Source organism: Saccostrea echinata, unplaced genomic scaffold (genome assembly GCF_033153115.1).
Source record: "Saccostrea echinata isolate AGI-Se365-2 ecotype Australia unplaced genomic scaffold, CSIRO_AGI_Sech_v1 ptg000025l, whole genome shotgun sequence".
NCBI classification, from domain to species: domain Eukaryota; kingdom Metazoa; phylum Mollusca; class Bivalvia; order Ostreida; family Ostreidae; genus Saccostrea; species Saccostrea echinata.
Window position 1 is genome coordinate 8,980,190 of NW_026889774.1, and position 144,179 is coordinate 9,124,368.

Consider the following 144,179-nt stretch of genomic DNA (forward strand, 5'->3'; position numbering starts at 1 on the left):
GACAGGGATAAATATTCAAAATTTTACTGAATATTTACATTATATGGCCAACAATTTGTAAAAAAAAATGTTTAAAAAAGTTGTTTTCTTGCTACCTAAATGTTTGAGCAATTACAAGGTATTTTTTTTAAATACACACCAATGTTCGTAGACCTTAAATAAATTCTAAAACATTATTTCAGGAAAGTGTGACGGACGGACGGATATAATAACAATACCCTAGAACTTTGTTTAGAAAGTGCAATTAAAATAATACCTGAAGTGAAACTATTAAATTTAATAATATTTTCTCTTCAACAAGTGTCTACGCGATTGGAAAATACAGCCATACTTTCAAGGAATGTTTTATCGACGTCACGAAACGAAAGCGACACATACTTGTCGTTTCTGGTAAGCAAGGAACTGCCTTTATCCTACGAGTTAAGGTGTCTTCGGTACTTTTACCTGATAGGTGGAAGTGCAAATCTTACTGTTTCATGTTTACCATCAGACGCAAGCATCTTCGACCTTGGATCCTTACCAGCAGCTCACCATACACACAATCTTTATTTCCAGAAAATGACCGTTGACCTCCCAGTTTTACCACGAGCTAAGGTACTATGTACGGTTTACAATTAATTAAATACAATCCTAAATACATGCATATTGCTTTATTTGGCAACAAGCCCCTCTAGCGAAATAATATTTCTATTAACCAACAATCCACTTACGAGTTTTTGTTCTCGCGGTTGGACGTACATATGAGTCATTCTTCCAAATAATGTACTCGCGTAAAATAAGAAATCTAATGAAATACTCTTGTAAAATAAGGAATTTACAGTTTGATTAATAACGTTAACTTTTTTTCCCGCCCTTCCTTATGGCGGTGCAAAGATATTTACAAGTCTGTATTATTGTTTGTAATGATTGCAGTTATTAAGTATTAAATACATACAGCTTTAATAATTGTTTTTCCATACTTCAGATAATATTTCGAGCTTTCTTTAACAATGAATCAGGCTACGCATATCTTAATGATATATCAATCTCCAACGGTTCCTGCAAAGGTAAAGAATTTTATTGCTCACTCCTGTACCCGATATCTATATCAATGTCATAATCTATTAAAGATATGAAATCTAATAATAATTTATCATTTAACTTAGACACACGTTATAAAGGGATGAAATTTATTGTGCTATACATTCCATTGAGTCATGCTATCCCTACCGTACTTAATTTCCTGACAATGACAGTTTTGATTATCTTCATGCTTGTGGTTATTATTACTTGTTAAGGAGGTTCATTCCTGAGATTTTGTGCAGATTTTGGTCTGGACCTTTATTTGTAAAATTCTGCATCATTTTTAAGTTCAAACATTAAATCTGGATTCTACAATGCAAATTAAATTATATCCAAGGAAAAGACCGCGATTAAATTCCATTCAAATAGGATTAAGCTAGGAACTATATTTTGTGGCGGAAGGTTTTTTAGGAGAAATTGATAAATATTTCCCTTTTGAAATATATACACTACTGTTAAGTTTACATTCTTATTTTTCCATTTTGGTTGCACACTGAGCTGTTTTTTGCAGTGAAATGTTTTATGCTGGTTCTGAAATATCTATTAAATTATTTCTTATGAATTCTTTCATTATATTGTGACAAATATAGTAAATATATTCTGAAAGTCCAGAAAAAAATTTCGCCAATTTTAACATAAAATTAGCACTTGTTTTTAGTAATATCTAAAAATTTATATCATAGACCCCCACTTTTGTTTTTCTTTTCTGAATATATAAGATAACTTTGATCAACATGCCTAAATTCAGCAAAAGTTTAAGACTTTAAAATAATTTTCTTGCTTGTTAAATTTTTAATGCCAGAAAAATCACATTCTTGAGTGCAGAAAGGTCAAATAATTGATTATGCGAAGCAATTTGAAACTTTTTGTTAGTCACAATTTTAAAGTGTCTTCTTTAAAATTGTGACTAATAGTTTATTTTGTCCCATGATTTATTTGGATAAAAACATTGGAGGGAAAACGTCGACGATGTGATTTTTGATTAAGACACAAATTTCAGTGCAAAAAAGTCATATTAAATGTATTGTAGCGCCAAAAGAAGCATATTGACCCCCATTTTTTGTTTTGATTTTTAATTAAGCTATATTTCACAGTCACCGCGTTTTGCATGATCGGAGAAACTAGATGCCCCAAAAGTGATGAGTGTATTGACGTGAATTTCCTTTGTGATGGTGTCCCAGACTGCAGAGGTGGAAGCGATGAAGAGAACTGTAAGATTCATTTTTCTGAGTGTTTTATTTATTTATTTTTTTACATCAATCAACCAAAAATTATCCCTCAATGACGTCATTGTGTAGCATGCTGCAAATCGTTTTTAAAATTTTGATTGGTTTATTTCGCAGGTTTGATTTCATCTGACAACGTTATCATTAATCTTCAGAGATGACAAAGCGCGAAAAATAAATGAGGCATAATGAACTTATGTTTTCGCCCGCGTTTGTGCCTCTGTCCTTACAAAAAAAAAAAACCTGGATAGAATATAGATACATCACTTACATACTAGCATTTACATTTGCTGTTTGTATTTCTAAAAATGTCATGAAAGAGTTCGTAATTCCTCATTTTAAATATCTTAAGATTATTCATTTCATTTTTATACTGAACAAAAACCTTCTTCGGTTTTTATTGTTAACTCAGTCATACGAGATAATAAAGAAACAGCAGAAAGCTGTAAATAAGCCACCATTTAATGCAACAATCATCAATACTTTTTTGTTTGTTTGTTATCTTATGTATGTTTTAAAATAGTTTGACATATCTGTTTTTGTGGTTTTTTGTTTCGAAATTGAAGAAATGTATATGTACAAGTTAAGAAATTTCTTTTCATTATAATTTATTCAGGTTCTACCACCAGTCTGAATGATTATCTCCACTCACAAACAACCGATGATAAAAATAATTCAGTCATTGAATTTGAAGGGGATGCCGCTGGTTCTTTTAATGTTACAAATGTGCTACAAGGTTCCTTTCACCGTCTCTTTTCTATTTCCTGTAAAATGACCTCTTTTTTCCCAGAACTAAGCAACTGCTCTTCTGTTAAGAATATTTGTTCTGTTCTTTCTCGTGGTTTTTATAACTTTCTGGTGTGGCAGAGTCTGGTATGTGACAAAATTACTCTCCAAGAAGCTACTGTGTTTGACATTTATTCATTAAATCTAACAAATTCACGTGTAAAGTCCTTGGAGGTAGAGGAAAGGCATTCCAGTAGTTTACGACACATCTATTTACATGAAAGCGTGTTCGAAACTTTAAGGTTATCGTTAGAGCAAGGTAACATGGAAACTATTTCCCTGATTGATTGTAGCTTCAAGTCTTTTCAATTTGACATTTTTCATAAAGAAAAAAATCAAAAATTAAGATTTACAATATCGAGGGACGACGAAAGTATGCTTTTGAGGAATTTTACTGCATTCTTCTCGTTTGACTTTTTAAAGTACAGCTTGGACATGACTGCAATGGCACCAGATGACAGTTTTGCAAGTCGGGTGTATTTTTATGTACCATTCTTTCAAAATTATATTTATGTAGGTCAATTCATTCTACGACAGGGGCATGTTTCTATATATAATATTTTTGATCTCTCTATCAAAATGTTTCAGTCTGATAGTGTAAATTATTTCACACCTGCACATAAACACATTTTAGAAAATTGTATACATTTACATTTGCGCCATTTCAGTCTAGAGAGTGCAATTCTGATTTCAAGAATTTTAACTACAAACATTCAGTCTCTGGACCTCGGTTTCAATACACTTAAAAGAATAAGTGTTAAAGATTTTGATAGATTTCAAAATTTAAAATATCTAAATCTTGAAAGCAACCTGATTAATGAAACTGAAGAAAATGCTTTAGCGGGTCTCAGAAATTTATACGTTCTAGATCTTTCAAATAATTCATTAGTAAGAATAGATAAAAACCTTTTTTCGACACTTACAAATCTCTTTGCTTTATTTTTAAATTCTAATCAAATTGAATCAATTCAAACAGAAGCATTTATTAATTTGAGAAAATTATATTCACTTGACATTTCGAACAACAAACTAGCTTCAATAAACAGAGGTCTTTTTCTGAACATGGAAAAGTTACAAACACTTTACATCCATAACAATAACATATTGGCTAAAGAAGGCTTGTTTCTCGGTTTGTTTAATCTCAAAGTTTTGAAAGTGGATTTCTTTTCTGTGTGTTGCGCAAAACCACGCAGTGTCTTTGACGTTCAATGCATTGCTCCATCAAGTGAGTTATCTTCTTGTGATCAATTAATCAGCGTTCCTACATTAAACGTGTTTATCTGGTACATGGCATTAATTGCGACTTTTGGAAACATCATAGCCTTTCTCTACAATTTTCTCTCATTTAGGAGCAGGGCTATTTCTGCATATTCAATCTTTACGTGTAACCTTAACTTTTCAGACATGCTGATGGGTCTGTATCTGTATATCATAGCTTTTATCAATTTGGTGTACACTGGGACGTATGGATTAGAGGATTACTCGTGGAGACATAGTACGCTATGTACCGTAGCCGGCATCATAGCTACTACTTCGAGTGAATCATCCGCTCTTTTTGTCTCTTTGATAACTCTCGACAGGATTCTAGCTATCAGAAACCCGTTGTCATGGAGGCGTTTGACAAAAGTAGGGGCTTCATTGCTCTCAATCTTGTCATGGGTGATTTCTCTTTCCTTGGCAGTATTTCCTATATTGCCAATGGATTTATCCAGTTTTTATGATTTCTACGCTCAAACCTCTATTTGTATCTATCTGCCGTTATCCGTTCACAGAAAATCTGGTTGGCAATATTCTGTGGCCGTTTTTGTCGGCTTTAATTTCTTTCTGTTTCTTGGTATTTTGGTTGGACAATTTATGATACTTTTCGAGGTTATTAAGTCTGGAAGGAAAGTCCAATCTTCAGGCACCCTTCAACGAGACATAGCGCTTGCCAAGTCGGTTTGTGCTGTTGTTGTTACAGACCTTTTCTGCTGGATTCCCATAGGAATAATAGGTATTTTCATATTTTTGTTGAATTGTATTTCTTAAGAATAAAGTGAACATTTTTAAAGGTATATCTATAATGCATAAAGGGATCGGAAGCATTCGTCATTCATATTCAACATCATTACTGCAAAACGTGTACGGTAATTAGAATATGAATATTTGTCAAAATTATAGTTTTGATGAATTTGCTAACACAATAGTTGTTTAATTTAAAGGTGTAGAAATACGTTTTATTCATAAAGGTATGATAAAAATTCGTGGGGACCAATTTTCGTGGATTGCTTAAAATTTGCAGGTTCATGGTGACGTACTTTCGTGTATCACTCATACTGTCAAAAGGAAAAATGACTATGAAACCCTAGTTTATTAATTCGTGGATGTGGGGTACCCACGAATTCCTCTAAAATTGAGCCACCATAAAATCTTATGATTCCACAGTATTTGAAATGTGAGGTAGAATTTAAGAGTTTTTAGAAGTCAGTTCATAACAACTTTTTAATTGTACGGACATCGTCGTAAAATGTAAGCATAAAAATAAATTTCATATCTTCCTATACTTTATTGTGCTCTATTTACTTTATCACAAGCCATAGATATGATTAGTTAAACCTTACTCTACATTTGTACTTGCCATTGAAAGCATAATTGAAGATAAGTTGCAAAAATTATTAATTTTTTATAACTTTCTTCGCTACTGGCAGAATTTTACTCCGGAAGCGTGGGGAATCGTATATTATTATTCGGATGAATGCGACCATACAATCAGAGTGTATGCATACTATGGCAATAAAGTAATATTGTTTTTCTCGAAATAATTTTCTTCGGGAGATTCATTTTACTTTATGTAATTATTTTTGTTAACTTTTACGAAGTATTTCGCTTTTTGATTTTCATTATTAGTCTTTTCAAAATTAATACTGTCGTAGCTAATTAAAAAAGAATAAAAAGGTCCCATCTTTCCAATTGGTCACATGAAATAAATCCAGTCAAAATGTCTAAGCATTCAAATAAACTCGTGAAGATTGTATAATCTTTGACAAAAAATTGCAATTCTTTGTTTTTGTTCTTTGTCTTTTGTTTTTTTTTTAATCTTGAATAAACTCAGTATACAGAAAACAAACACTTGCTAAATAATAAAGTTTTTTTTTCCTAAGGAGGGTTTTTAAACAAAATGTTTTGACATTAAAAATGATTAAATAAGACAAATTTCAAATTTTCTTCAATAAAATTATAATATATACGAGCATAGATCTTCTTTAAGGCATGTTAACATTCTCTGGAATTGATGTATCTCCTGAGGTTTACGCCTGGATAATAGTGCTGGTTCTACCTGTTAACTCCGCCCTCAACCCAATATTGTACACCTTGTCTGCTTTTTTAAGAGAGAGAATAAGAAAAACAAAGGTAAATCCTATTTTTCCTATTACATATAAAAAAAAAACTAGAAAAAAAATCAACATTTTTTTATATGTAATACCACAAGGGTGTTTAAAAAAAATATCTTTATATCACCATCTACCGAAAAGTATAACCATTTGTGGATCAAACATCAGATTTACCAAAAACAATGCATATTGGATTTTTCCCCAGAAGAAATTGCAAAAATTTTATTTATTTGTTCGAGTATTTAATTATACTTTTCGACAATTTAATTATATATGCTCTTCTATTTTCAGATGCAGCAAAATCTTGAAAACGTAAAAGTGGCCGAAAGAGAGGAAAACTTACGGTTGAAAAGACAATTGAATTATTTAAAGGTGTTGTACATACATATATTTTATGGTGTTTATGTGCACTCTGTGTTAAAGAAATACCTTGTAATGACTTTTCTCAATGTTTCTCATTTTATATGCATACCTATATTAAGTTTATCTTCATCATAAAACAGGCAATTAAACAACTACATTGTAAAAATTGATATCGGAGCAATTTTGAGAACAATGAAAGTAATTAAATGAATTAACATAATTCTGATTAAAATTATAATATAAAGGATAAACTTTCATTCTTTTATGTTTATAAACTTTGATTGGCATTAACAATTTTCAGAAAAACTGTATCTTGCCATGTCAAACAAATGCTGACAGTGCAGATCCAGAGTTGACCACAACAGCAATTAAAGAGGATTAATATCATTAAATTGGACATTAACAAATTTACAATTGTAAATTTGTTATTTCTGTTGTTCGTACACTGAAAATAATCATCGTTGTTTTCATCTTAATTATCATTATTATCATCATTGAAATGTAATTCATCTTTAAAATAATAATCATATTGGATGTTGCACATTATCTTTTTATGCTGTACATTTTACCATTAATTTCATATGATAAATATAATATATAATCTTTATTATCCACCTGCCAGCGATTTTCGCACTCCTCCCGGATCCATGTCGTATATCTCCCATATATCATTGTCCAAAGACACGTGGCTACCGTCAAAATAATCAAATACGAAGCATTCAATTGAACAGTCAGGTAATCACTGCCCCGCAGGACCTGACATGCATTGTTACTTGATTCTTTTTACACATGGAGTCATCATGACCTTTCCTTGGTGCCAGCTTTACAATAGACAACAGCTGTATAATTTTCATTACATTTATTAAAGACTTGAACAAAAACATATACAATCTTGCATTACTCATAACTGTGATGGACATCAGGGAATTGGCATTAAATGGCCGCATTGCATAAATGTACAATCAAAATTAGGGTCCAGGAGGGATAGCTGGCATACCGACTAATAAGTACCGGGCAAAACCAGTGGCCCTGTGTTGGTCACAGATGCCCGAGATCCCAAATTTAGGTACTAGACATTAGGGACCGAGAGATTTGCGAGCACATCTGTATACCCTGCTTCCGGTGATTGCTTCTGGTCAGCAGTACTTTTACACCCAAGTACTCCAGTACTAAGCCTCCCCTCCTGTTACAAGAGGTGGAGGGGGCCCCAGGCCTGCAGACTTGGCTACGACCCCAATCGAAAACTTTTTGTCTTTTTACTTGACTTTTATTACACATTGCCATAGGTTGGATACTTTGTAGACAACCTGTCTACCCAACAATGTACCCACCAACTTGTCTGATGGCTGGGCAGGGAAACAAGGAGCCAGATGTGTTCACAACCCTCCCACTCATCCCTCCGGACCCGCCACAGACATCGATATGATGTTCCTCCATTACTTTACATTAGGGGATACTTTTCCCTTCCCTTGAATGAGGGACCACAATCCACTTTTTACGTTATTTAAGAAAGTTCTGTTGCCAAGCTCGGAGAGGTGGGTGCCATCAAATCTAAACAAGTCCGGATTGGCAACAGATATGTTTGCATGTAAAATTACACCCCCACCCATTTCTGTGACAAATTTTGAGATATTTTTGTTAATTCTTTCACGTTTTTTGTGTATCTTTTTTCCACTGTTCAATGGAGCTCCATGCCAATAACGGCGTGGTAGAATGTGTGACCACACCAATTTAGTATTTGGGAGAAGGGCATTATATCGCAGGAAGCTGCACTGAATCTCTTGTATGAATTTTTTGCTAGTTAAGTTTGGAGTTACCAAATCGTTGGATCCTAGAAGAATTACTAAGTAATTTGGGGGTACTTCATGTTTGATGAGCTGTAGGATTTGTGGGTCTAATTCCTGCCATTGCATCCCCCTGCGTGATCTCCATAGCAGTGTGGCAGGGAGGTTCAGGCTTTGTCCCCCTGGGTAGTGTTTGGCTGCTTCCCCTGCCCAAAAAGGAATGGATGATCCTATGATCCATATTTTTAGACCTGCAATGCTTTGGGTTGGTTAGTTTTGAATTTTAAATTGACTATACACATGTCCAAATATCCCCCCCCCCCCCGCATCGATGAGTAGATGTCTGTAGTCCTAGTAGGTATGGGAATGTTATTGTGAACCAAGCTACATGATCCTTATGTATTTAAGAAAAGCTACTGATTTCCATCTACCAAACTTCTGAATTTCAGAATCGGACGTGCCCTGTAATGCAAGGTCTGTTGCCCTCCCAATTCGAAAGCTGTGTGTGCCAAAATGGCCTGGTGTTGGTAATATGTTTTCAATAGCCTTTTGAAGGACTGCGTTGAATTGGTATCTCGTCAATGTTTTTGTATTAAGATGAATTAGAAAACTGTGGTTAACAGGGGTATGGGGCCTACACTCGATAAAATCCAAGGTAGCTTTAACTGGGCACAGGGTGGCAAGTGGCTGGCTATGGATAATAAAGGTGGTATTCTTACCAACCTGGTCAGTTTTGGAGTGTGGTATGGTTAACCTTAAATAGGGCTTGTGTGGATGTGCTTGAATGTGTTTGAGTTGTATGCAATGGGATGAATTCTCCGTGTTTGAGTTGATAAAAGTGAATTCCCCTACACGAAGTAATGCAAAGTATGCTAATGAAAAAGCACATGTGAACAGTTTGACCTCGTAAGTAGAGCAACACACTGACTGTAGCGATATAACAAGCTTTTCCAAAATTGGTAGGGTTATTGGGAGGCGGTTGTCTGGAACAACTCTGTTGTTGCGCTTTAAGCCTTGAAGTGCTTTGTTGATTTGGAAGGACTTGGTAGGGTCAGGAAGATGGTTTATTTTGTGGAAGTATGACAATGCACTAATGTAAAGGGACATTGAATTGGGTGACATTTTTTGGATGGATAGGTAGGCTATAAAATACAGTAATATGTTGCTGTGCAGGGGCCAGGTTTGCTGTAAGCCATAAATGTTTAAAAATGATTGGAATTTCTTCAGTGCAGCCCGGTAAGCTTTGTAGGTGTTTTGTGATAAGGAGCTATGAATAAGGCGTTTGGACTCAGCAATTAAATTTCCCATATCTGCTTGGGGAGCTGTGTGGGCCACATCTCTGCCTCTGGAGCCAGGTTGCGAAACTTTCCCCACTGTGAACGAGAAATACTGTCAGCTATTTTGTTCAGTTTTGTTGGGATGTGTTGGGCTTTAATTGTGATGTTATGTTGCAAAGTGAGGAGAACAAGTTTTCTGACAATGTTCATTACCCTTGTTGACTTAGATGTCAATGTGTTAATGACTTGTACAACTGCCATGTTGTCAATGTGGAAAAGTATGCGTTTATTTGATAACCATGGGTGCCATAACAGGAGTGAAACATATACTGGAAATAGTTCTAAGAATGTCATGTTACGAATCACATCAGAAAACACCCAGTGGGTAGGCCATTTTGAGTGAGCCCAGCGGCCAGCAAAAAAGATTCCAAACCCCCCATTAAACCCCCCTGCACTCTCTGTGAATAGTTGTAGACTGTTATCTGATGACCAAATACCAGAGCATATGACTGTGACCCCATTAAAGTGTTTCAAAAATTGCTGCCATACTGCAAGGTGTGCTTTCATACCTTGATTAACTCTTATCATGTGATATGGTTTTTGATACCAATAGTGGCATCAACTAGTCGCCTGCAAAAGGCTCTGCCAGGTGCTACTGTTTTGCAGGCAAAATTGAGGAGACGAATCAGTGATTGTAAGGCCTTTAAGGAGACCTTTTTACTTATCATGACTGTTTGAATGCTTTGTCGGAGAGAAACTAACTTGTCTTGCGGAAGTCGCATTACCATGTGGATAGTGTCAAATTCAATTCCTAGAAAAATTATTGTTGTGCTGGGCTTGGTGGTTTTGTCAAGAGCTATTGGTATTCCGATATGGCTACAGATGTTTTTGAAAAGGTCGAGGGTAGATTGGCACCGATTAGAATTTGGTGGTCCCGCGAAGAGAAAATCATCTAAATAGTGTAGAATATGGGGGTTACGTGAGCTAGATTGAATGATCCAATGTAATGCAGTTGCGAACTTCTCCCAGATTGCACAGCTGATGGATGCACCGAATGGCATCATTTTGTCAAAAAAGTATTTACCCTGGAATTTAAACCCCAATAGATCAAAATCATTTTTTGGCCACAGGAATGAGCCGGAATGCAGATTTTATATCGGATTTAGCTAATAAAGTACCTGCCCCCAGTGTCGCGATGATGGCTGCTGCGTCGTCCACTGATGCGTAGTGTACTGAACATGCAGCTGGATCTATAAAGGAATTGATTGATTGATGTTCTGGGAAGGACAGGTGATGGATGAGTCTAAAATCTCCATCTTTTTTGGGGACAAGTCCTAATGGTGAGATTTGAAGGGATGGGAATGGTGGGTATTCAAATGGTCCCCCTACCCTCTGGAGCAGGAGTTCTTTATGTATTTTGTGTTCCACTATACTGGGGTTTACTATAGCACTTTTTAAATTTTTTGATTCCTTGTAAATTCTTGAGCCATTGTACTGGAGTTGAAAACCATGTAGGAAACCGTTTATGAGAAAAGATTTAGCACTGTAACCTTGTAGATAAGCAGACAAATTGTAGACATCAATTGGAGTTTTTCCTAAACTGTTGATATCCTCGTTAGAATTGGGTATTTCTATTCCTGCATTTGATCGAGGGGTGTGATCCGCCACATGAATTGCACGAGTGGACAAACCTGCAATTTGGGTAGAATTTGCATGACTTGCCTGAATTAAAATCGTAACAGTAACGATTGGGTGCTGAATTTACCTTTTTCTTAGCTGCTGGTATATTGGGCTGTTTATGTTGGGGGAAAAAATTTTGTGTGGGAGATATGGGCTTTTCTTGGGCCTGCATGGTGTAATTGTTGGTGACATGGATCAACCACAGTTCAGAGTTTATGATTCCCCAAGATGAGTGTGGGTCTGACACTTTGCGAAGCCGAAATTGTTCATCATATGTGAACCAACCATTCCCAGATCTGTCGGTTGCCATTCTTACATCCCTCATATATTTCAGAAATTCTTGGGCTCTAGATCTATATTTTTCTAACATAATACTTGTGAAGATGATGAAGGCTGAAGTCCATTTGTCGATTGACAAAAAGGTGCGGGGTTTATGCTTCACAAGGCACATTGTGCCGTTGCGTATTTGTATTTGGCCTTGTGTATCTAAGTGATCTGAGATTTCCCGCGCCGATTTTAATAGTATGGATAGATCGACAAATTTTCCCTCCCAAATTTTTTGTTTAATTTTTAGTGGAACATGGGCGCTAATGGGATCTATAGAACTGGGGGTTTGAGCAGGTTGGTAGTTCGAAATGTTAAATGGGGGGCCACCGAATTCGCTATTGTTTGTATGGTGTGTTAAGGCATCTACTGTGGGGAGCAAAATGTCACACTCACCCGAGATGTTGCTCGACGTCTCCTCGTCTTGGTCCTCCAGACGTCCTGTGGGTTCGTATTCGTAAGCCTCATGGGTTGATTCCGCCACCGTTACTGTGGCTGGGGACGTTGATGTTGCAGTACTGGTCCGGTTTCCCCTAAGTCGTGGTCTTGTGTTGGTGGGATGTCCCGCCTCGTGTGTGGTCCGCTTGGATCTCCTTCCTCGCCCTCTGCCCGGCGAAACAAAATTACGATCGCGCTCCTTTCTGGAGCGTGAGGTGATCGTCTGTCTAACTGGCGGCATAGTTGAGACCAGGTAGCGTGTAAAATTGGTTTGACTTCCTTCGGATGATTGCGATAATAATTTTGATGTGGATCTCCTGATGATGATTGTAAGCACTGAAACCATATCTTGTACTTCCAAGTAGTTGCAAATTTAATTTATTTCTGTTCAGCTTATTACACAAGACACGTTAACTTTCCTGATACATTTTGCCCCGTAACCACAGTGATCTACAATAAAAGTAATATTCATATCGTCGACTCGTTCTCGCAGGCTCCGGTTAAATTTTTTCTGACCAAAATTCCAATGGTTAGGTGCATAAAAGTGAATAATGAGAAATGGTTTGTAAAAATGTTGACGAGAAAATTTTTAAGTCAATCCTTAATGACAGACAAATAGCCACCAAGTAAGGAAGGCTGCCTGTCTGCCGACGTTGGATGGAACAAGTTACCTTCCGTGGTGAAGGTGAACTGGATCACTTTAGAGCTTACAGATATTGAAATTCATTTCAGATTTATGGATTGCTTCTTGTCGTTACTATGAAAATTGTAATGAGTTTTTTAGGAAGTAGATAAATGCATTTATATCCACAAATTTTTAATGTAATGAGACAATTCTGGCTATTCGCAGCTTGTTTTGCAAAACTTCTTGTATATCATATTAAGAAAAAAACTCCGATTAAGTCAATATGTCATTTATTAAACTAACAAATGACTAAAACTATGTTTACATATTAACAAATATAATATTAATTAATTGGCTGGGCTTCAAACAAAATTAAAGTAATATGACAAATTGACTACTTACACATGCTGAATAATCACATGATACAATTCTTACTAATCACATGACAAAAGTATAGCCCAACCAATTGTGAAACTGTTTAAAACACTAATAAAAGCAAAAAAAGTAATCACAAAATGCCATAAAGCAAGGAAACATGTTGTCTTCAGTATGTGACATGCTGCGCCACCCATACTTCCATATAATTTTCCTTATGTTAGATAAAGTATTCTACTGATTGGATTTAAATAAAATAACAGAACATAATCAATAATAATCAACAACACAATGATTCAACTGATCTTCTATATCTATGTAATTATATCCTTTGTTATATCTCTCTGTTCTGAGCCTTAGTCTAAAACTATGTTTGAGCATTAGCTCGCAGACCTGTTTCTAAAGACTGGGTTTCAAACACCTTTGTTCCTTTACAGAGTAAAACATAAGAAATTTATGACACTCAAATGGCCCGTCTGCAGTAATTTTAGACACAGCACACGAGTAATCCCAAATATCTTACCTTGAGAATCGTCTTCCCTCTAAGATTTCTTTTTATCAACTGAACCCCGGACCTTGAATGGGGCTGCTTTATATAAGTTCCCTAAATTTGCTGAGTAAGAACATTTTCCGCACATAGTAGATAACATACATGTATGATTGACAAAACGAATTCAACCTTGATTATCTAATTTGTATATAACTAACTTGATCAAGGGAATTTCATTACAATAATTTAATTTGCTGACTGTACCTTTAATACAAGAACATGGCAAACCGCCCTTTGCCCTCTTTACTTGGAGGTTAATTGAAACAAGCATTCTGAGAGTATTGCATTAGCAATACTAGTCCCCTACCGGCAAGTGTAATCTGGTTCCGTTCCCGTTAAGAAATGAAAATGCCATAATTCCGTCAAAAATTAATGAAGCGAGACGAAATGCAAACTTGATCTGTAACTAATCAAGGTAAAGCCACATACCAAAAATCAGCTCAATATCTACAAGCGTTTAGAAGAAAATTGTGGAAAACCCGAAAAAATTGAAAAGGCCGTAATTCCGTCAAGAATCAATGAAGCGGAACGAAATGCAAACTTGATCTGTAACTCATCAAGATACACTCACATACCAAAAATCAGCTCAATATCTGCAAGCGTTTAGGAAAAAAGTGCGGAAAACCAAGTGGGACAGACTGACAGACAGACAGAGGGACAGACAGACAGACAGACAGACGGACAGACAGACAGACAGACAGACGGACGGACAGACGGACGGACAGACTCAGAGGAAACCTATAGTCCCCTCCGGTTTCACCGGTAGGGGACTAATAACTATTTTGTCCTAAAGGAGAGTGTCTAGGTGTATTTTTTGCCTTGGTACTACATATTACTCCTAGAAAAACTCGTACATTTCTAACGACTTCAAATGAAATGTTGATTAAAATAATGAGAAATTGAAGAAGAAGAAAAAAATCAACAGAACTATGAAGGAACTATGAATCTATGAAGGATATATGAGTTTAAAACTTACAAAGAGGTTTTATGTAAATAGATAAAGCTGCTCTAATTGACTGTAGATTAAAATGGATATAAATGCTGAGAATGCACATTTACTAGTATGTTAAAATAATGGTCACTTTTATGGATGCTCAACAGATATTTTAAACAAAATAGCCTTTAATTAAAAAAATAATTTACAAAACATAAATGGCATTTGGACATAAAGAATTTAAAACATTCAGACTTTTTGTGAGCACCAAGGCATGTATCAGATTTGTGAAATCTTCATATTTCATGTAAGCACTTGTGTTGCACATTTTCCTGTTTTCAGTGAGATTTTATCCAATTATATTTATCTTCAAATCTAGTTTACAAGTGGTTCAAAGTCATAGTACATCTTTTGTGATTGTACGAAGGATATTTTGAAAAATTAATTTCCGATATTATATTTGAGATATCTAGTCACGAATCCTACATTGGCACTTTCATTTTAAAGACAAGTCATATTTGATTACAAAACTTAGCAAAATGAAGACTGTTTTCTGATTTGTTCCGGTCTTAGAGCTGGAACAAAATTTAATGAAAAAGTAGCTTTCTAGTCCGACTTTTAAATGGCGACTGTTGTCAAGGGTTTGTGTAAAGGAACGATATCACAAAATCTTGACATTGTGAAGATGCAGAACATTTTGCGAAAGAAGTATTGTTTGTGTATTAGTGACAGATTCCTCTTTTAGGAACGTCATCGTTGTCGAGGTCTATGCTTCAGAATGGGTTTGTTAAATTTCCTTCTTATTCTTTTTATTTAATTCTTTGTTTTTAAAGTTGTAGACATTTAACACGAGTTTTGATTGTATTGAGCAAACGAATTTAAGAACAATGTACCTTTAGTTTCGGAGGAAGCAACTATGGAACGCCCTCTCCAACTAATTTTGTGCAAATTCTTTTAGGACACAATGTAAGTTTGCCATTCCGACAATACATTGTAGTAGCTATAGGTTAATGGTAAAATGTAGATTTGGTTGACTTTCAAACAAATACCTTTTGATAGTGGAAAGCAATTGTCAATTGTGATTAAAGAATCTAACTAAAAACATTTTCCTATTAACAAAAGTTAAAAAGATGATCTATAAATGCAAGAGTTTATATTATATATACTTCTACATAATCGAAATAGAGGAATGGCTAATTTAGACTAAAAACTACGATATCGATGAACATAATTTTTTTTAATTTAAAAAATAGATTATTGTTTCAAATCCTTTCAAAATACTTCTCCACTTTCGGTTTTGTATTATCATTGAGAGAATGTCAAAAAACATAATTCTAATAATATAAAGCGGTAGAGCGCTTGCTCCGTGTTCGGTAGGTCGTGAGATCGAATCACAGCCGCAACTGACCTTAGTCGATAAAAAATAGGTAGCTCCTTCGCCATGCGCTCGGCACTTTGAAGTGAAAGTTGCAGGTCCTTCGGATGAGACCTTAAAATCCGAGGTCCCGTGTCACGGCAGGCGTTGGCACGATAAAGATCCCTCAATGGCCCTGAGTGCCGAGTAAAGGTCAAAATTTGAAGCCCTTCATCGGTATATGGTGACGTCTCTATATGAATGAAAAATTCTTGAATGGGACGTAAAACAACATACAATCTATCAATCAGTCAATAATATAAAGCTCATAATACAGTGGTACAAGTTCGACAAGAATCACAACTTTTAAACAAATGCCATAAATTTGAACCTGTACATTCCATCAGAAACTTTGGTTTACAAGACGTAATTATGAACAGGTGACCATTAAAGTGTGAAAAAGGTTTTCAGATGTTTCATCATAGAATATTTTAGAGGTATTTCAGACTAACAAAATAGCTGACAGTATTAATCCTATATTACATACTCTACTTGATTTCTCATTCTCGTGATTTTGTGTAAGTTTTATTGTCATGCCAGAGTGTGATTAAAATATCAGATTTCAAGTAAAGATATTATATTTGTGAAGGTATATATATACATGTTTCGTCAATATGTGCAAATAAAGCTTAACATTTAGAGACTAAAAAGTATTTATTGGACAGATATATCTCCGTTTATGAAGAAAATTCTTAATGAAAAGAAGCGTCATTCGTGTTCTTAAAACTATTTGGAGCAAATGCTGTTCAAAATTGTATTTTCTGATATTTCTTTCTTAGGTGATGTCTTCTGTTATAAGGATCATTCTGTTAATCTATGCATGCAAAGCGGAGACGCAGACAAGCAACTGTAAAGAAATGTTACAAGGTTATTTGACGGGACAACTTTCGTCTGCTCTTGGGTCATACCAACTTGAGGCTTTAAAGCGGGAATTCAAAAGTTTTGCTGACACTATGGAAAATTCAATGAAAGAGTTCAAGGAACAGATGAAATCTGATTTGAAGAATGGATCCGGGGGTATATTATACGTTCTTGAATATTTTGCTACTGTTAGAACGATTTTATATTCACTGATTTTATAATATGTTTGTATTTAGCAATTCTTTACAGCACAATTTTTCAAGTATTCAGGACCTGATTTTTAGGTTATATTTAAAAAAATGATTTTCTCATTTCATTTGTCATGATTGGAAGTAAAAGTCTCAAATTTAAAATCAAAGAAAAAGTACTGTGGGTGAACACAAAAGAATAATCAAATTGCTCAATCTAAATAAAATAGATCCGATGACTGGCGCTGTGTACATCAGGTGGGGAAAGAAAAGTTGTCCTTCGACAGCCAAACTTGTCCATTCAGGTGTGTATAACAGCGTTCAAGTGATTTTCTATTTATTAATTTATTTACACTTATCATTATTTTCACCCCTTTTTGAGGCCTACTTACATGTATTATAAGGGACAATATATATATCCACAGGTTATGTAGGAGGTTCACACTACACTCACACCGGTGCGGCAGTTGATCCTCTTTGTTTGCCCAGGAATCCTGAGTGGGGTCAATATAAAGATCCAGTTGAGCAATGGAGAGGTTATGTGTATGGGTCAGAATATGAAACACATGACGGACATTTTGCTAAGCTTTACAATCACAATGTGCCATGTGCCGTATGTCTTCTGAGGGATAAATCAATCACAACAGTTTTTCCAGGTATTGTGGGTCTTATTTTTAACACATGGTATTAAGGGTCCTATTTTTTTTTTAAACATATGGTATTGAGGCTTATTTTTAAACACGTATGAAAAAAACCGTATTACGGATCCTATTTTTAACACAAATCTTATATCATTTGATATCTAAAGTTCACATTTTTCAATTTGATGCAAATGAGTGCAATGAGACATTAAAAAAAAACACAAAATGGTAAAATATAACATGATACATAATTATGCAGACATTAATTCAAAAACCTGTATACTTCATCATTACAATATTTTCCATAGCTAGAAAATCCTGTTATAAAGGTTGGCGATTAGAGTATGATGGTTACCTTATGGCTGGATATCATAAATTTAACGCTGGTACGATGTATACTTGTGTGGACAAAAATCCAGATACTTTAGTTGGAGGTCATGCAGATCATAATGGTTACCTCTTCTATCCAGTGGAGTCTCGCTGTGGATCGCTAAATTGTCCGCCCTATGTAGATGGACGAGAACTGACATGTGCTGTTTGCTCTGCTCCATAATTTTAAAAAAAAAACAACATAATTACCTGAAAACAGAAATAAAGGGGATTAATATATGGTACTTATTTTTTGTGACTGTTTTAGCGTCCAAGCGTCCTTATTATTATGACACAGAAGATTGAGGATTAAAAATTTGAGAGTTCCACCGTTGCCTCCCCACCTCAACACTTGGCACTGAAAGTGATGCCAATCAGCACATGTATTAAACAAGAGACCCATGGGACACATCGCTCACCTGAGTAACTATGCCCTTCAACTGTTCTTTATCGGATTTTCCTCAATATATTCCTATGTAAAATTAAAATAATATATGGTAGTCCCGCCCTACCCCAACCCCATCCTACCCCCAGGTGTCATGATTTACACAAACCTGAATCTTAGAATGCTTCCATATATGAATAATCATGGCTTTGATGTTCTGAAGAAGCAGACTTTAAAAATATTGTTCTTACATATCATTATGTAAAACTTAACTTTAAAAGATTTTCTCTATATATTATTATGTAAAACTTTGATAGGATGGTTTGGACAAAATTGAATCTACACTCCATGAGGAGGCTTCCATCAAAATATGACTAAACATGACTTTGCTGTTCTTGAGAAGAAGAATTTTAAAGATTTTTCCTATATATTCCTATGTAAAACTTTGATCACCCATAGTGGCCCCACCCCACCCCAAGAAGGTATAATTTGAACAAATCTGAATCTACACTATAATGAACCCGATGATGCTTCTAAATAAATATGACTAATCAAGACCTTGCTGTTCTTGAGAAGATGAATTTTAAAGATTTTTCCTAAGTATTCCTATGTATGTCGCCCATAGTAGCCCCACGCTACTCCCGGGCGTAATTATTTGGATAAAATTGAATCTTAACTCCGTAAGATTGCTTCCTTATAAATATGACTAACCATTGCTTTGCTGTTCTTGAGAAGAAGCGTTTTAAAGATTTTTCCTGAGTAAACCTTTGTAAAACTTTGATCACCCGAAGTGGCCCCACCCTACCCTCGGGGGTCATGATTTGAACAAACTTGAATTTATACTACCCAAGAAAGTTTTCACAGATAAGTTTCATCTTTTCTGGCCCAGTGGTTCTTGAGAAAAAGACTTTTAAATTACCACACCTAATTTTCACTATTTCTTGATTATATCCCTTGGAAAAGTGAGTGGCCCTTCATTCCTATGTAAAACTTTGACCACCCAGAGTGGTCCCACACCATCCCAAGAAGGTATGATTTGAACAAATCTGAATCTACACTACAGTGTACCCGAGGATGCGTTCATCGGCACATATTGTCGCCGGCTAAAAAAATAAAACAAACATATTGTCGCGGACGACAATAATGCATGTATGTACCTACCTTGCCCATAATTATTGTCACCACTCAGTTGGGATTGCTCTAGAGTTTCTTTCATATTTTTAAAAGAAGATGGGCTAGCAAAATGTCTATTGTGAGACAAAATAATAAAGTTAAACATCAACTTTTCATTGATATTTCAGTGAACATTATACTTCATGTAAAACCTCCACAATTTACAACAATCTCATAAAGATTGGCATTATTCGTCTATGAAATAGAATATACATGTACACACTGAAGAGGGTAAAAATGATCATTTCTTCATATTATGACACAATTTTTCATATGAGTGGATCTGAAAGATTAAACTCAAAGTATGTGTTAAAATATACATTTTTCAGTTAACAAAATTATGGAGCACCAACAGAGCAAAAACAAATACCCACTATACATTATAAATACTTTTATGACAGAACATTCGATTCTTTCCCAGAAATATTTGAAGTCCATTTAGTCAAGGGTCAATAACACAAACATGATTAAAGGGGGCAACTTGGATTTTCATTACTTGGCGCTGCATAGTAAAATCAAGCTTATTTAACACTTTAGAAAGCAACTATTTTCAAATAATTTATCAAATTAAACAAATTTAAGATTTTACAGGTAAAAAAGTCTAATTACAATTAAAAAAAAATTTAATAATTTTTCAACTGATAGGAAGATGGACGTCGTATTAGAGTGTTTGTGATGTTATGATAGAATGAAGTTCTTTAAGAGGGGGGTTATAAAAAGTGTTACGAAAGAAAATATCTCAAATGTATGCTCTTGAAATTTAAACACAGGAATTTGAATATATCAAAATTATTTTTTTAAAATTTTTTTTGTATGAATCATAAGTGTTTTTCATATTTTGTAGTACTCCATAAAAACAGGAAAATTTCGTTAATTTTTTCTACATTTTGAGATGCCCCCTCTGGAAACCAGACAAGAGAATTTTGTGTTTCTAACATATAATGTATGATATAGAATTATTCATCATATATCATAATTTGAGCATAAAGTCTATAATAGTTTTTGTAAAATTTATATTGAAGTGCGAAAAACTAATATTTTCTCATATAATCCTATAGTAAATGTACCTGTATTTTGAGACGGCCCCTACAAATATCCACACGATAGATTTTCTCTAAACTTGACATGTATACTGAAGACATAGTAAGTTAAAAAATATATAATATTAAAGAGTTTTTCTATTGTAGTTTTCACACAATCACACCCAAGATTGTTCCCTTAAGTCTATGGAAGGGAATTACCGCCAAAAGTCTATTTATCTTGCTTTTATTCTTATTCTGCCTTCTTCTTTATTCTTTGTTATTATTGTAACTATATGTCACTTTATATTCGTCTTTATTGCATTTCACTTTGAACTTTTTTTATTCTTCATTTTGTCCTTACTTCTATGTTGCTTTATTCTTGTAAATTCGTTCTTCTTTCTTTAAATTGATACAGTTTCTTTAATAAATAATTATGATCATCTCTATTACAAATGTAAATTCAGTCATGCAAACCATGAAGCGCATTCAACGAAGACGAATACAATAGTGTGAATTTAATGCGGCATTATAACGCTAGGTGGCAGGGTGTTCGCTGCGAGTGTTGGTAAAATTAGGTATACAAACCCGGGACGAGGTTATTCGAGATTTTTCAAATTTATGCCTTAATACTTTATCAATCGAACCCAAATTTTCAAGTTATGTTAGTTATAGGTTTATTTGCATACGCGGTAAAATTGCCCCGAAATGCTCAATATTTTAGATTTAGAAGAAAATTATTTGATTTCCAAGTTTCAAGCTGACATTTTTAGTGTTTTTTTTAATTTTTTTTTTATTTTTATTTTTTTTTTTTTTTTTACAAAAAGCTAATCAATTTATAAATTATTCTGATGCTAAACATTATAATTTAACTATTTATAAGCATTTCTTCTTTCAAATGTGCTTTTGTTTCTTTAAATAACACGTTTTAAGAAAATCTGGGTCATTAAAACCGTACGAATGATGAAAACTCCAAAATAATTGTGTATTTTCTGTCACCTGAAAAAAAAAATAAGTAACTTTATTTCAAGTTATTTGTTGGATGATTGAATTTCAGTTTTATTGATATAAAAAATATTAAATATTTTGATAATTACTAGTATACCCTTATAAATTGAGTTGTTTTTCAGGACCCCTATATATTCTTCCACTGAACTGACATTTCTTTATTTCAGGATAATAACTGTTCATGCGCAGTCGCTTGATTCTGGGGACCGCGGGGCTAGTCTGGTTTCGGTCAACCTATAATGCTCTGCAAAGTAGTACGGAACGTCATGGGTAGGCGTGGCCGGAACTAGGCTAGACCGGGGCATACTAGAAACTTCCCCCGGTTTTTATGAAAAAATATATTAATTTTTTGTATAGAAATAGCATTTTCAATAAAGAAATAAATATCTCTAGTAAGCACACAGTGTTTGACATCAGAATAACTCAAAAAAATATTTTGTCGATTTCTCGTTTGGCAAAAAATACGTAAAATGTCGGCTTGATAAAATTGCCTACCCATCTTAGCAAATTGGAAATCAAAAATCGCCAAAAATAATCTAGAATATTGAGATTTTCAAAATATAAATACAAGAATATAAATATTGGCAATTTTTACAGCGAATACAGATAAAACTTAGAGACGTAGCATTGTTTTTGAAAGGGGCAGCCAGAGAAAAAAAACTTACCTAAAAATCTTGACAAGCAAAACAAACAAACAAACAAACAAACAAACAAAAAAGAGAAAAATTCTTCAAACTCGAAAATTCCATTTGGGGGGAGGGGTGTCCAACTTCTTTCAGTACCAGATTTTACTCATACGTCACTACGTACTTGTACATGGCCCTTATTTGACTAAACTACAACAAAAAGTGGGAGGGTGTCAACCAGACTTTCAGTGAACAGTTTCAGTAGTAAAAAGTTATGGCTAGAAAAATGTTTGGTGGCCAGCCCCCCCCCCCCCCCCCCCCCTGCTACCGGTGTCATATAATGAGACTTACCACATAGTGAGTCTTCCCCCCGGAAGTCTGGCTATATACATGTACATGTAGTGAGACTTACCTTCCCGGGGGGGGGGGGGGGGCAATGACTATATAGTGAGCCTTCCGCCCTAACCGACCATAGTGAGACTTCCCCTTCCGTGTTTGGTCAGTTTCGATTTTATTTACATCGACGATGTATATATTGCATATTTAGGTAATGATCTTATATATATATATATATTTAAGGTGGTATGGGATACCAAACGAAACTTCTCCTACATATTTATGTACCCAAATTAGAAGGATTTGAAATACCCCCACCTTTCAGTATATTAAAGTGTAATTTTAATAATTTTTTTTATTATTTTAATGAGATATGCAAAAACGATTTTTTTTCTTGCATAATTCTTTTTTCATAAGCTTAATATTATATGCAGGCGTTTGCTAATATAAAGTGTTTATAAAAACAAAAATGACAAAAAATATGTCTTAGTATTTTTTTAATTTTCAACAAAAAATAAGCGTAAAAAACAGGGAAAACTTTATTTCTTGAAAACAGACGGATAACATTTCATGAGAGTCTACAATAAGAATGTTTCTTAATATGTTAGCAAAGTGAAATAAACAAATTGAAAATATGTATATAAATGGAAAATATAAAATGCATTTAAAATTTTTTGAATTAAAAGATCCGAGCGGAAGAGTTATCCTTCTTTATTTTCCAAGGGTTGAAAAAACCAGGGTGCTATTTTAGAAATGATGAGAATTTTTTCCCAAACATAAAAAAATCGCACTTTGTAGTTTTCAACTTTGAGCGGTTTTGAAAACAATGCTGGACAATCGCTTTCCAGGACGTGTCTTGTTCAGAGCAATTGCATTCATCTGAACGTTTTGGGACTATATACAACAGCTAACTGATTTGTGACCAAACAGTTACTTCTTGAATTAAATAACAAAAAAGTCCAGCTCTGGTTAACGTGATAATTGATTGGTGATAATTCAGCACAATGTGAAGTAATCGCACTTATCCATGCCTCACCGCACACAAGGTGCTGTACAGTTACTCAAACAATTGAAATACAGCTTTTGCTTAAAAGTGTTCAAAAGCAGCAATGTTGAAACTACCTTTTACAGGGGTTTGCTTTTTTTAAATGTCCGTTGTACAATTATAAGTAAATTTATATACTTGCGATTTTTTTGTCTGTTTTTACTTAAAATGCCGACTTGTGAGAACTTGCATTGAAATAGGCTTCAGAGTGTTCTTTTCAACGGTGTATCTACAAATTTTGACCCGATAATAAGCACTCATGCAAATCAAAACAATACTTCAAACGGAAATATACGTCATAACGTGGAGGTATCCCATACTACCTTAAAAAAGATGAATAGTTTCAAATGAATCAATATAAAGGTGCGCATTAAAAATTCATCGTGCACAACAGATTATAGTATTGTTCCGAGACGATTCTTATCAAAAGAAAAAAGACATAATTAGTTTAACAGTAAAGAGGTCATTACCCGTAGAAACGTGCAGTTTACCTATGTTTACCTGCACGGTTAAGAAGTTTTAATTATAAAAATCACTATTAAAATGTTTTAATTATTTATTCATATATTTATTCATTCATTCATATGAGACGGATAGCTTTTATCCAAACACTGAAAACGTTAGTATAAAAACATTGTTTTACAATAAAAAAATATTCGGAAACTAAATCATGGCCGTAGAAACCGGGGGGGGGGGGGGGGGGGCAATAATTTTGCCGACATATAGAGTAATATAGAAAATATAGCTACTATATGCTTGTGCACCCTCAATAATAACGTCTGATGACCTTTTTTTTTTTCTTTTTTTTTTTTGCTTGTCAAGGAATTTTGGTAGTTGATAGTGCCCCCCCCCCAACTGAAAATGTATAGTTGTGCCCCCTCAAAGTTGCTTCCTACGGGCCTTTACATTAAAGGGGGAAGTTTCGCTATGAAGGGGATAGACTGACTATATAGTGAGACTTTCCCCTGGAGAAGTCTCACTATATAGCTAGTCTTCCGGGGGAAGTCTTACCATCTAGGCAGCCTTCAGGGGGAACGACACCGGGTACATGTCTGAACCTATAACATACATATTTGAAAATTTGGGTTCGATTGATAAAGTATTAAGGCAGAAATTTGAAAAAATGTCGAATAACCTCGGCCCGGGTTTGTGTACCTAATTTTACCAACACTCGCAGCGAACACCCTGCCACCTAGCGTTATAATGCCGCATTAAATTAGGTACCAAAATTCCTTGACAAGCAAAAAAAAAAAAAAAAGAAAGAAAAAAAAGGTCATCAGACGTTATTATTGAGGGTGCACAAGCATATAGTAGCTATATTTTCTATATTACTCTATATGTCGGCAAAATTATTGCCCCCCCCCCCCCCCCGGTTTCTACGGCCATGATTTAGTTTCCGAATATTTTTTTATTGTAAAACAATGTTTTTATACTAACGTTTTCAGTGTTTGGATAAAAGTTATCTGTCTCATATGAATGAATGAATAAATATATGAATAAATAATTAAAACATTTTAATAGTGATTTTTATAATTAAAACTTCTTAACCGTGCAGGTAAACATAGGTAAACTGCACGTTTCTACGGGTAATGACCTCTTTACTGTTAATTGAAACTAATTATGTCTTTTTTCTTTTGATAAGAATCGTCTCGGAACAATACTATAATCTGTTGTGCACGATGAATTTTTAATGCGCACTTTTATATTGATTCATTTGAAACTATTCATCTTTTATATATATATATATATATATATATATATATATATATATATATATATATATATATATAAGATCATCACCTAAATATGCAATATATACATCGTCGATGTAAATAAAATCGAAACTGACCAAACACGGAAGGGGAAGTCTCACTATGGTCGGTTAGGACGGAAGGCTCACTATATAGTCATTGCCCCCCCCCCCCCATATATACATGTATATAGCCAGACTTCCGGGGGGAAGACTCACTATGTGGTAAGTCTCACTATATGACACCGGTAGCAGGGGGGGGGGGGGGCTGGCCACCAAACATTTTTTCTAGCCATAACTTTTTACTACTGAAACTGTTCACTGAAAGTCTGGTTGACACCCTCCCACTTTTTGTTGTAGTTTAGTCAAATAAGGGCCATGTACAAGTACGTAGTGACGTATGAGTAAAATCTGGTACTGAAAGAAGTTGGACACCCCTCCCCCCAAATGGACTTTTCGAGTTTGAAGAATTTTTCTCTTTTTTGTTTGTTTGTTTGTTTGTTTGTTTGTTTTGCTTGTCAAGATTTTTAGGTAAGTTTTTTTTCTCTGGCTGCCCCTTTCAAAAACAATGCTACGTCTCTAAGTTTTATCTGTATTCGCTGTAAAAATGCCAATATTTATATTCTTGTATTTATATTTTGAAAATCTCAATATTCTAGATTATTTTTGGCGATTTTTGATTTCCAATTTGCTAAGATGGGTAGGCAATTATATCAAGCCAACATTTTACGTATTTTTTGCCAAACGAGAAATCGACAAAATATTTTTTTGAGTTATTCTGATGTCAAACACTGTGTGCTTGCTAGAGATATTTATTTCTTTATTGAAAAGTGCTATTTCTATACAAAAAATTAATATATTTTTTCATAAAAACCGGGGGAAGTTTCTAGTATGCCCCGGTCTAGCCTAGTTCCGGCCACGCCTACCCATGACGTTCCGTACTACTTTGCAGAGCATTATAGGTTGACCGAAACCAGACTAGCCCTGCCGTCCCCAGAATCAAGCGACTGCGCATGAACAGTTATTATCCTGAAATAAAGAAAATGTCAGTTCAGTGGAAGAATATATAGGGGTCCTGAAAAACAACTCAATTTATAAGGGTATACTAGTAATTATCAAAATATTTAATATTTTTTATATCAATAAAACTGAAATTCAATCATCCAACAAATAACTTGAAATAAAGTTACTTATTTTTTTTTCAGGTGACAGAAAATACACAATTATTTTGGAGTTTTCATCATTCGTACGGTTTTAATGACCCAGATTTTCTTAAAACGTGTTATTTAAAGAAACAAAAGCACATTTGAAAGAAGAAATGCTTATAAATAGTTAAATTATAATGTTTAGCATCAGAATAATTTATAAATTGATTAGCTTTTTGTAAAAAAAAAAAAATAAAAATAAAAAAAAAATAAAAAAAAAAACCCACTAAAAATGTCAGCTTGAAACTTGGAAATCAAATAATTTTCTTCTAAATCTAAAATATTGAGCATTTCGGGGCAATTTTACCGCGTATGCAAATAAACCTATAACTAACATAACTTGAAAATTTGGGTTCGATTGATAAAGTATTAAGGCATAAATTTGAAAAATCTCGAATAAACTCGTCCCGGGTTTGTATACCTAATTTTACCAACATTCGCAGCGAACACCCTGCCACCTAGCGTTATAATGCCGCATTAAATTCACACTATTGTATTCGTCTTCGTTGAATGCGCTTCATGGTTTGCATGACTGAATTTACATTTGTAATAGAGATGATCATAATTATTTATTAAAGAAACTGTACCAATTTAAAGAAAGAAGAACGAATTTACAAGAATAAAGCAACATAGAAGTAAGGACAAAATGAAGAATAAAAAAAGTTCAAAGTGATTCAATATAAATCATATCACATATATAATTCATCCTCTAAAAGACTTTAAACACAATATCACGTATTTCATGACAAAAATTCAATCTGGAACGAAGCGACACGGTAAGAAAATAGTTATTGCTTAACAAAATTGATAATCAAGATGTCAAACTAAAATAAACATTAAGATTTTACATGAAAAAATATTTCTTCTATTATTTCATAAAATCTGTTCTATCAATCATAAGTATACACGTTCCTCTAAGGGTCTCTCTAAGGTTTATCCCTGAAATCTCGCAAATAATCTACGGATTATTTTATGTGTAGGAGTGCATATCATTACCACTACATTTTTGAAATGTTCATTACCGCTACATGCACATTACCGCTAGAAAAAGGATACATTACCGCTACATTTAAAAGTATACATTACCGCTACATTGCCTCTTTCGTTAGCCAGCGTATTATGCGTGTACAGTTCAACATATACATGTACATGCGTAAAACCTGTTTCCCCTGCTCACCATGGTGAGGTGAAAGTAGGACTTAGAACAGGATTTTTTCCTAATTTTTTATTTAAAATCTACATTATTTCATAAAATATATTAAAAAGTTTAAAATCAAGCACTGTCCATAGATAAAAAACACACAGTCTTCACACATTCTTTTGACAATTGATAAAGCTTTGAATGCCATTTGCTTGACATACTGTTGTCTTATTATTTCGCCACTGTCATATTTTGTTTTCAGTTCTTTTTTCTATGTATGTAGCGGTAATGAGTTGTTTTCGGCATTGGTCCTTTTGATAAAATGTAGCAGTAATGATCGCCCGAAAAATTGAGAAAATGTAGCGGTAATGAGTTGAAATTTATCGCAATGTAGCGGTAATGTTGACCTCCCATTATTCTCTAGAGTGGTTTCTTTTCTAATACATGTATGACCGCGTAGTTTGGGTCAAAAATATTATATGTCGTTGATTGGGTAAGAGGGAATGTTGGCGTAAAACGAGTGGCGCTGTGGGCCGGAAGAAGTAGTGCCGTATTCCTAGGGGTCTTCCCGAAATCACATATCATAAATCCAAAGTAACGGGTAATTTAGTTTCCGAGTTTATTAACAAAAACATTTAATTTAATGATGGACAGCAATTTTAACATTCAAGAAATACATGCGGGGAACACAGACGGAAGTGGCCAGTAATGCGTCAGGCCTCCGAACTGCCACATACAATTCAAATACTTCTATATATACTGATAAAAGAGTTCTTTGAAAACAATTAGTAAACTTAGTGACAAAATAACATATGTTGAGTAAATTACAATGAAAAGTTTTGATAAGATGGACATGAAAGAAAGATAAATTAGATAATTACATGAATGTTTTAATAAGGTATTAGAAATTAGTGACGGCGTTAACACTCTGTCCCTTTGTAGTTCTCAACAATTGTCCAGAGAGTGTCACTATGCAATTAAGTAAATAATTCGGTATTTCGTAATCCAACAATAAATAAAGATTCCGAACTAATTTCAATGAAAATAATTGACAAAAATTGTATTTAAGATCAAAATAAAAGTTCAAAAGAAAATTTGTAAAAAGGGTCAATTCTGCACGGTGATACATGTATGTCTAATGATATTTAAAGAAAAAAATCCTATTAGTTGAATATTGAAGATACATTTTATTGAAACACAAGAGAACCTTGCATTTCATTTTGATATCAATTTTGAATTCATATTTCAAACAAACGAGCTATGGAATTTTTCAGGTATAGTAAGTTGCATCTTATTTTTTTTTTTTATCAAAAAATAAATTTGGAATCAAAAGGGAGAATGAATATTTTATATTCTGTTTAAAAGTGTACTTTTGTACAGCAGATTATTTTAATTCATAGATGATGACGTATTTCGTTTGCATAATTCTACTGGTGTACACATTTGAAGCACAGACAAAGAATGAAAGTTGCAGTTGTAAAGGTACATTGTATATTACAGAATTACTTAACGGGACAACTGCCATCCGCTCTTGGATCATGCCAGATAGAGGCTTTAAAGCGAGAATTTAAAAGTTTTACTCACCTAATAGAAAAATCTTTAAAAGACTTCAAGAAGCAAGTGAAAATAGATATGAGAAATATAGTTGCCTATTCACAATTCATTTGAAAAACTATTCTTTTTATTGTCAAAAGATAAAATTAAAAGGCAAGAAAATTTGCCATTGCTATGTATTGACAGGCATTACTTTCCAGAGAAAAGAATTGGTGTCAGAAAGACACCCCCCCCCCCCCAAAAGGCAAAATTTATTCCTTACTTACATGCAGTAAAAGTTTGTTTTTATCGACGAATCCTTTTATTTCCGGTTTTCTTTAAAAAAAAAAAAAGTCTATTCACAGGGAACCGTCAAAAATTTTGTTAATATCATTTTGGCATTTCCCTTTAGTTTAATATCTAGTTGATTACAAAAGACCTATATTGTATTATTCATTGATATACTTTGCCAACTTGCATGTACATTTTATTAATCATGTAGAAAATCGAAAGACGAGTGCTGTTTACACCAGATGGGGAAAGAAAAGTTGTCCTATCACCGCTGAACTTGTCTATTCAGGTTTGCATATGTCCATAATGCTTTTTTTTGTTAAAAAAAATGATTTCTTAAAATTTCAAACTTCACTTATGTAAATTTTAACAGAATTTCATGTAGATAAAAAAAGTTAAAATGTTAATAACGGGCGTATTGTTGTTAAACCTTTCCTCATTTACATGTAAAAATTCTTTTTAGAATTACTTGAGCATTTCTGTTTATAAAGGAATGTTTCACTCTTCAATATATATGTCATCAATTAGTGCATGCAGTGACATGAAGTGTTTTCTATACCAAGATTGTATTTCTGTATCAATTGATTGATAGTTGTTTTGTGTCCATTGCAAGTATAACATTTCTCACTCATTTGAGACGTCATCAAGAACCGGTAAAGGTCTTTACTCAGCACTCAATGACAACGAGCATTGAGGATTCCATTCGACAAACGTCGGATATGATTCCGTCGCCTTCATCAAACGACGTAACTTGATATGCGTCTCCGCCTAATATTTGTGATACGGCTGCCTGTTTACAGCTTAGGGAAAACGTAATGAAATGAAAACAATCATAAGCAAGCATCTGACATACAATAAAAATCTTGAAGAGCAGTAAGGTAACACTAAGAATAACGTGTAGTTGGTATCTTTAAATAATCACGTTTGTTAACGGATCTAATTCAGCACAATGTGCACGTGTAATACATGGCGCATCCAAATTGTCTATAAAGTAGCTCCGGTTCAATGCTGGCTTACATGATACAGCTGAGGTAAGATGAGGTACGAATCGACCGAGAGTGACCTCCGCTTAATGTGACATTGGACCTAAGTTTTAAAGGTCAAATCAGAAACATCTGCGACTTTCATTTCTCATGTCGGATACACTACAGAGGTTTGATGCGGAAAAACATCAAATCCGAACCTCCCGATCACGAAGAGAGAACCGTACCACTTGTGTCTAATGTTTAAATGTTTAATTTAAGAAAACAACCATCTTGCCAAATCGCAGGGATTTACCAGCCTATTTTGGGAAACGCCATTTTTGAGGAATTGGGAAAAAATTGTCGGCTATTTGATGAAATTGAGAAAAATAAAAAAATCTTTTCTTACATCATGTATCCATGGAATTCATTTAAAATTTTAGCGTGAATGAGCTCTATTTTGGGCAACCACATCTAAATATGCATTGAAAATATTTTTTTATCTGAAATAATGCCTACAGTTCTTACCTTTCACTCGTAGATCAACTGAGTAGGTGGAAATAACTTAATAAATCTATATTACTACAGAATATCACCATTTTGAAAAAAAGGAAATTCGGACTAAAAGTCGGCGATGTTTACAGTGTTTTTAAACATGTGCTATGACTGCATAGCTTTGCTAAATGAGTTCAATAGAGGAAACTTAAAGACAAGCTGACAATTTTACTTAGTGTTTTTCCAAGATAAGCATTTGTTTACCAATTGGGAAAAAACTCAACTAATTACAGTGTGTGTAATTTGGGAAAAATTAAACTCATTTCCAATTGGGAATGGGACAGAATTCTGGCCCCTGAGAAGGTAAAATTTTGATAATACCTGCAGTTCTAAGAAATTACTTTTGATGATAAAACATACTTTTCATTTAACAACCTCAGCGACATTTTGAAAGGAGATTCGCGCTAAACAAAAGATTTACAAACGCATCAAAAATAAGGCAAATTAAACACAAAAACACAAAATGAAATCAGTAATTATTTTTTTGCAGATCATGATGACATTCAGGAGGCTCTGCAGAATTGTATTGCGGAAAAAAAATGTTGATGTAACTGAAGATCTTCCTGAAAATAAAGAAGTTTTTGTCAGTGTACAAGGAAAATAAAGATCTCATGAGCACAACTAGAAATAAGAAGAAAGTTTGGGAGAAAATTGTCACTGAACTGACCTCAACAGATAAGACCACTACGACAAGCAGGGGATAGGTTTTACACATTAAAACGACCGTACTGCAAGTTTCTATCTGAGTCAAATAAAACGGGCAACAAAGCACCAAAACCATTCCTGTTTGAGAGAAAAATGCAGCAAATTTTCCGTGATGATCCAATATTTAGACCTTTGTGTAGATTGGGTTCACTCGGTCAAAAAACACAGAAAATGACACGGAAGAGGAAAATTCAGACTCCCTCAGAAGAAGATGAAAAAGGGGACAGCCAGTAAGACTCAGGATCCTGAAAGTGTTCCTACTAGAACGAGAGGGAAGAATGATCAAAACCATGCAGGATATGCAAAAGTCTCACAATTCTCTGCTGGAAAAGATCCTGGAAAAACTTAATTGATCAGTCCAGACAGTTCTAAACAACATACATGCATTATGCTCATTTCATTCATATATGCACATACTTGGCATGTATAACTTATTTCATTTGTTCCTACATAACTAATGCATTTTGAACCTATTTCATATGTTCAAACCTTTCACATGTTACATAAAACATTTCCTGGATAAATACTTTGTGTACTTTAAATTGTTCATAAAACATGCTCAATTTTAATTGTCTGTGTTGCATTATTTCTTTCCGTAAACGAACACCACACACTTGATGATCATGTTGTCTGTAGACACCATTTATGTTACATTGGTCAATGTAATCATTTTCGATGTAATCAAAATTCTCTTCGTTCATATTCACACAAAGGTTGTGCAAAACGCATGCAGACAAGATGGAATATACAATGAGTTTCATGTCAGATGCCTCAAAACGAAGCAGGCGTCGAAATCTTGCTTTTAGTAGCACAAAATTTCTTTCAATTACTTGTCTGGTATTACTGTGGCAAGTACTGAAAAGACATTGATCTCTAGTCAAATTTCCATAACCTCGAAAAGTAGTAAACAACCAGCCAAGCAAAGGAAATGTCGAATCTCCTAAAATATAATACCCAGCGGGAATAAGGTTATGAGATTGCTGAAATGATTCGGATACCCGAAGGACTGTAGTATCATGGGTACATCCTGGGTTTTCTGTCCATGCATATGTGAAAGGAAGACTGGCATCACAAGATACTATAAGAACCACAAAGTGATATTGCTTACGGTTGTAATATGCATTTGGATTTTTCACCGGCGCCTTAATAGGGATATGCAATCCATCAACAGCTCCTATACATCCAAAAGGTCCGAAAAATCACTAAAGGCATTACTTGTTCCTCTTATTTTGTTTCCAGTTGGCCATTGTATGGTTCTTGGCATGTCATCTAGTAGAGCGATCGTAACTCTTTTGATGCTTCAATGACAGGAGCTTTTGCCAACATCAAATCTGCCATGGACCTAAAGCTCTCCGTTTTCGCTGTATTAAACAGAAATTTTCTTAAAACATTAAATAAAATCATTATTGGTGGACGAGAAGTGTACATGAATACATACCGAATATACTACATTACCTGTAGCGTACCTACATACCAAAGAAACATGAGGGAGTCCTTTACTGGATCGACAGGAGGACCATTCTTAATGTTGTACACACTGCGTTCAGAAATCTTTTGTGTGAGATCATCAAATGACTCCCTGGTGAGTCGAAAATGACGTCCAAAATCATTAGGCCGATAGCATAATATTGTTATTTCAAAATAATTCTCAACTCGAGTTACAGTTTTTCTAAAAATAGGGTTGATTTTCACTGAAATGATTGGATAATAAACAAAGCTCTTGTTGCCTTTGTGCCGTTTGAATATATAATAGATTCAGTTTTAATGGCCAGTTATTTTACTGCATCCATCTTTATTTTTGAAAAAAAAGTGTATTTGCGACTATTTGTAACAACTGGCTTATTTTTTTATTCCCCGCTTGAAAAGCGGGGGTATATAGTGATTGGGGTTACCGTTGTTACCGTAGGCTACCTTAAGCTGCTAAAGTTGACTTACTTTCACTGTTGATAGTCTTTAAAATTACCATTGGTGAAACCCGGAACACAGCTATTGCTAGTATTGTACTTGAAATTTAAAAGAAAAGTCTAACTAGATAAACAGCGCCTGTCTATCTGTACGTCCGTCTGTTACGCTTTGGAGTATACATCTATCCGCAACTCGTCTTATACCACTGAATAAAATTTAATGATATTTTCACAGAATATTTGTAAAATAAAGCCATTGTGCACCTTTTATTTTTCTTTTTGATCGGACACATATTTCGGGTTTCCAAGAGCAAAACATAGACACCGCCATTCTTCCTATAATATGGAGGGGTACCCATCTCTTATCTGCAACTGAATAAATATTAATGATACTTTCACATAATCTTTGTTATACATATTTGCTTTTTTATATTTTGATCGGACACATTTTTTGGGTTTCCAGTAGTAAAACTTAATGTGGACACCGCCATTCTTCCTATAATATTGAGAGATACCCATCTCTTATCCGCAACTCCTCTTATACGACTGAATAAAATTTAATGATACTTTCACAGAATCTTTGTTACATAGTGTCATTGTGCATCTCTTATTTTATGTTTTGATCGGATACATATTTTGGGGCTCCCATAGCAAAACATGGACTTTGCCATTATAAACATAATGGAGATTTGTGAGCTCACTGTTCACAGTTCTTCTATTTTTAACCAACTTTGACCAATATCGTTCCAAGTTCGTAGGTTAAAAATTGTGCATTTTACAACAATTTTTTACCATGGGCTACGTTGAGCTACAAATGTTGACTAACTTTCACTGTTGATAATTTTAAAAATTACCATTGGTGAAACCCAGAACACAGCTATTGCTATTATTGAACTTGAAATTTAAAAAAAATTCTAATAGTCTCGCTGCAGAAATTCAAGGCATCTTTTTATCTGTACCTCAAGTACTAAGTACTAGTGCTTCTACCAAACATTAAGCATGACAAATAAAAATGATTCGACAAAATATTTGCTGATGTGGTATCTGATAACAACAGATCGATTACAATATTTTTTTTTGAACCATAGTTACTACATATTCAAGAGAACTACTTCAAATGTTATATCTGTATATATACATTTGTGGTATCTCTCTATTATATAAACATGCAGAGAGCAAATATCTTCATACCTGTATGAAGTTTTTCGAAGGTCATAGGTCATTACGTGACCTAATCACACAGCGCAGTAATATCTACATAAAAAGACACTCCACTAAGCAATATAGCATGTTTTTCATGCATAAAAATGTACAAAATACGCAAGTAAAATAATAATCATTTTATTTACAATGTAAACGAGTATTTAATACAGTTCTTGATCGATTTTACATAGAGAATAGAAAACTACGTGTTATAAGTTTCATGTCTGAGCTGCATAGTCTCAACGTTTACCCTTATTTTTCTCGCAGACCTCTGAATGCTATAATTTTTTTTCCATTAAACTTTACTCACAATAAATTTGAAAATCTGTTGAAAAATATCAATGTAATGCAATCACGCCACAAACAGCTGACAAACACTGCACTTTGGAAGTTCGGTAGGCACACCTCCATCATCGAGATCTTTGTGACGCTGTCTTAACAATGTAAGCTGTCGCCAGTGTCTCCATGTCAACATCATAAATTAATAAATATGCCTTACTGAAATCGTAGGTTTTATGTTTTTGATCAAATTTTTTACTTGATTTCAAGTTATCTGGTCAGGACAAGTGTCTCCATCCATCCCTTTCCGACCGAAATTCCTCCAACTTTTTATTATCAAACATCGGACGTGTTTCTTATGTTTTTTAACATCGAATATGGGTTCTCATGAATACAAAAATTCCCACACACCAATATGCTCACTATAATTGATCACAAGTAGCCTTTCACAGAATATACCCTTCAAAACAGAATCCTTTGCCAGATGAATTTGAAGCGTAACCGCTTTTCAAGCCGATTTACACCTAGCGTAATTTGTCAAAATCTACGACGCACAGTTGGTGCAATATTTATATTCGATTACACTAGATTGTCCGTCTCAAATGTATATATAAGTAATAAATAACAAGTTTAAAAACTTCAATGGGAATTGAAGTGGGTCGGTACGTGATCAAATCTTCTGAGAAGGCCTTCGGCCTTCACAGGATTTGATCACGTGACCGACCCACTTCAATTCCCATTGAAGTTTTTAAACTTGTTATTTATTTCTTAAATGCTGATCTTTTTCAGAGTGGGCAACTTTTACATACTATCTCTGATTCTCCTTCATTACCTTACGGAGGGTGCACAATGTTACCGTCTCTTCCTGTTTGTTGTTTTATTTTTGTAAATGCAAACATAAACGACATTATATGTAAATCAAGAATTTAAAAAAAAATGTTCAGGCACATCCTAAAGACGATTGAACAATGATAGAGAAAATTGGAACTTTATTCATTTCCACAAAAAGTTTAAAGGAATATTTTTAAGGATGGCATTTACTAAAATGACAAAAAAAATCCACTGGGGGGAATAAAAAACAATTTATAACTATACACTGTAAACCTATGATTGTGGTGCTATTTTTACTCTCAAATAAGTAGGTCAATCACCCACTTTTTATGCTAGAGTATTTCTCCAAAAATCATAAATAACATGCAAAACATTTTGCACTATGACGCTTTCTTAGCAAAATAAAGCAAGTAATAAGCTTTGGCTAATGAAATATAATGAAAAAAGGGATATATATGCTAAATAATTTTTTTTTATAAAAATAGAGATTCAGCAATAAACTTGTTAAATATTTCAGTCAAAATTTCCTCTGTCTATTTTCTAAATTTTACCCAATTTTAATCTTATATTACAAAAAAATAAAAATGAATGGTGGAACTCTAAAATATTCAAAGGATCAGTTTACTTGTATTGTCCCTAATCTACTGGTATATAAAATTACATTAAGGTAAATTATCAAAATTTTGAAATATGCTGTCTGGAATGGATTTTGTTCCTTTTTCAGATCTTCTCTATAAAGTACAGTGTATTGTTTGCTTATATATCAACGTTTAACTTGTTTGTTTTATCAACTGAATCAAACAAACAAAATAAGAATAGTTATGCTTATTTGCATTGAGAAAAGTGAAAGAATAAATAAGAGAAATTAAAGTATTAACAATAGAAATTCAAAAAGGCATTTTTTTGTAATTTTGTCCTCCAAAGAAGTTGAAAAAAGATACCGTAACTTTTACAGCCGTGTTGTCTGTCAGACTTTCTGTCCGGAAGGTACATCAAAACGTTGATAACGAATATCAATGAAATTTCAGGAAAGGACTGTACCTGAGAAGAATCTGCAAGATTTTCGTAGATCTGGCTGAAGAATCGGATTTTCCTACCTGCTTAAATTCTCCATTGTCATTATATTTTCTACGGAAGCCGGTAGGTGCCAGGTAGAAAAATATTTTATCTGGCGGCCGCCAGATAACTTTCTGGCGGCCGCCAAATAATTTTCTGGCGGCCGCCAGATAAAAAGATCTGGCGGCCGCCAGATAAGTTATCTGGCGGCCGCCAGAAAGTTATTTGGCGACCGCCAGAAAGTTATTTGGCGGCCGCCAGAAATTATGTGGCGGCCGCCAGATAACTTTCTGGCGGCCGCCAGATAACTTAACTGGCGGCCGCCAGAAAGTTATCTGGCGGCCGCCAGATATTTATTTGGCGGCCGCCACATAATTTCTGGCGGCCGCCAAATAACTTTCTGGCGGCCGCCAAATAAGTTATCTGGCGGCCGCCAGATCTTTTTATCTGGCGGCCGCCAGAAAATTATTTGGCGGCCGCCAGATAAGTTTCTGGCGGCCGCCAGTTATTTATGTGGCGGCCGCCAGATAATTATTTGGCGGCCGCCAAATAATTTTCTGGCGGCCGCCAGATAAAATATTTTTTCTACCTGGCACCAACCGGCTTCCGTAATTTTCTGTTTGTTTTGAAAAAAAAATTAGAATGAAATACAGATTTTTGGTATGTGTTTTTTTCTTCTGTCAGAAAACACTAAAATATTATTCAATTAGTAGATTAGCAAATACTCCTTAAAATCTTTCTCTCCAGCTTTCCTAAATAAGTTAAATAGTAATAAAAAATATTTTCTTTGTCGCTAATAGTAATCAAAAAATTTCTAAACATATCCGCTGTTGATGAACATGTGTACATGTACAAGGAACACTCGGCTCTCTTTCCCCTAATGTATCTTCAAATTTATAATTCTCTTCCAAAAGGCTGCATACAGCATACATCGCTATTTGATGTTTGACAATAATCTTTTGACATAAAAGAAACTTTCACGACTGTAATATCTATTATTAAAAATATATTGGTAAAATATATTTGTTTTTTTAATAATTGACCTTATTCCAGTACAACAATGTATTAATAAATTTACAAAATATTCTTTCAAAGAAAGTATACTTTATTGGGTGCTTTGGCAGCATAGAAAACATAGAAGAAATAGCATTGATCAGTCTTAGACAGATACATGTACATCTATACGTGCACTGTCCATCAACGGCGAATATTGTGATTAGCATGTGTTTGATATGTGATTGAGGATATATGATTTAGCTTATCTGTATGCTTGTAAAATGACTCGTCAACACTTACATCCTGATAGTTAGATTGTATGAACCCCCCTCCATCAATAAAAAAAATACCCTGCTGAAACGTATCATTTGCTTTGATTTAAAAATAGGTCCAAATCATATCTCCCTTTCTTAAATACCTCATGATCAGCAAAGAATAGAAAAATTTCAGAATCTAAAAATAAATATGTTCCGCTCCTTCAATTCCAGGTCTTCAGAAAACTGCGCCACTAGCTATCGATATTTCCATGCTGTAGTTCATGTACGTTTAAAGCATAATTAAATTCAAGGTTAATTTTATCATTAATTTTTTTGAAAATGAATTGATCGACAAATCGAAAGTAATATAATTGCAAATAGTCCCGATGAAGATTTGATGAGCGTTTGCTAAACATGGTTCGTTCTCCATGAGTGGCCTGAATCATAGATTTTAAGTATCCACTCGGTGATCTATAATAGATGTCTACACGGTATAGGGAGTAATCGATATGATAAATATTTTTTTTATTATACAATCACCATATTGTCATCTTTCACTTATTGATGCTCAAGCTATCGGAATTATTTGTAGTATCACTTTCGATTCGTATGATTTAACAAAACAATAAATCCCTAACCATGTAGGCACGGTTCACCTTGTGGATACTATAAATTAATCTATCATTCACGCCCAGTCATGAATGATGAACGTACATATTGATTGAATATCGAGGTTAACTCTCCGTGTGTATTCTTTATAAATTATGATATTTCATAATTCTCAAATCGAAAGTTGGTCCAAATTCAAAATTCCAAAGTTACATGAAAATAGCATTCTAATATAAGAGAGAAGATTTTTTTTCCTCCTGTTTTTCCAACATTCTGTATGTCGTTTCATTTTAATTTTAATATTTGTTTATAAACAGTTAAGACTGAAACAATAGATGTATGAAGTGGATTTGTTTGTGAGGAAATTACCTAAAAATCCCCAAATAAATAAACCTTTAAATATCTCCGATATTATGTCAACACTGTTTTCATTTTGGATGCATATGTGTTAGGGCAGAATGGCTTTCGCAATTGGCAATGTCCGTTTGCAAGTAAAGGAGACAGGACGTGTAGTTACGGTACCAAATGACCCGAAAGCCAAGCTGATGTATTACCTAGATTGCGTGTGTAATGCTCTGAAACTGGACAGCTCGGACACACAAAATATCGAACGGTTGCGGGACTATCAGAACTATCGATACTTGAGTGAAGACCAAAAAGGTGAGCTCCTGATACTGTGTGCAATGCTTTCGCCAGACGTGCTGCTGAACAAGGTTTTCTTCCAAAATGATGAGATGTGTGGCAACCTTAGCAATCAATTCTATGAAATCGGGACGATCTCTAACAGAATGTTAGTCTCGAGCTCTATCGTCATTGGTGGACAAACAAGAAACATCCGAAAAATCATGACTTTTAAGATGGAATGGTTAAGGACCTACTACATAACACCTATGCAAGCCATGGCTTGTGAGATTGAAGAAGCGGAAGATAGACGCAGACGTGGAATTGCGGCGCGAAGACAAAATGATGACAGCTGCATCATTTTGTGATTTAGTAACAATGGAAGCGTCATTTTATGCATATTTTTGCAGGAATTTACCACTGAAAGATCTGATTTTTAGGTGTTTATGAAATAACATTAATTGCTGTGTTTTATGTAGCTATTTTTTCTTTGAAGGTGTGCTTTTTTGAATAATTCATTTGTTGATTTTAACCATTACTACAGTTTTGTATTATGAACCTAAGCCTATTTATTTCCCAGTCAAAGACGTAGAATAAAAGTAAATATTGCTCGTGTCATTTTCAATTGAAGTATCCAAGTCACAATAGCTATATAGAACAAAGAAGTCACCAGTGAGGGACGTTATAATAGTAATCAGTATGCATAAGATGTCTGGAGATTTTTTTATTATAAAGGAAAAAATTAACATGCAAGAAATTGCATATGTAGTATTTTATCGCGTACTCGACTATCGCTCGACTAATAGTCCCGATTATTCGACAATATTATCCAAGTGAAATTGACGTCCCTATTAGAAATGTAGGTACATGTACATTATTACGAAAGTTTTGAATATTTTATACATGTTCCAAGATTGGAGTCAGGATGCTTTGGGGAGCATCCCATAATGCAGCATTTGTTTTATTGATCAGAGACAACTGTTTATATAGCAATCCGTTTTGCACCTACCTCAGTTATCTGCATAATTTGGGTTAAAGATAAAGCTATATAATTACATAACTTCCTTCCTAATCAAATCCAAAAAGATGTATGATTGATAAAAGGATAGGAAAAGGGTTATCAAGTGATGATGCAAAAAATAAGCATAACATGTAAGTGGGTTATCTTTATTTGTATATAAATTTCCAATACAAGTAAACAAAATAATATGAAATCATGGAGGAGTAGGGATTTTATATAGCAATTCTAGGTGCACCTACCTCAGTTATCTGCTTAATTTGGGTTAAAGATAAAGCTATATAGTTATATAATTTCCTTCCTAATCAAATCCAAAAAAATGTATATGATTGATAAAAGGATAGGATTGATTGATTGTATATTGTTTTACATCCCATTCGAGAATTTTTCACTCATATATAGACGTCTATATATATATATATATATATATATATATATACCGGTGAAGGGTTTTAAATTTAGACCTTTACTCGGAACTCAAAGCCATTGAGCAGTTAGGGATCTTTATCGTGCCAACGCCTGCCTCGGTTTTTAAGGTCTCATCCGAAGGACCCGCATCTTTCACTTCAAAGTGCCGAGCGCATGGCGAAGGAACAGTTGCTACCCATTTTTTATCGACTTAGGTCAGTCGCGACCGAGATTCGAACTCAAGACCTCCCGATCAAGGAGCGAGTGCTCTACCGACTGAGCTACCGTGACGGCTAAAACGATAGGGAAAAAAGTTATCAAATAGTGGAGCAAAAAATAAGCATAACATGTAAGTGGGTTATCTTTATTTTTATATAAATTTTCAATACAGGTAAACAAAGTAATATGAAATCACGGACGAGTAGGGATTTTCAGAGACCCTGCATGGAAGGTAAATATGCTGTGCTCGATAAAAAATGTTATCGTTTTTCCTGTTCAGGATAAATAGGCAAATATATAGAATGAAACTGATCTGCTGATGCCAGTGTGTTGGTTTTCTTTTAAATCGGAAGGTACGTTTTATCACAAAGAAACATTACTGAGAATGGCGTTTGCAATGGGAAACACAAAAATTCATCTTAAGGCCACCGGCAGAAGCGTCACAATTCCTGATACACCTAAAGGAAAACTTATGTATTACCTTGATTGCATATGTACTTTGCTACAACTTGACGATTCTGATTCCGCTAACATAGTGATACGAGTGCTTAGAAACTACAGTCGCCATTGGTCTTTGTCCGAAGAACAAACTCTAGAACTGCTTGTCTTTTGTTCCCTGCTTTCACCAGATGTATTAATCAATAAAATCATCTTCCAAAATGATGAAATGTGTGGGAATTCGAGCAATGAGTTCTTTGACATTGGGGTTGTTTCGAATAGAATGCTTGTTTCGCGATCCATAGTAATTGGCGGACAGTCTCGTACTGTGAAGAAAATCATGACCTTTAAGCTGAGTTGGTTGAGAAATAACTATATCGAACCTATGCAGTCTTTGTCCAGTCAGCTGCGAGCAAGTCAAGCTCAGCGGAGGAGGAGAGTTCGAGATGATTCATGTGTTGTCTCTTAGATTTAACACTTTATCGCTTTGTTTGAAAATGATCTAACAGGTGGTAGTCATCATTGACTTTTCTTTACTTTGTCATACAGTATTTACATGTTATTCTTGAATGAAAAATATTTTGATTATGCACCTTATTGTGTAATTGTTTGTTTTTAATGATTTGATTAAAAACAACTGAAGAATAATAAGATTTATTTCCTTTACGAAATAAATCCAATTATTACAGCGATGGTTACTGTTGTGCATGAGATCCGCGCCTTAGATTTGTGCGCGTAATGCCCTGCTGTAGATGACGTTATCGCCGTTTATGTTTGACGTCACAATATTTGTTACAGTTGGATTGAGAGGTGGGTTTTTGTTGTTTGTAGCTTAAAAATTTTATGTAACTGTTAAATTTTGGAATGTTATCCCTTCATTTATTTCTTATTTAATAATCTCAGTGACAGTTACTTATAAATCAACAGAATTCATGTGTATAATGTATTATTACCAAATATAAACATACTTTTAGATCTATATCGTTCGTTGTTTATCTCAACAACGGCTTTATGATATTCAACTTGTTTTTATACATCAGAATTAAAATATATTTACATATTTTATTTCGAGAATATGCAACCTCGACAACAGTCACATTCCACTGACGAAGGGGGGAGGTCATCTAATGGAAAACGCAAATTCACAGGGAAGGCTAGAAGACCGGGCGTTAAGAAAAGATGTCAGACTCAGAGGGAAAAGAACCCAGAACCATCTCAAAAAACGGATCCTGTAACAAACAAGGAGTCAATGCCAGATCTAGAGGAAGTTGTTTCATCACTTGCCGAAAAAATGCTGCCGGAAATCAATAAAAGGATAGAGACGATTATTTCTCAACGTCTTGACACGTCGTCGACTGAAAGTAGCAAAGTCTTTTATAGTACATCAACTACAAATGTACCAAATCTATCAGATTCAGATCAAGTCGTTTGTTTTGACACAATTTCACCTTCATGTACATCACCTAAGAGCATAACCAGTGTAAATGACGATCTAGGTATGCATGTTACACAATCAGTTAGACAAAAAATCATGAAAGGGGAGTTTGTGGAACTACATACAATTTTAAATAAGCAAACAGATATTGAAACACAGGAAAGTAGAGTTCTATTTACGAATGGTCAACTTACACTAAAACCTGCAAATACAGTCAAAATTACAACAATTGATACTTGGCTGGACGCATTTTTTATTTATATGAGTATATATTTGTCAGCACATATTGATCAAACTCACAGTCTTATCAAATATATGGCTAATGTAAAACTCGGCGCCAGTCGAGTTTCTGGTGGATTAGGTTGGAAAGAATATGACCGACAATTTAGATTAAAAAGAGCCAAAGATAACAGTATTTCCTGGGACAAAATTGACCCAGAGCTATGGCTTCTTTACATAACCCCAAATGCTCAGTCAGTATATAAGAATCCTCAGGGCAACTCAAAATTTTGTTATGAGTACAACAACAAAGGTTCTTGTCGCATACAAAATTGTCAATATCAACACCATTGTTTAAAGTGTCAAAACAAACATCCTGCTATTCATTGTCCTGATAAACAAGCTGTACAGAGGATTTCATCCTCAAGGGCTTTTCAAGCTCCCTTCTCAGTTTTTCGTCAGTCAGGAAGCAAATATCCAACAGGTTCCTTTCGTAAGAACAGGTTTAACTCCAATTAACTTGAACAATATGTGTCCTTACCTGGCAATTTTTCCAAATCAAAATATAGCTGATGAATTAAAGAACGGTTTTGCATTAGGTTTTTGTCTGCATTATGAAGGTCCAAGAGTGTCAACAATCTGTAATAATTTAGTTTCTGTGAACGATCACCCTAAAGAGGTAAAAGAAAAGATTGACAAGGAAATTTCTTTAGGTCGCATAGCAGGCCCTTTCAAACATGAGCATTTATCTAATTTAAGGCTATCACCTATTGGGGTCGTAGCAAAAAAGGATGGGGGTTGGCGTCTCATCCACCACCTTTCATATCCTTCTAATTTTAGTGTTAATGATTTCATAGACCCTGAATCTTGTTCTGTTCATTACACTTCTTTTGACGAGGTGTTAGACATGATAGGGGCACTGGGAAAAGGGACTTATCTTGGAAAAATGGATGTTAAATCAGCTTTTAGATTACTTCCGGTTCACCCTTCTGACCATCAATTACTTGGTTTCAAATTTAATGATCAATATTATTATGATATGTGTCTACCAATGGGTTGTTCAATTAGTTGTGCTTTATGGGAAAAGTTCGCACACTTTATTCAGTGGGTAGTAGAAGTAAAAACTGGAGTTCACACTTTGAACCATTACTTAGACGATTTCATATTTGCTGGAGGCACGTTAGAAATATGTAACTTGTTGATGTTTTCATTCAAAAGTACCTGCTCTGATTTTGGTATCCCTCTTGCAGAAGAGAAAACAGAAGGTCCAAAAACAGTTCTTACGTTCTTGGGTATAGAAATTGATACAGATAATATGGTTATTAGAATTCCTGAAGAAAAAATTATCGATCTGGAGAAATCATTGCTAGAGATGTTACAAAAAACAAAAGTTACACTGAGAGAATTACAATCTTTAGTAGGTTCTCTAAATTTTTGTGCTAAAGCTATTCCATCTGCTAGGGCCTTCAACAGAAGATTTTGTGATGCTATGTGTGGAATAAAATATTCCAGTCATTTCATTAGGGTAACAAAGGGAATGAAATCCGACCTTCATGTGTGGCTAGATTTTATACACAGGTTCAATGGTAGTTTAAATTTCATGAATGTTAATTGGTTGTCTAACAACCAACTTCATCTATACACTGATAGTGCAGGCAATCAACATTTAGGATGCGGCGTTTATCTTCATGGGCAATGGGCATATTTTGGTTGGCCGGATAGATGGAAGAAGCCAGATATTATGTAAGACATAACGTTTTTAGAGTTAGTGCCAATTGTCCTTGCAATTTTCTTATTTAAGAATGAATTCCTCGACAAGAAGATATTGCTACACACTGACAATAAAGCTTTAGTTTCCATTTTAAACAAAAAATCATCAAGATCACCTCGGGTTATGGAATTGGTTAGGCCATTAGTTTTGCAATCTATGGTAAACAATATTTACTTCAAAGCTTGTCATATAGATGGTTATAACAATGCTATAGCTGATTCTATTTCTCGCAAACAGTGGACCAGATTTCGTGTTCTCGCCCCCAAATCCGATCAACACCCAACACCTATTCCAGAAGATTTTATAAAAATGATCTTGGAGCTGAAAATAAACGCCTGACGCTAAATTCGGTAACATTAAATACAAAACAAACATACTCCACTAGTCTAAGAAGTTTTGAGCAATTTAGAATTTTGTATGAACTGCGTTCTATTTGGCCCCCACCTGTTCCACACATCTGTATGTTTATCGCTCATTTATCCCTGCAAGGCTTGACTCATGCTACCATTTCATCCTATATATCAGGAATAAGTTTCAAATGCAAAATATTGGGATTCTGTGACAACACTAAAAAATTTTTAATTAGAAAATTATTGGAAGGAATCAAAAGGTCAAACCATTCAAAAGATTGTAGACTTCCTATCACAAAACACATTCTTGAGAAACTCATAAAAACAACATCTTTAGTTGTTCGTCAAACTTTGAGGCCATCCTTTTTTCAACAGCATTTTCAGTAGCTTATCATGCTTTTCTTAGAGTCGGTGAATTTACTTTCAGTTGTTCAAATCCAGCAAATCCAATTATTTCTTGCAAACATATAAAGTTTAGAAAAAATAAAGATTCTGGGGAAAGTTTCATAGAGCTTCGAGTTCCTTTCTCAAAAACTGACCAACTTGGGAAAGGGACATCCGTATTTTTGCAACAAACAAAGAATTCTATCTGTCCAGTTGAGTGGCTGAAAAGGTACATTGCTACAAGGCCAAAATTTGACGGCCAGTTATTTATACATATGGACGGTAGTCCTCTCACAAGGTTTCAGTTCTGTTCGTTATTAAATAAGACTCTTGAAGTAGCCGGCCTTCCAAACTCACGATACAAATCTCACTCTTTCTGTATTGGGGCCGCGTCAGATAGTTTCTCTTACGGTCATTCGGAAACAGAAATAAAAAAGCAAGGTAGATGGAGTTCGAATGCCTTCAAAAAGGTATATTAGGATTAAGTGATGTCCTCAATTGATTTTCATATTTTTATATAGGAAGTGAAAAGGTTATTTGGATTGTTGGTTCTTCAATTATTAAGTGGGCGTTCTACTATGCAAGAAAATCCTTAGATGGTGTGGATTTAGGTTTAAGACGAAGAAACTACAGAATTTTTTGGCAGGGAAAGGGAGGTATGAAATGGTTTGACCTTATTCCAAAAATAAAGCTTTTGTTAAGGTATGAATCTCCACCAGAAATTTTAATTATTCATTGTGGAGGTAATGATATAGGTAAAATTCCATTATTGCAACTACGGTCCATTATGAGTTCAACACTCGAGGAACTTAAACAACTACTCCCTAAAACTACACTTGTTTGGTCAAATATGTTGCCAAGAATTTCATGGCGTTTTAGTTCAAACTCGAAAGCGTAAAATCTTGCTACTGTCAGACTCAATAATTTTATGAATCATTTAATCACTGTCAATGGTGGGTTCTTTATCAAATACCCAGAGATTTCTTGGGATTCAAAAGAAATGTTTAGTAGTGACGGAGTTCATCTGTCATACTTCGGTAATTGTTTCTTGCTATTCAACTTACAAAGGACTCTGCAAGAATGTGTTTTACTATAAAATGGTAAATATGTAGATTGATCTTCAAGACGTGGCCACACCTACACAGACTTTGCGTCTCTCATTCCACCTAACTTTGTTGGCGGTGGTTGTCCTTTTCATCGGACAACCATTTGGCGGTTATTCGAGACGCCTTCTATGATACAAGTATTTTTTCACAACTTCTGCTGAGTATCTGCTCACCCAGTACCAGTATGAATGTTGTCACTATTCACATTTTAAGGAATTTATAAGGATAAGGATTATAAGGTTTATAAGGATAAGGATATATAAGGTTTATAAGGATAAGGATTATAAGGTTTATAAGGATAAGGATTAAAAGGTTTATAAGGATAAGGATTATAAAGTTTATAAGGATTAATGTTATATACGATTAAATAAAGTATATATTGTATTATGTAGGTCGTGGCCACAAACGCCAACTCAAAAATAAATAATTATAAGAAGTTATGCTTGTATTCATCGTCTTTAATAATAAGATTTATTTCCTTTACGAAATAAATCCAATAATTACAGCGATGGTTACTGTTGTGCATGAGATCCGCGCCTTAGATTTGTGCGCGTAATGCCCTGCTGTAGATGACGTTATCGCCGTTTATGTTTGACGTCACAATATTTGTTACAGTTGGATTGAGAGGTGGGTGTTGTTTGTCTCGTAGCTTAAAAATCCCACCCTCCCAATCTCCTTCATTATAATATTAAGTAATGTAGTTATCAAATTAATCTATCTTGCCAATGCAATTTTCTGCCGTAGTTTTCCTAAATATTTTCAGGCAACAATGATCTGTGTCATGTGAAATGTGAGAGACATTGGTTTAGACAGTCATACTTGAGTGATAGAAGCTCCATTCGTCACGACCTACACATAAAGAAAGTTGAGGGCATGGGCGGATACAGGATTTGTGATTAGGGGGGGCGTGGATAACTTTGTTCAGGCAGGGGGTCTGGGGGCTGCCTTAACCCTTTCGACGCCAAAGCGACATAAATGTCGTTTACTGTGTCAACGCCAAACCGACAAAAATGTCGTTTTTCAATAAATGTTTTACATTTTCTTTTATTAACCATAAACCTTACGTGTAATTTAATACAATAATATCTATATTTTGACAAAAATGTAGGTCATTATTTGTACATAGGTACTGGTCTAAACATGACGTCATATTTCTTACGTTGAAGTTAAATTATGACGTCAGTTTAGGAGTACGCTAGAATTGTAAATAAAGTATGGCGCACTTTCCGTTAGCATCCTTATGGTTCATTGTTGCCGGAAAGTTTTACACTGATTTTCCCCGGAAATATATACATTTACATGCACATATTTTTTTTTCAGAGAGAGAGAGAGAGAGAGATAGCTCTGTGCACATATATAAGCATTTTTTTTTAATATCAGTGGTTTTTTAATCTGAATAACACCTTATAAAATGTTTTAACCATTTTAATTTTAATCCCTAGTTATTAATATTGATATACTCGATTAGACAAGCTCAGGGTGTATAGCGTCGATTTCCAAATGGGTGTTGGTTGGGGGGAGGGGGGTTAACCATGCAGAGATAATTGACAAGCAAAAAAAAAATTCCGAATGAAAAGGCAACCGCTAATAATTCAAACTGAAAAAGAGACATCATCGTTGTTTGAATATAAATACCGGTAACAAGGGATGCTTGAACCTACGTTTAAACATTAAACAACAACAAAGAGGAGGGGAGGGGGCACACAGCTATACTAAATAAACACACAATAAAACGGAGGAGTGGGTACAAAAAATCTAAATTTTGTTTAAATAAAAAATTGAAATAATGGATTAAATGCATTAAAAAATATTAGTCCCTGAAAATAATATGAAATTGTTCTGGTAAAAGCCAGTTTGAAATGAACTTGCAACTTGTTTAGGAATTGAATACAGCTAAACAGATGTGGACTTTTTCCAAGAGCATTATACTTAGAGTTGAAGAAAATGAGAATTAAATCGACAGTGACTTTTTGCTTTAAAAATATGTATGAAACAGAACAAACAGTAGATTAAATAGTAGAGTAGGCTGTAAAGAAATTATTATTAAACTTCTGATAAATGTTTACATGGCAACACTGATTGAGAATAAATCAGTGATAGAAGAAAAAATGTACTATTACATATAACAAGTGGTTATGGATGTCATTCAAATGATATGAAAAAGTTCAAAATCATAAACCAAACACTAGTATGGAAACTGTACATTATGGGAAAAATAAAAATAAAAGCAACGTTGATGTTTTGAGCAAAAACAAAAAAAAAACAAAAACAAAACAAAAAAAAACAAATTAAAAAAAAAGAAGAAAAAACAAACAAAAACACCCCCCACCACCACCAAAAAAAAACAAACAAACAAACAAACAAACGAATAAACAAAAGAAGAATTGAGATTCGTTCAAAACTTTGATGACCGTGAAAAATGTAAGGAATCATTTTTTAAAATTGACTATTGAATTCGTGTATGTAATAATTAAGCTATGTTTAGCATTGAAATCTTGAACGTCAAGTTTCAACTCTGATATCTCGACACCCCGGATATCTCGACATTTTCTGAAAGTTCCGTTGAATTATACATGACTTTGAGGAAAAAGGATATACACACACCTTTCTGCCTTTGAAGGAAAAAAAACGTTTTTAATCCTGTCCTGTGGTAACAGGCAAAAATACCCGTCATGTTCTGTAATTTCGAGATTCCACTTAGCCTATGAAGAGAGTCGAGTAGAGCAGGAGAGTTTCAAACATAAAATGGATATTGCTTACCTGCATCGCCCTATACAAAAAAATTAAAAACGTGTTGGACGTATTATTTTCAATTCTTGCTTGAGACATAATTATATATGTACATTTCATTGCACCGAAGTATGAAAAGCCTTAAGATGTCAGATTAGCTGATGTCACGGAGGAAGATGACTGCGTAAAAATATATTCCAGTCTTTCAAAATCTTCAGTTTCAATTTCAGATTTCGTCAAAATTGTAATGCAGCTGTATTTCACTTTGCTCAGAAAAGTCCAGCTATGTTAAATATGCATAATATAGAAAAGCTCCAAGAGCAGAACAACCATCTCTTTGATCAAAATCTACTTAAAAAAAAATAATAATTTTAGAACTTTCCGTAAATCTGAGTTGGAAACCAGACAATAAAATCTCTCGCGAGATTTTTTTTAATTCCAGGAATCCAGAAAGGTCATTATTTCAGATCAAGCGCAATGCTACAAGGAATTCTATTTTTCCTAGGATTGAAATTTCGAACTTTAGTAAGCTTAAACATGACACGTGACTGACGGCTATATTTCTATGTCCAGCAGGTGATAGTAAGTATATGGCAATATGATCGCGAATTTCCAATTCATTCCGACATTAAGACCGCGGAACATTTACTGTCAAGGTTTGGAAATGCATGTATGCAGATTACGTCATTTTCATCTATTAGAGTCAAAACATTTGAGCGGGTAATTATAATAATTCAGCGCGGGCGTCTGGATTAAAATTCTAGTTCGAAATTCATTTTAAATTCACCTCAGCTACTCTTGTACGCACAGTGTTAGTGATAGATATAGAAGATAAATAATGCCAATTTCGAAATAATTAATATAATATATTAATATATATTATGTAATAATTATATTATATAATAATATATAAATCAGAGTTTTCTGTCCAATGTTTTTTGTTTAAAAGAAATAATAAGAGGACGAACATTTGTTTCTTGAGAAGGGGGGGGGGTTAGATCTTAGAAATAAGCAGAAAGTTTTTGAGTTTGGACAGCCCATATCAGTGTCGTCTCGATCATCAAATATTTTAAGTGTAACAGATGGAAATGAGGTACATGTAAGCTGTATATTTCCAATCTTGCCAGTTAATGTCGTGCGGTCTTAGAAATCTATTTTAAAGAAACCAATTTCCTTAGTGTTTCATTTGAGATTACAGTTTCGGCCCTTTTAAGATATGATGTACGATTGCTGTGTCCAAGTGATAAGCGTCGATGATCGAGAGCACAGGTTAAAAAAAAACAGAAGACAGCTTTTGATATAACCTGATTTACTTGGGAAAAACTAAAAAATTGACTAATAGTTTCAATTTTCATGTATATGAAATAAACTTTCACAATCTTTTGAATCATTATGTGCCTCTTTTTTTATGTTTGTATTCCATACCTTGGAAGAAATTGATTTGTATGAACAACATGGTCGTAGGAACCCCCAATAATTGTGCCGATATTATAGTATCCCAACTGAAAATGTATGCTCCCCCCCCCCCCAATGAAAATGCTTCCTACGGCCCTGAATAATAAAAACTTATTTAAAAATATTCTATCAACGTATTTTTAAAAAAAATTATATTAAAAAAAATCCGCTTGGAAGTAGAAAAACAGACTTTTATAATTACTTTTTATGAACGGAATAAACTTAACCAAAAAACAAACAAACAACCAACTACCGTATTTTACACATCATGCATCTGAATCAATTTCCCGTTAGAATTCATCGGTGATACAGAAAATACTTGGAGTGTTATTATCTTCTCTTTTAAACAAAGTTGGAGGGGGAAAAAGTAAGGCGCTTGTGGATGTGGGTGGGTGGATGGTAGAGTGAATGCGTGCTTTTAACCGAAAGTAAAAATTTTTTTAATATCGAGATCGATTTGCTTTTTTGCGAGGGGATGGCCCACTTTACGCGCAGACCCCTTGTTTGGGTTGGATTTCTTTTTTTCTCTATGGGGTATCTGCGATTTTTTTTTTGGGGGGGGGGGTTAATGTTTCAAGTGCGCCTGCTTTATATCCATTTTTAATTGGGCTAGATTATAAAATATAAAAAGAATATTTTGTGTGAAATTGTTATATTTTTCGACTGAATATAAAGCGTTCCCAGATCCTAAATGTCTAGATCCCCCTCCTCCTTAATTAATGGGTCTGTGAACTAAGGCGTCTTTTCTTAGGAATAATTACATACTAGCAGCTTAGAAAAAGATATCAAATATTTTCTCAAGTTTTTATGTGTCAAAACGATTAGGATTATTAAATAATTTTAAGAATGTTTAGAAAGTGAACTTGAATTGCTGAACGCGACATCAGTACGTTTTCTGTGACTAACGTCAACGTTGTTTTAAAGTGCCTTTCTAAAATGCGTATGAAATACTGAAAAAATCAGATATTTTTAAAAGTTATATATATTTGCACTCAGAAAGGGCCAGGCTATTTAAGGGCCCCTTTTCTCGTGACGGCAGTCATACATTTATAACATTTAGTAAAAATACTATTTGAAAAAGACTAAACGTCGCTTTTGGTATACATGTATGTAAAGAATTTCCTTGTGAATTCTAGCTACAGGATATATATAATATCTGCTAAATTTACTTTATGGGGATTAAAAATTATTGGAATGAATATGACTATATTATGCGCATTTTCCTTGAAAACTATGAACATCCTATTACCTTGCTTAAACAGGTGCTTGTTTCATTATCAATTTGACGCTTTTTTCTGAAGCAAATTATTTTACGTCTCAGTTGACGTCATAGTACGGCATTCATGACGTTATAAACGTAACTATATTCGGCGTCGAAAGGGTTAAGGCGAAGCCCCCGGAAGCTCCTGGGTTTTCGTGTATTTTAAGAGTAAAACCAGGCACAATAATAGGGGTATTGGTTAGTTTATATGTACCAAAGTTTGGCATTATTATTACTAGTCATATCATACTTTGGATAGATGGGGCCCAGGGGGCGAAGCCCCCGGAAGCTCCTGGGTTTTCGTGTATTTTAAGAGTAAAACCAGGCACAAAAATAGCGGTATTGGTTTGTTATATACCAAAGTATGGCATTATTGATATTAGTCATATCATACTTTGAAAATTTTAGGGGGGGGGGGCGTGCGCCCCCCACGCCCCCCCTTAAATCCGCCAGTGGAGGGAGAGTCACTGCGGTTATTCGAGACGCCTTCTATGATACAAGTATTTTTTCACAACTTCTGCTGAGTATCTGCTCACCCAGTACCAGTATGAATGTTGTCACTATTCACCTTTTAAGGAATTTATAAGGATAAGGATTATAAGGTTTATAAGGATAAGGATATATAAGGTTTATAAGGATAAGGATTATAAAGTTTATAAGGATTAATGTTATATACGATTAAATAAAGTATATATTGTATTATGTAGGTCGTGGCCACAAACGCCAACTCAAAAATAAATAATTATAAGAAGTTATGCTTGTCTTCATCGTCTTTAATAATAATAATTGACAATTTTAATAGCACGTGATTCTTCATATTTCTTGTTTCCTCAACTACATTGATCTAACTACCTCGGTATGAATTCTTTTTCAGAACATCAGTTATAGCTAAAAGTTTTCATATTAGATTTATTTCGTTGTTTTTCCCTGTCATTTTTGATTTTAGAACCGTTGTGAATGATATAAATTTATAATTGTATCTTTTTGTGAGCATTTCACACTTCATAATTGTGAATAAGTATTTAAAATATACAGTATATATTATATTTCAAAGGAAGCACTTTCAATTATATTTCATGTATTTTCATTTTTTCCGAGTGTTCCTTTCTGATATGAAGAATGGTTTTTTTTTAAAAAAAAAAAAAGCTTAACAAAATTTGATTACTTTTGTTGAAAAGGATTCAACAAATTGCATTTAACCATAATATTTTTTTTTTGATTTACTTGATAGATATTGTTCTTCTTTAAGTACAATTCATATCCCACTTTTTGAAGGTGGAGAATTTCAAATGATATGAGAGTATATTATTTGCATACCTACGTTTTTCAGAAGATGGCAATTCTTTAAATCCTACGAAGCTGTACTGTACATAAATTATTTCCATAAAACTCCTTTTAAGGACTTCTTTTAAAACAGGCGCGAATTTCCAGATGAAATCAATATAATTTTATAGTTTTCTGTATTTCACTTAAAATATACGTGAATTTGATAATATACTAAATAAATTTTTTTATTAGAATTAGGGATGTCAAAATATTTATTTTCTTTAGTCGAATATTCGATTGCATTATTCGAACGATAGTCGAATATATTCGAAACTTTTTCGGAAACTAAAATTTTATTTCAAACTTCAATGGTACATGACATATTTAACCCCAAATCCCCTTTTCTTAAATTTATTAAAAAGTTACATCAAATGTTACACACAGATTTTCACATGCACCTAAAATGTGGATAGCGTGTTTATATTTACTAAATATAGACCGCTAATTCACCAAAATGTATGATTTCCCCGTCAATCATGTTCATAAATCGGTCTGTAAAGTCGTTTTTTTTTTAGGAAGCATAAAAAATGACAGTACGATATATTTTTTTAAAAGCTTATTAAAACGAGGGGGGCACACACGGTGTCTGTGATAATGTTAAACATTTGAATATACTTTTTGTACCAACTATCAAATGCCTTTAAAATATGTAAAAGAATATTAATTTTATAATAATTACCGTAGTGTCCAAACATTTCACGGCTATAATGGGTACATGGTATGAGATCAAGTCCAATTAATAATTTTACAAAGAAAGCGCAGTAAAGCGAGATAATTTTATTACAAAAACAACATATTAATTGACAAATAATTCTCGCGGAAGGGAAGCATTTCTAATTACTGTACTCTCTACATGTAAAGGCAGTTTTTAATGAGGAAAATTATCTTATCGTCTGTGTCTGAGGAAAGACAAGTTTCTCAATTTTAGGATGAGAATTCCATCTCTTTATCACTCTTTTATTGAATTTATTTATTCGAATGTCGTTTCGTTATTCGATCGTCGGTCCATTCGACTGATAGTCGAATAGTCGATTATTCGTTGACATCCCTAATTAGAATATACCTGTTCCTGAAGGGATTGAAACTGTGGAATTATTAAAATTCGTGGGTTTTGGGTCAATTTTCTTTGATTGCTTAAATTTTACAGGTTCGTTGGGACGTACTTTCGTGTATTCTTTTATACCTCCAAAGGGAAATATAACTTAGTGACCACAGTTTAATTAATTCGTGGAAGATGTTAATTCGTGGATTAGAAGTACCCACGAATTCCACGTAAAACAATCAACCACGATATTTCTCATTTTTCCTGATCGAAAAGTCATGCTAATCAACATTGATCTCTACAGATTGTTTTGAATCAATAACTCAAACAATATATATTTTAGGCATAAAATCAAATAATACATTACTTTTAAGTTTACATTAATTTTTAAAAAAGGTTCGACATGCACTAATTAATAAACATATTTATTACGCACTAACAATGCCGCAGACATGGAAGTACAATGCATCATGTTACCAGGGACAAACATTCTCTTGATTCGACCGATTTAGGAAATAATCTAATTAATTTCCTACAGTTCTTGCAATAAAATGCATTGAAATCTTATCAAACACTTTGTTACTTCATGTAGATGTAACTTTTAAAGAAAAAAAATCATTTACATGTAATTAGCTTAACAACGTGTACATAGATCATCCGTCTTTACTATCAAGCATGTAATGTTTCTTGATCTGTTGGTTCGTGACTAAAATATACTGCTTCAGTAAATTACTTCTTTTCTCTTTATTGACATAAACGTAGGTTATGGTAAGTTCGTTTAAATTGATGTACTATTCATTATATTTCTGCTGTCGTGGGTTATGTTAAAACATTGACTTAACATGTGATAGACAATAAGAGACAATGTTCATTCTTTTAAATTGTATTTACCACGTCAAAAATAATAAAAATGACTCGTCGTAGAGGGCCTTAGGTATTTAAAGCTGTGCTAGGTCATCAATTCCTTCAAGTACAAAAATGTATTTAAAATATATTTCTATTTATTTGTTTTATACGTACACTTAAGGGGATTTATGCTGACGAAAGAATAAAAACGAAAATAAAATGTCAAATTTTAAAACATGCAAATGGACTCATTTTACACCAAAAAATGCTTTCTTTCTTTTGGGATGAACCTTGCGACATTAAAGATAAAATACAAAACCAACAACATCAACCATGTATCCCCATATAAACAGAGAAAGACGTTTATGTTTATAACTTTATCTGTATACATAATTTAGATATAAAGTCGGTAAGCGTACATTTCATTGATCTTGACGTTACATTAATGGAACTGCCAAGACACAGTTGACCTTTGACACTTCAAAAATCTTTCAAACAAAAGGCTTTAAAAAACTGTCGAAGTTAACTGTGTATATTGCTTAACCTGAATAGCAATTGGTTTTCATGAGAAATGAAGGAGATATCCAATGGATGTAATTATAGACTTTTAAAGAAAGAGCATTTTGCAATATGTAGAAAATGATAATAATCTTAGACTTAATTCTGCTCACATGCCTTGTGTTCGAAAATATTGTATGAGAACGAAGAGTCATTATTTTGTCGTTGACAAAAGCCCACACAGTAAAAGGAAAATTCAATTTGATCCGGAATATTGTTTTCCCTTGAAATACACTCAAAGATAAGTTTTGACATATGTATATTTTTTAGAATTTTAACTAATAAGTGCTAAAAAAAACTAAATAAGTTTGGTTGAAGATGAGTGCAGAAAGTTTTAGATTTGCATAATTAGGAGCCATATATCCTAAATTATTACCCTAATCAAAGAAATTGTCCTTCAAAGTTGTAAAGAGCTGTTTTGTTCAAAAAGACTATTTTATTGTTTTTATTTGTGAAGCTTAGTGTGATGAAAAACTTGATAAAGATTCATATTATGTCATCCAAGACTAAAGAGGAACTCGTTTCCACTGACATGTCTATTTAAAAATTTCTTTGGTTCTGATGGAGCTACAGTTTTATCTGGGGACAAAATGGTTCTGGGAATAATTCAAGTAAATTTATCTGTTCCTAATAGCTAATCACTGCGAACACAATAGGCTAGCAGTGACTTGCAGGGATTCCTATAAGTCACTCAAGGGAGTTTAGCGCACTGATGTACACTATTGATAACTTGCAAAAATGGTATAAATGAAGCTGCAACCATACATCTTTGAAGGATGTCCAGAAGGCACTTGGAGAACTATGTTTGAAGGTGAAAAAGGCCAAACATCATAAATGGTTGAGTCATGGTCAAGCTGTAAGGTCTATACTTATCTTATACAGGTATAAAGGAATAATTCAGATATATGACAATGTTTATAAATAGAGTTATTGTAATAAATTAAGGGACATTACCATATTCCGGTGAAGGGCTTCAAATTTAGATCTATACTTGGCACTCAGGGCCATTGAGCAATGAGGGTTCTTTTCGTGCCAACGCCTATCGTGACCGGGACCTCGGTTTGTAAAGGCCGAGGTTTTCAACCGGTCAACCGGTAAGTGTGGTGTAGGGTGTAGGGTGGAGCTTAATGGAGAAGCCCCCAGTGAACCACGATGGCTTGTGTATACCTTCCTATATGCACAGGATGTGTTGATCGTCAATTTATGAAATAAAGCATGCTATTTTTTGTGGACATATCTCTAGTTCAATTTTTTGTTAAAAAATGCGTTTGAATAAATTGGACAATTTTAATATTATTGTATGTGTTAATTAATTATAAATGTTATATTGAAAACTGGACCATAATCTTGTGTCGTTATAAGCTGGCGACAGAAAGGGAAGTAATTTGAATTACACGTCGTGCATGCAAAACGAAAGTGGAGAAGGTGGGATATTGAAGTCTGTGGTACTATGTCATGTAGGAAAGTGAAACTTGTCATAAATTTTCACTTGATTGAATAATATCATGATGTTTAATAAATATGAAATTAAGAAATATAATTTAATTAATTTACGATGCTTTTTAAACAAGGGTCGGAACTTTTTGTTTAAAGGAAAATGGATGCACGAGTAAATTTCAGGTTTGACAGTCTATGATTATCAATTAAATCCTGAAATGAAATTGACTGCATATGTTATATAAATCAACATTTATTTAAAGAAATGCCATCTCCTTCTATTATGAAGCAAAAAAGGAGGATAAGCACTTCTTCTTTATCACGTATGCATTTGCAGTAGGCACCAAAGGACCGAAAGTTAATTCGATGGGCACTATGACGGCCAGACAAGGTATACACAATGACCGGAACTAAATGTCAATCAATTTCTGGTATCCAATCCCAGGCTGAATTTCAGTTGATTGGCAGGGGTTCACAGACCAGGTAAATTAAAAGGCGGTGCTTATTTCCTCCCTCTTTAATCTTTAAGACCCGTGACTTTCACTTCTAATGCCGGGCGCTTGTCGAAGGAACAGTCTCTACCTATGTTCACGTCTTAGGTCTTGACGCGGCGCAGTAAACGAGAATCGAACCCAGACCTACCGATCACGAAGCGAACGCCCTACCACTAGGCCATCCGTGATCGTTGCGAAAACAATGATTGATAAGACTGTTTCTTTGTCGAATATAAAGAAACAAACAAAATATGATAGTCCATGGATGACAAAATTTTCCACAAATGCGTAGGAGTATCAAACTGACAAAACAAAAATGCAAGACCTTGATACATCTGTAATGGAACCATTTCTGACAGAATTATTAGGCAACATTAATATTTGAAACTTAATTTTCATTTGCAAAAAAAAAATATTTTACAAGATCATCAATATAGGATGACAATTTCCGGTTTGGATCTCTTTATCACGTGAGATTTTCATGTTCTCAGCATTTTTAGAAAGTTTTTTAGATTAAGGTATGGCACGGAGAAATAATTTACTGTGTATAAGGTCATCTTCCGGCCTTTTTCGTCTTGTTTCTGTGAGAACGTATTTCAAAGTTAATTATGTACTATTTCTATCTTTTTGTTTCTAAAGTGCAACCTGTTAGTTAGATCCAATAAATAAAGATATGCGGATCGCAAGTCAAAGAGAGCGATACTCGGGAAGGTGTTGGTGAGACATTGTCCCCATAAAGCAAGTGCATTAAGGCAACACCCATCAGCCACGCAAAACTCAATTTATAGGACCCGACACAGTGCTGCGACTTATCTTATTTCTATTTCATACTGACATCGTTTTGAATGAGTAATTAATTATTGACTGTATTATTATGACAGCAAAGTGTTTCGGCGGTTTGATATCGTACTGGTGTATTAAAAATCAAAATCACGGCCCCGCCTTCCTCAGGGATCCAACCGTAATTTCTATTGTGGCAAAATAGCTTTTGTAAGCAAATCACCAATACTTTTATGTTTAGCATATGCAATCATTGGTTTTGTGCATTAAGGCAACACCCATCAGCCACGCAAATCTCAATCTTTCAAACAATCCTTCGGTTGAGACCTTAAAAACCGAGGTCCCGTGTCACGGCAGGCGTTGGCACGATAAAGATCCCTCACTGCTCAATGGCCCTGAGTGCCGAGTAAAGGTCAAAATTTGAAGCCCTTCACCGGTATATGGTGACGTCTCTATATGAGTGAAAAATTCTCGAATGGGACGTAAAACAATACACAATCAATCAATCAATCTTCCAGTTCGCGCGCCATTGTTGGCATGAGGTTGATATTGTAGTTTCTAAGCCATGCAATTTTGAAAGTCCTGATTTCTACCTTGTCCCTAAATGACTATAGACCTGGAGACTAGCATTCTGTTAGAGATCGTCCCAATTACACATAAAAAAATTAAAAGAAACAAAACATTTATAAACAAGATCATCTTTTTTGATAATTTAACTGGCATTACGCGACTTTCTGGTTTTTGATTCTCTGAAATTTAAAATGGAAGCATTTTTAAGAGCCGTGACTTTATTCAGTTCCTCTGCATTCAGCCAATTACTTCTTTGTATTCTTTTCAAATATTTCTAGTCGTTGTTGTATGTATAGGTTTGTTTAGGTTTGTCGGGGTTTTTTTTGTCCTACTTTAGTCACGCAGGTTACATTAAAACCTGAACTTTTTTCAAAGATAATAATTTGCACATTTTGTTTTTTAATCAGTGATCACAACACTCACTCATGGCATTAAATCAAAACTTTAACTACTGTTATTTGTCAATTACATAACAAAGTACAAGGAGGTTAGAAAGGCCAACCAGTGTCCACCACCAAGTAAAATCTAAATATAGTTTATCTAATTATACGTAGTGTAGAATTATAGGGGTAAGCGTGAACTTTGCTGCAGGCTTTTTGGAGTTTATTTGCAAAGTGTATTCATTTATATAAATATAGATTCTACATTACAAATTTAAGCAGTATTGAGCTCCTTTCTTAATGTGAAATAAAGAAATTTAATCTTAAAGAAACCTTTAAAAAAAACTAAAATGTCTTTTAGGTACCTATTATTTCCAGTGTTCTAGTTTCCTTGCTACAACAAACTTATCCAAGTACAGCTGTTCTTTTGCAATCGTGAAGTCCTGAAATTAGTTCAAAACGAAGAATTGTCCCGCAATACCTAAACGCGACGTAGAGTACGTAGTATTGTGCAATATCAACTAAATAATTAATACGGCCAATTCCAAATGCTTTGACCGAGTTAAGATTTTGTCCTTATTTCAATGTTTGATTAAATTTTTTTCAAAAGTTGAGATGTATTTTCTTTAGTTTAATCTTCTTTTACTCTTAATGTTTGTAATCTACAATCTTTTAATTATTAGATCAGTTTCTTAAAATATATGTTATATATATTTCTCTTTACTTTTAGCTCATCCGACAGAAAATGATTGTCTAAATTGGCGCTCAAATTCTTCTAAGGAAAGGAAAACTTTTCTCATATACGTCACACACTGACAGCACACTTTAGCATTAATTTTGCAAGAATTATGTGAACTTTTTTGAACAACCATAATTGTTTCACATGAAATTCGTATTGAAAATGTTAATTTTTTCAGATATACTGAGTAAACGTACATGATTCTCTACAACCAAAAATATTCTCCTTGGCTTTAAATGTCTTAATAATAAGCTTATGTAATTGGACCAAAGACGAAAATTAAGGTCTTGTATCTAGAACAAGATTCTACAATGGATTTTTGTTATTTTTTTAAAATTATATTTGTCTACTATGCTAAAACATGAAATTTACATGATTGAATATAGATTTGCTTAATTTTTTGAACATATTTTATTGACAATCAAAAGGATCGGAAACAAGATCTATCAACTTACTAGTTCCTCTCCTTAACTATCACATAATACAATGTAATTGTCATGCAAAATATATCAAACACTTAAACAAATAAAATATTAATATAACTATTTAAACCTATAGGATTCATTAAGAACTTGTGAACAGCAGCAAAAATGCCATTGTTTAACTCTAATGATAATTTTTTTTGCCCCAGAAAAGTAGGTGTACGTCTATGATATCTGAATCAAGTCGAAAAAGATATTCAAAAAGATTATTTCTAGCATCAGGATATTTTCTACAAACAAAGAAAAAATGGAAGGCATCTTCTTGTTTACCACATTAGCGATTAAAGAGATTAAAAATTATAGCATATTTTTGTGAATAATAGATTCATTGGTAATTCAAAGCAAAATTCCGAAGTGTGTTATGAGAAATTATGCAATAAAGTAATATGTAATAACATGCTTTTTTAATCAAAACATTTTGCGGTCTAACATTTTGCGTCGAGGTCAACGCAAATTGTAATAATGCAAAATTAAAAAACAAAATAGATTATAACATTTTTGGTTATTTTATTTTGCGTCGAAGTTAACCAAAACATGCAGAAGTTTTTGAATAAATTCTGCTTCATAGGGATTTAAAAACAGGTTGGCTAATTAAGGACAGTTAGTGCCCATCGGAATTTCAACAAATTGTTGCAAGACCTGGTCTCCAAAGACTACATAGATGTTGTCAATGAGGAACTCGAGCATCCTTTTTATATCAATCTCAGAGTTCTTATCTGTAGAATCAGAGTGATATTTTATAAAGTAATTTTTTGTCGATGACTTATTACAAGATATGAAAATTTCCAAGATCCATTTTTATTGAAGAAGCAGTTGTTTATAATATCAAAAAGACTAATTTCTAATCTAACTATCGTGAGGTATGGATGTATAAAGTATTGAAAAATCATACTTTTTGTTGTCACTGACTTCTGAAAAATTTTGTGATTTTAAATTTTCTAAACGTTCTTTGGAATTTTGGAGAATCCATATTCTTGCTTTACACCACTTCTCGAATATGTTGTAACACAGTACATCTTAATTTTCTCCTTTACAGCATAATGTTGTAAGGAGTAAAGATTGGGGCTTGGTAGAGCAAATCCGGTATAGGTAGGGTAGATGAAACGTATTTTCAATGACTGTTAAAAGTTTTATAGATTGAAATGAAATTTTGAAGAATTTTGTCCTTAGAAACTGAACTGTGAGTATAAGTTAAATTTCAAATTGACAAATTTTTAAGCTAGTCAAAACAAATTTAATGTGTAATGACATAGTAAATCCTTTTTTAAAGATTTAACAAATTTAATGAATTTCATTATTATAAATAACACTCTGGTATAACGAATTTTTCAATTGAACTTTTAAATTGTTTAACGTTTTCTCACAGATGGAATAGAAATTTGCTATAACAAATTGAATAATTCGTAAGTTTGAAATTATAAATTCTGAATTTAATTCATTGAAATTTAATTCGATATAACAAATTACAATGGGAAATGATTAAAGTGAATTCAACAAATTTGTTCGTACAGATCAAATTCGTTTTAGCGAATTCAACAACCCCACAAATATTTTTGACAGGTCCTAAACGGGCGTCCATAATTTTGCGACTTTATGGAAACAGAAAATTTACAAAAAAAAAAAAATAAATAAATAAATAAAAAAAAAAAAAATAAACCAAAATCATTACAAGTAACCCACCCCATCCACTCTTCAATGTCAATATTTTATGATAAAATTTCACGAAGTATCTATAATTAATAATATTACATATAGTCAATCTGTTACTGTTCCACTTGTACTCAATAGTTAATTAGACAAAAGCAAAAATATGTAGTTCTGCATTTTTGCATTCACAAGATGTTTAATTAGTAAACTATGGAAATAAAAGCGATAAAAGAAATAATTTGGCCCAAACAAAATTCAAATTACTTCAGCTAAATCTTTAAATTCCTTCATAATTGTCTGAATGGTTCTTAGCACGCTTTTGTTTTAATATTTTTTAAAAATATATATGTCGTTCATCAATTGATTCTTTATCAATTGGGCTATCAGATGACCCCGTTCCAATATGTCCATTTATGTCAATATATTTTGTTCATACTTCTTGGAATCATTTCTTCCTTGTCACTTGACGTAAATGTATATCTTTCTGACTATAATTGTTCGTACTGAATATTATTAGGTCACCTGAGTCACTCAGGTGACCTATTGCTATCCGTTCTCGTCCGTCGGCGTGCGTCGTGCGTTAACATTTGAACATTTTTAGCTTCTTCTCTGAAACCGCTTAACCAATTTCAACCAAATTTGGCATATAGCATCTATGGGTGAAGGGGAACAAAAATTGTGAATTTCATGGTCCCTGCCCCCCCCCCCCCCCGGGGCCTGAGGGGTGGGGCTAAAACCACCAAAAATAATGCAATCTTTAAAATCTTCTTTTTTACTCCAGGACATCAAGCAGTCAAACTGTTGGCATCATTGTAATAAGCATTGAGCCCTCTACCAAAATTGTGAAATTCATGGCCCCAGGGTCAGGGGTTCTGGCCCCAGGGTGGGGCTATATAGATCATATAGTGAAAGTGCATTATTTCTTTGAAAATCTTCTTCTCTGCTCCTGGGTATTAAATAAAGTAACTAAGTACATAGTTATAAAGAGCAAGAGTGCCTCTCCCAAAATTGTGAAATTCAGGGCCCCAGGGTCAGGGGTTCTGGTGCTAGGGCGGGGCTCTATAGATTATATAGTTAAAATGCATTAATTCTTTGAAAATCTTCTTCTCTGCTCCTGGGTATTAGATAAAGTAACTAAGTACATAGTTATGATGAGCAAGAGTGCCTCTTTCAAAATTGTGAAATTCATGGCCCCAGGGTCAGGGGTTCTGGCCCCAGGGCGGGGTTCTATAGATTATATAGTGAAAAAGCATTAATTCTTTGAAAATCTTCTTCTCTGCTCCTGGGTATTAAATAAAGTAACTAAGTACATAGTTATAAAGAGCAAGAGTGCCTCTCCCAAAATTGTGAAATTCAGGGCCCCAGGGTCAGGGGTTCTGGTGCTAGGGCGGGGCTCTATAGATTAAATAGTGAAAATGCATTTATTTTTTGGAAATCTTCTTGTCTGCTCCTGGGTATTAAATAAAGTAACTAAGTACATAGTTATGATGAGCAAGAGTGCCTCTTCCAAAATTGTGAAATTCATGGCCCCTGGGTCAGGGGTTCTGGCCCCAGGGTGGGGCTATATAGATCATATAGTGAAAATGCATTATTTCTTTGAAAATCATCTTCTCTGCTCCTGGGTGTTAAATAAGGTAACAAAGTACATAGTTATGAAGAGCAAGAGTGCCTCTCCCAAAATTGTGAAATTCATGGCCCCAGGGTCAGGGGTTCTGGCCCCAGGGTGGAGCTCTATAGATTATATATCGAAAATGCATTAATTCTTTGAAAATCTTCTTCTCTGCTCCTGGATATTGAATAGAGTAACTAAGTACATAGTTATGATGAGCAAAAGTGCCTTTTCAAGAATTATGAATTTCATGGCCCCAGGGTCAGGGGTTCTGGTGTTAGGGCGGGGCTCTATCGACTATCTAGTGAAAATGCATTAATTCTTTGAAAATCTTCTCTGCTCCTGGGTATTAAATTAAGTAACCAAGTACATAGTTATGATGAGCAAGAGAGCCTCTTCCAAAATTGTGAATTTCATGGCCCCAGGGTCAGAGGTTCTGGTGTTAGGGTGGGGCTCTATTGACTATTTAGTGAAAATGCATTAATTCTTTGAAAATTTTCTCCTTTGCTCCTGGGCATTAAGGTGATAAACTAAGTACATAGTTATGATGAGGAGGTAGGCCCTTCCAGAATTGTGAAAGCCATGGCCCCTGGGTCAGGGGTTCTGGTGTTAGGGCGGGGCTCTATTGATTATATAGTGAAAATGCATTAATTCTTTGAAAATCATCTTCTCTGCTCCTGGGTATTATTTAAACAAACTAAGTGCATGGTTATGATGCATAAGGATGCCTTTTTAAAAATTGTGAATTTCATGGCCCCAGGGTCAGGGGTTCTGGTGTTAAGGTGGGGCTATATTGATTATATTGTGAAAATGCATTGATTCTTTGAAAATCTTTTTCTCTGCTACAGGAGATTATTTAAACAAACGAAGTGCATGATTATGATGCATAAGGATACCTTTTTAAAAATTTTGAATTTCATGGCCCCAGGGTCAGGTCTGGTGTTAGGGCGGGGCTCTATTGATTATATAGTGAAAATGCATTGATTCTATGAAAATCTTCTTCTTTGCTACTGGAGATTATTTAAACAAACTAAGTGCATGATTATGATAGGCAAGGATGCCTCTTCCAAAATTTTTAAATATATGGCCTCAGTTTTTGGGGTTCTTGAGGAGGGGGGAGGGGGGGGGGCTCTATTGATTATATAGTGAAAATGCATTAATTCTATTAATTAATCATTAATTAATCCTGTCTGCTCCTTAGTGTTGAGCTGATTAATAAATTGCTTAGCTATGATGAAAATGGGAGCTTCGAACAGAATTTTTAAATCTTGTGGTCCTAGGGTCAGGGGTTCTGGCATAACGAGGAGGGGGGGGGGGCTTTTGATAATATAGTGGAAAAGTGTTAATTCTTTGAAGTCCATAGTTATGATGATGAGGGTAACTCTTCCAAATTTGTAAATTTCTTGACTTTGGTCTTGGGTTCTGGTGTTAGGGTAAGGCTTTGTTGAATCTGTAGTGAAAATGCACTGTACCTGTGAAATTCTTCTCTGCTTCTGGGCATATCGGAAGCAAACTGAGTAAAAGTTTAAATGATATAAGTAAGCGTATTTCTACCAGATTTTTGAACATCTGGACCATTTGTCTGAGCATTCTGATCCTGGGCAGGGCTCTATTAATTTGTATTCTACTGAGAGAAGTTATTCCCCTTTTCCATTCACCTTTGATAATTAATCACTGTAAATAATGTATTTGAAAGGTTAATAGAATGAGATAATTATGCAAGAATGTTTATCGTATAATTCAAAAAGTACTTTCTTAGTTTTAATAATCAGGCAGACCTGTAAGTAATAGATAAATAAAAATGAGACAAAAATAACTTATCTTATTAAAAGTTCTTCAAAGACCATAAGAGAGGTCAATGCTAGAGGTCTTAATATGGGTTTAAAATAGTACAGAAGCACTAATAGTTTGTTAATAGTCTGCATGGTGATAGTGTTAAGTGGGGGACAGATTAGAACTTAAGTTATGAGTTGATACTGAATACTAGACTAATTATTTTGTTATCCTGATCTTCCTACTTCTCTTGCTTTAGGGGAAAAAAGCTTCATCTATCAGTGTATTTAACTTCTAAATTGTTGTATTATACTCAGGTGACCGTTAAGGCCCTTGGGCCTCTTGTTACGTATACCTTTGACTCATTACGAATTGTCTTCAAATAAACTGTTTTCCCCAGACAGTTATTTCTTAAGCAGGCTAGTCTACCAGCATGAAGTGTTTTCAAGCGTAAACTGTAAAATAAAAATGGAATTTTTATACCTTATTTATTTAAAATATAGGTAAAGCCAAACATAAAAGTTAAACAACAATCAATCAATCAAACATAAGGGCACATAATGCATACAAATCATTATTATTCAATCTTTTATCAAAGTCAAAATATTAAGTATCCTGGAACGTTTTTTCAAGGCTGCTATTGTTTTAGATAAATATCACATCAATTCATTTTTTTAACATTCAATAAAATGTGAAATTGCAAGGACATCGAACCATTAATTAAATCGCATGGAAACATAAATAATACTTAAAGCCAAAAAAAAAAAAAAAAAAAAAAAAAAAAAAAACACCATTACATTACATAATCAGCTACGTACTCTGGTATAACTGTGGATTGAAAATAATTATGGAGGAGAAAAATAACAAATTCATATATTTCTAGTCGACGTCATTATCTCTAATTCTTTTCTTCCAAATGTCGGTGAATTAGTGCTTAACAACCCCCCCCCCCCCCCAGCTGGTAGTTGCATTTCTTTGCAGTGGATTATGGATTCATTTATTTACAGAAGATTTTATATACGGTCAAATAGTGTCCTGCAGGTGCATTAAGTTTGAAAAACATCATTTTATACATGTATTCAGTAACAAATTCTAGACTGGTAGGTGAATCTTTTTTTATATTGACAATTCTTTTGCTTTATTTTTTATTCTTAGATATCTATCACGAAGATCGATTAAGTCTTTTTCCTTAATATTCGAAATAGGTTAATTAAATTGCTTCAGTTACGGTTCCTTTATGTTTCTGTAAAACATTACTGACAGGAAAATTTATAACATATGTCACTGTTATTTTATATCTCAATCAATTTATTCAAAAGGTTTACAATAATTTTCAATCCATATTCTGAACAGTTTTACAATGAAAGCAAAATTTCATTAACTGTAGCGTTATATTTGTATATTTTTTTTTTAATTTATCAGTTTCAATGCATGCGTTAAATACGCTTATGGTGAAGATCTAGGTATAATATAATTTTGATTCCTTATAAAGATTTTTCATTATACCCGATAAATTAATATGCTTTAACACTACAGGAATGAAAATTTATTTGCTGTAAACGTGAATTCGTTTTAAACGTGTTAGCTGTAAATTGTTTTACTCCACTATGATTAGAATATTCAAATATTCATAAATTATATTTGCACATTCTTCTCTCTCTTGTGGCTTGTTGGACAAATGAGATAGGTTGGTGACATTTTGGTCTTAAAATGAATAAATATATGTGCATTTCTTGTTAGAACCCTTTGTAAAAATATTGATCGCTACAATTTCTTCCTGTATCAAAATATTAAAAAAAGCACTGTTTTCTTTTTTTAAATCTTCAAAAAGCTTAAAGACAAGGATTACTTATGTTTTATTTGATAGCAAATGCCTTCCGACCACTTTCAAGATTAAGCCTTTTCTTTTAAGTATATATATTCAATTTCATAGATTGGTCACAATTCAATATGACTCAGGTATTTACGTCAGTTAAATATCTTAAAGAAAATAATTAATAATGTAACTCTGAATTAAATAACTATGTTGTACATATTTTCCTCATTATTTATTACTTTATTTTCAAAGCTCTACATTCAATGATATAAGATTTTTTTTGCACAATAAATACAATAATTTCTTTCTGACAATAAAAACAAATAGTCCGTGTTTATAAAAAAGAGAGCCTTAACGGTCACCTGCATATAATACAACCCTAAGCAAAGAAGATCTTCAAAGAATTAATGCATTTTCACTATATAATTAATATAGCCCCGCCCTAACACAAAATACCTAGCACCTAACATCCCGCCAGGGGTCTCGCAATTTTGGATGACACCTCTTTGCTCATCATAATTATGCACTTAATTTATCTTCTTAATACCCAGGAGCGGAGAGGAAGATTTACATAGAATAAATGCATTAATACTATATAACCAATTAAGCAGAATCCTAACAGTAGAGCCCCTGACCTAGGGACCCAGGAATGTCTCAATTTGGAGGCACCCTTGCTCATTATAATATGCACTTTGTTTGCTTAATACCCAGAAGTAGAGGAGAAGATTTTCAAAGAAATTATACATTTTCAGTTTATAATGAATAGAGCCCTGTCCTAACAGCAGAACCCCGACCCATGGGGCCATAAATTTTACAATTTCGAAAAAAAAGGCGTTCCTCGCTTATCATAACCATGCAATTATTTTATCTGCTAAACATACATGGGAAGAAAAGATTGTTAAATAATTGATGCATTTGCACTTTATGATCAATAGAGCCCCTCCCTAACTTCAGAACCCCTGACCCAGGGCCATGAATTTCATAATTTTGGTAGAGGGCTCAATGTTTATCACAATTCATGCCGAAAGTTTGATTGCTTGATTTCCAGGAGTAAAAAGAATGTTTTTTAAGATGACATTAATTTTAATGGTTTTAGTCCCATTTCTCAGACTTCAGGTGGCGGAGACCATGAAATTCACAATTTTTGTTCCCCTTCACCATAGATGCAATATGCCAAAATTGGTTGAAGTTTGTTCCAGAGAAAACGTTCGAATGTTAACGCACGACACATAACACACGACGGACGAAAACAGATAGCAACAGGACAATGGAATGACCGAGGTAACCTAAAATAAGATATTTTTAAAAAAATAATTATACAAAACGAGACATTTGATTTACATTCTGAGGGATACTGCACACTGTTGATGTTGACAGAAATAAGCACATATTGTCTTACGTCATTTTATTTCAAAATAAGTCAAGAAATGACGCATCTATCACCAGTGAGACTTCTTACTAAAACTGCCTGTCTACGTCTCCGTTCTGCTTCTTCCATCTCCCGAGCCATTTGTTGCATCGGTATGATATAGTTTCTCTTTAACCAGGCCATTTTGAAAGTCATTATCTTTTTGATATTTTTCGTCTGTCCACCAATAACGATAGAACTTGAGACCAGCATTCTGTCAGAGATTGTACCGATTTCATAAAACTCGTTGTTACTATCGCCGCACATTTCATCGTTTTGGAAGAAGACTTTGTTCACCAGTTCGTCTGGAGATAGCATAGCGCACAGAACAAGCAGCTACTTTTTTTCGTCCTCACCCAAAGATTTATAGTTTTGAATGTTTCGAAGTCTTTCAATGTTCTGAGTTTCCGAACTATCCAATTCAAGTGCATTGCAAACAACATCCAAATAATACATAAGTCGAGCCTTTGGGTCATTTGGCGCCGTCACAACTCGGCCTGTCTGTTTAACATGTAGACGTGTATTACCTATTGCAAAAGCCATTCTGAAACTGAAGGAATGAATCCAAAAAAGATTGTTTCTTTAGTCCCAAACGTGGTTTAAATAGTTTTTCAGAGGATTGCCTTTAAATTCATGCGCATGTTTTTGCACATTGAATCAAGATGTTAAGCACAAATGCCCAAAAACGTAAGGAAGACGCGACATGAAAAAAATAGTTTCTGGACATACTACTTATAATTTTCTGGAACAGCCTTATTAAATGCATAACAATAGTTGAAAAACTTACATTTATCACAGACCATATATAGTACCTGAAAAGTTATTACGAGTGTCAAAGCAGATGTCACTGTGGCACGTAAAAGAACTTTTACTGCTTAGAGGGTATGATAGTTCCATCAAGACTTGAACAAACCCATATTTGTTATACTAATGATTTTTACAAATGCAAAATCATACCTATAGTAATAAGAAATATATGGTTAAAATGCACTTTACTAAATTTATTTCATACTGTAAAACGGTTTTACTGTGGTATCCGTTATACTCATGTAAATTGTATCTATTGATAAGTTTTGATTTTCCGAATTTTTCATTATTAATTAAAGATTTATATTTGTCATTAAGTGTTGTAAACCAAATCCATCAATATCACTTTTCTTTTACCTTTGCATCTTGTATTTGTAAGGCGGTCATTAAAGATCCCAATAATGACTTACTGTATATAATCTTAAGACAGTTACAAAATCACCAACACAAAGTCTTCCATTTGAGTACATTGGACAGGTCATTAATCATTGAGTATAAGTGCCAAACTTGGAGTTGTTATGCTTCATTTCGAAGGTTTAAGCCAAATATTACGGTTTTCTCAGACAGAAGGAAAGACAGGAGAAAAGTATCAAGCCCCCATCTTCGATTTTGGGATAATAATGATATATACATTTACACACATACACAGATGAGACATCAATAACATTTATAATTTTGACTGTATTTATATTATTCCTCTTGCTAATTTGAATAAACAGTTGAGATATATAACACATTTTAGGCAGTAGAAATTAAGACTTCTTTAACTTTTTCAAAGCGTTAATAAATGGAAAGAAAATTTTGGTCGTTTATAATTTCCTTTTTGATTGTGTTTTTGTTAGGTTTTTTTCTTTCTTTTTAGTTCTTTTGTTTTTTATTTTGTTTTGTTTTATTTTTAGTTTTGTTTTGTTTTGTTTAAATTATTATTATTATTTGTTCTAAGTTACCTGTTTAAATTAAAAACAAACTGATCGTTGTGTGAACGTCTAATTTGCATAAATGATTATATCAACAAAATAAAGAATATAAACAATTTTATTTTCAAAATTCATTGTTAGACCTTAGTAGTGAACTTTTTTTTTAATTTTCAAGGAGAAAATGCATGTTTCCAATTACGTTTTAATTTCACTTATTGTATTATTATCGATGATCATTTTGACTAGTTCCTGTTCGAAATGCTAACATTTAAAGTCACCTTTTTAATGTATATGGATATAGAAAAATCATTTATTGTTTGGGGGTTTCAGTTTCGGTGTCTGTATCACTGTGCCAAGTAGGTCACTAGAGTGTAATAACACATAATTAAATATATTAAGCACATAAAAACATGCTTTGATTCCCCGAATTTTAAATCGGTAAAACATAATTAGGTTGTAACAATGACCGAAATAATTAACACAGCTGAAATTCAAATAGCCTCAGCCGATTTCTTGAACTTGATAATATTTGTCTGATAACTGAATAGAGTTACGCGTGTCCGTGGAAGGTTTTAAAATACAGCATAAACCTTTTTGTAGAAGTGTGAAGGCGTTTACTATGAAATTATTTGCATATTTAGCTTTAAATATCACTGTTTTTTAAGATTTCTTTTACTCATAACTTTCTTTTTTAAAACAAAAAAATTGGGGGGGGGGGGTTCAAATTAATACAGGGCTTATAATGTTAAATTATTAATCAAATAAACGTCAATATAAATTTCCCCTTTATTTTATATTAAAATATAGACCTTAATTGTTTCATTTCTTTTGACAGCAGTATTTCTGTTTTTTGAGATAATGTTTACTTCTTTGTCAGTTAATTAGCTATAATTATTTCGTTCCTTATTGTAACTCGCACTTCATCAGAGTACACTTGATGAACCCATATGTTTCACAGAAGTCCGGAATTAATTCATTGGTTTCCGAAATTCTAATTTTATAGATGTTAAGAATTGAATAGTTTAGTTGTAGTGCTAGATGTCTTTGTTTTTCATTTAATTTGTGACCTTTTCCTAGCAGATCCAGTACCCGAGAATGTTTAAAGGCATTTCAATTTTTGTACAATGTAAGTCATTAATGGTTGTGTTAATATAAAACAAACTTTTGAAATGTTTCCTTTTCAGATTCTAGTACCAAAAAACGCATAGCCAACGAGCAAGACACGCAATTTTGTTTCGGTCGAAGTCGAGCAGGTGCTTGAAAATTAAATGCAGGGCCTAATCACCCCCACCCCATCCCCAACCCCACCCCCTCAAATGCTGTATACAAAAAATTCAGCAGGCCCTTATATAGCTTTTCATCTCATAAAAAATTCAGCCCTATGGTGCAGTTAAAAATACACAATTTTAAAATGTTGTTTATTCTATTATCGAAATATCGGCCATATTGGATCTATAATGGCGACAAATTCCATAAGAGTTTGTATAGAAAAAAAACTAGCGTATATATACTAACCATTTCTAATAAAGTTATTTGATGGTTTGATTTTTCTTAATATCTTCTACAGGAAATGACAAGTTTGTTTATACCAAAATGAGAGTTGCGACTGCCTTTTTGTTTTAGAAAATTCCATCAACTGATTGATTGATTGCATGTTGTTTTACGTCCCATTTGAGAATTTTTCACTCATATAGAGAAGTCACCATGTACAGGTAAAGGGCTTTTAGAGATCTTTATCGTATCAACACCTGCCGTTACACGGGGCCTCGATTTTTAAGGTCTCATCCGAAAGACCCGCAACTTTCAAAGTGCCGAGCGCTTGGCGAAGGAACAGTTGTACCTTTTCTTATCGACTGAGGTCAGTTGCGGCCGGGGTCTGAACCCAAGACCTTCCGATCACGGAGCAAGCGCTCTTGAAAATTCGTAGCGTGAGTGTATTGTTTTATGGAAGTGTAATATGGAGATAACAAACTGTATTCAAGCTCACAAGTCCATTAAAACAATGCAAATCAGGAGCAGAGCAAACGCGGACCTCTAAAACATCAGAGGTGGGATCAGGTGTCAGGGAGAAGTGAGCATCCCTTGCCGACCGGTCACACCCGCCGTGTGCTCCTTGTCATGATCGGGAAAAACAGAAAAATCCGTAGACAGTGTGTAAATAATGACCTAACAATTAGTATGAGAAACGTCAGTCAGCATCTGACTTATTGATAGATTGTATTTGCTGACAGGATCATTGTTTCGACAGTAGAACTTATAGAAAAGTAGACTGTTGATATTCTTGTTTCATCTACTTGTTTGTCAATACTTGCCTCGTTTTAGGAAAGAACACGGAATTGATGTATTTATTATTTTTGAAGATGAAATGTAAGTGTTTATTGCAAGCTGACAGAGTTTTTTAGCCAATTTATAGGTGCAGAGGAGAGCAAATTTGTATAAAATGATTATTTATTATGTATGAGTGGTTGCGACCACCTTTTTTTCATTTGCAAACAGCAATTTCTTGCGTCTTTATGACTAACTTATTATTTTTAAAAATGGTATCATGAGTTTTCAACAGCTAATCACAAAAAAAATCTACCCATTTAACTATGACAGATCGAGGCTTGAAGGAAAAAATGAACCGGGCTTGCAGGTTTTACTGTAAAAAAGAAATGGAATTTCAGTTTATGCAGGATCTTACAGCATAAATATCAATGAGAAGTCAATCACTTGGAAGCTATCTCATGAATAAACTGCACACCATTTCTCCATATGACGTCAGCCATGTTTTGACGTGAACTTCAACGTACTCAGCAGTTCTATCGGTGTCAAGGTTCCCTTATTTTCATTTTCTTGATAGTTTTGTTTTAAATAAAAAAAATTTGTATTATAATAAAATTTATTGCATCAATAATTTTTTTATTTCATACAAGAATTTTCATAAACTAAATGAACATTTTGAATATGTATATATATATATATATATATATATATATATATATATATATATATATATATATATATATATATATATATATATATATATATATATATATATATAACAACTGATCAGCTATCTAATTAACTCAAATTTTAAACAGGGATTTTTATTTGAGTTAAATAATATTTAATTAACGCGGTATATCCGCTCTTAAAACACAAATTTTATAAACTATGATCATAAGGAACTTAATACGCTTTTAATTTCAAGTAATTGAGAAACATGCGATAAGTCCTTTAAATTGCCAGAAAGGTTCCCTCCAAAAATTCTGGAAATGACTTTTAAAAATAAATAAAATAAATATATATTTACATGTATATGAAAAAATATAGTTATGCATGTTTATTACACAAAGCCTTATCGGCAAAAAAAATTATATGATTTTTTGATATGTTTTATGATATTTTTTTAAACTTTTTAAATGATGTCAATCAAAATCAGCTAAAATAAGTACATTTACAGTATTGATATTAGGGAGTTTATGAAAGTTTTGCCAAGAAAACTGACTTTCAAAATTACTTGAACACACACTTAGCAATTTACAAAAGAATTTTTCTCCCTCCATTCACCAAAATTTTAAAATGATCAGCAGAAAAAAGAAAAGGGTAAAGTTAACGTTTGTTTAGGAATAGAAATCAAGAACAAGGCAAAAACACAGCGGACTCATGGGAACAACAGGTGGGATCAGGTGTCTTGGAGGAATAAGCTTCCTCTGTCGATTGATCACACCAGCCTCTGAACACCTCACTCAAATACGATTCAGCGATAGGTAATGTACCAAATGATAGGTGATAAACAAAACATGCATCAATGACTCATCTATGTCTGATTTGGTTCGGTTGTGTCTTCAGTTGAAGGTTCAGGTGAAAATGCTCAGGATTCATTTCCAAAACTCAACTATATCAATGTGGTGTTTGGTATTGAATGTAACAAGGTTTATGATTTAGAGTACATATTACTTTGTAACCATAAACATCACAGATACCAAACTTCCTTGAGTGATCCATTATAGTCTTGCTTCAGATGCTTCATAGTATTTACGATATGAAGGTAAAGCTTAGAGACATTGTCCAACTTGACTGTGACACGAATCAAGTTAAGTGAAAGTCGAAAATTTGTTTCGGAAGACTCGTTACCTATGATGTGAATATTCTTTTTAGAACTTTTAATTTTCCCATGAAATACACTGTAATTTAAACTTTATTATTGTTTTATTTTGATAATAAAAATTTCTGTTTTAAATTTTAGAACAGACGACACAGGTAAGTTCCCATCCATTCTTGTATGGAGGGCATTTCAAGCTGCCGCACCGAGCTTCGACTAGATAGAACAAATAACCGTTTTCGTTTCGGTTTCCCCCATGCAGAGCATCAGGGTGAGCATCCATACAGGTGTAGGTAGAGGCAGAAGGGTGGCTGTGTAGTCCAGTCATCAGGTACCCTTGATACTCTCTTATCCAGTCGTAGGGGCAGTATTTTCTCGCTTTGAATAAGTACAAAAAAAATCAAAGCGGATTATTATATACATTTTTTTAAATTTAGGTTTGAAATATAAAAAAAATAATATATAGATTGAGGAACAAAGTAGTAAAACAAAGAAGCAAAAACGTCTGAAAATTAAAAACAACTTTAAAAAGAATACATAACACCATGACACACAATGTCACCAGGAAATTGAATTGTAATGGTGCATCAAGAGGGTTAATTTAAATCTTTACTCTCACACACCTTCAGAACTCGATGAGGGATGGTAGAAATGGAAATACATATTCAAAAATACATTAAAATCTCGCTTTTTACCTGGAATAACTATGACGGACTTCTCACTATGAGTCTTACAGACAGCACATGGTACGTCTTGGTTGTACACTTCAGAATTCCTGACCTCGTATTCAGCTCCATAGATATATCCTCTTGAGGCTTCCATTCTTCTGTTATGACGACCCCATTGAGGGTTTCTCGGTAAACAGAGCCGCTCAACTGCACCTCCGTGGTGGAGATAATGAGATCCTCCAACATAACCTACAAAGCAATGTATTTAATCCATAGCTTCAAATATATGAACAAAAAAAAGATGACTTATTTTTCCTTTTTTCTGAAACAAGGAATAAAATTATAGCTGCTGGAAACAACTGCAAATATTTTAAACTTTTTGCAAAAAATCAATACACAAATAAATATCAATTTGTTAAAGTGTATTGAAGTGATCTCCAACTTGGTCAATTTGTTTTCTTATCAATATCTAATATTTGTGATATAAAATATCTGGATATAAAAAAAAAATCTTTCAAATCTTACAAAATATACCGTACATCTTGTTACAACATATAGATATTCATGTAACAACTGGAAAACTGCACAAACATTCAAAAAATGTTTTGGGTGACTTTGATTAATTTAATGCCTCTTCTGTAATACAAATTCATCCATTAATTGAATTTAGTGAATGTATAGTTATTTGATGCACTATATATACAACAGAAAGCTGTTAAGTTATTTTTTGTTTGCATTGAATAACTATTCATAAGTTGTCCAATGTAATTTAGTGACTGAAGATCATACACTAAACCTCTATTGTCTGTTAGAATAAGGCGTTTGCATTACTGTGCATTATAAATATTTATACACCGATTCTAGTAAAAGACATCAATGCTAGTTTGAATTTCCACAGTACAGAGATAAAATACACACGATGTAATTACCAAATTTCGTATCATCATCTTTTATATCAGTTGGACAAATTAAAGACGGTAGAGAGTCTAAATTAGATATTCTTGCCAACAGTCAATCCTCATGAGTAGATGAGAGAAGTTCTTACGAACAGTTAATCCTACAATCCTATCTGAGTAGACCCTCAAGGTAGCTCAGTCGGTAAAGCGCTCGCTCCGTAATCAGAAGGTCGTGTGTTCGAATCAAGGCCGCAAATGACCTAAGTCGATAAAAAATAGGCAGCAACTGTTCTTTCGCCAAGCACTCGGCACTTTAAAGTCAAAGTTGCGGGTCTTTCGGGTGAGACCTTAAAAACCGTGGTCCCGTGTCACGGCAGGCGTTGGCACGATAAAGAACCCTCACTGCTTAATGGCTAGAGTGCCGAGTAAAGGTCTAAAGAGCAAGGGCCACTTAGGGCCTTTTTTGGCCCTGTAAATTTCGGAAAAATTAAAACTGCGTAGTTTTAGTCGACAAGGCAATAAATATCACTTGAACACTTGGTGACTGAATTTCTACTAAAAATGACGTAATTTTCTTGATAGTCAATGCATTATGACGTCATGAATTGCGTCATTATTCACATATCCCGAATATTTCTTCAAAAATGGCCAAATTATGATGCTATTTTTCAATATTTCGTATACAACACAACCTCCGATCCAAAATGTGCAAATATATTACGAAAGAACTGCTTATTAAGATTATAAAATATATTTTGATTTTTAGGTCGAGGGGTGTACTCATATTTTAATTCTTTGTTGAAGGTTCTCAAATTCACCTGTTTTCTGCAAAATTCAAGAACATCGCAATTTCACACAACCTGTATTCGAGTACCTGGACTCTTTAGAGGAAACTTTTATACAAACTGAAAACGCCAAGTCTCTACTTTATATTGATGTTGAGAAAGGGACATAGTGTGTTAGTGGATAAACTGGTTTATTTACAGGGCCATTTTATGCATAAAGTGAAGCTCACTAGCTCTTTGAAGCCCTTCAATGATATGGAGACGTCTCTATATGAGTGAAAAATTGTCGAAAGGAACGTAAAACAATTAATCAATTTAATCAATTTATCTATCTGAGTAGATCAGAGTAATTCTTACCAACAATAAATTCTACAATCCTACCTATTTGATCACAGTTACCATATTGGAAAATTCTTACTAACAGTTAATTCTACAATCTTACCTGAGTATATCAAAGTTGCCTTCTATAATAATTCTTATCAATATTAATTCCTACCTGAGTTGATCAGAGTAATTCTTACCAACAATAAATATTTCATTCCTACCTGAGTAGATCATGGTTGCTGTCCTTGGACAATTCTTGCGGCCCCATCGGGTATACACCGATCCACCTGGTGAGAAACACTGTACGGCTTGAAAATTGACTGCTACCACAATCAACACAGCAGAGAAAATGGACATCATCTAAAAGTTTATGAAAAAGTAATATTCTCCTTCTTGATTTACTTTATTTTAGCAAATAAAATATACAACTATCGTATATTTTATTTGTAAAATAAAGTATATCAGGAAGATCAATTTGACCATATAAAAGTACATAGGACGAACACAGGGATTTATTATATAGAAAATCAAAAGTAAAGGATAAATTATTTGGCATCTTCTTCAACAAAGTTTTTTTTTATCTTTACCCACCTTTGAACTCAGCAACCCCCCTCAGGTTTGCTGACCAACTCTAGATCTGCACGGAGTTTTATAGAAAAGGGGTGCCTTCTGTTACCGTCCTAAATAATTACTGAATACTGCATATTGACAGGTGCAGCAAAATTATGTTTCACGTTTGAAATTTCAATATTATTTATTTTGAACGATTTATCAAAATGTTCATTCATTCAACGATTTTTCTAAGAAATAAGTTTTTATTTTTGTAACAAGGATAGTTTCTATCACTTTAAACGTCCATTTATCTAGAATGTTTCATCGTACGACTAAAAAAATTTTTAAAAAATAAATTTGATAAAAATTCAGAATAATACGAAGGTTTTCTTTTTTTTTTTTTAATTTTAAACTTCGATTAAATACATTGTATGTTTCACAACAGAAAATAATTGATCGTGAAAAGTATTTTCATACGTAAATCTGGGTAAAGTAGTTCACCCTCTATTATATTTGAAGTAGATTTTGAACTTATTTTTGAAAATCTAGAGAACTGCACATTCAGTCATGCATTATGCAAGAAAATGCATTATCTTTTTCATTTGGTAATATGAGAACCATATTCTCAGAAAATCATTAACTGAGTGTTCATGTTGATTAATGATTCAAAAACAAAAATATTGAAATTTCATTCTCGAAGCTCTTTTTTTCTGAACCTGTCAATATGCCATGTTTGGTTGCAATGAATCAGAGGTGTAACAGGAGGTATGTATTTTTTTTTTTTATAAAAAGACGATGCATGCCTGACCTATAAGACTTCGAAGTACACCGACTTAAAGGTAAGTAAAGGACAGTCATTCATCATGAAAGTGGAAATGACTCTTTCTATACATATTGAAACTATCTTTAAAATGTGCTTTCTCAATTTTATTTTTACTATTAGGTGTTGAATTTTACACTTTTTAAATAGTTTTAAGAATATTGAATCTTTTTAAAATTAAAAATATTTTCAATCCACATATATGTCCTTTTAAATAATTTTTCTTATTAGTAATTATATGAACTTTTAGATGATGTCCATTTTCTGCTGTGCTGATCTTGGCAACGGTCACTTTTCAAGCTGTACAGTGTTACTCACCAGGAGGTTCTGTGTACACCCGCTGGGGCCGCAAGAATTGTCCAAGGACAGCACCATGATCTACTCAGGTAGGATTTACTGTTGGCTAGAATTCTCCCTGTTGTAGATAAGTTTAACTTGATAAAGTCAAAACTTTTGTTGTTATACAGATATTCACTGTTATCCATGCCAACAGACAAGCAGAATTTTACAATACAATAAGTCAACTGCAGAGCACTGGAAAACTAACCAATGATTGTTAAATGACTACAAGAACTTGCTTGAAGTAGAAGCAGTGAATTGCACAGTCCCTCATTTCTTGATTTTATGATATCAGAGACGCTAAATACAAGCATTCAATTACGAAGTTGTACCACAATGAATGCATTGTATGACAACACAGTTGCCCAATGCAGCGATTTGGTACATGATTATACACATAAACTGTAACAAGTATCAAATATTTTGATTTATTTTCTTGTCTGATCATAATGTAACCGATATCAGTGTTGCCAGAAACTTACACCTTTTTCAATAAAGAGGTACGCTATTTTGCAGCAATGAAAAGAAATGCAAAAGCAATCATCGCTATTAATTTCACAAATATTTGATACTTATTTAAAACCAGAAAAGTAATATAAGGGAAAATGTAATATAAATCAATTTCTTTTATGAATTCGAAATGAAAAGATTACTTTGAATGCATTATAGGTTATGTTGGAGGATCTCATTATCTGCACCAAGGAGGTGCAGTTGAACCGCTCTGCTTACCGACAAACCCGCACTGGGGGCGCCATAACAAAAGGCTTGACAGCTCAAGAGGATTCGTCTATGGAGCTGAATACGAGGTTCATAGGGATATCATAAATTCTGATGTTCACAACCAAGATGTGCCCTGTGCTGTCTGTAGGACTCAAAGCGAGAAATCCGTCATAGTTATTCCAGGTAAAGAGGAGAAATGATCTGTCATAATTAGACAGAGACGTGAACCTTAAATTTTAAACGCCAAGCAAGCATTTAATTTGCAGTATTCAGACTGAAATTTTTAAAGTCTCTAAGGAAGTTTTGGAACTCATTTTATAATATTTCGTTGCCGCTGCTTCATCATAGGGTGATTGTAACTTGGAATCCCATTTTATTCTACTAGGATTTGAAACTTGTGCGATGATAGTTATAATCGTTAAATGATGCTTAGAATATATGAAAACATTTATTGTAATTTGAATCTGAAAAAGCTATTTGTAGATATGTGTCGGCCACCATATTCACCATCATGTTCGGTTTTCTACTTGAGATCATAAGATACTAAAATCCCGATAAAGGGGGGATTTGACAATACCTTTACGTTATTCGTCGTTTTTCGGTTAAGTTAATTTCTTATACTGAAAAATTAGAGTAAACTTTTATTTATATGGAGGATTTCATTTTTTCCTGTTCTGAACTGAATTTCAATATAGATTTAAAAGTATTCACAAGGAGAGAATGAATAAAAATAAGGCTGGTTTGATAGTGAAATGTTTTATCAATAATTAAGCCTGCACAAACTGTTTTACAAATTTCTATAACATTTTCGAGTATCTTATTTCCTTAACTGACTTTGTAAAACGGCCCTTATGGCGTTCCTGAGTTTCTAAAGACAATCTTGCTTTCTGCAAAAGAAATTTTCGAAGGCAAGATTCGGCATGTATGAATTAAATAGTCATAGACTGTATGCTTAGCACAATCGTATTATCAAATTCCATTCCAAAAGAAATATTGACACCAAAAATAATTTAAAGGATATTTCTTTTTACCATATTTCTTTTGAAATATCTAGAAATTTTTTTCTTTTAAAAATCTTAATTTATTAAATTCATAAATTCAACAGTAAGTATTTAAGTGAAAAGGTACCCATTTCTAGTTCGAAGTTCAGAAATTTCTGTTGCGATATACAAATGGGAAAAGCTCTTTTTCACAAAATTGTGACATTTATGTAAGATATTTAATTATAACAAGAAATTCTAAATTCAAGTGATTGACTTATAAAGAATTTTTTTTTTCCTTTCTTTTTTAAGACAAAAAAAAAAAAAAGAAAAAAAAAAAAGACGTCTCTGTATAAGTGAAAAATTCTCGAATGGAACGTTAAATAACATACAATCAATCAATCAAAAAAAATTATTGAAGAAATATTTGTTAACATAAGGCGATATTAATTTCTATGGCAGTGACTTCCTGATGAAAATAAGAAAAATGTTTCGAACACCCATTAAGTTTATTATTATTTTATTTAAAATCCAAAGCAAAAGAGCTATGTAATTGAAAGGATCTGCTTGATATCCCTAAATTCGTGTTTAGCAATGTTTCTGCAATTTTATTACATTGAACATTTGGGGATTTTTTTTCTTCTATCTATGATGCTATCCTTTCTTTTATCTATGAAATAATGCCAGTCAACCATCATGAATTACATAAATTAGAGCCATCCATTCATTCATTAATAATGAACATTTTAAAAAATATTTTCTCGATCCTTTTCTTATTTGTGTACCATAAAACTTGTGAAATGTGGTTTATTTTAAAACCTAGATTACTTTTGAAAATTATATTTTTAATGATGTATGTAGATTATGTTTTTTATTTGGTATTACTTTCTATTAATTCAAAGCGAGAAAATCCTGTTATGACGGTTGGAGAAAAGAGTACTGGGGGTATCTGATGACTGGAAGATACAACCATCCCTCTGCCTCCACCTACTCGTGTGTGGATACTCACCCTGAGGCTCTGCATGGGGGAAGGCTAAACTCTGACGGTTATTTGTTCTATCCAGTGGAAGCTAGGTGTGGCAGCTTGAACTGCCCACCATACAAGGATGGAGCGGAGTTCACCTGTGTCGTTTGGTCTGAAAACTGAGACAAAAATTGTGGAATGAAAACAAAAAGAATCTACAATTGTAAAATGAATGGTTTTTTTCTGATTTATTTAAGGAAAGCACTTTTCCAATTCAAATTATATTAAAGCATACGTAAATAGGCTCACTTTCATTTTTCATTTGTAAGTGATTCCTAGTCTCATTAGCCACATCAATAGGGGGCAATTAGTCGGTTCCGATATTATACGGCAATTAGTCGGTTCCGATATTATAAGGCAATTAGTAGGTTCCGATATTACAAGTAGAGCTTTTTAAAAAAGCTTACCGTCTTGAGCAACAACCTTAAACAGTAAACTGACCTAAACCTATCAGGCCGTATAATTCTTGAAAACTTCTTCGCTTTGTATTTCTTCATTAGTTTTTTCTGACATAAGCCCTAACCAAGTGAAACATTAACAGATGCTCGGCTGTCTCCGTAAACTTTAACCTCGGCCGAGGTGTTGCCGAGTGCTGCCGAGATTAGAAAGAAAGTGCAACACAAAGGGAAAAAGAATGTACAAGCTGTAAAGCTTAAATGCAATAAAGATCAATTCTGTTAACACTGAAAATAAAGAAACGTTTTTTGGTAACTGATATAAAAAAAAAACAACTAGCATGTTATTTTGAATTAATTGCTGCCAATTTCCACTGTTCGTTTTGTCATATTTTTTAACGATTGAAAATCTTGAAAAATTGTTAAGTCGCACGAAAATTAGACCATCAGAAAATTATCTCCCTTGCCTTGAACAGCATTTCAACCAATGAAATAATTGAAAATTTTCTCATCATGCAATTTCTACCAATCACAAAAGAGAGGAAGTGCATAGTCTGAAGACTGTAAAATACTTCAACTCTGTATACCGTCTTCCAAGAAAGACGGTAATAAGGCTTTGCCTAAACATCCTGGAATATAAAGCTTATAAAGCAAGATACTGTGTGATATAAGCGACCATAGATTTTTTCATCAACGTAATGTTTGTACCTATTGTCTTTCACTAACTACCAAATTCCAATAGCATGAGTACACGACTTACTCAATTGTAATTGAAAATGGTTAGTATGTGAAAACACTATATATGATGCTTTTTATCAAAAGTTATTGTTCTGCTCCAAAATGGAAGCTTCGATTCTCGTCCAGTACTTACAGATAAGGGTCACATTATTCCAGACAGACTTGAGTCTCCTTAAAATCGACCTCCTCAAAAGCATATTAACCTGGCAAATCAACAATAAAAACAACTTAGATGCAGCATCCGAAGACAATATAAACATTATACATTCCTAGATAAATCACTAATGCAATTTTGGTATTTGTACGACTTACGACTTATTCTTCTTCAAAACAAACATTGGAGGTCTACACAGACGGATGCAGGAGCTGAGGATATTTCACATTAGGATTAATGGCATTTTGAAAGAATTTTGCAGTTTATTCTATTTAGTAAGCATAAAAAATCTTTTAAAAAATAATAATAATAATAAAAACAGATAAAGAGAATTATGTTTCATGAACCTTACTTGTGCACCAAGTTTTATTGAAATCAAACCAAAACTTTAGGAAGAGTTTCATTTTGAATTCGAAAGAGCTTTACAGAGAATTGTATATTTACATCTTTCATCAATATCATAAAACGATAATTTACAGAATTCTGTATCTTACTGCATTTTAAGTTTTATAATCTAAACTTATAAATTGATAAATTTTGCAAATAAACTCCGAAACCTCTGCACCTGAATTCATACTTACTCCTCTAAATTTTCACTAGGTGTGAGAGATTATGTCAGTAAACTAAACTATATTCATATTTAGATAGTAATAAGTAAAAAGAAAAGTCTACTTTTGTTTGCGATAAACAGCCGTAAAAATAGCAAAAAAGAGACTAGTGATGGTTACGGTAGACGGATGTAAGATATTGGCAATTTTTGATGAAAATGACGACAAGCAATCAACTAGATATCATTGAGATGGTGGCCATCTCAAAGGGCCCCGCTTTCAGCAATGAACATAAAAATGTAAGGTAGCTGAAAAGGGTTTATTTTGAAGAGGAACATTTGTGTACTATTAAGGGATGTGTTGTTTGAGTCTAAAGGGCTTCTATGCCATCCTTTTTATAATAAAAAATGGCACGAAAATCACGAGTGCTCCATACCCTCTATCAAAAAACGGCACAAAAATTACGAATGTTGCACACCCTCTATCAAAATATGGAAGGAAAATCACAAATGTTTCGTACCCTAAGTTAATTGGTAAAGTCTGAGGCTGACTGCATGGACTTAAAGGAAAGAAATTATGCACCGAACAAAAATTTTGAACAGAGAGGCTATTTTTGACCTTGACCCTTGACCTAGAAATTTTGTTCAAGGTCGCTGCACATCAATTGACCAGTGGCACTCTGTGAGTGAAGTACGAGCCACACTGGACCAAGAGGAGAGAAGATATGCTCCGGACAAGGATTTTTCATATAATTCTGCTATGACCTTAACCTTTGATCTAGAAACATGGTTCAAGGTCACTGCACACCCTTTACCCATAGACACTCTGTGGGTGAAGTATGAGCCAGATTGGGCCAAGGAGAGAGGACATATGCTCCGGACAAGAGATCTCGGACGGACAGACGGACGGACGGACAGACTGATCACTATAGGGCGCCCGAAGAGCGGGGCCCTAATTATTTATTTCATAAAATGTCATAAGTGAATTATTCAATCAAAACTTGATTTAAGTGATATAGAAGAAATAAGTTGTGACAACTGATTTTAAAAATATGCAAATCGTGTTTGTCAGTCACCGATCTTAGTCTTGATGGAAATTTCTAGAAGGTCATGTGGCATCGAACCACATGTTTGAAAAAACGAGGGAATTAATCACTGCATGAATAAAAAAAAATGAAAAAATAAGAAAGAAATTATGTGAATAGGCATGGAAATTATGTTAAATCAACTGATAACAATATAAATTGTGAATATATTTATATAAAAAGACTATTAGTAAGTTGTGCAAATGAATTTATCAGTAAAACTTGCATATCCGCCACTGAGAGCATCATGGCAACGAACACAAAGTACAATATGTATATAGCAATAAACTTGCTTACATGTAAAGAGAAAAATTTCAATTAATGAATATGATATTGTTCAGATATACAAAGTAAAAGTGGTGCATTCTAAGTTTTCACAAAAGCTTTTACTAAAGCTGTTAAAAATTTGTGCTTTAATCAATGCATTTAAACATCAAAACATATTTTTTTTCTGAATACAGTATTATGTATTAAATACTAGGCCTATATTAAGGTGTGAAAAGATAATTGTGTTGATAAACGTATCAGTAAAATATGTATATTCGCTTCTTTTATCCTTGATCAGTGTTGATGGTATTAGAGCACCCGAAGAATTAACATGTATATATACAGGAAGTATCAAAATAAAGTTTCTAACATGTAAGGAGAATGTCAATCAATGCAATTGGTATTTTTCAAGTTTTTTTTACTAAAAAACAAAACAAAAAACAAAACAAAACAAACAAACAAACAAAATGAAAGGGGTGTTGTGAGGCTGGTGGCTTTTGGTTTTTGACGTATATATACTTCTAAATTAATGGCAGGATTTTGAACAAAATATTTTTTTGCCATGAGACTGTAATTAACTGTCAGTAGAATTAATAAGATATATTATTGGAACTATTTCGTCAGCAGTGATAAAAATTCAATTTCCGCGGGATTTCATCTAGTATATTTATATTGCAATCCGTCGAAAATTGAAAGAATTTCACATATAATTTGTATTCTATTTCCATAAGCATGGCAGCACGTTTCAAACCAAAACAAAAATGTTGTGAACTTATATACTGTTTATTTTATATTATACCAAAACTGTAGCAGGAAAATACAGACAATGAATGTGATGAACACCTTCCTAATATAAACTTCCAAAAGTAAAGCTTAAATTCCTAGCTCCAATACCTGAACAAGTGGTAAAATCTCTAGCTAAGTTGATATTATGATAAAATATTTCATAATTAATTTATATAATAAAAATAATTGTAAAGTCATTTATGATGAATCTGTGAGCAACGTAAAATATGATTAAATCATTTCCTTTAACTGGAAGTATATTCTATGGCATACCAATTTAAAAAAAATAGTAGAAATAACTTTTTTTTTAAAATTATTAACATAAATTTCACAAAAGTTCAAAAATGTTCAAGACGTCAATCTATATGACTAAATCTTACTTTTTAATATAAAGTAGTCTTAATCTCATAGTGAAAACAGAAGTGTAGTCTACAGCTTATTTAGAGTACTCGTCATGGCTTTTGATTTGATACCAAAGGTTTAACAAATGAAAACATATTTAGGGTGATATGTCTACATCTTCACCCCTTTTCATATCTAGAAAACACTTAAAGAGGCTGGGGGGTTGTGGCCATTTTTAGACTATATTGATCTCCAATATGAGCTCCATATGAAGATATAGAAAATGATCAAATTTTAAAACTAAAATTTTTGAAATTTTTCTTTGCCAAATGATAGTTGACAGCTTAAGATATCATATCTAAAAAATTAAGTTAAATCTGGTGGTTAATTTGTGGTTAATTTGTTGACCCCCAGCCTCCTTAATTACTTACTTATCAAAAAACAAGTGAAAAAGAAAGATAACTTAGTTTTTAGCGTACTTTAACACAATATTTATCATGTTTATATCATTATACAATTTTTAGAATATAAAAATAATATATATTATGCTTAGCAAAGACCATGAGAGAATAAATATTATAAAAACTGATGATAGAGTATGATAAAAAAAAAAACGGATAACCCCGGAGGTTTTGGCCAACGATTTTGAGAGCTTGCAAGCAATTATCTTAATTATACATGCAATAGTAGTACTTTTTTTGTAAATAAATATAAAATGCATAAATTTGGTAGCTGTTAGATAACAGTGCTGATATTCAAACAACATGTGAATATATTCTTGAAATTGTTGCCTTTCAACGGTAACAGTTTTGTCCTAGTGAATATTAATACAAAATCTGTTGAATCCAATATTTGATTGATTGATTGATTACATGTTGTTTTAAGTCCCATTCAAGAATATTTCACTCATATAGAGGCGTCAACATATACCGGTGAAGGACTTCAAATTTAGACCTATACTCGGCACTCAGGGGCATTGAGCAGTGAGGATTTCTTCATCGTACCAACGCCTTCCATGACACTGGACCTCGGTTTTTAAGGTCTCGTCCGAGAGACCTGTGAAAGACCTTAACTTTCACTTCTAATGCCGGGAGAAGAAATAGTAAATATCTACGTAAACATCTTACGTTTTGACGCGGCGCGGCGAACGAGAATGGAACATGGGCCTCCCGATCACGACGAATCCAGTATTTAGTATAAGTTTAGTATCTGTTTTGATCTGACCTTATCATCATGTTTATTATGAGTCAGGCTAGTGCTAATACGGCTACTAGTTAGTATATAAATTTAAATGATAAATAATAAATAATATAACTTGCATTTTCCCTTTGTAGGTCACCTGAGTCACTCAGGTGAGCTATCGATACCGGTATCTGTTTTTGTTCGACGTTGTGCGACGCGGGCTATGCGTCGACCGTTAAGATTTTGAGCGGCTGAACCAATGTGAAGCAATTGATTTCTATAGTATCTTTGAGTAAATGGGGAACAAAAATGAGAAATTCATAGTCTCTTGTTCCCTGGTGTTTGAGGGTAGGGCCAAAACCATCAAAATTAATGCACTCTTCAAAATTTTTTTCTTTACTTCTGAACATCTAGCAGGCAATCTGTTCTCAAGATTATTATAACAACGAGAACCATTCACGGTAACATAGTGGTAGGGCGTTCGCCGTGCCGCTTCAAACCTTAGACGTAGACGTTAACATAGGTAGTGACTGTTCCTTCGCCAAGCTCCCAGTGTAACGACGAAAAGTGACCCCCGTAGAATACTGACCAGGGATTATTTTTCTTCGTAGAAATTATGGCCTTGGGGTCATTTTTCTCAGCCTGGATTGTAGAAAAATGACCCCGTAGAATAATGACCTTGTGTCATTTTTTATACAAAACAACTGTATGGTTTTGGTAGGAAAATTCTTGTTAGGCAAATCAGAGGGGTTAAATCACGCAGCCTTATGATATGAAGTGTTCATTTCTAAAAGCTTTAAAGTTTAAATAACAAAATTAAAAGGTTATACTATACTTAAAATTAATGATACAAGATATTCCTACATAACAAGGCTATAATGATATTTTTGACTCTTAGAGCAAGAATACGCGCTTTCTTTGAATTGTCTAATCGCATTTAATAAAGTAAGTTTCCACAGCTGTAATTATCTAAAAAATCAAGAACATTTTCTTAACTGGTGTAAGAAAGAGAAACATATGAATAAACAAGAGACCTATGGGCCATTTCGCTCACCTGAGCACATTGACTATCAGTATTGAAAAGTTTACGTATAGGGGAGCATAGGCGTCAGAAGCAAATTGAAAGTGGGGTGGCTAATTGAAAGTGGGGGGGGGGGCTAAACCAACAAAAAAAGGTAAGCCACAATTTTCAATACCTATATTATGTCTATCTTTGCAAAAAAAATGGGGGGGACTAAGCCCCCACCCCCGGTTCCGACGCCTATGGGGAGAGGGATTGCTCGGTTGTCAAACTTGAATGTTACTACCTGAGGATGCTTCCATATCAGTATAACTAATGGTTTTGCTGTTCTTGAACAGAAGATTTTTAATTTTTAAAGATTTTTAGCTCACCTGAACCAAAGGCTCAATTGAGCTTTTCTGATCAAAGAGTGTCCGGCGTCCGTCTGTCGTCCGTCATCTATAAACTTTTCACATTTTCGACTTCTTCTTAAGGACCAATTTCAACCAAACTTGCCACAAAGCATCCTTGGGTGAAGGGGATTTGAGTTTTTTTCACAGGAGGTGCCACGCCCTCTTTCAAGGGGAGATAATTAAGAATTTGTGAAAATTTGGTGGCATCTTTTAAAAGTCTTCTTCTCAAGAACCAATGGGCAAGAAAAGATAAAACTTATGTAAGAGCCTTGTTACATACTCTAGATTCAAGTTTGTTCATATCATAACCCCGGGTTGTTCAAATCATGACCCCTCGGGGTAGGGCGGGGCAACAACAGTAGGTCAAAGTTCTACGTAGGAATATATAAGTGTAATGGTTAAGGGGTATTTGAGTAAAACGCATTAAAGACGTCAAATAGTGGAATGGCCTGACAAACATCGGAATGGACTAGCAAACGGCTATATAAGGCAAAGCATTGGGAAAGACAGGCATTTAGAAGCTAGCTGAAGAAGTTGGATGTTGAATCTGCAATAAAAAAAATTAAGGTATTCCATCCCTAATAGCAACAGATTCAATGAAATTGAATATATAACAGATGTGTAGGTGTTGAATATTCAGTATAGTTAGACATAATTCCCATTTATTACTATTAGCATATAAGGGTGGGATGTGTCCTAATAGATGACCTCGAATTTTGGTAAGAATTATCTCCCTCTGTCTCTGTTTTTAATTCATTAAAAAAAAAATATCAATTTTTAAGGTGGTATGGGATACCAAACGAAACTTCTCCTACATATTTATGTACCCAAATTAGAAGGATTTGAAATACCCCCACCTTTCAGTATATTAAAGTGTAATTTTAATTATTTTTTTATTATTTTAATGAGAAATACAAAAACGATTTTTTTTCTTGCATAATTCTTTTTTCATAAGCTTAATATTATAGGCAGGCGTTTGCTAATATAAAATGTTTATAAAAACAAAAATGACAAGAAATATGTCTTAGTATTTTTTTAATTTTCAACAAAAAATAAGCGTAAAAAACTGGGAAAACTTTATTTCTTGAAAACAGACGGATAACATTTCATGAAAGTCTACAATAAGAATGTATCTTAATATGTTAGCAAAGTGAAATAAAGAAATTGAAAATATATATATAAATGGAAAATATAAAATGCATTTAAAATTTTTTGAATTAAAAGATCCGAGCGGAAGAGTTATCCTTCTTTATTTTCCAAGGGTTGAAAAAACCTGGGTGCTATTCTAGAAATGATGAGCATTTTTTCCCAACCATAAAAAAATCGCACTTTGTAGTTTTCAACTTTGAGCGGTTTTGAAAACAATGCATGGACAATCGCTTTCCAGGAGGTGTCTTGTTCAGAGCAATTGCATTCATCTGAACGTTTTGGGACTATATACAATAGCTAGCTGATTTGTGACCAAACAGTTACTTCTTGAATTAAATAACAAAAAAGTCCAGCTCTGGTTAACGTGATAATTGATTGGTGATAATTCAGCACAATGTGAAGTAATCGCACTTATCCATGCCTCACCGCACACAAGGTGCTGTACAGCTACTCAAACAATTGAAATACAGCTTTTGCTTAAAAGTGTTCAAAAGCAGCAATGTTGAAACTACCTTTTACAGGGGTTTGCTTTTTTAAATGTCCGTTGTACAATTATAAGTAAATTTATATACTTGCGATTTTTTTGTCTGTTTTTACTTAAAATGCCGACTTGTGAGAACTTGCATTGAAATAGGCTTCAGATTGTTCTTTTCAGCGGTGTATCTACAAATTTTGACCCGATAATAAGCACTCATGCAAATCAAAACAATACTTCAAACGGAAATACGTCATAACCTGGAGGTATCCCATACTACCTTAAAAAACTTATCTGGTAAAATGGTAAAAAAAATCGTTTTTCAATTGCCATTCTATTTCTAATGCTTTAATGCATCTTTCCACCGCAGTATTTATTGATATTCTTATTATTTGAATTTTCATTTTTTAAAAAAAATCGCTTGTACTCATAGAACTTCAATGCAACATTTGTTAATTAATTACTGCTTAGTTAATTACATTTTTGAAACTTTTCTCTAAATCCTTTTCTACTGTAAAATGCTTTATTTAATATCAGAGTATTATGTATGTGATGGATGGACATGTAAAGATATTCATTACTGTATTTCAGTACTGTGTGATATACCCTCAGACAGAACTGTCTTAATAGTTATTCTAATCATTAACTCAGACAGAGTAAAAGAAAAACCTATATATCCCTTGTAAGAATCTGATCGTACACGTTACATAGGAAATATCTTTAAAATCTTCTTCTCAACAACAACTAAGCCATAATTAGTCATATCTTCACTTAGGTATTGTAGAATCAAGATTATTCAAAAGGAACACTCCCAGGGGTTGGGGGCACGAAAGAGGGTCAAAGTTTTACATGAGAATATATAGAAATCCTCTTGAAAAAATCTTCTGCTCAAGAACATGATTAATAATAAAAGCCATGATTAATCATTTTATTATAGAAGCATCCTCAGGTAGTGATTCAAATTTGTTCAAATTTAGGTGGGTAGGGTGGGCGATCAGAGTTTTTCATAGGAATACTGCGAGGGAAAAATCTTTAAAAGTCTTCTGTTTAAGAACAGCAAAGTCATGATTAGTATTACTGATATGGAAGCATCCTGAGATAGTGTAAACTTTTAGCGTAAAAAGTCCCCCCCCCCCTCCTTGTTCAATACTGAACTGATTTCTGCTTCTTCCCAGCCAATGTGCTCAGGTGAGCAATGTGGCACATATGTCTCTTGTTTAAAAATTGTTCCTATATATTCCTTTTTAAAAATTTGATCCCCTATCGTGACCCCTCCCTATCCCGGGGGGGGGGGGGGGGTCATGATTTAATCAAACTTGAATCTATACTACTTGAGGATGCTTCCATATTAATATGACTTAACATGGCATTTCTGTTCTTGAGAAGATTTTTGATTTTTTCCCCTATATTTTCCTATGTAAAACTTTGATCTATTCTACCTGAGGATGTTTCCGTATCAAGAAGACTAATCCTGGCTTTGCTATTCTTGAGATTTTTAAAGATTTTTCCTTTATATTCCCATGTAAAACATTGATCTTCCATTGTGGCCCCGTCCTTCCCGCGAGGTCATAATTTGAAAAAAAAATTGAATCTTCACTACCTGAGGATGCTTCCATATCAATATGACTACTCATGGCTTTGCTGCTCTTGAACAGAAGATTTTTAAAGATTTTTTCTAAATATTTCTATGTAAAACTTTGATCCCCCATTGTGGCCCCATCCAACCCCTGGAGGTCTTGAACAAACTTGAATCTTTACGATATAAAGGTTTCTTATAAGTTTCATTTCTTTTAGCCCAATGGTTCTTGAGAAGAAGATTTTTAAAAGAATGCAAATAAATTTTCACTATTTCTGAATTATTTTCCTTGAAAGAGGGTGTGATCCTTCATTTGAATAAACTTGAATATCCTTAACCTAATGATGTTAACCTAAGGATGCTTTTGTGAAAAATGTACGACCACAACGGACAAATTTTGATTTAAAAAAAAGCTCACTTGAGCCCTTGATTTTTCATTTTATTTACAATTCACTATCCCAACTCACTCTATCCCTACTCCCCCTCCCACCACATTTTTCCACTCCCTTCTGTCTCTCTCCCCACTTTCTCCCCAATCCCTCCTCTCCTCCCTCTCCACTCCCACACACTCCCTTTCTCCACTCTCTCTCCCCACATCCTCCCTCCCCACTCTCTTCCTCCTCACTCTCTCTCTCCCCCACATCCTCCCCATCTCTCTCTCTCTCTTCCCACTCTCTCTCTTTTCCCACTCCAACTCTCCCCACTCCCACTCTCCCACTCTCTCCCGACTCCCTCTCTCTCCTAGTCTCTCTATCCTTTATCTTTCTCTCTCTCACTCTCCCTACTTTCTCCCCCTCTCTTTATTTTTTTATTGTCCGTTTGACTCTGTAGCCTTGTGAAATAAACTATATATATGCATGATACATCAATTTTTCATAATTTATTTATAATAAAAAAATAATGAAAAAATACTTATTCTATAACAAAGAGGGAATTCTTACCGTTATTTTGAGAGAAATTATAAAATTTCTATTCTTGATCTTTTTATTTTAAATTGGATTAAGTAGAATTGTTTATTTTTGCAAAAAATGAATGTAATTTATAATTATAAGGGCGATAACTTCACACAACAGAAAATACTGCTTCCCAGTTCACAATTTGATCATTGCGTTATTTGTTTGCACATTTAATTTTATATGGTTGAAGAGCAATATTTATATGCTTACTAACATACAAGGAACATGATGTGTCAGCTTGAAATCCCAGTTGGATATTACTTGTTGTACAGTTATGAAAAGTAGATGTACGGCTGATGCCCTAATTTAAATTATCCACATGCAGAGAGGAGGTCTACAAAATATTCATTATTTGATCAATGGCATTCACTATCCCTTTCCCTTGTATGCATTCAGTTTTCTTAAATGCTATATTTTTTTTTTAAATTTTGGTCCTGTTCAGACATCGTGTCCGTGCGTTGAATGTTAGCCAAAATGAATTTGCATCATGATTCCCTCTTTGTTCTACGCATTGCGCAGTCATGTCATATTTGTCATATTTTCTCATTGCATACAAATGTTCGTTTGGTGTTTTATTCAAATGCGTACTGTTAATAAACCTACATGTAATCCCTACTTGTTGCATGGTTCTACTCTACTAACCATAGATTTCCACTTAACGTTTTTGAATGGATAGCGTTAAATGATTAACCATTGGGCCATCAATGTAATTTGAGTAAATGTTCACCTTATTACAGGCCCTAGCCATGCGTCTGGGAAGATTAAAATCATTTAATTCAGCAATAGAGTCATTCAATCAAAAAAGAAAGCCAAACAAATTGTGGGCTTAAAAAATTTACAATGTTGCCTCCGTCGCGCAGGGGGCGGCTTCTCAAGCTATGTAACATTATAAAGTTTGTAAATCGTAAAACACTTTAAATGAGCATTCAAAGTCTGAAGGAAGAATTAAAGTTATGAAAAGGACAGGGGGTGAGGCGGAAGGGGGGGGCGAATATGTTAGAAATTCGAAATTCCTTCAGAAGCCAACAAAAAATGAATGTCCGCAGACTTTACTTATATGACAGGAGCAAAAATAGGAAGAACCGAACTACAGTGCATGATTTGGAGACAAGCCGATTGTTTAACAATCAATTATCAATCCTGCGCTCAGTTTGTAAAATGATAGAGTCATTCACACACACGCAAACACAAGTCCAAGAAATTACTTAATAAACACTATTCTTCAACTTAACCAACAAAATATAATAGACACTCATTTTTTATTATGTGGAAACGAATCAGTCTACCGATGCAAATTTTCAAATTTTCTGTAGTGTCCAGAAATTTATTCAAGAATCAGATAGATTCTAATTCAAAACAGTGTCTTGATTTCAATATGTATATGCAGAATGAAAATTTTAAATGTTTTAGCAAACATGAAAGCTTCTTGTTCAATAAACATTGTAATCAGTGTATATGTAACATTAGAGCTCTGGTAGATTACTCAGAGTATGTGTCTTTATAATTTTCATATATATTACATGTACAACATAAATTTTCGTAAATTATCTCAATTTATTTATTATGACAATCACATTGTATTCATTGTTTGTATAATAAGGAGAGGATTTATTAAGTTGAAAGAACATGTATCCAATCCTTTTGTATGTATTATATTACAATAAAATATGTTCAAATCAAACACACACACACATTTGAACCATCCCAATGCTGTGTTGATCTGACTTTAAATAAATTGTAACTCCTTTGGGTCTAGATTTTGGTCCATGGCATGGATTCAAAATATTCATAAAATTAAAGAGGGATTTTTTTTTTAAAAAAAGAAAAAAAATATTCTTGGTCAAAGTGACTCAGGTGACTGTGGCCCTTTTTTTTAATAATGAAGAAGTGATTTATGCAGTAGTACACAATGAAAAACTATGTAAACTTTTAATTTCAAAATATGTGCTATTAGATATTTTTCTCAATAATTTTGCATGATGAATTCCTTAACTTTTAACTCGATTTTTAAAATGTATACTAGAAGACCATACCTACATGTAAGAGCTTAGATGCATGGTGTCGCTCTGTATACATCATGCCATGTACATGGAGGGGGGGGGGGGGGTCTGCAAAGTATATGAGGTCATGTGAGTCGATCTGTTTGAGAAAATAGTGTTTGATATTGTTTGATGGTTGTTATTGGGAGGATTTTACATTTTAAAAAGAAAGAATGAACTTTTAAAATCCTGTTTATGTGCAGCATCTTTTCCGCTAATAAATGGAGAAAACAAGCAAATTCAAAGAATTGTGGTCCCCCGCTTTCGATGTCTTAGTGCATGGTATGCCATTATTTATGGCATATTGCAACTGTCTTGTTTGTGTGTCCTGTGTTGTTTGTGCATCATAAAAAAAAGACTTAAATTATTGAATTAATAACAGTTATGGCAAAGATTATAGCTTCTCAAAACTACATCAAACTTCAAGTTCAAGGTCATGAGGTCAAATATTATAATACAGTCCGAAAGGTCTTGTCACAAGTAATGCACATGTGAAAAAAGTATAAAAAAAAAAAAAAAAACCCGTATACAATCGGAAAGGTCTTGAAACATGTAATGCACATATCAAATGTAAATGCCATATCTTCTCTCAATCAAAAGTTATCAGCACAACTTTTTGAAAACTAGGTCAAACTTCAATGACAATTCATGGGGTTAAAAATCACACATGTAGTATATTTGGAAATGCTTGTCACAGGTAATGCACGTGTCAAATATGAATGTCCTATCTTCGCTCCTTCAAAAGTTAGCAACACTGATAAAATGTTTGAAAATTAAGTCAAACTTGAAGGCCAAGGTCATGAGGCTCAAATATCATAGCATATTCGGAAACATTTTGGCTCAGGTAATGCACTTATCAAATATGAACGCCCTGTCATATGTCATTCAAAAGTAATCTCCAAAGTCATTTTTTTTAAAAATTAGGTCAAACTTGAAGGTCAAGGATACAGGGTCAAATATCATAAAATATTTTGGAAACATCTTGTCACAGGTAATGCACATGTCAAATATGACAAACCTATATTTTCGCAATCAAAAGTTATAAGCAAAGATAAATGTTTTGAAAAAAGGTCAAACTTCAAGGTCATGGGGTCAAAAACCATAGCACATTCGGAAACGTCTTGTCACAGGTAATATATATATCTAATATGAAAGACCTATCTTTTCTCATTCAAATTTTATGACCAATTTAAAGCAATGTTGAAACTTTTGAAAAGTAGGTCAAATTCAAGGTCAAGGTCACGGGGTCAAGTATCATAGCATATTCAGAAAGGTCTTATCACAGGTATTGCACAAGTCAAATATGAAAACCGTATCTCTTCTCAATCAAAAGTTAAAAGCAAAGATAAAAATTTTAAAGTTAGGTCAAACTTCAATGTCACGAGGTCAAAAATGATAGACTAGCATATTTGGAAAGGTCTTGTCACTGGTAATTTACATGTATAATATCAAAGCCCTGTCTTTTCTCATTCAAAAGTTATGACCAATTTAAAGTAATGTTAATTTTTTGAAAATTAGGTCAAACTTCAAAGTCAAGGTCACTGGATCAAAAACCATAGTATATTTGGAAACGTCTTGACACAGGTAATGTATATATCTAATATGAAAGACCTATCTTTTGTCATTCAAAATGTATGACCAAGGTTAAAGTTTTTGAAACAGACAGACGGACAGACGAATGAGATTTAATGTCCCCTCGCTTTCGCGAAAGCGGGGGACAAAAACTCCATACATATACAAATGTAAGGGAAATTAACATGCCATGTACATTGAGGGGACTGCAAAGTACATGAGGTCCTGTTAGTCGATCTGTTTCAGAAAACTTATTACTGAAATAATTCTGAAGTCCTAAAGTAATGTGACGTTGAGAATTTTAAGGATATCCGATCCTCAGCCAGGAAGCATAACTCTTAAAATTACCATTTAATTTATAAAAGTATCAAAATTAAGATTGAAATTGAAATCTTCTCGTGCAACAATTATCATATTATGCATCTCGGTATGATTCAAGAATCTTTGAAGTTTTAGAAACGGTTTTTTTTTTTTTAAATTTGATATTCGTACCCCATGAAGTAGAAAAATAGATGCATTTTTGTAGAAAACGAATTTCCTTTCATCTAGCCTTAGATACCAATGTTTATTTGCATAATATGAAATTAGAAGTGATCTGTGATGTCTTACAATGATAGTACAAACATTTTACACTATGTGTTTTATAACAATTGAACTAAACAAAAGAACTGAAGTACCGAATAAAACATGCACTTTTCTCCAGATGCCTGGATATCTATAATTTTTTTTATTAATTGTAAAATATACTTTTTGATCAATTTTCAATTAGAAAATGCATAGCGGGGACTATGGTTTGCATTTCCTGAAAATATATTAGAAATTTAATAATTTTCCTTATACAATATGATTAACTTTAATGATGAACTTTGAAGAAATACCATGGGTAGATACACATTATTTTGAGAATTTAGAGACATTTTTGTAAGAATTTTAAATTTACCCAACTGTTGATTTTCAGGACCTGAGGATCGACTACCTTAATGATCATTTTACGCATTTTACGTGCTATTAATCCCATAAGAATGTACATGTATATAATATTTTATAACACGCTATATAGATCTAAAGCGTTATAAATCATGTTAATATATTGACAGTTAAACTAAAATAACAGATGAAAGAGGGACATTATCAGATGATGAAATCAGGCAATTTAAGTGAATAGGTAAAAATTCACAGGTGCATGAGAATCGTATAAAAGAAAGGTACATGTAAAAGTATTGGGGATTGTAATTCTGCCATTGGAGGATGGCGAGGGGCGCCCCACCCGAAATTAACAAAGTTTTGATAGGACATGAACAACTACCAGCATTGTGAGTGTATGTTGTCATCTATTTTTTTTTTTTTTTAAAGTTTGCGTTCATTAATTTAACTAACTGTCAAATGTAGTCTTGAACATCGATTTTTAATTATAACCTATTAAAGGTTCTCAAGAGGCAGCATGAGTGTTACATACATATTAAGAGTAAAAGAATGTTGATAAAGAGATTAATTCTTTGTTATGCGATACAATCTCTTTTAAAATATATATATACATTAAGTGTATTTTTTTTTAATGAAGTCTATTGGAAATTTGAAACATTCAACACCCTACATGTATAACACACACAAAGGTCGAAACCTTGCCACGGTCACAGGCACTTGAGGTATGGACCCCCACCCCTTTTTCCATTTTTTCTTCTTTTTAAATCTGGGATCAAGTCACCTTTTTCCTATTTTTGTATTCTAATATGCACTATATGTTATCGATAATGTAACCCTTTTGTCTCTATAAGCTGTTTTTAAATATATCGTTTTCGACTGATACATTGTACGTAGTCATGGCGCGGTACCTAGAATTATACACGTACATAATAAGAACTACATATACACATAAAATTTCAATACACTAGGAACATCAAAATGTATAATTGTTTTGGCTCAAATTAATTAAAAAATAATTACTCTTTTACATTGTTGTAAAAATATAACAATGTACGTTTAAAATTAATTAATCTGACATTATTTCGCTCGTAATATTCATTTACGTTATTTAACTTTCCAACGTTGTTGGTATCCAAAGGAAGGTCTTGTCAAAAAGATTACACATGTGAAGTATGAAAGCCCTAACTCCAATTACTCAAAAGTTATGGCCAAGGTTAAAGTTGGGTAAAATTTTGTAAAACTAGGTCAAACTCCAAGGTCAAGGTCAAATATGTGGTACCCAAAGAAAGGTCTTGTCACAAGGAATACACATGTGAAATATGAAAGCCATAGCTCCAACCAATCAAAAGTTATGGGCAATGTTAAAGTTTTTGCAGACAAACAGACAGACAGACGGACAGGGCAAAAACTATTTACCCCCGAACCTTCGATACGGGGGCATAAAAAAATAATATTTTTATTTGAAAATGTTGATATATTTAACTATATTTATACAGTTAGAATAAAACACTCCAGACAGAATAATCAGTTAAAGAATACTTCAATGAAAAATGTTGGTCTATTGTAATGTGGTTTTAAGAGTTCTCTCCCTTCCGGTAGCAATGTAAAAGTTTTGAATTTCCCGCAATAAAGTTTAACTCCCGTCATGCATCACGGCTCTGTTGTACACTATATTTGATGGCGGACGGGAAAAGGATGAAGTCCGTACACTCTTCGAGTTTGACGGATTGTAAAATGTGTAAGCTAGCTGTGATTGTGTTATATCTTGGATTTCTACCTCATATCTCAAATGGACAAAAGGAAATAGAAAATTTACCAAGTTTAGCATGTTACAATGCACAGGGTAATGCTCAAAGATGTATGCCAGTTTTTGTGAACGCTGCCTTTGGAAAAACTGTTGATGCCACCAACACGTGTGGTCTGACGAGACCCACCGAATACTGTTTACAGACTGGGGTGACGGGGGTCAGGAAGCAGTGCCAAATTTGCGACGCCCAGAGGCCGGGGTATAGCCATCCCCCCGAATTCATGACGGATTTTAATAACAACAATAATTGGACGTGGTGGCAATCCGATACAATGTTAGAAGGGATACAATACCCTGTAGTAGTCAACTTAACTCTTCATTTAAGTAAGTAAAAAAAAAAAGTATCCTAATATAATTCTCAAAATGAGAAGTGAATATTGTCAAAAGAAGGGTTAAGTGCATTGCATTGACCAGTTGGGAGTAAAAGTTGAATCTCAAAAAGGGTTTCCTTTCTTATCATGCTTATACAAGTCAAAGGAAGTATTCTTACAATATGTACAAAACTGATTACTATGAAAAAATGTAATTATATAGATTTTCTGCAATATTATAATCTGTCAAGACATTATTTTCCGCATTGTGCACTACATCTTTTGGAAGATCAGTTTCAAACTACATAAATTTATGTAAATTCAGCAAACAGAACAGACTAGATCACTCTTACAAGTACTAGAGTATAGTTAATTTACATGTCTACATGCATACCAAGGGATCTTCTTACACCTATTTATCTAGCAAAATAGGCAAAAGCTAAGTCTTTCCCTGTGTCAATGATCTTTAACCTGGTAAGTGTTCGACATGGTGGGGAAAATTGAGAAATTTTCTGAAGTTCAGTGGAGTATGATGTTAGTGGTACAAGAATATTCTTAAGAGCAACCGTTGTAGTAATGAAAATCTCCATTCACTTGCAAAGCAGCCGAGATGAAAAAGCAAAGATAATTTTTACAAAAAATTAGCCGATAACCTCTTTTGCGGCATACCACAGCTAGTAGATTTTACAGCTTGTGGTTTCCAGGGAGAATGCTTGAATCAGTTGATTTCCTTGAACAAAGGCTTAGTCTCACTATTACATTTTTACTGTATTAGGAATAGTTCAATCATTTGCAGTAGACGTTTAAATTTAATTATAACTTGTCTCAGGTGATTTTTTGCAAGCATGTGGTCTGACTGGATATTTCAGACAGGTGGGAGAAATGGGATATAATATTAGGTACATAGCTTATATATTTAATGCTGTCTATCACCTGAGTCACCCAAACCTTTTCTGCAATACAAGCTTTTCAAAATTTGTCCTGACATACATCTAACTGGGTTACTCTCACTTGACCTCTCTATTTCAAATTCCACACCGTAGATAAAAGATCAAATTAAAGGGCTGAGTAAATATTCCGAACTAAAATATTTATTGCTGAATTTGTGTTTATTCCGCATGGTATATTTTTGTGTAATAACAAAACCACAAAGGGTAAAAATATACATAGTAGATTAAAAAAATTCTGAAAGGTTTAATTACAAAGATGTTTGGTGGTTGCAGAATCCTAGTAAAGGATGCTGTTAATGCCACTCATTATAAAGGCTGAACGTGTATTAACAGTGTTTCCCAGGCTTGAAATCTGGCACTTTTTGCACCTCTGAACACCACATTTTGTCTGATGTCATGTACATTTCAGTATCAGACTGATTGGCTACAAGATACATGTGTAGTGTCACAGTTAATAATTTTGAGGTCTATTTTTCTCCATTCTGACTTCAAAGGATTTGCAGTAAAAATATTTCTATTTTAAAAAAAATATATATGTGTTTCTTATAACTTTTTTTAAAAACTTTAACATGTTAAATAAACACATTTTCAAATATTGTTTAGTAGTCTTTTTGGAAAAGGGAACTGTAGATGATTGAGTTTACTCAAAACCACCATGGGGGGAGCTTTTAATGAAGTTTAATTAGCATGATTCAAAAACTTCTCTATTACATAAGACAGGGTTTTTCATTATGCAACAAGCATAGTGTATTTAATACTGTTTTGACAAAAAATGTCAACAATTTAAAATTCACATGATAATTTTAGCTGTTGACAAATTACTCATGTTTGGCTTGTGACACGGACAGAAGTGTCAATTTGCTCATATACCTGAGTAAACGATAGCAGATGTAATTGCATACATAACAATTTTTTTTCTCCTGATATGTGAATGAAGGGAGAAATTTCAGACAAGATTGCATAACTTTCTCAGATGAGCATAAACATCTACATATTTATGTCAGACCCATTTATTTCAGGGCTACTTAATCTGTCTGTTAAATCCTGTGGGAGAAAGAAAACCCTAGTCACAAACTGAACATTATATCCCTAAACAGTGTGTTTTAAATGGTGTTTAAGCAGGATTATTGGGGATGAAGAGGGGGGTCTTATCAGGTGATTTTGCTTATCTTTTATAGATAACAGCTTCCTAAAGAAAAGCCTGACCTTATCATCCAGCAGCAAGGAAAAAACTCTAGGGGTCATCTCCAGAGCTATTCTTGGGGGATGGAAATTGATTTCATAACCTTTAAGAGTGGGTGTTTGAGCTGGGGAGGGGGGGGGGGGGAGGGGGTAAATGACAAGAGTTTCGGGACAGAATGTCATAATGTTAATTAATGCTATTTTTAGTGTGGTTTACTTGCCTCTATTTTTCTGACAGTTTCTTATCAGAGAAGGATTCTGTAGAATTCATTCACCATTCACTAGATACTAGCTGCTGAAATGTTGTGAGCAGCTTCCAGTGTGTTTGCATAGTGTATGCTTATGAGGGTGTGGCAAATGCTGAAAATGTTTGTATAACACATATAGAACAATAAACAAGAAGTCTATCTTGTCAGAACTTCACACTAGCACATTCTATCATGAGCAGTATATACATGCTGTGTATGAACAGAGGGTTATACTTATTTACAAGCATCACATATAACTTGCCATTCCCCGTAAAAAGCTTATTTTTTTTCGTAATAAGTAATCATGATTTTCCCAAGATTTGATTGAACCAATATGGAAATGTTACAGTATTCATCATTTTTTTTTCTTATTAAAGCTACATTGTCAACAAAATAATACTTCAAAAAATCTATAATCTGGCATTTCTTGATTTTGAATTTGTAATTTGTTCCCAATATGACCAAAGTTTGTCTTGAGAGCCTTTAAGTTATCATGTTAAGAATTGCTAAGAGTATTAGGTGGTTTTTGTGAAAATTGGCTTTAGGGAAGCAAGTGTGTTCAAATTATAATGTATATATCTACCATCACTCCACATTGGCATTAAATAAACTTTATTCTGAAGTATTTTGATAAAAACCATGAAAATTATCCTCCCAAAGAAAAGGAGGGTTAAAATTTATCTGGTAACTCTATGGTGTAAAACTTTATTAAAATTGGAGCAATTTGGCATTCTAGTCTCTTATTCAATCAAAGTGCAGCTTTTTGAGTTCATAACCATGTATATCTCTGTTAAAATCTGCATGTTAATTACTGTTATAAAGATTCATACATAGCAATGCAGATGATAAATATATACAATTAAAAGGTTTTACAGTAACATTTTTCTATTATTTTAAATAGACAAAGCCTATGATGTAACCTATGTAAGGCTACGTTTCCATTCCCCAAGACCAGAAAGTTTTGCCATCTACAAGAAATCAACAGACGATAGTGACTGGACTCCCTATCAGTTTTACAGTGCTTCCTGTGAGAGGACGTATGGAAAGGAAAGACGGGGTATTATCACAGAAGAGAACGAAGGGGAGGCAATTTGTACAGATGAGTACAGTAACATCTCCCCCCTGACTGGAGGCAGTGTACCATTCAGTACATTGGAGGGGCGACCCAGTGCTTTTGATTTTGAGAACAGTCCTTTACTGCAGGTGTGTACATTTGATAAGTATACATATTTTCATGGAGTAGATTCATTATATCTATTTAATTAAATTTTAAAATAAAGAGTGGTAGTGTATCAGGATTTGAGAGGTTGGTGGAGTTCACCTGAATTAAAGTTTGGCAGTTTAATATGTTATTGTTTGCAAAATACGAAAGCTTGAAATTGAACATCAAAAAGCAGGCAAAGGCTAATTAAAATTCAAAGGTAAATTTGAAAAAAAAAAAAAAAAAAAAATGGCATTCTATGATAACTATGATGTTACATAATCACATTTGGTTTGTGTGTGCTTTCTAAACTTTAAACTTTTTAAATAAAATCTGAAATGAAATGCTTTGAGGGGTATGCATATATGTTGTGAAATATTCTCTGTCAACATTGTTTGTACATACTACATGTACTGATTGCCAAATGAATGACAATTTTAAATGAATTTACAATTGTAGATAGATTGCTTTATTTTGTTTTGTGGTTTAGGTTTGAAATCTCAGCAGAGTTTTAACACTTTGTACATATATGTTAGGGATTGTTTAACAATTGTCGTATGTTTGTGTGATCTATGTAACAAAGAATGCACAACAGTACACTTGAAGATGAATGTCATTCACTCAAGTGCAAATACTTCAAGTGCAATTGAGAAAATGAAAAAAGAAAGTGATTCCATTGTCACAGAAGATTGATTTAAGGAGATTAGGAACAAATCTATTGACACAAAGTGCTTGACCACCCAAAATGACATGTGAAACCGGACTGGTCAAATAAGGAACCTATTTAGCGAATTTGACACAAATGTAAGCAATGTAGAATTCCTAGTAGATGAATTTCATGACTACAAAGGATTATTTTTATTCCATATATTTAATATAAACAAACCAGCTTGGAAATGTCAAGTGCTTGTAATATTGGTTTAAGAAGAATGAAAGAAGTTATTTAAAAGTCCTTGATGTGAAATGGTAACACTGTTAAATGTGGCAAGTGTAAATAATGTGTGATGAATTGGCTTTATTTTGACCTCTGAGATAGGTATAAGTTTAGGAATGTATGCATAGAATGCAGAGAGAGAGAGAGAATTCATAAGATAGAGATGGTCCACTTTTAATAGTTTATATTCTGTAGCCAAGTGTACATGTAGATTATCACAGTTCATATAAGCATCTGTCATGCAGACAAATAAGATCTACCCTGTACATGTATAGCGTCTGTTATACCAAGCAGTTCACGCAGGCTTTGGTCCAGAAATTATGTTTGCTCTAGATATATTCAGATATATTTGTTAGGGAGAAAGGAATGTAAAGAACCCAGACAGATTTGCGGTCAAAAGTGGTCACCTGGACATTTTAGGGTGGTCTGTAATGATAAAAGACATATAAAATACAGATTTATATGGGGGTATTACCAGAGTAGACAAAAATAACTTAAAGGGTGTGATAGGGGATAAATATTTTAATGGAAAGTGTGAAGTTCATGTATTTGTCAATTGTCTACTCCTTTATATTCATATTGACATGGGATTTTTTTTATTGGTTGTATCAGGGTTGTCCCTGAGAATTGAAATTTCAGACAACATTTAAAAAAGTAGAAGGGGGTTTGGGTTTCCTCTCCTAAAAGAGTGTTGAGGGGGAATACCAGAATAACTGGGGGGGGGGGGGGAATTACATCATTATAGGTGGAGAAATCCTCACCCCCCAGGTCCTAATGGGACAGCCCTGGTTGTATCAATACTAGTGGTAGCCAATGTACAAATGAAATAAGTGAATATTGTTGAGTGATGTATAAGCATTCTAAGATTACTGTATGTAAAACTGATTGTGTATATATTTAAAGTAAATCTCAATCCTGAATCCTTTAGGACAGTGTTTCCTTTTCAAACTGAAAATAATGTTTCTCTTTTATTATTGAATTTCTATTCAATCAGGGATTATTTTGTAAAATTAAAACAACAGCAGTCCAAATATGTCATGCTGGGAGATATTTTGGACAGTTTATCAGATAGTAAGCTGGTGTAAATGGTGTATGGAGGGTAGACTGTGTGTAGATTTCTTAAGAATCAGCTACCTGAAAAGTGGGTCAGTGGATGTACTGCTAACATGTGCTACTTACCAATCAGCTGGAATTACCAGGGGTCATCTCAAAACATCATCCTGACTGTGAATTAAATTTTTTAGAATAAAATAGAAAAAAAAAATTGTTTCAATACTTGCACATTGTGGAATGATAAGAAAGTGGGAAGGAAAAATGACCATCAGCTGTGAAATTAATTATGAAAAACACATTTTGTTATTAATGATGATTAATTATTTTGTAGGAATGGGTAACAGCTACTGCCATTCGAATATCCTTGACACGCATGAACACCTTTGGTGATGAAGTATTCGGTGATGCTCAAGTCCTTAAATCCTATTTCTACGCCATCTCTGATTTGTCTGTTGGAGCCAGGTACTATATAATGTCTAGCTTCTGTACATGTGTGAACATTTTTTTGTTGCAAAATATTTGGTTTTAGTCTGCATGTTTTATTTCCATTTTAAGTTCGTGTGAATAAAAAAATTAACAATCAGAGTGGATCATATTTTCACATATGAATCATCTGATCCGTCAAACATAAGCTGGAAAATTCTGATAACATGGTTAAGATCTGAAGTTGAATGACCCTTTTGTGTTTGTGAATGAAAGGTTTCATGGGTCAAATTCAAGTCATATAGAAGGAATAAAATCATGAATACAACACCAGAAAAGTGTGCATGAGATTTTCATGATGAAGATTTTGATACTTAATAGAAATTTGAGAGTTTGCACTTGCTTAACGAACTTCTTAACTGATCCTGCACAGCTCAAGTACATACCGGTATTGTAGGTTATACATTTTGTAAGTGAATTTGATTTCACAAACATGATTTGATGTCAATAAAAAAAAAAGGATTTTGATACAAACTTCTTCCTCCAAACTTTTGATTTTCATTGATCGCTCTTTTTGTGGTAGTAAAATAAAACCCAAAGTTTCTTTTTAATAGTGCCCATATTTCAAAAATGATAAAAGAATTATATGTTCAAAGCAAATATAAACTGGAAGATTCTTGTGTAGACTTCAGATTATCATTATCACTGGCAACTTTCTTATGTTTTTAAGTGTAACTGTTTGCTGCTTTTGATGATAATTTTCAAATATTAATTCAGGTGTAAATGTAATGGTCATGCCCAGGAGTGTTACCTGGGACAGGGACCCACCCCCACCTTTGAGAGGAGGGAGATCTGCAGGTGTCAACACAACACAGATGGGATCAACTGTGAGAAATGTCTCCCAATGTTCAACGATAAACCATGGGCCAGGGCCACAGAGACCAGTGCTAATGAATGCAAACGTAAGATTTCCATGGAAATTTTTGTCTCTACATTTTAATTGAAAAAAAAAAAATGGTAATTTTAAGAAATGTATTATAACTGTGGCAACCCAGATTATCAAAAGGCATGATATACCTACAATTTTATTATGTAAATACTCTGAGAAGATACCAAACATAAAACTGTGGATTGAAATTTTTGGATTTTGTGAAATTATTTACATTTCAATGGACTTTTTTTCTTTCCGCATGCATGCATACAGGATTAGGATTACATGTTGTATGGTAAGAGAGCAAATGAAAATTTAATTTGACAGGTGGTTGTTTTACCACAATGGTCTGGAGTTTTGGGGGAGAATCTGTGCATGTGTTTTGAATTATACTTGACATGGACAAGGTCTATTCATTGAAAAAAATGAATGCATGATGTCAGACTGAGTAATTTGGGGGGCATGTCATTGAACTGACTTCATGGTTCAGACTGCAGGGAAATTTCATAATATTTGTACACAGTCAATTATGTGATGGAATGAAGTTTATATGCCAAAGTTATGGAATACATATAAAAAAAAATTGCTTTTCAGAGATTATATGTTGAAAATAAAACAACACAGTTTTGTTCAAAATGTATTTGAGGTTAGCAGCAAACTCAAACTATAGATTATTGGGTTTTTGATACACAAAAAAAATGCTGATAATGAAAAAAATAAAAGTCCCATGGTGTTCTCCTACAGTGATTTTGAATAACTGTTTTCCTCTCTGTACAGGTTGTGAGTGTAACAACAAGGCAGACCGCTGTTACTTTGACGAGGATCTTTACCAGAGAACAGGCAGTGGGGGTCACTGTATTGACTGCCGGGACAACACAGACGGCCCTCACTGTGAGAGGTGCAAGGACAACCACTACCTCAAGCCTGACGACCGCAGGTGTACCCCCTGTGATTGTAACCCCACTGGTAAGTGGGTATTTATTGTACAGAAAATCAAGATATACTGTAGAAATACCTTTTTTCCATGTGGTACTAATTTATGCCGTGTACACTCACAATTTTCTGCGGAAATTTGTCCAAGCATACTTAAGTACATTTAAGGCCTATAGTGGTAATCTAAGAAATCTGCATAATTTTCTACCTGCAGATTGAACAGAAATTGTGATTCTGCGGAATTATGACCCCATAGAAAAAAGTTTGTTTACAGTAATTAATGTAACTTTTGGGATGCTTTTTTGTGATTCAGCAAGAGTTACACACTGTTAAATGAAAAATTATGAGTGAAAACAAAATATGAATTTAGAACCTTTATTTTGTCATTTCCACAAGAGAAACTGAAAAAATAGAATCCAAGGCAACTTGTTATACATACATATAGCTATTGATCTATAAATAACAGATAAATCCAGGCATTTTCTATATTCTCGAAAAATACAGTTTAAGAAAAGTTGTGTATGATTCCGAGATTAGAAAATTATTACTGTATTAATAAATAAAGACCAGACATACAAGTACAACAATAATTGAAACAAATTATGTACATGTAATTATTTGGTATAAAGTTTCAAATAATGATAAATCAAAGTAATTTTGGAAGAATAAATCAAAATTGGGGATATGACTGAAAAGGTTTTGTTAGACATAATGATTCTGTTTTTTGTACAAATCAGAGTATAATGATGTTGCTGGTTAAATTATTTGATATTGAGATTCTATGTACTTTTCAGGCTCTGAGACTCTGCAGTGTGACGTGGCAGGTCGTTGTCAATGTAAACCAGGGGTCACAGGGGACAAATGTGACAGGTGTGAAAACAACTACTATGATTTTGGACAAACTGGATGCAGGTATGTTGGCTGGGAATTGAATTTTGTTTACAATGTAAGTTCAACTTTGTATTCCCACAACAGTGATAAGGGATTTCAGTGCTTGAAGGTCTGTGTTTACTTTCACTTTCCCTTTTTTGGCTTCAGTTTCATTAGTTTTATTTAACATATATATTTCTTACGTATTCAACTTAATTTTGAAGTCATGAATGAAAGGTTATAATTTGCAAAAGAACCAATGATACCAATTTATTTTAGAGACGTTGTATATTTGTTTTTCATTTATCGAGTACATCATTTGTATTTTACAGACCCTGTGGATGTAATGCCATTGGGAGCCAGGATAACTTTCCCAGATGTAATCCCTCAGATGGGACTTGTATGTGTAAAGAAAATGTTGATGGTCGCAACTGTGACAGGTAATGAAATGAATAACTATAAAAACCTCCATGTAAAACATAGAAAGGAGAAAATGAAGTTTGCATTGTAAAAGTCTACCTTGATATATTTGTTGTGTTATAGGTGTAAGCTGGGTTACTTTGCTCTGAGGGAGGATGATCCTAAAGGCTGTATCCCCTGCTTCTGTTATGGTCATTCCTCGGATTGCTCCAGTGCTGTGGGATACTATGCTACCAGCATTATTTCTGATTTTGAGACAGGTATGCTTTTTAATAAAAGGAAACTTAGACAGTTATACATCTTTTCATGTTATGTTTATTGAAAACCTTTTGGAGGGAATTGAGCATTTTTTTAAATCCAAAAATCAGAAATATCTGTGATGCTGATTGTAAAACTGTGTCATCATTAACAGGAAAGCAGAGATGGACAGCTGCAGACAGAGCTAACAATGTGATTGCCACGGAGTACAATGGACTGGTACAGGACCTGGGGGTGTCAGCTCCAGGATCAGGACAAGTGTATTTTGTAGCACCAGGTAATTTACTGATGGCATTTATATATTTTTGTTCATGTGTAAAATAATGTGAAATATGGAAATTTTCTTCTTGAATAGTCTTTCCAAATTCAAATAATTCATTGTTTTAAGGGTATAAGATACATGTTCTGTAAGTAATATGTCGATTGCTAAGAACGTGAGGAATATTTTTCGCATTCAGGATAAAAATAGAAATCCCTTTGAGCAGGGACGTTTATAAGTCCCAGATTTGAATAACTGTTCTTCCAAACAGCAATGCAGATTCTTAAAGGGCTTTCAGTATATAGAAAGAAAAAATTAGCTCAGTACTAAACAACAAACCCTTCAATGCCTTTTTATCATGTAAATTTAATCAATAAATTTAATTCATGAAACATTCAAATTTTGCCATTTTAACAAAACTTCTTTTCAATAAAATAATTCTCAATATACAAGTGCTTATTGAATATATGTAATATGAAATATAATAATCATGGTAAATATTTTGTGAATGTTTTTATGCTTTATGACCAGATTTTTAACTTTTCAAAGAGGGTTATGACTTTTTACATTTTGGAAGTTGACAAGTATGGTGTAGAGAGACTAGTAAATAGCAATTAAACATGGCTCAGTTCTCAAAAAGTGATAGTTTTGTGAATTTAAAGTTTCTTGATAAGTTCAACTTTCATTATGTCTGTTACGATAAATTATTTGTATGAATTTTAATCAAATCTCAATCTTTAAAACTGAAATATTAACTTGGATTGTTGTTAAAATAACTACATGTATATTGTTGCTTTTCAGCTCGTTACTTGGGTGACCAGAGATTCAGTTACAACCAGCATCTGACCTTTGACCTGAGGATTGGGGAGGAGGATTCTAGACCCTCAGTGGTGGATATTATCTTTGAGGGAGCTGGTCAGCAATTCTCCTCAGCCATTTTTGTCCAAGGAAATGACAAGCCCTCAATAGAAACCAAAACCTTTAAGTACAGACTGAATGAGAGACAGGAATCACAATGGGTTCCCAGACTGAACTCGCAGGCTTTTATATCCATATTGGCTAACTTGACTGGACTTAAGATCAGAGCCACCTACAACAATCAGGGTTTGTATCTGTACAATTTGAGTGCTGTAAATCACTATATTTTTGCGACGACTTACTTTTATGAGATAACTATTTTGTATTTATAAGCCAGACAAAATTTTCATGAACAGAGGTTTTTGCTGTATATAATCCTTAGCAGTACAAATATATGTGAGAATGATATTTTCATGAGCAGACACTCATGTAATTACTGGAAAATAAAGTTCTCACAAATAAAAAGTGATTTACAGTAATTTCATGGCTTAATTTTACGACTACCTTCAGGTAAAGCAGATACTAAGATTCATTCATCCATTAACCTTAACTGTTCTGAATGATTCTCCTTGTTTGTAGGTGTGGGTTTCATTGACAACATTAAGTTGGACACTGCTAGAGCTGGGTCAAATGGAGGAGACCCAGCCACGTGGGTGGAGCAGTGCACATGTCCTGAGGGATTTGTAGGACAGTTCTGTGAGTCATGTGCTGGGGGATACAAGAGAGACCCTCCCAACAGTGGCCCATTCTCTTCCTGTGTGCCCTGCCAATGTTTTGGACACTCGGATAGCTGTGACCCAGATTCAGGTACTGCCATTTTATTCTTTCAAAGCATTGAGAATTACTGATTATAAACTGAGGAAAACTTGTCATACTTTGTGGTTGATTGTGATTATAATAAGTATTTTTTATTTTTTTTTTTTTTAAATAATCAACAAAAAGGATTTCTAAATTAGTGGAATACATTCAATTTTCAAGTGACATTATGGCCAATTCAAAAGAAAGTTTCTTTACAATTCTGTTATGTTTAATTTTAAGCACTTTTATTTTATTCACCTCTTGAATTTATACTCTGCTTCCAGGAAGATGTATCTGTCAGCACAATACAGAGGGAGATTTCTGTGAGAGATGTGTTGCTGGTTACTATGGTAACCCTAAAAATGGCTCTGAGTATGACTGCAAGCCATGTCCCTGTCCTGATGGAGGGCCCTGTACTCAGCTACACAATGGGGATGTTGTATGTACAGCTTGTAAAGAAGGCCATGGGGGTAAGTATCCCCATTTACGCTGAGTAATATTCAAAGTAGGTTTTAGTATAACATGGGAAATCTTAAAATGCTTGACATTGTTCTTGACATGTCAGATAAGAACAAGGATTGATAAATTCTGTATCTTCAATGATAAGATTTAAAAGCAGTCACAATATTTTTTGAGTTGAAAGGAAGTTAAAAATTTTCAGTTAACATTCTGTAAAGTACCTCAAACGAGCACTTACACCTTTAAAAGAAAAAGAGATTATGGACTTATACATAAATGTTAATTATTATACCCCACGCAACAAGTTGCGTGAGGTATAATGTTTTTGACCCATCCGTCAGTCAGTCAGTCAGTGTGTCAGTCAGTCAGTCAGTCAGTCAGTCAGTCCGTCAGTCCTGTTTTTTTGTCAGCGCAACTCCTCATAAACCGCTGCACAGAATTTCGTCAAACTTTGCAGATATTTAGGACACAATGTGTAGATGTGCATATTACCAGGAAATTCCGATTCCTTTATTTTTTCCCTAAATTTCGGCACTTTTCAACTTAGATTTTTGGCCATATCTTGAATATGGAGATGAACAGTTTGTCAGCGCAACTCCTCATAAACCAATGCACAGAATTTGGTCAAACTTTGCAGATATTTAGGACACAATGTGTAGATGTGCATATTACCAGGAAATTCCGATTCCATTATTTTTCTGGGAATTTCAGCACTTTTCAACTTAGATTTTTGGCCATATCTTGAATATAGAGATGAACAGTTTGTCAGCGCAACTCCTCTTAAACCGCTGCACAGAATTTGGTCAAACTTTGCAGATATTTAGTACACAGTGTGTAGATGTGCATATTACCAGGAAATTCCGATTCTGTATTTTTCTGGGAATTTCGGCACTTTTCAACTTAGGTTTTTGGCCATATCTTGAATATAGAGGTGAACAGTTTGTCAGCACAACTCCTATTAAACCGCTGCATAGAATTTGGTCAACCTTTGCAGATATTTAGCACACAATGTATAGATGTGCATATTACCAGGAAATTCCGATTCCTTTATATTTTCTTGGAATTTCGGCACTTTTCAACTTAGATTTTTGGCCATATCTTCAATATAAAGATGAACAGTTTGTCAGCACAACTCCTCTTAAACCGCTGCACAGAATTTGGTCAATCTCTGCAGATATTTAGTACACAGTGTGTAGATGTGCATATTACCAGGAAATTCTGATTCCATTATTTTTTCTGGGAATTTCGGCACTTTTCAACTTAGGTTTTTGGCCATATCTTGAATATAGAGATGAACAGTTTGTCAGCACAACTCCTCTTAAACCGCTGCACAGAATTTGGACAAACTTTGCAGATATTTAGTACACAGTGTGTAGATGTGCATATTACCAGGAAATTCCAATTCCATTATTTTTGCCTTAAGAGTTTTGCCTTTTATTGAAGAAACTTTCCAGCTAGGTAATAAGAAACTCCACTGGAATCAGCTTTTTATAATGAAATTCTATGTGAAATATTTTATGACCTTAAAAGACCCCTATTGATTTTGAGATCAAAATATTAATGGTTTAATACAAACACACACTCACACACACACCATCTTCGATAGTTCTCTCCCCCCCCCCCCCCCCCCCTTCAAATTGGTGTGCTTTGCCTTAAATAATTTCCTAAGTACAGTATATAAACAGATTCATATGACTACATCATAATTTTGTTTCCATCAATTATTTAAATGTGTAAACTGTCATGTGTTGGACATGGACTTACACTCATTAACAAATCGAAATCACTGAGGAATTTAAATAACAGTTTGTCAGCATAATTCGGGCACTGAATTTCCTGAAACTTTGTAGGTATTTCAGAATAATGTATAGATTTGTATATTACCAAGAAATTTTGATTCCATTATTTATCTAGAAACTTCAGCCCAGTTAAATTTGTAACATACAAAGATTTGAATGTCCTTATATGCAAGAAGTTTTGATGTGATGATTTTTTGCAAGTAATGCCCCTTTTTTGAATTATACTGTGTATTTAAAATGCAATGTGCCATTCATTACGTGTTGCATTGTCGAGTTTTGGGGAAGCGTGGGGTATGTGAGCTTGCTCACTTTTTCTTTCATTCCTTCATGTGATTTTAGGAAATCTCTGTGATATTTGCTTGGATGGTTACCATGGAAATCCTAAAGGAGGACCTGGGGTCCATGCTGATTACAGAGCTTGTCAGAAATGTTCTTGTAATGAGAACATTGATCCCAATGCCATCCGCAACTGTGACTCGTAAGTGGGAAAAAAAAGTTGTAACAAAGCTATTTTATAGTGTTCTGAAAAACCATAGGTAATAATGTATGATGAAATTATCTATTTTTAGACGAAGTGGAGAATGCTTAAAGTGTATCTACAACACTGATGGATTTTATTGTGAGAAATGTTTACCAAATTACTATGGTGATGCCTTAGCCATGCCTAAAGGGAACTGCACAGGTAATTCTCATCTACTGTTAATCACTCTATTCTCAGGATCTTTGTTAACCAGTCCATCTATTTTCATGAGATTTCTTCAATTGAAAATAAAATTTTATTTACATGTAAAAACTTTGGTAACCACAGAACACTACCTGCAGTTCAGTGCCTTGTGAAAATGAAATCATTAGAAAAAATGAGTAACTTACAGTTTCAAAATATTCAAATCCATTTTCATAAAATTTCAATAAGAAATCTTGACCATTGAACTCGTTTTAGCCTGTAACTGCTATCCCCCTGGAACACTGGAGATAAATGGCCTGCAGTGTGATTCCAGAAATGGACAGTGCACCTGTCAGGACCATGTGGTGGGGAGACAGTGTGACTCATGTGAAGAGGGTTACTGGAACATCAACACAGGGACAGGTAAATGACCCAATACATGTACATGTACGAAAATATTATGAAATCACCTTAATTGTATTTACTCCCAGTCATAATAAATCAAAAATAGATATCTTGCTGCGATTTACATGTAATTAACCCATCAGGAAAGAAGTCTTGTTATTTATGCAAAAAATACCCTGCCAAAAAAAATCCTATTTTAATATACATGTATGACAATGTTTATTCAGGCTCTAAAACATAAAGATTTTAAGATATGTAATGTTACAGATTAAAATGAATTTATTTTTTTATATGCTGCTCTGTTAATAATTTTATGACATTTATAAGTTTACATCTTGGGATTACTTTATAAATCTTTATGTTTACAGGCTGTGAGAGCTGTAACTGTGATCCATTGGGGTCTTTGAATGATGTTTGTAATCAGGTAACAGGACAATGCCAGTGTCGCCCAGGTGTGACAGGACTCAAGTGTGACCAATGTCAGCAGTACCACTATGGATTCTCTAACACCGGATGTACAGGTAAAGATGCAATCTTTGGCAATGATTGTTATTGTAAATGATTGACTCATAAATTATTCAAATTTTGTAAGTTCTGATAAAAAAAAAAGTCGGAATCAGTTTTGATGCCTCCCTCCCCTCCTCCCCCCCCCCCCCCCCAAAAAAAAACAACAACAACAAAACAGACTGTACCAATCAAGAACATACATAAAAATTCTGTGATATTTCTCATCTTTTAAATGTTATAGACATTAAGAAAATTTTAGTATTTACATGTAGATGACAATTATTGTTTATAGTAAGAAAAACAATACTCAATGGTTATCTGCATTTGATGCTTTTGCAGCCTGTAACTGTGACCCTGAGGGTTCTGTGAGCCTGCAGTGTGATGGGAATGGTAATTGTCCATGTCGTACAAACATTGAAGGCCAACATTGTGACAGATGTATGGAAAACAAATACAACATCACAGCTGGCTGTATAGGTAAGTATTAACAATGCTTTCAGGAGATATTTTCAACAAAAAAAAAATTGTGAAATAATTTCAGCAAATTGTTGAAATACATGTTACTACATGTACAAGTATAATCTTCAAAACATTTTGTCTGTGTACAATAACCTTTGAATTCCATATTCACCTTTTTTCTTGCAGGTAACTTTTTCTTACATGAAAGCAATGTGTGAACTTGTTTACATTTTGATTTTTTGCAGAGTGCCCACCATGTTACAGACTAGTACAAACACAGGTCAATATTCACAGAGGAAAACTGAGAGATTTGGAAAATTTAATTGTCAATATTGGAAACAACCCTGCAGCATTCAACGATACTCAGTTCCTGGCCTACATGAACCAGGTCAACGACTCAGTTGTCATGCTGTTAGATGAGGCACGAGGCGCTGTCAGTAAGTCTTTTAGGGAAAAGGATTTTGTTTAGAAGTTCACATACAGTATCTGTTATCTATTAAAAATATGTATTACCAAATTATTACTTTAAAGTTACTTGATAAAAGTTTTTTTAAAAAAAAAAAAAAATCAGAAAAAATTGTCCTATTAGAAAACTGATCTTGTAAACATTGATAAGTGCATTCAAAAATTTGCACAACTTCCTTATCAGCTGTTCAGTGTAATAAAGAATTGGTGCCTTTGGAGCCAAGCTTTGTGTATTTCTTTTAATCATATATTAGTATGTACTTGAATTAGCTGGCGATAAGCAGTGACAAATGTGCTAAAGTATTATTGCCGCAAAAATAAGTACAGTTTACAGTATATTAGGGCCCTTGAAATGCATATATGTAAGGTTATTGTTATGAATATTGATAAAACTTTATAATTGAACTGCTATTTATATGCACACTGTCTTTATTGTTGTTGTTCTTTAGTTCTATTACATGCACACAGACCCATTGTTGTTCTTTTTTTTTCAGGTGATGATGGATCAATGGGCAAACAGTTGTCAGAACTCAGAACTGCTATCAGAGATGTGATGATAAAATCCAACGAGATTACCAACAACATCAGAAGTGCAGAGTCCATGGCCCGCAACAGCCTGACGGACATAGACAGTGCTAAGGAAGCTATTAATCGTGCTGATGCTGCACTGCAGGCAGCGGAGCAGTATATAGACACCCAGGGAAGAGAAGCTTTACAGAAAGCCAGGGATGCTCTGAAGCAGCATGGAGTCCAGTCCAAGCAGATGACAGAAATTGCAAATGAAGCCAAACTGGAAGCTGAGAGGTAACCTTGACATTCATGTATATGTAAAGATTTGCCCTTTTTTCTTACCAAAGCAAATCTTACCTATGGGTTAACATTTCATTTATCAAGGTTACTTAAATTGTTTGTGAAAAAAAGGAATTTAAATTAAACATTGGATCTTTGTAAATTTGAAGTCTGATATCCTGAATGATTTTTATGTATGTACATGTATTAAAGATAAGCAATTTCAAGTCTTACTCTTTCAGGCAGAAGATGGAAGCTGAGAGAATAGAAATGTTGGCAAAGAATGCTTTGAACACATCTCTGGAAGCTAAACGTCTTGCAGAAGAGACATTGGCCATGCCTGATGAGGCAGACAGGGAAATCCAGATGCTGAGACAAAAGTACAAACACTCCCATATATTATAATTTCTTACTTTTAAGATTTGAAAATTGATAAAATTATTTTAAGAACCTACATGGATCTGCAATAAGTTCTGTTCACTGATAAGGCAAGCAGTACATGTGTCTTCCAAAAGAAAGACAGGTATTGAGTTGTTTATTGTGGAAATATTGTCAATTTTACTTTATGCAGATATTCCGAAGCAGATACTTTGTACAACCAGACCAAGACATTGGCTGACAAGGCCAGAGAGAGGGCTAAGGAAGCCTACAAGGTGGCCTTGAAACTGTACACAGAAGCTACCTCTATGCAGTTACCAGCATTTGATCTTGACCTTCTGGACAGCAATACACAGAGAATTAAAACCACTGTAAGTTATCAAGAAGGCTTTTGTTTCTATTTTGTAAAATAACAGTTTATTCTTTGAAAGGAGGGAAGTTTTGCATTTTTAAAAAAAATTATTTATGTACTAATTTTCATGGTTGAAATTTAATGTTTTTCATGCATAGAATGGAACTTATAGAATGAGGTTGTATTGTGCAAGTGCCTGTTAATGAAAAAGAAGTCTAATAATCTAATAAAACATTGCATTTTATGCTGTCTGATTTCTTATCAGTAATACGATTTTTTTTATACCTACATGATGTAACTGTTTTACAGTTGGAAAATCTCATTATTATATACATGTAAATGAAATGAACTTTTTCTTTAAATAGGCTGCAGACATTAAGAAGGAGGCTCAGAAGTTGATGCAGGACAATGCCAAACTTCTGAATGATACCATTAATCAGAGATCAGAAGCTGAGGGGTTACTGACCTCTGGAATTCGAAATCAACAGGTAATGACATAGGTGTTAGGTTGCTAGAGGTTTTTTGGGCTTACAGGGAGATTTACTGCTTGTTCAGTTTGTAGGAAAGATACATGTAAAAGAGACCTTTGTAATTCATGTAATGTTTGTAAACTTTTTCACAAGGACAGGGTCGCAATAAGGGATGAAGTTTTACATCAGAATATAATTTTTTTAAAATAGAAATTTTAAAATGTATCTTCTCAATAGAGCAGGCCCCACAATTACTGAATTGGTCATATTAAAATGCAGCCCCCTCTATGTAGTGTTTTTTCAAAACATGACTTCAAGAAGTAGGTTTGGAGGAAAACTGGCAAACAAAGTTATGTAGACTTGCATAAGAATAAAAAGACTGCAATTGGTAAAATTGAATCAATCCTCAATACAGATGTATATTGGAAATTTTAAATAAACTCTTGAGATGTTCATTCATTTACATGTACTAATTGTGATCTCAGGGGAGCTTTAGGCCCTTAATCAATGATACATGTCTTTGATTGATTCTTGAGACTGTAAACTTAATGTACAGGTTTTGAACTAAAATATTCAAGATTATTATTATAGAAAGTGGATGAGTTGTTAGCAGAAGTTGATGTGGCCAGAACAATGGCTAGAGAGGCAGTAGCCAGAGCTGAGAAAACATTGGCTGAGGCTAATGAGACCCTGCAGATTTTACTGGGTATGTGCTGGACTTTTGACACTTCTTATTTTATATCTTTTGCCTTCTCTTGAATAGAATTGCTAAATTATTGTTCCAGTGAAAAATAAATTTCCATTTAAATATGACTGTTCCTGGCCATATGCTATAATTGAGTTTTACTACATTTGTGATATTGATGAACAAGGTGGTTAAAATTCATGTAAGAATGTAACTACAGTTTTACAATGCAAATTTCATTTGAGAATAACTGATGTGCATTATGTTTCCAATACTCATAGGATTTAACAAACAAGTGGAAGAGAGCAAGGGCAAAGCACAGGAAGCCATACAGAAAATTCCCAACATTGAGAACCTCATAAAACGAGCCGAGAACAAGACTCAGGAGGCCAGAGATGCTCTCAGTGGGGCGGAGTCTGATGCTAATGAAGCCTTGTCATTGGCTCAGCTTGCTCAAGTTACTGCCACTAATGCTTCTAAAGTAAGTTTATTGTCATTATCTCTGGTACATTTACCATATAAGGAGTTATTTTTTGTGATGGTCCAATGTTTGCTTTCTTTGTGAGCATTTTTTTGATCGCAAAAAATTAAATTCCCATAAATTTGTCACTGATTGTGTAAAGTATAGACTACATAGATAACTATGAAATCACTAGAACAATCACAAAAAGAGAACTACACCAATTAAAAATAACAGTGTTTTGGTATATATTTTTGCAAAAATTGTGATACACAGAAAAAAACATTATATGGTATGTACTTGGTTCTGTCAGTAATTTTCATCAATGGATATCATAGTATCTTGTCTTTGACTATGCTTTGATAAATAATATGTTTTACTTTTCTTAGGAGGCCAGCAGAATTCGTCTGGAATCTGAAACAACCAAAGTTAGATCCACCAGTCTAAAAGATCAAGCAGACATGTTGTCCAATGAGCTGTCTGAAACCGAGCAAGAATTGGCTAAATATGAAAACCAAGCTCTTGCGGACTCACAGCTTGCAGGAGAGGTTTGTAGAGATTAAATATTGATAGTTCTGGGTGGTTTGCTGTGTTAGTATATGTGTCACTTGTCACTTGTTATTTCATATATCCATTATGTATTATAGGCACTGGGAAAAGCAGATGAAGCCAAGAATACTGCCAAGAAAGTGTCAGATGATGTAACTAAAGCTCTAGAGACCGTTACTAATATTTCAACTCTTCTAGGTATGAATTGGTTAAAAAATTTTAAAAAATGTTTGGTTCTTGAAGTAGAATTTAAGAATTTTTCATCTGATGTGCATTTACAAGTATAATGAAAATTATAGCAAACTTAAATTTGATTATGAATTTGTTAGCCACAGGTCAGGGTTCGACACTAAAGTTAGTCCGTTAGTCTGAGACTAATACATTTTCATTCGGACTTATAAAATCTGCGGTTAATTACGGTAGTCCGAACGGACCAATAAAAATTCCTGGAAAACAATATGAATAATTTACCAATGTCCGATTCTCTACGACTTTTACTGGAAAACCCCACATTTATTTTTAGCTTTCTACCTTCTTGGCGGGTAGTTACACAATTTCGAGTCAGCGCTTAATTTTTCGACTGATTTATATGAAGTAAAACGTTTTAGCGATTATAATTTATATAACACAGAAAAGAAAGATGTCAGACATTTTGGATGTAATGTAAAGAGAAAAAGAATGAGATCGGGAATACGATCGTACTTGTTGATCGCGAGATTTCAACGAATCTGTGCTACAGAATAAACCATTTCACGTAAATGCTTTGTTTATTTTTAAAAAAGTATAAAAACGTATATTGAAATGTTTGTTTTTAAATTAATGTTACAAAACATTGATGTTTCCTTTTTTTGACGGACTCATAAAATTGCTTGCGGACTAGTAAAAGTAAAGAAGCACTAGTCCGGCCGGACTAAAGCCTAAAAAAGTTAGTGTCGAACCCTGCAGGTGAATACAACTAGGTTAATTGAGATAGTACATTTTTTTTTCAAATGCTGTAGCTTTCATACATGTTGATAATCGTGTCTTTAAAAAGCTGCTCCTTGCTTTAATCGTACTTATAGAAAGAACATTTTCTAGTTAAATTACTTTCATTTGAAATAAGGTGAATTAAAGATCAAAATAAAATTGAATCATCTGTATTTGAAATTACATTGATTTGAGGTCAGTCAGGAAATATATGTGATCATAAATGAGTCAGCAGTTTTGATAAAATAAACGTGTGATTTATATTTAAGGTCAATTAGTAAATGTGGATGTGAATAAGCTAGATGAATTGGAAAAAGAACTAGACGCAGCAGAAAAAGAGTTAATGGGGACAGATCTGCAAGAAAAGTACAATAGTTTAGAGACAGCCAATGACAAAATTCTGCAGCTCGTAGCTCAATACGAGGAAGATTTATCTTATCTCAAGAAAGAGGTGGACAATATACAAGAAATCAAAGAATCTCTACCTGATGGGTGCTTCAAGAACATAGGAATCGAAAATCCTGGTTCGCAGTAGTGAACAGAGATCTTAGAACAAAAACCCGGTAGATCTTACAATGTATTTTACCATGGATATTGTACAGAACATCACATAACTGATGATATGTGATGGTAAATTTTTTTTGGTCAAGTTGTAGATGATTTGTTTTTTATACATGTAAGCATATTAATACTCAAGTTTGTGTGGATTATTGTAAAATCCAGTCTGTTGTAGGGGCCTGGATGGTCCTTTTGATAGGTCAAGGCATTTATGATCAGCATTGAGAGAATGCAAACCAGAAAGGTATAATGGGTTGTAATTTTACATTAAAATGGTGGTAACTGGATGCAAATACTGAGTAATCCAAAACCAATTTCAATAAATGCACCCAAATTTTGGTTACCACTTATGAAGGAGGAAGTAGAAAATGACAAGTTTATTTACATACAAAGCCTTTTGACATTCACATTGGAAGCCTTTTGATATTTGATTGAACTATTTTGGAATTTTTCACTCAAGTTTTACCTCACTTTGCATCTCAGTATATAGAAATTTGTGATTGTGGACAGAAAGGTTGTTTTTTTAGTAATTAAATATTTTAATAAACCACCAACCAAGGAAATAGGTTGAACAAAGCAGGTTTTTTTTTTCAATTTTTTTTTTTACAACAAATTTTTACATCTATATGTATCATGAATATTGTTTATTTTTAGTGACAAAGCATAGTTGTTTGTAGATAGGTTTTTATCAGATATGTATTATTTTGTGGTATGACATTTTTTCTGCATGGACATTGTGTTTTAGCCTTTCATATGTAACTCATTTTTCAGAATATGTATACAAGTACATATGTATTATATGTAGTGCCTATGTGTGTCATATTTCATCAATATATAATGACTTATTTTATCATGTGATCTATATGTACAAATGTTTACATTTTAATGAAATGAGTGTGGTAATGACTCAATTTGCAAATAGAAGCTTTAATATGTTAAAATAATGTCTTTCTGGGTATTTTTCCCTGGGGCTCTTGGGATTATTCTGTTTAAATTTTCAGTAGTTCTATGCAAAATAAACCATTCTGCCAATATTCTTAGTCAGAGGTGACAACATCAGTGTTTACAAAATGGCATCCATTAGGGATCACCAATGGTTTTGAATATTGTTTCCTTGGAAACCCAGTTGTCTATTGAGAGGGTTTACACCACTTCCTGTGTTGATGTGAAAACTCGCTCAAACGGTGCTATCTTATGAAACCCATCCAGCTTACAATGTTTTTGTCCGTAGATGTCTTCTTGTCATAATTTAATTCAAACCAAGATTGTAATTGTGTAGAGATCTGAGTCCATGTTTAAATTCTTTTGTAGAATCTAGAGTAAGATTATTTATTCTGTGTTTCAATCGATAGTCCATCCATTACAACAAAGAATATGTGATTTTAGGCATTAATGTTAATTTAAATGAAGTGTTGTAGATTTTAGCTGCTTAATGCAGTCCTATAAATTTATGTACATACAGATTTATTTTAAGAAAATAAGCAAATTGATTCAGTTACAATTTTCTGTAAGTTATGATGTCTTTGTTACAAATTTGTAATTGAATTCTATTCACCTTTATAATGCCTTCACTTCATGTATCATGTGCCAAACTTTCCTAGATACAGCAAATTTTTAACATCAAGGGGGAAATGTTTCTAATGTAAACAATAAACTTCTGTCAGTAAATAATATTTTGAGAAGGTCCCTTTCTTTGTCAATATTGTCTTTCTACAATAAACCAGGAAAAAAATGAAACATTGTAGTGTTCTTATTTTACACTCTGGAAAATGAAAATATACATGTATCAGTGCTGCATTTTTGGGAAATGCCGAGTTCAGTGGTTGTACATGTATTGGAGTGTTTTAGTGTGGTATTTATAAGATTCCCCAAGTTCTGCACAGTCAATGCAAGGAAAGGATATGCCTCTTCTAAATTAGTATTGATTGTATTTTCTAATATTGTAGTATCTACAATCGTTACCAAGCACATCAATAGGTGGACTTATGCTATAGCCTACAGGCAAGAGAGAGTTTTCAATTGTTTTGTCTCCTTATACCTTGAACTTATTGTAAGGCTACTCTGGTTAAGATTGTAAGATCTAGCGTTACAGGTTTTGGACAATGTATGTTACATTCTATCACAATTGGTCACCTTAGCCAAGAAATTGAGAAAATGATGATCTCCCTAGAACAGAAATTTATCGCATGTCTGAGTAAAGCACATTGCTGTGCAAAGGAGAGAGCATATTTCAATATATGTGTTGATTCTCAGTTTACACATAATTTAATCTCGGGGTAAATTACACAGAATGTGAGCAGCTTTTTCATAATCGGAGAGTTCGTTGTATATGTTGGCAGAGAGTCTGAGGTACAGCTGTCCTTGTGCTTGGCATACTGCACAATGAAGTCTGTAATTGGTCATTATGTGCAGTAGCAATTCATCTGCCACTTCCTGCAAAAGAAAAGCAAATTTAAAAAAAACACATCGCCATGTTACTACACAAGAATCATTTTAATTTTGCAGTCATTACAGTTAATTGAAAATATCAGTTTAGACACTAGATGAAGGTCTTGAGTTGAAGAAAGCTTATACGAAAAGTTGTCTTTGCAGCATAAAGTGACATTCTAAGAAATCCAGTGATTCAACATGGGGTTTTCAGAACTCTTTATTATTTAGAAAATATTTTAATTTGATAAATATTGAATTAGTGTTTAAAATTTTAGGTTTCATATTATGGGAAACTGGACATAAACTTCAAACATCAAATAACAATGAAATTATGGTATTCTGTTAACATAGTTTGCCGGTTTGTTACCAAATAAAAATCAACTTCCTAAGTAACAACATATTCTTACATTTGTTCCCTCTGTGTATCCTTTATATACTGGCAATAAGACCAGTCTCATGTTGGGAGCCGTCATTGATTTCGGTATTTCTGGTGTCGTAGTCCCCAGTCGCTCCGCGACCATGGAACACGCCTTCTCCAGGAGAGGTCCAGTGTATTTATGAATTCTTTCCTTTACAAAGAAAAAAAAATTTAAACATCCAAAACCAGACTTTAATATTTCAGAACGCTTCAAGGTTGATTAAACCTGTGTTCACTTATATAAGATTTTGCTTTAATAATGGATTGTACTAAACTTAAAATACACACAATTTTGACATGTCTTGTGGGACAAGACATTACAGCAATTGTCTTAAAAGTTGAGTATTTCCTAAAGGAAATCAATAATAGTCATTTTTTGAAGTTAGAGTTATCCCTCTTATCAGAGGGTCAATGAACCTTGAGATAAATCATGTAAAGTATTGAAAAGGGGCTTTAGCTTATACATATATGTACCATTCCTCCGATATCTCTGTAAAATTTCAGTAAATCTGGTACTATCAAATATGGTATATTGTCACGTAATCCTTGTATGAAGTATTCCAGCTGAACGCCCTTTTTATAATTGTTTGACGTCACAAGAGGAGTACACCAATCCTGGTGTTGTTTTGAGATCCAAAGTATTGCACAGCCGCGGGGTGCATACAACCATTTGTGGAAGCTTCCTGTGTAGAAATCGGCCTGTAATTCTTCTAGATTGATTTCTACATGCCCCGGGGCGTGCGCACCGTCAATTAAAACTAGTACGCCTCTTTTTCTACATTCTGCTATCATTTTCTTCAAAGGGAATACAAGTGCTGTAGTGCTGGAGATGTGGTCTGAAATCAGACAGAAAATAAAAAAGCTTCTAAGATTTAACAAATATCGTGAATGATTAAATATCCAAAAGGGTATAAACTGTATAACAGACTTTTTAAAGCTAGGACAACATTTTCAGTCAGTTTAAAAAAAATGATGTACCTATAACGGCCAATCGAATCTTTGGGTATTTGTCAAGATGATTTGTCATACTTTCCACCACTTCTTGTTCATCTTTGATTGGGAACCTGATATCAAATTGACGAATTTCTCCTCCTACAGAGAAAATTTTCAATGTCAATTAAATCAGTTCGTAGTTGGAAAACACAAGTTTTAACTTCTGAAATCAATGGCGTGTTTTACATTTATGGCAAATTTACCCGCCAAAACTTCCGCCGCTTGTCGACAGGCGTTGGCTACAGCCTTATAGGTGGATACAGTCGCTAAGATTTCATCACCTCTCTGCCATGACAATGACTTCAGTACACTGTTGACACCTGGTAAAGGTGTGTAGCGAAGAAAAAAACAAGATATGTTTGTGAAACACTGATCTCCCCCCCCCCCCCTATGGCAGCTCATGGCGGGAATTAAAGTTTCTCAAATGCAAGTCAAACTCCAAGGTCAAGAGATAAATATTGGTACCCAAATATGTGAAATATGGAAGCCCTAACACTACCGTTCAAAACTTATGGCCAAGGTTTAAGTTTTCAAAAAGAAGGTCAAACTCAAAGGTCAAGGTCAATATTTCAAAATTGTTGGTATCTAAGGGTAGGCCTTCTCAAAAGGAATACACATGTGAAATATGAAAGCTGTTTTAACCATTCAAAAATTATGGCCAAGTTAAAGTTTCGTTTTAAGTGGGTCAAACTCCAAGGTCAAAAATATTTGTACCCAAGGAAACGTCTTATCACACGGAATACACATGTGAAGTATGAAAACTTAAGCATCAACCGTTCAAGTTATGGCCAAGATTAAAGTTTGGTAAATATTGAAAAGTAGATCAAACTCCGAGGTCATGAGGTCAAATATGTTGCTACCCAAAGAGATGTCTTGTTACAAGGAATTATACACATGTGAAATATGAAAACCATAGCTTCAAACAATCAAAGGCTTTGGGCAAGGTTAAAGTTTTTGCGGACAGACAGACATACAGACAGAGATGAACGGACAGAGCATAATTAAATTATATGCCCTCGTATCTTCGATTACGGGGGGGGGGGGGGGGGGACAAGATATGAAACACAGCTCATGGCGAAGGTTAAAGTTTCTCAAATGCAGCTCATGGCGAAGGTTAAGGTTTCTCAAATGCTGCTCATGGCAAAAGTTAATGTTTCTCAAATGCAAGTCAAATTACAAGTTCAAGGTCAAAATTGTTGCTAGCTAATTTAAAAGAAACGTCTTATCTTCAGGAATACACCTGTGAAATATGAGAGCCCTTCCATCATCCATTCAGAAATTATGATTAAGGTTAAAGTTTTTTCAAAAGTAGTTGAAACTCCAAGGTCAAAAGGTCGAAATTGTTGGTAGCCCCCCCCCCCCCAAAAAAAAAATTGTCACAAGAAAAGACACATGTGAAATATTAAAGCCCTAGTACCAACCATTTCAAAGTTATGATCAAGGATTAAGCATTTCAAAAGTAAGTCAAATTCCATATATATCCGAGGTCAAAATTGTTGGTACCTTGCAAGAAAATGCCTTGTTACATTGAATACACGAGTGAAATATGAAGGTCTTAGCTCCAAGCATTTAAAACTTATGGTAATTTTTTTAAGTTGGTCAAACTTCAAGGTAAAATGGTCAAAAATATTTGTTCACAAGGAAAGGTCTTATTACATTGAATACACGTAAAGTATGAGAGCTATAGCATCAACCGTTCAAGTCATGGCCAACGTTAAAGTTTTTCAAAAGAAAGTAAATCTCCAAGGTCAAAGTCAAAATTTCAAATATGTTGATACTCAAAGAAAGATCTTGTCATAAGGAATACACAGGTGAAGTATGAAAGCCCTAGAACCAGCTGTTCAAAAGTTACGAGCAATTTTAAAGTTTTTGTGGACAAACAGACAGCTAGATGGACGGACGGACAGATCAAAAACAATTTATCTCCGAATCTTTGATTACGGGAGCATAAAAATACAGTCAACATAAATAAAGAAACCAAAAACAAATTTGTATATACAATCAAAGCAGTCTCATATAAAATCGGAATGCTAAACAAAGAGTATCATCTTAAGTGTCTGATAGTAATTGTGATATGAAATGTTCACTATCCCAGGTTTATAGTTAATATTAACTCAAATAACATTTATTATTTTACAACGATTCTGTGAGAAGAAACAATGCGCATATCAATCCTTAAAGAGAGCAACAATTTATTAAAGAAATCATTATTTGAATTATGGATATGTTGAATTGAAGATATCACAAAATAAATATCCCTAAAATGATCGTTGCACACATTAATTGAATCAAATATATCATTGATAATCATATCATTAATTATTATATCAATACAACTTAAGAGAGAATAAATTAAATTCAATTATTGTGCGCATTTATTGAATTATTGCTCTCTTCAATTGAATTATTGCACGCGTGCATGCGCGCAATAATTCAGAATTAAAGATATTAATTATTTGAAAAGATTTTTCAATGAAATGTTAAGCGCATCAAATAATTTTGAAGGTATCTTTAAATAATTAAAGATATCTTCAATTATTTGAATTGATGTTTGAATGGCACTCCAACAGATTTTTAAGGGACCTCCAAAATATTTGATATCATCAATTGATCTGTTAAATTGATGCACGCAATAATTGCATTAATATTGCTGCTCTCTTTGAAAGAGTTCATGATATCAACAATTGAAATGACGCGTGTTTTAAACTAAATACCTGTTGTAGTATTTTGTACAAAAACTAAATTTTCTGGATCCGCTCCTACAAATTTTGCCGCTGCATCTCTAGCCCTGATGTAGAGCTCAAACTCCTTTTGTCTGAAGAATAAGTCCGGGTTGTCATTTAACTCGTCCAATAATCTTAGGAAAAGTAAGAAAAGAAAAGGTGGTACATGTACATATAATGAGGAACATATTTGACGAGGGGTTGGAGAGACAAGCTAACCAATCGCTAGTGACAGGCCAAAACCGCTTGCACAAGTATTATCATGTGTTCCAATGTTGATTTTGAAAATACAGCTAAACTTTGTGACTTTGTACCCCTCCTCTGGTCCTAATCGATAAATTTACTATGCCTTCTGACACATTGACCACCAAATATGGACATTAAGAATGAGTTCTAAGATCACACAGATGCCTTGCGGTTATATAAGTACAACCCCAGATACAAATATTACAGGTATAGTTATTAAAATCAAAACATTGGAAAGCGCAATTTTCAAGTAATATATAATATCTTCATCTATTCACACAAAAGCCTTTTTCCAGCAATCATATTACACCTCTCTGGTTTTTAAGGTCACCTGATCACTCGGGTAATCTATTGCAATCTGTGTTCGTCCGTCGTCGTGCGTTAACAATTGATATTTTTCAGCTTCTTCTCTGGAACCGCTAAACAAATTTCAGCTACTGGTATTTTTGGCATATAGCATCTATGGGTGAAGAGGAAAAAATATATGAATTTCATGGTCCCTGCACCCCCCCCCCCCCCGGGGGAACTATAAAACCATCAAAATGAATGCAGTCAAGCTCTTAAACTGTTGGCATGATTGTAATAAACATTGACACCTCTACTAAAATTTTGAAATTCATGGCCCCTGGATCAGGCGTTCTGGAGTTAGGGTGGGGACCTTTTGATCATACACTAGTAGTGAAAATGCATACATTCTTTGAAAATCTTCTCTGCCCCTGGGTATTTAGCAAACAAAGTGCATGGTTATAAGAAAGGATGCCTCCTCCGAAATTCTGAAATTTATGGCCCCCGGATCAGGAGTTCTGGTGTAAGCTGTTAAGGCGGAGCTCTATTGATTATGTAGTGAAAATGCATTAATTCTCTAAAATCTTGTTCTCTGCTCCGTTGTATTAAGCAAACAAGCTTAGTGCATGGTTGTAATGAGCAAGGGTGCCTATTCCGAAATTGTTAAATTTATGACCCCTGGGTCAGGAGTTCTGGTATTAATGCGGGGCTCTGTTAATCAAACCTCAGTAAAAATGTATCAGGTGACCGGTAAGGCCCTTGGTCCTTTTGTTGTTTCTGTAGGTTTTTACATAGACACAAAAATTTCATTGCACCTTATTGAGTATTCAGAGAAGGCAATTAATATCTTGATTAGTAATTTTTGGAGTAATTCTGTCGGAAAATTCACTTAAATTCGTATCTGACTGATACCGTCTACAAACATTAGCTATCATTTCTAATGACGCTAAAGATACTCGCAATACACGTATACTTTGCATTTGCTTAGAAAACATTTATTTGTATACTTGGCATATATTCTACAATGTGATTTGTGATCCTTATACTTCTCAAAGCTAAATGATCTTAATTTTATTTTTAAAAAATCCTAACCTTTCCCTTTGAGTAAGCTGTAAGTAAACCATGAAAACCACAGACTTTTAAATAAATTTGGCAAAGGAGGGGGGATAGATTAGTATCACTTTCTCTGCTGCCTCCCAGTCCGCCTTATACATGTATGTAGTGCCTGGGGTAGTTACCCCATTTTTGAAACGCTTGACGTTATTCGTATAAACATACTAGTACAATGTATTTTGCTGATTTGTTTATAATCATCGACCAATATTTTTATCAAAAGTTTTTGTTTTAATTTGGTACAGGTATTATTGATGATTATTTGATTTAAAAAATATATGTTTCTTTTGTTTGTTTGTTTTGTTTTTTAACTTTGTAGGCGTAACATGTCTTGAAAAAAGACCTGTATGAATTATGCACAGATAATCCACACTCTTAACACAAAAAATAAAGGACATCTATAATACAACTGACAATAAGAGTGAGGCCACGTTAGGAAACTATAGACCAAATCAATCGCATCTTATGACCCGTCATAACAAAATTCTAAAGCATGTTAAATACGTACTGTTTTTGTTTTTCACGTATTTGCAAAGGAACCGCACCATAGGAACCATGATTTATAAAAGTGAATACATCCTCAAAATGAAAACATTCTTTTTTCATGGCAGCTCCAAATTCTGTTGTTGATAAGTCCATAGGTCTTCTGGAATGTCGATTTATACTCTTGATATTCATATTTATAATCTGACTTGGACAAGGGAATCTTAACTTAAGAGTAAATTAAAGCTTAATTACAGAATTTTATAAAACTTTATAAAAATGTCTTTTCTCCAAAGAAAATTAGTGAATCAATTCAATATTTTTTTTTTCAGTTAAAAATTCCATTTCAAAGATAGAAGTTCTCTTACATTGAACAATGACACGAGTGGGGTTATTGGCATGGTAAAGGGGGCGAAAATCCAAACTTAGAGAATTTCAATCAATTTATGAAATTAATTAATATGAATACTTAAATGACACAAAACACATACCCCCTTTGAATCCTTCTTTTCTTTAAAAATACATGTACTCAAATATTCAAACAATATTTGCGAAGGTTAATTAAAATTAGAACTTCAAATGAATTATACAATGAATTGCATCTTACTTACAGTTTTTCAAGTATGTATGTCTTGAGGTTATATTGTGCCCAAACTATGTGAAATCATGTTTTATAATCAGTACGATAATACACTCCTTGACACACTTTTGAATCAAAGAAAACGTTTTGATAAGGTCTTTTTCTAAAAAAAAAAAAAAAGTTTTCATAAAATAAACATTATTTTCAAAAAAATGTCATACAATTGAAAATTGTATTTACCCATATGCACCCCACCGTATTCAAAGTGGGTGGAGTGCTGCGACAGACTCGAGGAATTCATTTTAGCTCACACGAGCAGCAGTTTGTATAAATCATAACTATCCCCCCCTCCCGTGGGGAGGGGGGGGGATAGGGCGGGGCACAACAGTGGGTCAATTTTTTACATTGGAATCTGTAGCAAATTGACCTTCTCAAGAACAGCAATCCCATTATTAGTCATATGAATTTAGAAGTATTCTCAGGTAGTGTAGATTCAAGTTTTCACAAATCCTGATCGACTCCCAGGGGTAGGGCAGGGCCACAACAGGGGGTCAAAGTTTTACATGGGAATATGTAGGTAAAATCATTAAAAAATCTTCTTTTCAAGAACATAGCCATGTTTAGTCATATTCATATAGAAGCATCCTCATGTAGTGTAGTTCCAAGATTGTGCAAATCATGGCCCCCACCGAAACTACCCGGCGGGGGGTGGGGGGGGGGGGTAGGGGGCAACAGCAGGGGATCAAATTATTCATAGGAATATTTAGAGAATATCTTGAAAAATCTTCTCAAGAACAGAGAGCCATGATCAGTCATATCTTTAGGTAGTGTAGATTCAAAGCAATTTCCTAAAGTCCCATTTATGCAAGAGAACTACAAAGCCCACACCATATAAACCGCTATTGATGAGATAATATAGAATACGACGGACAAAACTTGTACAAAGAGGAAAAAATAGCAGCATGGTTCCACTGCTAACCACTTACTCTCCTGTCCTTAAGAACCTCAATGATATTTATAAAAAGAAATTTCCAATTCTTTATTCCAACGAAAGAATGGCGGAGGTCTTTAAGGAACCTCCATTAATTGGCTGCATACAGGCGGCAGAGGAACTTAAAGGGGCTGAGATACAGATTTGAAGTTAACATTTTCTAAAAATTTTTAGTATAATATCATGATTTAGAACTTGCTAGACATTTCACACCGAAATATAATAAAAGCGTGCTTAGAAACTTCTTTTATCTGGAAGTCATTAAAACTAGAATTTCGGGACGCGTTTGATTGACACAAGGTCAAAAATAGGACATGACAATAGTGTTATTGACCATAACCCAAAATGGACAGATGCTCATAGAAAAAAAGAAAGGACAGGTTCTGGATGCACAGACTGATGCCCTTCCACCTTAATGGTATTAACAAACTAAATGATTTCACCAGGAAGAACGTGAACTAAATCTAATTTCTGATTTTGATAAACAAGACTATTCTCTCCAAATAGTGTAAACTTTACAATTAATCTCACATTTTCAATTTTTGAATAACCCAAATTAGTATTTATTGCTTACATTTTTGTTAACTATTCCTATAATTATCCGATAAAACAGTTTTAAAGAAAAGTTATTAGAGATCCAAAATAAATATGAAAATTTGCCCTCCTATCTTTCAATTTTTTTCAGCATTTATAGATAAGGTATTTTGAGAGAATTCAACATTGTACGATTTACTACTTTGTCGTAATTAATGAGTGATAATTAATTCGTTCATTTGTGTAAATCGTACTTCTCCAGAGTACACCAGACAGGACGTATTTCACAGAGGTCCGGAATTATTTCAAAGAAATTGGATTTCAACTTCCAAATTAAACATGTAAAATTGTATAAAATAAAAAAAAAAAAAAAAAAAAAAAAAAAAAAAAATTCTATTGTTCGTGTCGTTGGTCATTGTTAGTGTTTTGTATATATTTCCATTTGTGACCTTGTATCTATTTTGTATTCATTTAGTAGATCTGCATAAAAAAAAATCTCATGAGTTGGAGATTTTAATTTGACTTCATAGATACATAAGTAAGTCGTCAAAATTACAACAATAAAAATTAGATTTTATTTTGCAAAAGATTTAGTATTCTATTTTAATGTTTCAAATGTTTATTGTGTTTAGAACGCTAAAAAGGTCATTCATTTTCCTTCTCACATAGACTAATGGTGTAATAATAGTACTCTTTAATAGATCATCAAAATGTTGTGTTCTCACGCTCGTAATTTCTGCTGGCTAGACTTCCGCGTGGTAAGTGAACTATCTGAACTACACTTACATCTATTTGGACGCAAATAGAGTTTCCAATATCATTTTGCACTCTATGGTTTCTCTAATAACTAGATATGTTTCAATGCATTAGTCTAGAATCAAAGATGTATTCTAGTATTTCTCCTTGTTTAGTAATAAAGACTACACAAAACTATACAAGGATTGGATTAAGACTGAACTGTGAAAAAATGTCAATTTTTTATATAAGTTATAAGTTTATTGCATAAAATTACAAGGTTTTGCTCACAAATAACAAGTTTTAAACTATCAATAACAACTTCTCGGATATAACTCTCACTTAGGCAATGGATCACAAGACATATAAATTATACAAGATAATCAAGTTCTTGCACACGAATAACAAGTTTAAAGTATGAAATAACAACTTTTTCGAATGTTATTAACAAGATTTCGCATATAAATAACAATATTGTAAATAATGAATCACAAGTTTTCTAATAAAATCACAAAAATTTGAATATGAATCACAAGTTTTCGAATATATATATATGACGAGATTTTGAATATCAATGTTTTATCAAATATAACACAATACCTATAGTATTATACATTGCAATGATGATATTTACACGTCATGGTCTCTTACCGATGCAAGTGAAAGTTACATGTATGATACTTATAGATGTTGACAGAGAGGAATTCATCATATTATAACAAGTGTGTAGTGTATACATAGAAAGGGACTATAGGGTAATGTGTGATACCCTATTCCAAGATGGCGACAGGCAACCACGCTTCCAATTTACTTTATTTAATTTTAAAATATTAATGTTTTCTGCCATGAACTCTTAATTTATTTTGCCCTTATTTATTAAGAAGCATTTGTTATTTGTCTTGAAGATTTTATTTAAATAACGCGTATTAGAAAATCCTCCTTTCAATTTTGCTACAGAGTAGGGTATAACTGTTATAACTTACGATTAGCTTTGCTTTATCCTTATCATATTCGAATTTTCTAGCCGCTATATCGTTTTTATAAGGCGTAGATTAAATTATGCAAAATTTTTGCTATAGTTACGTGCTTGTATTTAAAATATTACAATTAAACAACCCATTTTGTAATATACACTTATATCATTCGTAATTCAAGCAGAAAAGAAAGGAAGCAGTTTTCCGGTCGCCATCTTGGACTAGGGTACTGTTACTTTGGCAACTGAAAGACCAAACAAAGCAATATTGCACATCTATCGTCCATACTCATCTTCTGGGTAAATTTTCTAGTACGTCTGCTATTTTTACATAATCGGAGAGTTCATTGTAAATGTTCGCAGATAACCTGAGATAGAGGTGACCATGTGCTGGGAATATTGCACAATTAATTCTATATTTGGTCATTATGTCTTTAAACATCACCCCTTCCTGAAAAAAAGAATTTGATAAATACTTTAAGTAAATTGTGATTAAGGTATTTTAGCCATTTTATTCCCTTGGCGACATCTGCACGGCCTTAGGAACTGGGGGAGGGACACGGGGGCTGTGTCCCCTAAATTTGAAGAAGGTACGGTTTTAGCTTTATTGTGCTCTAAAAATTTAATGTTTTCAAAAAGTTTTGAAACTGGCTTAAATATTTGTTGACTTTATGACTGTGATAAATCAGGAAACAATATGGCATGAAAGAGTACCATTCTGGAAATATGACATCATTAATTTGATGCACTTCTCCATTTTAAACAGAAAAAGCCTCAAAATGACCCATTTCAAGGGTTATTTTCCTTAAGAAAATAGTGTCCACAGCTGAAGCCCACTTTAATATTCAGATATGTTGTGTAAAATTATTTGAAAAATCACATATCTAAAAATCTTTGTGGGCGATGCCTGTGGACAATATTATCTGAAAGAAAATTCCATTGAAAAGTTGTGTCTTCTGCAACTTTTTAAGAAAATACGGTAAAATGCACAAGTTTATGATGTCACAATTAGCATTTAGAAGGTCATGTGAGAAAAATTATTTGTATGATCTTTCTGCATGTAATTTCAATGATTTAGAAAGCATGAGTTTTAATTTTTATACATTACTTTCATTTTTAAGAAAAACACAGGGCAAGATTTGTATTGAAACCGTACCTTGTTCTTTGCCGATATATAGTACTAATATACTATAGAAAACATCAATTATGAAGACGAGAACACATCAATAATTACGTTTGATGCCCTTTTTATTTTTTGCTTAATTGTCAAGGAATTTTTGCTTGGTAATTCCCGCCCAAACTGGAAATGTTTGGTTGTGCCCAGCCCATCTCATAAAACAAGTTCAATTTGAGGAGTTTATAAACTAGAGGTACTGTTAGCAGTGAGCTCACAAAAAGACCCCCCCCCCCCGAATATAATGGGAATGCTCAAAATGTATCCAATCATAAAGTAAAATAGGAGTTCACAATGGCACTATGTAATAAAGATTCTGTGAAGTTTCATTAAATTTTATGCAGTGGTAAAGAAGGAGTTTCGGATAAGAGATGAGTATCCCCCAAATTATAGAAAGAATGGCAGTGTCCATGTTTTACAGTGAGAAACCCAAAATATCTGCCTGATCAAAAATAAAATAGCACAATGGCACTTTGTTATCAAGATTCTTTAAAAGTCTGATTAAATTTTACTCAGTGGTATAGGAGGAGTTGCGGATATGAGATTGCTACCTCAAATATTACGGACGTACGGAAGGACGGACACCCCATCACTACATATCTCTTGTTATATATACCCACTATATACCGCTTTTCGCAGGGGGGGGGGGGGGGGAGAGGTGTATAATACTGCTAACTTCTGTCTCTGCTGTATAATCTCTATATTCTGGTAATAAGATCAATCTCATGTTGGGAGCCGCCATTGATTTCGGTATTTCCGGTGTCGTAGTTCCCAGTCGTTCTGTTATCATGGAACACGCCTTCTCCAGGAGAGGTCCAGTATACTGGTGGATCTTCTCCTTCCAAAAACAAAGTTTCATGACTTTATTTTAAACAGAGATACCGTGGACGTACTTTTTTCACGAGGGATTAATTTATGCTATGTACGCGGTAACCAGTTTTTAAGTAAAGTGCATGCAAGACAGATAATGGCAATTCAAGAAATCCGCGTAATTTTCTATCCGCAGACTGAACAGAAATTGTGTTTCCGCGAAATTATCACCCCTTGGAAAAAATGATGTTTAGAGTAATTGAATGACTATCAAGTCTATTGTAGCTTAATATTATTCTACCATTCCTCCGATCTGTTTGTAGAAATCCAGCACATCTGGTACTAAAAAATATGGTATATTGTCGCGTGTTCCCTGGTCGAAGTATTCCAACTGAATGTTCTTTCTATACATTAGTGACGTCACAAGTGGTGTACACCAGTCGTGGTGATCCTTTGAGATCCAGAGTACTGCACATCCACGAGGTGCGTATAACCACTTGTGGAAGTTCCCTGTATAGAAATCAGGGTGGAGATCTTCCAAATTTAGTTCTACTTGCCCTGGGGCATGGGCACCGTCTATCAAAACTAAAACATCCCTTTTCCTACACTCTTCTATCATTTTCTTCAGAGGGAATACTAGCGCCGTGTGGCTGGTGATGTGGTCTGGAAGAAGATCGACAAAAAGTTATTGCCTGAATGTAAATTACGATATCTGTGATTATGCTGGAGTATGAAAAGTGTAAAACAGTATCTACCTAACAAAACCAGCCGAACTTGTGGATGTTTGTCAAGTTGTACGGTCATACTTTTTACAACTTCTTGCTCATCTTTGATGGGGAGTTTTATATCAAATTGATGAATTTGTACACCTACGGTAAAAAAAAGTCATTCATAGCATCATAAAAAAAAAGAACTTGGAAACATTAAGACTCATTTTAAGTCTAATCATTTATCAACTCACACGATGAAATTTCGGTCACTCTTCGACAGGTATTCGCAACTCCTCTAAAGGTAAACACATTCGTTAGGATTCCGTCACCATTCTGCCATTGCAAGGATTTCAGGACACTGTTTACACCTTAAAGTTGTTTTACGAGCAAATTATCTAACTAATTCGAATCTTGATCTATTTACATTTGCCATCATCATTTTGTAGACCTTTTTGTTTTGTTAATTAGACGCTGACCAAACACTTTTTAGCCAGTGTACGTTGTAGTATATAGTACTAATAACTACTAACCAGTCGTTGTATTTTGAACAAAGAACAAATTTTCAGGATCCGCCCCTGTAAATTTTGCTGCAGCATCTCTGGCCCTCATATAAAGATCATGTTCTTTTAGTCGGTAGAATTCATCGGGATTATCATTTACTTCATCCAATAATCTGTACGTCAGAGAACGTTGAAATTAATATACAAGTATAATTAGGACTTCTCATACATGTGACAACTAAAGCTTTAGTAAGTTAGGTGTACTTGATTTTCTTGCATGATTTTTTTTTTTTTTTGCATTATTATTAAAAATAAAGTAAAACTTGTCCAATTCGAATGTTTGTATTCCGAAATCTTGTATAATACGATTTTTACTTTAAGTGCCTTTCAGTAAATTCAATAGTTAAAAATTCTAATTTCTATGGAACCAGTTGTGTCAGGATTAGACAAGTTTTACTGTATTATATAATATTAATTTTGCAACATGGGCATACATTGCATTATATCCATCCAGTAGTTAGGGGCTCGGTTTCAGGATGGTGTATTTTGTTAAATGTGTTTTTCTTTGTCTATCTACATATACTGATTACTAGTATAATAAAAATCGAAAATGTATGGCTAAATATTTTGAAAGATTGAGAGATCAATCTCCTATCGTGTTAGATTATTATACTGAAGTTGAGATCGACAATATACTGGAAGATATTAAAGATTAACATTAATGACTAGATTTATGTACTAGGTTTAGTATTTTGTTAAACGTATATAGTGAACTCAGATATCCTACCAAAATTTGATTGAACAATGGACAATAGGTTTTTACTTAGTCTCCACTCTGCCCTATAGTATAGTCATAGTCACGACCTACTAGAAAGAGTGAATGTAAAATTACATTTTATTGCATATTTTTCTCTTTTCATTAAGTAAATATCACGGAAAAAGTTTCTGTCTAATTTTTTAAGATAGGACCTTTTGACCTAAAATTCAACAGAAGTCTTCTTTCATCGTCTGATACCCACGGATGATCTCGTCTTTTACTTATCACCCGGATGCACAGGCAGGCACATATTAATATCCCCCATTTTAAGTGAAAGCAGGTCAATTGCATACATCAAAATTTGTTTGTCTTTGGTGATAAGTAAAAGACGAGCTCACCCGTGGGATCCGACGGTGGTCTTCTTTAAGTGGGAGTTGTGATATAAAATTCCATTGAAAAAGCTCAAAGAAAATTAAAGTTATCATCTGGAAGCCAATTTTTGGATTGTGTGAATTAATTAATCTGACATTGACCTCTTGACATAAACATCGAAAGATGACTTCTTTAAGTCACTAGGAGTTATGATACATAACTTCAGTGAAAAAAGCCCAAAGAGAACTATAACGTTATCATCTGGAAACCATTTTTTGCTATACGAATTTCTGACCTTGACATTTCACATTGATGAGTTGTGATATAAAATTTCATTGCAAAATCTTAAAGGCTTTTTTACGATGACCGACAGCGGCCGCCACTTTCTGATTAAGAATATTGTCATTTTGTACAGCGTTTTTGTCAGTTTTCGTTGACATATTACAACTAAACTGGTAATGCTATATGTACATGTACACTTTTTACACTGACAATTTACACCAGCGAAAAACATTAAAATTCTTTCGTGTGATATGAAATTAAGATACATAAAACAGGTGGCTTGAAAGAGATAAGGAGCATTTTAATGACTTTCACCCTCAATTAGTCTGAGATATCGTAACCCAGTTAATCCTAGATTAGACGTAAATCGTCATTCTATCACCTTGTTGTATCATTAAAAAGATATTCTTGGGATTGTAATTAAAAGGCAAATAAAAGTAATACGTTTGTTGTAATGGATATACATGAATATAATGGATATATCTCGATCCTCAACGTGTATGAGACAACTCGATTCTACCTATTATGTAGAGGTAGAAAAAAACAGGATTTAGTATAGCTCTTCATGTGAACATCGAATCAAAAGTTTATGGAATGTATCAAAAACAAAACTTTAGATACGGAAATATACCCATTTTTAAGCAAGAATAAAATGACAACCTTAAATATGGGAGTCTGTATTTGCTCTCTAAATACATAAAATTAATAACTAAATGCTTGAAACACTTTTAAAGGCCAACGCAACCTCTCATGACTTCCACCTGGTCGGCCAATTATTTTTCAATGTGGCACGGGAACGAAAATTTAGGTACATGTAACTAATGTGATCATTTCCTCGTGCGCATTGTTTAAAAAACAAAATTCATACATCAAAGACACGTCCGATTTTGAACAAAATCAAATTTCTGATAGACCTGGAAAATTTCATCCTGGTTACCTATGATGTGACCAGCAGGTACACCAACATGGAATTTTATGAATTAATTACTACAATCTGTCGAGAGAGCATATCTAGAAGACAATACTAATCTGTAATCACCCCGACCTTGCTGTTCTGCTATCTAGAACCTTAAGCTTATCACCTTCAAGTAACCTGTTTTACGTATCTTCATTTCATATCACAAGAAAGAATTTTAATGATTTTCTCCAGTGTAAATTGTCAGTGTAAAAATTGTATGTGGACATATAGCATTACCAGTTTAGTTGTAATTTGTCAACGAAAATTGACAAAAAAGCTGTACAAAATGACAATATTCAGAATCAAAACTGGCGGCCGCTGTCGGCCATCGTACTTTTTAGAATAGCGTCCGGAAACACAAAGACAGAATGTGTGAATTTTTCTGACCTTGACATTTGATCTTTTGACCTCAAAATTAATAGTGGTCTTTTTATGCCATAGGATGGTTGTGATATTAAATTTCATTGAGAAAATATCGAAGAAAATTAAAGTTATAACCTAGAAACTGTTATTTGCAATGTATGAACTAATGACCTTGACCTTTGACATCAAATTAATAGGGTTCTTTAGACCACAACGAGTTGCGATATAAAACTCAGAGGCTTTTTAAGATATATTCCGGAAACAAAAGTGATACACTGTAGAATGTATGAATTTGTGACCTTGACCTTTGGGCCTCAAAATCAATGCTCATAAGTAGGTGTGATATAAAATTTTATTGTAAAAGCTCAAAGGCTTTTTGAAATATCGTCCGGAAACGAAAGTGTTAAAGACAGAATGACAAAGAGACAGACGGATGGACCGACGGATGCACAGGCAGGCCCACATTAATATCCCCCATTTTAAGTGAAAGCAGGTCAATTGCATATATCAAAATTTGTTTGTCTTTCATTAAAAATCTTACATCTACTCACTGTTTCTGTTTTTCTCGTATTTTCAATGGGACTGCGCCATAAGATCCATGATTTATAAAGGTGACTCCTTCTTCGAAATGAAAACAATCCTTTTTCATAACAGCCCCAAACTCTATTGCAGATGAACTGTCCATTGATATTCTGTGACAATAATACTTTTTTTTCAAGTGGTTTTTTACACGTTAACAAGATTCCAAGTCAAAAAGTAGAACTAAAAAATCGCAGGTTTATTTTACAGAATAGTATGTAAGGCGGCTTTAAGTCGCCATTGAGTTATTGGGAGTTGTTTAATTGCCGATATTTTAAACATTTTATATCACGTTCAACTTAAATCATTTTTAAAGTGTTATGTAAACAAAAAAAAATGCTGAATGAAATGCATTTAATAAATGTGTGTTGCATTTGAGTACATTTACCGACATTTTGCAATACTTTTAAACATTTCTAAATGCAGGGTAAAAATCTGCAAATTTGTTGATAAAAATCAATAATACAATAAATAAGCATGATTAACTTCGTATGTTGAACAATTACATAACGTTATAATGTTAATGTGATATGAAGAAGCACGAGGATTGATCTAAAAATAATGTCACAAGTGCTATAAAATCTTTAATACTCTAATGTTATCAACTAAATTTTATATACCCCTATCTATTTTGTTATTCGCCTTTGATTCATTCAATTATATAAATTCCGTTTTAAAATATTAAAATAAACACAACGTTAGATTTTGTCTTTCGCTGCACAGCAAGAATGTTAACTACGTCGTTATGACGTTATACTTTCAGTTCATCGCACACCGTTTTTTATTAATCTTTCAGTGCTTCCATTTAATAATTTTTATGCCATTTTACTATAAACCGTCTTGTTTTTTGGTTGAATAGTATTAAATTATTTTGACCTTTGTCCAAATGATATCTTTTTGCGTAAATCTTATCATCAGATTCAAAATGTGTCGAAGAGAAACGTAACAACGACGTCGGTACATTCTCGCCGTACGGCGATAGGCGAGACCCAGTGTTGTGTTCATTTTAATTTCTTATAAAGTCTTCATGAAATTAGGGGGGAAAAAAGTCAAAATAGATAGAGGTATTAGTATGAAAAGTTTTGCTGAAAACTTTCGATTATTAAAGATTTTATATCAGCTGTGACATTAATTTTGGATCAACCCTCGTATTTGCAAAGGTTCTGTTCCTTCCTTCTGCCTTCACCTTATTGCTCCTGGGCCAGGATCTAAATATTAATTACTGTAGATGTGCTGCTGTGTTCTTTTTTATGCCCCCGTAATCGAAGATTCAGGGGCATACAGTTTTTGCCCTGTCTGTCTGTCTGTCTAGCTGTCTGTCTGTTTGTCCGTAAAAACTTTAACCTTGTCCATAACATTTGACTAGTTGAAACTATGGCTTTCATATTTCACATGTGTATTCCTTGTGACAAGTCCTTTCTTTGGGTACCATCAAATTTGACCTTTTGACCTTGACCTTGGAGTTTGGCCCACTTTTGCTAAATTTTATCAACTTTAACTTTGCCATAATTTTGAATAGTTGGTGCTAGGGCTTTCAAACTTCACATGTGTATACCTTGCAATTGAGACAAGACCTTCCTTCGGATACTAACAATTTTGGCCCATTGAACTTGACCTTGGAGTTTGACCTACTTTCGAAAAAAAAAAAGTTTACCTTGGTCATAACTTTTGAACAATTGATTATAGGACATTCATACTTCACATGTGTACACCTTGTGACAAGACCTTATGGATACCAACAATTTTGACCCTTTGACCTTGACCTAGGAGTTTGACTCACTTTTGAAAAACTTTAACCCTGGTCATAACTTTCGAACAATTGGTGCTAGTGCTTTCATACTTCATATGTATATTCCTTGTGACAAGACCTTCCTTTGGATACCAAAATTTTGGCCCATTGACCTTGACGTTGGAGTTTGACCTACTTTAAAAAAAACTTTAACATTGGGGATTTCATATTTCACGTACATGTGTATCACTTGTGACAAGACCTTCCCTTGGGCCTTGGGCACCATTTGACCTTGACTTTGATGTCTTACTTACTTTTGAAAAACTTTAACCATCACCATAACTTTTCAACGGTTGGTGTTAGGGCTTTCATATTTCACAGGTATATTCCCCGAGACAAGACCTTTTGGGGGGGGGGACCAACATTTTTGATCTTTTGATCTGGAGTTTGACTTGCATTTGAGAAATTTTAACCTTCGTCATAAGCTGTCATACGTGGGCATCAGTGTTTCACAAACACATCTTGTTTTAAATACATACTAGTATTTTCATATATGCTGTGAATGTATTTTGCTGCGGAATGTATTTTCTTTACAAATACGTATTAATAGCGATTCTCTGTAACCACTTAAACTTCTTTGCCACGCATGGTCACCGATTTTGATAAAACTTTGCCCATTATTACAACTTGACACCAGAAACATATATTAAATAAAATTTCGTTGCTATGTGTCTTGGTTGCCATGGTAACAGCCAGAAAAGTTGAAAAAATTGAGATTTTCAGCTACTTTGAATCTTTATTATGCCTTAATAAAGACTAAGAAAAACAAACAAACCATTCTCCCAAAAACATGATACCTTGTTGCCACTTATGCTATAAAGAAACTATTTAGAATTTATCTCTTAGTAAGTGGTAACCATGGGTACGTTTGGAATACATTTTAGATGCTGAAAAATGCTGAAAAACGCTCAATATTCACCAATGATAGATGTTACATGATCAAACTCAATCAACAACCTAAGAAAAACAATAAAAAATATTTGACCTTATGTAATTAGGTATTGGCAATATTATTCTAAAAATAACTTTCATGGTTGCCATGGTAACACAGCGTAACCATGCAAAATCTGTTGCTATGATTGGGTTAATGCTACTATCTTGAGGAAAAACAATAAAATTCATGACTAACACATATGCATCCTTGGAACCTTGCAACACCGACAACATAAGAAAAATTGGGATTAAATGTTACTTTGCATTGTAACCATGGAAACAACGTATCAGTTGTTTCAAGTGATATTTTTTGCTCCTTTAGGAATTTGCTTACCTTTTAATCAAGAAACCTATTATTTGACTCACCTTGAATACTACTTAACTGGTAGAACTAAAGTTGAATATCATATATTGATAAAGTTTGTTGAAAAATACAACACTGTTGCTATGGTTACCAAGAAGGGAAAATGTTCAATTTTGTTAATTTTATGTCAATATTAAACCCTATGTGCCAGCTTTTTGCATCCACTTAGAGATTGAGTGGTAGTCAAAATTCAAAGTCAGGTTAGTTGTTCATATATATCAATCATAAACGTTTTGGGAATCTACTTATAAGGGTGCGTATCCAAGGAAACAGAATATTTTTCAGATTTTTATGCATATTTTTTCGGCTAATTTCCATAGCAACGCTCTATTTAAAGAATTGGGTTTGAATTTTTTGAAATGTGAAAATTAGGGTCACACCAATGCCTTTAAAAATTGATCATCAGTTATATAGAAATATGCTTTTTAAAAAGAAAGGATAAGATTTAAATACTAAGAGAGTAAATTTAAAATCCTTTCGAGGTAAATAAACCATAGCAACCGTTGCCAACCTGTAAGAAATATCATATTTCGTCCTTGGTATATGTTACAAGGATCTCTTGTCTATTATTTGCTTGCATTTCAACCTATAATTGTTTTTATTCTTAAGTATATGACTTTATAAAATTGAATGAACAAAATTATTACTTTTGAATACTTTGTTTCCATAGTAACGTATGTAATAGTTGATTTACCAAACATGTTT

The 144,179-nt window shown here is 33.7% G+C and overlaps 4 protein-coding genes and 1 pseudogene across 4 annotated transcripts; 3 read left to right on the forward strand and 2 right to left on the reverse strand.

Annotated features, from left to right (window-relative positions):
• Positions 1–4,361: 4,361 nt before the first annotated feature.
• On the forward strand, positions 4,362–7,190 carry LOC133192869 (G-protein coupled receptor GRL101-like). Its single transcript, XM_061328873.1, has 3 exons — positions 4,362–5,067; positions 6,322–6,464; positions 7,110–7,190. The coding sequence occupies exons 1-3, from the start codon at positions 4,362–4,364 to the stop codon at positions 7,188–7,190; spliced, it is 930 nt and encodes a 309-aa protein (XP_061184857.1).
• Positions 7,191–17,493: 10,303 nt separating this feature from the next.
• On the forward strand, positions 17,494–82,503 carry LOC133191951 (uncharacterized; annotated as a pseudogene).
• Positions 82,504–99,641: 17,138 nt separating this feature from the next.
• On the forward strand, positions 99,642–123,116 carry LOC133191952 (laminin subunit gamma-1-like). The gene is made up of 27 exons (XM_061327731.1): positions 99,642–100,109; positions 103,378–103,679; positions 105,996–106,126; positions 106,865–107,049; positions 107,796–107,984; positions 108,746–108,863; positions 109,154–109,261; positions 109,365–109,501; positions 109,654–109,776; positions 110,560–110,862; positions 111,196–111,423; positions 111,699–111,884; positions 114,012–114,150; positions 114,242–114,354; positions 114,613–114,759; positions 115,110–115,262; positions 115,588–115,725; positions 115,953–116,144; positions 116,667–116,976; positions 117,204–117,341; positions 117,533–117,710; positions 118,057–118,179; positions 118,753–118,867; positions 119,128–119,327; positions 119,696–119,854; positions 119,954–120,053; positions 121,091–123,116. The coding sequence occupies exons 1-27, from the start codon at positions 99,656–99,658 to the stop codon at positions 121,354–121,356; spliced, it is 4,935 nt and encodes a 1,644-aa protein (XP_061183715.1). The 5' UTR covers positions 99,642–99,655; the 3' UTR covers positions 121,357–123,116.
• A 528-nt stretch (positions 123,117–123,644) lies between these two features.
• LOC133192870 (uncharacterized) lies at positions 123,645–130,226 on the reverse strand. The gene is made up of 7 exons (XM_061328874.1): positions 130,096–130,226; positions 127,935–128,077; positions 125,424–125,540; positions 125,206–125,319; positions 124,702–125,063; positions 124,217–124,378; positions 123,645–123,812 (listed from the first exon to the last, which is right to left on the reverse strand). The coding sequence occupies exons 1-7, from the start codon at positions 130,224–130,226 to the stop codon at positions 123,645–123,647; spliced, it is 1,197 nt and encodes a 398-aa protein (XP_061184858.1).
• A 3,869-nt stretch (positions 130,227–134,095) lies between these two features.
• Positions 134,096–140,494, reverse strand: LOC133192588 (uncharacterized). The gene is made up of 7 exons (XM_061328579.1): positions 140,361–140,494; positions 137,108–137,250; positions 136,829–136,945; positions 136,623–136,736; positions 136,169–136,530; positions 135,727–135,895; positions 134,096–134,330 (listed from the first exon to the last, which is right to left on the reverse strand). The coding sequence occupies exons 1-7, from the start codon at positions 140,492–140,494 to the stop codon at positions 134,173–134,175; spliced, it is 1,197 nt and encodes a 398-aa protein (XP_061184563.1). The 3' UTR covers positions 134,096–134,172.
• Positions 140,495–144,179: the final 3,685 nt, after the last annotated feature.

Coding starts and splice junctions, on each gene's coding strand:
- LOC133192869 (XM_061328873.1), top strand. CDS start 4,362: ATGGCATTAATTGCGACTTTTGGAAACATCATAGCCTTTCTCTACAAT. Junction 5,068..6,321: donor GATTCCCATAGGAATAATAG/GTATTTTCATAT, acceptor ATCTTCTTTAAG/GCATGTTAACATTCTCTGGA. Junction 6,465..7,109: donor AGAGAATAAGAAAAACAAAG/GTAAATCCTATT, acceptor AACAATTTTCAG/AAAAACTGTATCTTGCCATG.
- LOC133192870 (XM_061328874.1), bottom strand. CDS start 130,226: ATGGACTTATCAACAACAGAATTTGGAGCTGCCATGAAAAAAGAATGT. Junction 125,320..125,423: donor AGCGGCGGAAGTTTTGGCGG/GTAAATTTGCCA, acceptor TTTTCTCTGTAG/GAGGAGAAATTCGTCAATTT. Junction 125,064..125,205: donor GATTCGATTGGCCGTTATAG/GTACATCATTTT, acceptor GTCTGATTTCAG/ACCACATCTCCAGCACTACA.
- LOC133191952 (XM_061327731.1), top strand. CDS start 99,656: ATGGCGGACGGGAAAAGGATGAAGTCCGTACACTCTTCGAGTTTGACG. Junction 115,263..115,587: donor CTCTAACACCGGATGTACAG/GTAAAGATGCAA, acceptor ATGCTTTTGCAG/CCTGTAACTGTGACCCTGAG. Junction 117,711..118,056: donor CACAGAGAATTAAAACCACT/GTAAGTTATCAA, acceptor TTCTTTAAATAG/GCTGCAGACATTAAGAAGGA.
- LOC133192588 (XM_061328579.1), bottom strand. CDS start 140,494: ATGGACAGTTCATCTGCAATAGAGTTTGGGGCTGTTATGAAAAAGGAT. Junction 136,946..137,107: donor TGTTCAAAATACAACGACTG/GTTAGTAGTTAT, acceptor AACAACTTTAAG/GTGTAAACAGTGTCCTGAAA. Junction 136,737..136,828: donor AGTGACCGAAATTTCATCGT/GTGAGTTGATAA, acceptor TTTTTACCGTAG/GTGTACAAATTCATCAATTT.